Source organism: Oncorhynchus mykiss, chromosome 8 (genome assembly GCF_013265735.2).
Source record: "Oncorhynchus mykiss isolate Arlee chromosome 8, USDA_OmykA_1.1, whole genome shotgun sequence".
In the NCBI taxonomy this organism is placed as follows: Eukaryota; Metazoa; Chordata; class Actinopteri; order Salmoniformes; family Salmonidae; genus Oncorhynchus; species Oncorhynchus mykiss.
Window position 1 is genome coordinate 62,046,555 of NC_048572.1, and position 116,004 is coordinate 62,162,558.

The 116,004-nt window shown below is 41.1% G+C and overlaps 2 protein-coding genes across 2 annotated transcripts; both read right to left on the reverse strand.

Moving 5' to 3' along the window:
* Positions 1-3,348: 3,348 nt before the first annotated feature.
* Positions 3,349-17,467, reverse strand: LOC110530302 (laminin subunit gamma-2). Its single transcript, XM_021613225.2, has 22 exons — positions 17,172-17,467; positions 15,624-15,797; positions 15,299-15,419; positions 14,976-15,100; positions 14,752-14,883; positions 12,686-12,875; positions 10,378-10,490; positions 9,899-10,114; positions 9,456-9,632; positions 9,062-9,277; positions 8,778-8,914; positions 7,620-7,776; positions 7,159-7,364; positions 6,936-7,015; positions 6,707-6,844; positions 6,416-6,560; positions 5,810-5,956; positions 5,444-5,558; positions 4,841-5,037; positions 4,430-4,591; positions 4,176-4,275; positions 3,349-3,977 (listed from the first exon to the last, which is right to left on the reverse strand). Exons 1-22 carry the CDS (start codon positions 17,296-17,298, stop codon positions 3,724-3,726), a joined length of 3,429 nt encoding a protein of 1,142 aa, XP_021468900.2. The 5' UTR covers positions 17,299-17,467; the 3' UTR covers positions 3,349-3,723.
* Positions 17,468-21,442: 3,975 nt separating this feature from the next.
* On the reverse strand, positions 21,443-99,071 carry LOC110530303 (laminin subunit gamma-1). Its single transcript, XM_021613226.2, has 28 exons — positions 98,427-99,071; positions 57,925-58,229; positions 53,516-53,646; positions 50,566-50,735; positions 49,655-49,843; positions 48,648-48,765; positions 48,179-48,277; positions 46,566-46,702; positions 46,245-46,367; positions 45,926-46,115; positions 45,607-45,719; positions 44,714-44,935; positions 43,869-44,057; positions 42,673-42,918; positions 42,332-42,485; positions 41,875-42,017; positions 41,438-41,616; positions 41,070-41,226; positions 40,554-40,759; positions 39,982-40,061; positions 39,566-39,703; positions 39,285-39,429; positions 38,798-38,947; positions 27,091-27,205; positions 26,627-26,826; positions 26,135-26,293; positions 24,524-24,623; positions 21,443-24,345 (listed from the first exon to the last, which is right to left on the reverse strand). Exons 1-28 carry the CDS (start codon positions 98,797-98,799, stop codon positions 24,089-24,091), a joined length of 4,788 nt encoding a protein of 1,595 aa, XP_021468901.2. The 5' UTR covers positions 98,800-99,071; the 3' UTR covers positions 21,443-24,088.
* Positions 99,072-116,004: the final 16,933 nt, after the last annotated feature.

Consider the following 116,004-nt stretch of genomic DNA (forward strand, 5'->3'; position numbering starts at 1 on the left):
GGAGAACATAGAAGTCTGACATGACGCAAGACTATCAATAGACAATTTTCAAGTCGTGTCGAAAGTAATATTTAATTGGAACTGGAATGTCCAGTAAACATTAAAACGGGCATATTTATAAAACAAACATGAGTTGGAGGGTTAAAATTATTTAATATTAAGGCATTAAACCTCTCACTTAAAGACTCCATTATATCAAAATTATATCTATATCCAAAATGGTTTTTGAGTAGGCTACTAAGAGAGGCACATCCAATGTTCAAAAGCGGGCTCTTTGCCATTAAAACAAACCATTTGACAATCAAATGTTATTGGTCACATACACATGGTTAGCAGATGTTAATGCGAGTGTAGCAAAATGCTTGTAAATGGAACCCTGTTTAAAGCCCTATAAGAATTGGTTCCAATTCCAATTTCATCCTCCAGAAGAGGCGTAACAAATATTACAGAAAATAAAATGGCTAAACTCCAATGTACTGATAGAGGAAAGGCACATTGTTTTGGAGAGAATGTACAAGGAAGGTATCGTGTTTATGAATGACATTGTAAATAAGGATAGTCAAATGTTGTCGCACAAGCAATTACAGTGCCTTATGAAAGTATTCGGCCCCCTTGAACTTTGCGACCTTTTGCCACATTTCAGGCTTCAAACATAAAGATAAAAAACAGTATTTTCTTGTGAAGAAGGAACAACAAGTGGGACACAATCATGAAGTGGAACGACATTTATTGGATTTTTCAAACTTTTTTAACAAATCAAAAACTGAAAAATTGGGCGTGCAAAATTATTCAGCCCCCTTAAGTTAATACTTTGTAGCGCCACCTTTTGCTGCGATTACAGCTGTAAGTCGTTTGGGGTATGTCTCTATCAGTTTTGCACATCGAGAGACTGACATTTTTTCCCATTCCTCCTTGCAAAACAGCTCGAGCTCAGTGAGGTTGGATGGAGAGCATTTGTGAACAGCAGTTTTCAGTTCTTTCCACAGATTCTCGATTGGATTCAGGTCTGCACTTTGACTTGGCCATTCTAACACCTGGATATGTTTATTTTTGAACCATTCCATTGTAGATTTTGCTTTATGTTTTGGATCATTGTCTTGTTGGAAGACAAATCTCCGTCCCAGTCTCAGGTCTTTTGCAGACTCCATCAGGTTTTCTTCCAGAATGGTCCTGTATTTGGCTCCATCCATCTTCCCATCAATTTTAACCATCTTCCCTGTCCCTGCTGAAGAAAAGCAGGCCCAAACCATGATGCTGCCACCACCATGTTTGACAGTGGGGATGGTGTGTTCAGAGGGATGAGCTGTGTTGCTTTAACGCCAAACATAACGTTTTGCATTGTTGCCAAAAAGTTCAATTTTGGTTTCATCTGACCAGAGCACCTTCTTCCACATGTTTGGTGTGTCTCCCAGGTGGCTTGTGGCAAACTTTAAATGACACTTTTTATGGATATCTTTAAGAAATGGCTTTCTTCTTGCCACTCTTCCATAAAGGCCAGATTTGTGCAATATACGACTGATTGTTGTAAAGGGGCTGAATAATTTTGCACGCCCAATTTTTCAGTTTTTGATTTGTTAAAAAAGTTTGAAATATCCAATAAATGTCGTTCCACTTCATGATTGTGTCCCACTTGTTGTTGATTCTTCACAAAAAAATACAGTTTTATATCTTTATGTTTGAAGCCTGAAATGTGGCAAAAGGTCGCAAAGTTCAAGGGGGCCGAATACTTTCGCAAGGCACTGTAACAAAGGTCTATGGAGATGTGGGCGCAATACAAAAGTATAACCAAATTGCAGCGCACACATAAAAAATGGATGGAGCAATTACTCATAAGAGAAATGGATAAATTAGTTTGTTTGCCGCCAATCAAAAACCATGCATGGCTTAAAATGACTAGTATAAATCGCAAAATGTATATCCGTTTTATTTAAGCTTGAGAGGTTTGACAACTATACCGCACAGAATTCAAGATAGTTGGGAACAGATTTTTGATGTTTCAATACCACGACATCGGGTTTATGAACTGATATATAAAACAACACTTGACACAATGTGTTCTTTACCTTTTAAACTATTATATAAAATTCTTGGCACAAAAATAATGTTCACTATAAGGGGCATTGAACAGTCAGCCTTGTGCAGACTGCAACCAAGAAATAGAATCAATAGATCATTTATTTTTGCGCTGTGCTTCGGTGGCTCGCTTTTGGAGTCAGGTCCAGGAGTGGTTGCTGAGTCATAATGTCTGTGTTCAGATGGACCTACAAACAGTACTGTTCGGAGATCTGATAGACCACAATCAATCAATGGGAAATATGATTATATGCTTAGCTGAAGTATTTCATTTGAGGGCAATCGTGGTAGAAATGGTACAAATAGAGAGGTTCAAGACTCTTAGTAAGACATCACAGTAAAATAGAAGGATGTGTTGCAAAAGGAAATGGTAGTGTGCCGGGAAAGACGGGCTAGTCTGTGGACATCTGAGGGGTGGAATGGAGATCAGAAGGACTGGTTGATTTGAGAATGAACTTAGAGTCCAGTACAAACAGCAGGAGGCTATAGAAAGGATGCAAGTAATGTTATTTTATAGACTAATCTATCTGCTAGTTTCATAGCTGATTACAAAACATACTATCAGTAGTACACTGTGTAAGATGCTCCAGACTCACAATACTGCTTCTTTATGTGTGCTCCAAATGTAATACTTTATGTACAAACTGAACTGGGTCCCAATATCCCTTCAAGTCGATGGTCTTTATTCATGCATCCCTTGAGTCTTTCTATCAAACACATCTCAGCAGGGTACGCCTTACATTCACAACATCAGTTACTTTGTGTTCTTCAAAGACTGGTTTAGATAAACTAGATGTGGTGGGAAATCTGATATGAAAAATAAGCATTGTCGTGGTCCTAGTTAATATGGACCGATTTTACTATACTATAGTCTTCGAGAAGGTTTCATAGAACCTGCGGCTTTAATTCGAGCTGAGTGGGTTTAGATGACTTAAAGATATAATATCAAGAGATATTTGATTTTATTCTGTCCATTGATTTATTTGGATAGGAGTCCTGAAAATGATTTTTGGGGGAATCCTATGTAATATGCGCTGGATTAGAAATTATTTCTATTTTCTCGTCTTCAACTGTGGACTGACACAATATAACATCTACTCTGAGTTTATTAATACCTCCATAATAAACCAAGTGTGTAACAATATATATTTTGTAGTTGCTTACATTGTTAGTAAGTCCCTCAGTTGAAGAGCAAAAGAAGGACACATGAAACACATTCATGTTAATTGAGATTCATTCAATTTGTTTGTGTTGCATTAAGTGGCACCAGGTTTGTATTGTTAAGAAATGAATAAATATTGCAGTTTATTTTACAGAATACAACAGAAAATACATTGTTTTCAACACTTACTAGATCACTGAAAATATTGCTTCTCTTGAGTCTGAAACTTCATATAATTTTTTTTTTTGCAGACAGTTATAAATACATTTAGTTTAACACACATTTTTCTCACACGTAAAAACACATAATACCATAACACATTCAGAGTTATTTTCCAAACAATTAGGCATCCCAAATGGCACCCCAAATGGAGCCCTTCTCCCTATATAGTGCACTACCTTTTGACCAGAGTCCTTTGGGCCCTTAAGCACTATATAGGAAATAGGGTGCCATTTGGGACGGAACATTAGATCTTTGAATAGGGGTGATTAAGGTTTCTCAATTGGTGGGGTGTTGAAGCAGCCCTTAGGGATGTTGGCGTGGATGTCCTCCAGGTTCCTGATGTCATCCAGGATCATATCAATATCTAGGTTGAGGCCAGACAACCTGGCCCTCTGGCCGGCCTCCTTCTCCTCCAGGTCCTGAAGCCGAGGCCGGAGCTGCTGGTTGACCTGGTCACGAGCACTGGAGATGGACTGCTCCAACTCACCGAGCCTCTCCTCGTCCACACTGCCTGGCTTACCTGTTAGGAAAGGAGAGGAGGGGGAAGGGTGTAGAGGAGAGGAGAAGACCAATGGTCAGCACCAACTTAAATCATAATGTCATAAATATGTGTTTTTATGACATTAATATGAAGATAGGACAGTGAGTGAAATTAGACAAAACACAAGTGGTTTTGTTTTGTTTGAGTTTGCTGATTGTAGTTGTTGGGGGAATTTACCGATCATGCTCAGGAGGTTATTGATGACCAGGAGTGTTTCTCCCACTGCATCTCTAGTGTGCTTGGCGTTGACGTAGGCACCCGTTCCTCCCATTAAAGCCTGAGGGAAAGAACATTACAAAGCATTATAAATATTACAGACCTTTCATTTGGAAAAATGTATTTATTTTAAGAACCATTTGTGTGTGCTGGAGTTGTGTACTGGAGTGTTTCACATAACATATCATATCTGAGGGCATCACACTAAAACGGACCTCTGCAGCTTTGTCTCTCTGTCCCTCAGCATTGGCCCTCTCCGCCGCCACTTTGGAAACAGTGGCTACCGCCTGGGTCTTCAGGTCCTGCACGTCCCCTTTCAGCTTGGTGGCGTCCTTCAGTAGATCAGCGGGAGCTACTGGTAAAGAGCCGGACATTCCCTGTGGACAACAAGAAACAGTCAAATGAGCTCATTTTGAAGTTTCCATGCAAGTATTTTGGTTGTGAATAGGTCATGTCTGGAATTGAATGGGCTCATGTGCATAAGTGACTCGAAACATTAACCTCATTGTTTTCCCAACAGACATTTTCCTTCTAGAGACTCGAGCTAAATGCACAAGCTGTGGATTAGCATATGAACCCCAGTTGGATATTCCCATTGAAAGGAAAGAGTCTGTTAGTTAGGGTACCTCCAGTCGAGAGACCACAGCTTCCAGCCTGCTGAATGTGCCCAGTGCATCATTGTAGTCATCAGACACATTGCCTATGATGAATAAGGTCTCTGAGTTGTTGCCAACAGCTTGCTGAATGGTGGCATTTATGCCAGGGAGTCTCTTTATGGCCTCGTCTGCCAAAGCCTTGTTCTTGCTGATCTGGCCGTCAAACCCTGTAGGATACAAGAGATTTAGACATAACGTTCTGGTAGGTTTATCTATAGTGTATCAGTATCGAGATATATTTTTTTGTTATACAGTTTTAAATATATTTGCTATGTTCTAGATACTACGCAATAATTATGTGCTTTTTAGATGAGAGAATCGCTGTATTCGGTGCAAAGGACACACAATAAAATGTTATTGATTAACTTACACCTGCTGTAACTGCCTGTAGTGCTGTTGAACGTCATTATTGATTCAACTGAGAAATATATAGCTCAGATATAATTACAGTTACTGTGTGTTTGTGCCTTTCTAATATGTGGGCCGGCCTTGTCATATAATATGCTGGTAGTTTATTCATGTTTCTACTGTGCTGTAGTTGGAATAAGACCTATTGAAATGTGAAAGTTATACCTCTAAGCATCTCCAGCGCATCATCCACCCCATCAATGTTGTCTGTGATGGCCTTCAGTGCCAGTTCTGTGTCAGCCTTCGCTGCATTCGCTCTAGCAAGGAGCTGGTAATATTCCTGTATGAGAGAAATACCAACAATCAACATTGTGCCAGTTATTACCATTTATAAGGGTCAGTGAAGTCATTAGCTAATTATACACTATTGAAATACTTCAGTTGGATAATCTATCAGTGAATTTCACACGTCGCAGGAAAGTATTTCTCAGAAACCTTTGAAGTTGGAATATGAGATATGATATATTACCAATCCTACACAGAACGTTTTCTGAAAGCTGATGAGTGAATAGTGAAAGGCCTCAAGTGTACCTGTTGAGCTGCCTTCCCCAGGGCCAGGAGGTCCTCTACTGCAGCCTTGTCCTCTTGGGTCTCCTCTTGTAGCGCCTGGTACTCTGTGAGGTTTTCCTCCACCTGTTCACTCAGGCCATCCAATTTAGCCGCCACACTGTCAATGTCCTTTTGCCAGAAAACAGGAGCTCATTCAGACTCAGCGCGTTGTGCAAGTGTAATTACATACGCACTAGATTCCTCACCAGTCAGGTTTTAATTAGATCTCCTCCCCCTCTTTGTATTTTTTGCTGACTCATGTCCTCGATTGTTAATTGCTTTGTTATGTTTACAGCAAGCTTTACAAACATGCCATGAGACAGGTTCAGTTGCCAATGGTTAGACACAATGATTTCATAATGTTCATAGTGAACGGTGTTGAAATTGAATGCTTTTTTCAGCTCTCTAGGACACAAGCACATTGTGGAGGAATCCTTCTCTCCCTCATTTCCAGGACGGAGACACTGTATATCTATCAATATTTGCCTATTATGATTTTTAAGATATCTCGGAAGACTTGACCTGAGAGCAGTCACCAAATAGAGACCAGAGAAAAGAACCTGCTGAGAGGCCTGTTCTGCTCAATACCTTCAGAGGACCAGGGATGTTCAGCTCCAGGGAGGCTATCTGCTCCAGGGTGTTAGCCGCCATCCTGCTCTCATCTTGGGCAGAGCTGCTTAGGCGAGTGGCCAGGCTCTCCATGGCCTTCACCTGGGCTGAGTTCTTATCATACCTGACCAGAGGAAAACCAAATATAACTAATATCAATATAACAACAACGGTTCATCGATGATGTTATTATGCAGAACATTACATGGCTGGTCTTAGAGGACATATCATCTACTGTATTTTCACAGGAGATTGACATGAGTTTCTTACTTGGTTTTGAGGTCACCGATAAGCTCTCTGATCTTGTTTTCCCCTGTCATGACAGTTCTCATGAGTGCCAGGGACTTCTCTGACTCTGCAAGAGCACTGTTTGCTGTCTTCTCCACTGTCGCCGCTTTGCTCTGATGTCTAATAAACAGTTACAACATAGAGTCATCCTTAGCACGACATGGGATTTTCCAGTCTGTATGAATGGGACATGGAGGGGTGCAGTACTCACTTTTCAGCCAGGCCTGTTGCTCTCTGAACCAGAGTAGAGAGGCTGTCAGTGTCTACTTCTGCATCACTTAAAGGGAATTCCTAACATCGGGGTGGAAGGTAAACACGAATGAAACAGATCACTAACCCGCATACATTGACATATTCATATCTCCTTACTCTCTCCTCATTTGATGACATCAGTGATAAAAAGTAGAATACCACTGTACTACTATATAACTCACAGCTTGTTTGATGTTGAGTCTGGCCTCTTCTAGTTTGCGCCGCACATCATGAATGAGTGTCTGGATATCAGAGACCTGTCGTTGGTACCTCTGGTCCTGCAGCTTTATGTTGTTGATGGTGTTGGAGATCACCTGGATGTCTCTGCCTTCACTCAGCTGGGTTGTACTGATGTCTGAGAGCCGGGCCTGTAAGTCTTTCTCTGATTCTATTCAATAGAACAAAACAAGACAAGTCACCAACATGAAATCTTTGCACTTCACATATAAACCGAAAGCTTCACAAACTGAATGTGAGATGCATTCGGGTGTGACAGAGACACAGTGCGTGGACGGTGCTTCACCATGTTTCAGAAGCCTGGTAACCATCCTGAATGGTATTGGCATATGTTGACAAATTAGAAAATGACTGATCCTCTGATCCTTTAAGTATCAAGGATGAATAACTATTATAAAAGACTTACCAGAGAGTGTCTGTGCATTTCTCTGCAGGTCTGTGACTATGTCCTCTGCTGCACTGATGGCTCTCTCCATCTGGGCGTCATTCACTGGGAGACTGCCACTCTCCGTACCCGTAAACAGAGTTTCTATCTCCCGCAGTTTACGAGTGTACCCCTCCACCTGTGACACATGACCCAAGGGGATAGGAAAGCTTAAATAGAGCTTATGAAAGGTTATTCTCTGGTGATAGATGAAAAGATAGCTGGCTGAAGGCCAGCACTCACACAATATTTTGGTCTAGATTGGCGAGATTAATTAAAGGTTAACAAAAACCTTACCTCTGCAATACTTTACTGTAGGCCGACATAGTACATTCAGAATATGTAATTGGAGGCAAAGTGTGAGATGGAGCAGTAGATTCAAACCCTCAAAGGTATTCATTATGAAAGAGAAGTCATTTCTTAGGTTAACTGTTGTGCTTCAATACTTCAACTTCAACTCCTCCTTTCAATTCCTCCTCCCACACTACAGCCTGAGGGGAGGGAGCACCCCAAATGTCACCCTGTTCCCTATTTAGTGCACTACTTTTGACAAGGACCCTTGGGTTCTGGTGGACATTAGTGCACTATACAGTATATGGAATTGGGTGCCATTCATCTTAGTTCACAGGATGCGTAGGCAATGCCAGAGAGAACACACCCCACACAAATATTCCATTTACCTGTCAAGTACTTTCCCCTCCCAGGTAGAGGCAGTATATTTACTGAGAGGACCTGATGAAGAAATGTTCTTGCAAAAATACTAAATCACAGCTTGTATGAAGACACTCTAAACCTCTTCCTCTCATAACAAAATCCTTGTACAGCTATTCTTTCATTCTTTCCCACTAAGCTTTAAGGATGTTGAATCAGCGACAAGGTGAGCACAGTGAAGCCAGAACAAATGCCACAGCCAGTAGCCTTATTTCTGGTCCAGTTATTGTGTCCGCATCTCAAAAGGAATCCTATTCCCTATACAGTATAGCCTAGTGTACTACTTTTGATCAAGGTCTGTATGTAGGGAATAGGGTGCCATTTGGGATGCATACTGTGCTGCCGTTTAATAATTGGAGAGAGCAAAATGACATGTTGGACCTGAATGGAAAAAGAAGACATTGATCAAATAATCCCAGTGGATTTTACCTTGGTCTTGACAGGGTTGAAGCAGGAGGGACACGCAGAACGCTGGCACTTCAGACCCTCAAAGCCTTCTCTGCATGAACACTGGCCCTGGTCACCGCATTTGTTGTACAGAGAACCCTGGGAATTGCAGCCACAAGCTAGAACGCAAAAGGAAAAACAGTTGTTAAAATGTATACAAAATTACAGACAATATTTGACTGTTAGAATCTAAAGGAGGAGCTATGTGCCTCGTGTCTACGTGTGAAAGAGCTGGATATGGGGAGCAAACAAGGTGCTGTCCGTACGTTTGCATGCCTCTGATGGCATGCTGTGGTGATATCCATCCAGACAGCTCTCACAGAAGAAGCCAGTGGTATGATTCAGACATTTCAAGCACTCCCCTGTCTGCGGGTCACAGCTACTGACACCGTTGCACTGGCAGCGCCGACAAGGCCTCTGGCTGCCATTTTCCCCCAAGGGATTGCCATAGAAACCATCCTGGCAGGTGTCGCAAAGTGAGCCTATTGAGAGTGAGGAAGAGGTACAATATGAAATATCAAATATGCAAATAGCTGACATTGAATGATGAATGCCCTAGTACTCTATCCCATCTAACAGCCATGGTCTGTGACTTTGTCCCAAATGGCATCCTATTCCCTATATAGTGCACTACTTTGACGATTTGTGACAGTGACTCACCGGTGGTGCCAGGTGGACAGAGGTCACACTTGACCTTCACGGTTCCTGGGCTCACAGAGCAGGCAGCTCCATTGGGACAGGGACATTTCAGACAGGACCGTGGCTGGGCAGGGTCATTATAATACCCCAGCTGGCAGGTCTGGCGACCAGGGGTCTCATCTGCAGAGTAGCAATCTCCTGTGGAACGGCACAACACAAAATCAGACACACACACACACACACACTTTCAACAAGACATGATTTGTCCTGCATTACATTATTTTCATTTTATATGAACATTGTATTTCAAGCATTGATTTGAACTTCTATCCAGGGAATGGCATATTGCAAAAGGAGGTTTGTCCTGATGAAAATCAACCAAATCTCATCATTAATAGCGACAATACAAAATATATTAACACAAACATACAGTAACACTTGGACAAAGTTAAAACGTCACCAACCTGTTTCAGAGTCACAGCTTCCTCCTCTACAGCTGCAGGGCTCACAGGAACTGTATGGACCTTTGCTCTGAGAACTTCTCTTATACCCTGACGTACACCTCTCACAGAACTGTCCCTCGTATCCCACTGGGCAGTTACAGTTCTGGACCCAGGCAGCAGGGGTACCGGCCCCCTGACGTGCAGACTCCATACGTACATTGTCAAGGTAACCGCGCCCTGCAAAGGACAATAAGGTATTGAGCTTTATTGAGGGATTGACAAGAGATGAAGAGAAGGCAATGTGTTGAGGATGTGTACCAGTGTCATTTTTGACAATTGATTTAGAAAGATGACATAATAAAAATACAAATACTGAAATAAACTCGATATAAAACTGTTCCAAAAGCACTTATTTACGACCAAGGAATGACTCTAAGGATCTGTTTAAGCAAAACAGTAACCAATCTCATAGTCTGTGTCATACAAAAATAAACACTTACCATTTTCCCCAAATGTCCCACGGATTTTGATGGCAGTCAGATTCTGGAGGAGTTTTTGAAACTGGAAAGATGACAGGAGGGGCCTCCATTTACTGCTCCGTTGCTCATCCAGTCTGAGAATGAAAGACACAGCATGCAATGTTTACACCACCATGTCCTTACTACTGTAGTTATTGCTGTAATTACATTGTAGCTATTGTAATTATTCATCGTTACACTGTATATTTTGCTTATGAGAATAAATATGGAAACATGTATTTTGATGGAAGCAAAAACCAGTGGTGTTACTGTATTAGGCTACTATTATGGTCACGATGGTGCAGTTTGTTGTGAGACAGGATTGGATTTGACCAATTAGAGATAAGCTGCTTGGCAACCAGCCATTTCCCCTTAATTGTAATCCATTTGAATCAGACAAGCAGATGACCCTCTGGCTTACTAGCTGTTATCAAGCTTTTACATTCAATCAGTGTGAGGAAAACATTGACCCCTTCACACTCCACATTCACAATGTGAAATGGTCTATAATGTGTTTCTCGATTGTTATCTTTGGCATCCATCTCACTATTCACACCTGCATACCTATCTCCTGCAGATCAAATTATGTTTGTATCTGCCCTGAGATGGACTGCTTCCTATCAGTCGATACACTTGGTACCTCCATAGCTGTGTGTTGTACACAACTTGACTTTTTTTCACATTTTGTTCAGTTACATTTTGAGTGTCACTGATCTACACATATTAGCCCATAATGTTAAAGTGGATTTTTTTTTATTTTTTATGTTTATCAATTAATTTAAAAAAATCAACAGCTGAAATGTCTTCAGTCAATAAGTATTCAATGCTTTTGTTATGGCAAGCCTAAATAAGTGCAGGAGTAAGAATATGCTTAACAGGTCACATAATAAGATGCATTGACTCGGCTTGTGTGCGTTAATACTGTAGTGTTTAACATGCTTTTTAAAGGACTACCTCATCTCTGTATCCCACACACACATTTAACTGTAACGTCCGTAAGTCAAGCAGTGAATTTCAAGCACAGATTCAACCACAAAGACCACTGAGTTTTTCCTATGGTTTGCAAAGAAGGGCACCTAGTTGGATAAAACAAAAAAAGCAGACATTGAATATACCTTTGAGCATGAATGATGCAGTTATTAACTTTACACTTTGGATGGTGTATCAATGCACACAGTCACTAAGCAGATACAGGTGCCCTTCCTAAATCAGTTGTCGGAGAGGAAGGAAGCTGCTCAGTGATTTCACCATGAGGCCAATGGTGATTTTTAAAAGAGTTACAGTTTAATGGCTGTGATAGGAGAAAACTGAGGATGGATTAACAACATTGTAGTTACTCCACAATACTAATCTAATTGACAGAGTGAAAAGAAGGAAGCCTGTACAAAATTAAAATATTCCAAAACCTGCGTCCTGTTTGCAATAAGGTGCTAAAGTAATACTGCAAAAAATGCGGCAAAGAAATTAACTTTTTTGTCCTGAAAATAAAGCGTTATATTTGGGGCAAATCCAACACAACATATCACGGAGTACCACTCACCACCACTTCATATTTTCAAGAATGGTGGTGGCTGTATCATGTATTGGGTATGCTTGTCATCAGCAAGGGATAGAGAGTTTTTGTTTGATAAAAATAAACAGAAAAGAGCTATGTACAGGCAAAATCCTAGAGGAAAACCTGGTTCAGACACTGGGAGACAAATTCACCTTTCAGCAGGACAATAACCTAAAACACAAGACCAAATATACACTGGAGTTGCTTGCCAAGATGACATTGAATGTTCCTGAGTGGCGTAGGTACAGTTTTGACTTAAATCAGCTTGAAAATCTATGGCAAGACTTGAAAATGGCTGTCTAGCCATGATCAACAACCAACTTGACAGAGCTTGACAAATTTTTTAAAGAATAATGTGCAAATATTGTACAGTTCAGGTGTTAAATCTCTTAGAGACTTTCCCAGACTCACAGCTGTAATCGCTGCCAAAGGTGATTGTAACATGTATTGACTCAGGGGCTTGAATACTTATCTAATCAAGATATATTAGTGTTTAATTTTCCATGAATTCCAAAAAAAAAAAAAAAAAAAAAAAGAGAGTATTTTGCTTAGATCGTTGGGCAAAACAAATGATAATTCAATCCATCTTAAATCCCACTTTGTAACACAACAAAATGTGAAAAAAAAGTGAAGGGATGGTGAATACTTTCTGAAGGAACTATTCATAACTTCACGTGTTGCTTAATGCTAGTATCAGGCTTATCTGTCTACTCCAATGCTCTGCCTGATTCCTACCTGAATGTGTAGGTGATCTTCTGTCCACAGGGGACGATGGTCCTCAGGTCTCCCAGGGAAGCTGCCACTCTCAGCCCAGATCCCTCCAGCACCACATCGGCCGTGGACGGGTGGCGAACCCCTCGGTCCAGCCTCAGGGAGAAGGATATGTTCTGACCGTAGCTCAGCTCCTGGTTGCCCAGGTAAGAGTCTAGCCATCACAAAATAGAACAAGATCAAGATAATTTTAGAAACATAATAATTGATGAATGGGGACTTAAAACCCATTACAGTCCATGCCCTGTCTAAGCTAGAGGGGGACCATTTAGCTATTTGATTTAGAATTTTAAGACTGCATCTGATTAAACATGTTATTTGGCTTTACTGCTATTAGCACATACAAACGCATTGAACGACAGATTCACTACATGGAACAGATTGTGTCCCCCCCCCCCCCCTTTTTTTAGCAAAACCGAGAACACCATCATGTTCACGGGAGTCTCATCTTTCCATACAAGGGTCATAATAGTTTTTAGGCAGAACCGTTCTAACGTTACAGATGATTTTGTGAGCAGACACATTTTTGGGATGTCTCATGGTCTGACAAACATAGCTCTAGCTCTGTCATCTTTCACCGCAGATGCAGAAGTACGACATTGGTGGATGCGGTGAATTGAGACACATGCAATGCAAAAAATATATATCTCTAGCTTAAATTGACAGATTCTTATGGGGATTTTGAATTATGCTAATTTGTATTATGCTAATTTTCCGTGGGGGCGCAGACATCGACTCTAGGGGGTTATCATTGTGGAAGCATGTGATGTAACATATACACTACATTAATTCCAAAATCTTTAATATGGAGTTGGTCCCCCCCTTAGCTGGAATAACAGCCTCTACTCTTCTGGGAAGGCTTTCCACTAGATGTTGGAACATTGCTGTGGGGACTTGCTTTCATTCAGCCACAAGAGCAAAAGTGAGGTTGGGCACTGATGTTGGGCGATTAGGTCTGGTTTGCAGTCGGCGTTCCAATTTATCCCAAAGGTGTTTGATGGGGTTGAGGACTCTGTGCAGGCCAGACAAGTTCTTCAACACCGATCTCGACAAACCATTTCTGTATGGACCTCGCTCTGTGCACGGGGGCAATATCATGCTGAAACACGAATGGGCCTTCTTCAAATTGTTGCCACAAAGTTGGAAGCACAGAAACGTCTAAAATGTAATTGTATGCTGTAGTGTTAAGATTTCCCTTCACTGGAACTAAGGGGCCTAGCCCAAACCATGAAAAACAGCCCGAGACTATTATTCCTCATCCACCAAACTTTACATTTGGCAATATGCATTGGGGCAGGTAGCGTTCTCCTGGCATGCGCCAAACCCAGATTTGTCCGTCGGACTGTCAGATGATGAAGCGGGATTCATCACTCCAGAGAACGCATTTCCACTGTTCCAGTGTCCAATGGTGGCGAGCACCACTCCAGCCGACGCTTGGCATTGCGCATGGTGATCTTAGGCTTGAGCGCGGCTGCTCGGCCATGGAAACCTATTTCATTAAGCAACCTGACGAACAGTTATTGTGCTGACATTGCATCCAGAGGCACTTTGCTTCCAGAGGCAGTTCAGAACTCGGTAGGGAGTGTTGCAGCCGAGGACAGAAGATGGCGGTTCCTATTTGTGAGCTTGTGTTCTACCACTTCGCAGCTGAGTTGTTGTTGCGCCTAGACTTTTCCACTTCACAATATCAGCACATAGTTGCCTAGGGTGGCTCTAGCATGGCAGAAATTTGCCTAATTGACTTGTTGGAAAGGCCATGTTGAAAGTCACTGAGCTCTTTCAGTAATGTCATTCTACTGCCAATTTTTGTCTATGGAGATTGCATGGCTGTGTGCTCGATTCTATACACCTATCAGCAACAGGTGTGGCTGAAATAGCCGAATCCACTCATTTGAGCGGGTGTCCACATACTTTGTATATATATTTTTGTTATATTTTTGTTGGAACGAAAGGTCGTTTCTCCAAAAATAAGAGGGTACAGAAGTCAGGACTAAGAGCTGAAAGCAGGGAGCAGGGAAAGCAGCACTCACCAGGGGCATAGAGGTAAGCAGGCATGATGTCTTTGGAGATGACCTCAACGTCTTTGTGAGTGGGGGACCAGCGGAAGTGGACTTGGGATGGGGTCACACCATGAGCTGTGGCCGCTCGCCAACCCTCAGGCCCTGAAAAACAGAAGATTCACACCCATTTAAATAACTTAAAATTAAATATATTTCAGGTGTTTATTTTATGTTCTGATCAAGAGTTAACTTACCATTGTCGAATGTTGAGGTGATTGTGTGGACTGAGTAGCCCTTTGCTGGGGAGCACTGGGTCGAGTGTCCATAGCAAAAGCAAGGTAGAGATTGAGCGGTCACTGAGTTGTCAGTGAGCTGACCACTGCATAAGAAAAACATGAACACACATTTGAATTAGTCAATAATTAGTCCATCTTTATTCTAAAATTCAATAATGAAAGGCAAGGCAATACAGCAAATCCTTTTGTAGTCCTCTCAGTCCTTTCATTTTATGCCCCTATAATTCCATTCTTGTACTTACCAAACAGTACAATGTAAGGAAATGTAAAATGTATTTTACCTGTTAGCACAGCCATTTGAGCTGATAGGTGTTCCATCGGGGCATCGGTCACATTTATCCCCTTGTGCTCCCACTCTACAGCTGCAATGTCCTCTACTGTCACAGTGTGATCCTACAGAACCTGGAAGAAACCACATAGACACAAAACATCAGGTGCCGTATTCATAAAGAGTCTCAGAGTAGGAGTGCCGAACTAGGATCTGTTCCATGTAATCTTACTCATTATGATCGAAAAGGCTAAACTGTTCCTAGATCAGCAGACACTTTTGAACATGGGCCCAGGTATTGTTATCATTCCATGTTCCCTCCTGTTCTGTTCACTCACCGATTCGGCTGCAGTTACAAGGCAGACACCTGTTTCCTGCCCTCTGGTGGTGGAACCCCTCCTTGCACCTCTCACAATGCCTTCCCTCAGTGTTGTCTTGGCAGTCCACACAATGGAGGCCCCCAGAGTCAGGCAGGCAATAACGTGACTTTCCATTGCATTTACAGATGTCTGCTACAGGGGTGACATACACATTGTTCGGAAATTTGTGAGCACTGTGTATAGAATCATAAAAACAATCATTTGAGAATATTTATCAGCCTGTGGTATAAGCAGTTCCCCCTTCATAAAGTCTCTTGAACACTGTGAAGAGTTAGCTATTGCACTTTGACAGTCACATAAAATGGGGAATTGTATTATTATGTAGGCCACCATCTTAATACAATCTAAGGAGGGGTTGGCAGTAGCACAGCCTCAGTCTTTTCTCACAGTAATGTAAACTACTGTCAGAGGCCCAGATCTCATAAAATCTTATTCCCAAGTGATGAGAAATGAGAGATTCTCACAATAATATTAATTACTCCCACTGTGGCCAACAGCATGTTTGCAATCAAGCAAATGTCTGTTTGTTTGATACGGTAATGGTTTTTATCATCATAGCAAACCCATACTGCCACAAATATTTGACAACCATGCTCCCGAGCATAAGCTATCCTGAAGATATCAAGTTCTCATTTCACACACTAAATTATAACTTTGAGGAGTTCCTGTGGTAATGACAGGCTGCTGCATGTAGCTGTTTTTGTCGTTTGGGTAATATAGAAAGGTACACAGAGCTCAGAACCTAAAGTCGTCATGCCCTAAGAGGAGATAGACTTTACCCATTACCACATGAGTCATTGCCTGCATCCCAAATGGCACCCTATTCCGATTTAGTGCACTACTATTGGGCAGGGCCCATAGTAGTGCACAACATAGGGAATAGGATGCCTTTAGGAACAGAGTCATCAGCAGTGCAGTGATTCAGTGCCTCCAGGTCGATATGGTTGCCCAAAGGATTAACAACACTCAGCTCAGCAGCTCCAGGACTTAATACCTATATCTGCCCCACCTTATCACCTCACCACAGAGTAAGTAACACCAGAAAGTGTTGATGATTTACTCTCTTCGCCGAGAGTACCACAAATAAACATATCCACTTTCACATAAAGATCTACTGTGAGAGCTTCATAGACTATATAGGCTCTGTAGTATTATCATGTTTCTTATATACACAAACCCCTTTCTCCTAAATGTTTACCTGTATTAAATATCATTAGAGGAAATGTGCCATTTTGATATCTACTGCTATAGTTACGGAGGCAGAATATACAAATACAGGTATATAGGAATACAACAAATGCTGCAGGTAGGCCAATTAGCTACAATAGTGTTTTGTAGGGTACCTCCTATCGTCTGAGTCTGAAAGAAGTCAAATCATTCTAAATGCATGTTCCCAACTTGAAAGCAACAACCTATTTAAGGATTTTTTTTTTTTTTTTTACAATTCAATATTACATTATTCAAAGCCAGCAGAGAGGAAAGATAAAAAAAGTAGTAAACACTCACATCCTCCATAGCTGTAGGTTCCTTGGACAGACAACCAGGTACAAAGAGAAAGTCCACACAGAAATATCCAACTGCTCTTCATGTTCGCAGAAACTCTAATAGGAATTAAGTACATCAATAGTCTCATATAAGTAGAATCAAACTAATGGGCTTATCAGGCCGGCTACACCTGATGCTTCTGCCCAAGACACCCAGGTGAGCTTCTTTTAACACCTCCCCTGTGGCAGGCTGTGACACGTCGGGCACAGTCTCTCAGCTGGAAGGTTACTCACTTGTGATTCAGAGCCAACACACTGGCTGGGCTCACTCTCTCACAGGAAATGGCTGGCTCTGTGTCGCTATTGTGGAAATTGTCAGGACGTGAATAAAGGGGAGCGTTGTTTGATGCAGCATGAAACAGACACAGTCACTCACTCAGTAAGACAATGTCAGAATGTGAATCAACGCTTATAAGGCTTTTGTGTATCTTCACCTTTTCAGCAAAAGCATAATTACTAATCATCTCAAACCAACATATCTGACATAGGTAATTGTTGCCAATTATTATGAAGGGTTTGGTATTGTTCTGCTGATTATTACAACTGAGTAGCCAAGAACATCCTGAGAAAGAACCTGTAAAAACTGCTATATAACAAATTATAAACCGGGTAGCTTGGGTCCTGGATGCTGATATACACATGGCTGAAATGCTCTATCAGGCAATATACCACAGATGACACAAAAATACTTGTTTATTGTTTTATTTAAGTTGATAACCTGTAGATAATAGCAATAAGGCACCTCTGGAGTTTGTGGTATATGGCCAATATACCACACCCCCTTGGGCCTTGTTGCTTAAATCTAACATGAGGCACCTACTACAAACCAACAGTTGAACCTGTACTTTTCTTCAATAATGTGTTTAATGGTTTTCAATAAATGTCTCAACTTGATTGTTTTTTTTAAATCCAGGATGTCCCATTTGAGGTCAGAAAATCTATTTTATAACAGAGACGTGGGAACTGTTCAATCCAATGTCTATAATCTGCGAGGGTCTGTTTTATTTGGAAACCTGAATATGTTCCTGAGCAACAGCACTTTGGAGAGACAACATTCCCTGAAGTAATAATAGCCTTTCCCATCTCCTCAAATGGTTGGCAGTTTATTTACCAATCCACAATGAGAATGATTCACCCACTTTGTGTCTGAGCATATGGACAGTATTGTTTGGCTTTGGTTGGGGAAAACTCTGTAAAACAATTACGCCTCATAACATGACAAAAAGGAACGAGTCAGTTACAGGTGAAAGAACTGAAAGACAAATTCAAAACTAATTTCACATCATACTGTATACAGTATTTAATCATATTTGTTCAATTTACAAGGCAACTTTTTTAGTCACCTGTTCATTCGATCTGATATTTTTCTTTTGCCTCCTTGGAAATAAGTTTCCATGATTGAAATACTGTACAGATTCATTGAATGTATCTTTCATTGTTCTATAGCCACACCCTTGGTATCAGACGTGTGGCCAGACAAACAGCAATAGACACATCCATCAGCGATGAGTAGATTCCTGATAAGTGAAAAAAGGTGCCTAAGGGCTATGAGTTTAGTACTGTTTGCAAATGGCTGCCACACCCTTATGTCATTGTCTGACACAGTGTATGCAAGTCATACACACACACACACACACACACACACACACACACACACACACACACACACTCACTCACACAGACACAACCGCGCCCTAAAAGCCACACCATTCCCGACACGCACAGGCCCCTGCCAACAACACACCCTCAGCTCATAGACACACAAACACACAGAAGCTCTATGGCGGTGATTTGCTGTATGTACAGGAAAACATGTAGACGACACACACAAGAAAGCAGTTAGCCATTTTTTATCTGTGCAGTGACACATTAAGACTGTGTCAATTCAATGATGCGAAATGCACTAAACTGTGTCCAATGGCTTCAATACAGTGACAGCGGCATTCATATAGACGATATTGCCATAGTCAATAACCAGAATGAATGTTGACCGAATTATTTGTCTTCCAAATGTAACGAAAGACAGGACCTGTTCCTATAGAAGTCTATTTTAATTTTTAATTTCTTAACTAATTTATCAACATGCTTTTTGAAAGATAGCTTTTTATCAATTCAGATGCCCAGATATTCATAAGCAAGGACACGATCAATGAGGGCACCATCCAACGTGCATATGCACAAATACGCAGATACATTTTTTATGTGATTTGGAAAATCAGTAAGTACTATACCCATTTCAGTTCAACAAATAATGGAAAATTGAAGCTCTGACAGAGCCTGGTCAGCGTTGGGGGCAATAGCATACACCACAGTGTCATCTGCATACAGGTGAAAGTATATACTGTATATATATTTATTTAACAGATTAACAATACTGGTTTATGTAAATAGTGAAAAGAACTGGACCAAGAATCGATCCCTGTGGGACACCCTTTGTCATGTCCAGAAAACATGACTTAATACCATGAGTAAATACACACAAACCAGCTACATGCAGCCTGGTCCAGGTCAATTGACGAAAGCATCTGAATAAATAATGAGTGATCCAAGGCTTTAGACAGGTCAATAAAAAGGGCCGCACAATGTTTCTGCTTGTAACATGACTGGTGAACATTTAGAATACATTTCGTAGTTAGGATCTAAGTTAAGAATGGGATCTAAGTTAAGAATTTACGAAGGACTCAACCATTTTTGCTAGGCAAGAGAGTTTGAAAATGGGGCGATCATTATTTAATTCACACAGGTCACCACCTTTGTGAAACCTTTGTGAAGGGGTAGTATGTGAAGGGGGAGTATCTCTCCAGACCCTGGGGATGGTACCAGAAATAATTGAAACTGACATGCTTATACTCGAGTCAGAAATAGCGGTCCCGGCTACTTGAGCCAACAGCTTTGCCAGTGACAGCCCAGTAACCTAGCTAGTCGGAACTACCCGGGGCTAGTCTGCTAACGTTATCTCCAGGATCCAGCTAACACAGTGTATTAACAGCAGCACAAACATCATTGTTCCAAACTAAAACACTTCAATTAAATGTGTCTTAAAAAGTAGAAAACAGAGAAGCACTCGATCGCCACTCTCAGCTTCTGGGTCACGTGACAAACCAATATTGTGAACCCAACATTGAAATTCAGAGGAAATAATGTAACCTATGTAATTTTCTAATACACTTCTGAACATGTGCAGTCAAGATCTGGCTGCTTAACTAATTTGGAGGGTGAACGAGGGGATTTTTCTGAATCTTTTTTGGGGGATCATGAATGCAGCAGCTGAAAATAAGTGTTGCATCTCATTTTGAGAATACACTGGCATGTTTCACTGCACAGTTAAGAAACATTGTGGCATCTATAGGAATTCTTTCAAAGTTCATAGTTTTGTGGATAACAGTTGCTGAGATGCATATTTCATTTCTTTTAATGTACTTTCAAGATTATCATTTAATCAATAATGCTTTATAAAACAGTGTTTCACAATCAATAGACAAGGCAGAAAATCCAACCATAACATAACTGGGTTGTTCTGCCAACTAAGTGTCTTTTCAGTGAAACTTAGTGAAAACAAACTTGAGTTCACATAATTTGAACATTGTCATAAAGAGCACATGTTCAACTTAGTAAAAAAACAAGTTTTTCCATCTAAAGAGGTGAAATAAAATAAAATGCCTATTCAGTTCAAAATAAAGTAACAGGGTTGACAACTTGATCTTAAATCAGCCATTCATTTTAAGCTTGTGTGCAACAAGGAGATGCAATTGAATGCAAAATTCACCAAAAATACATTGTTTAACCATTTCTAGCGTGTCTATCTATGGGTAACAGGGTTGATGTGATATGCTCGACCCACTGAGTTTTTCACAACAAAACATAAAAAATGGCCAGATGAGTCGAACCTGCTTTGCCATTCAATGTTTTTATATATATTATATATATATTCAAAAGGAATAGTTACACTATAATAAATCAAGAGTTAATTTCACATAACAGGTTTTTTTTTTTTTTAAACCTTAAAATGAAATCACTTATCACATTAAATAATCTTTAGAAATGACTTCGTTAAAGCAAAACAATAACTAGTGCTTTACAATGATGGTGAAAACTTGGAGAAGTGTTTGGGTTACGTGGGTTAAAATCTGCCTAGAAGTCACAGAGGGTGCACAGCGGGACAGGTCAAAACGCCGAACTACGGCACTTCAACAAGTCTTCATTCATAGAAAAAAATGCTGATGTATACAATTCTCCATGTAGACTATAGTAAAGCAGAGTTTATTTAATATAACAGGCTTTTAAAATTCAATATTTGTTCACATTGACATATGTATTTTTAAAGCACTCATTTCATGTAACGATCCAACTAATAAAACTGTCCTAAATGTCCTAAATACTAAATAACCTCAACATAAAACTACATTGCGGAGTAGACTGGAGTAGATTCATGAGAAACACTGTCATAGTGTTCTGTACATTGCATTGGCGGAAATGAGTCAGCATGACATTCAATACAATCACACAATCAACTGAAAGAGTTCCCGTAATTATTTTTTATTACTTCAATGTTACGATTGAATTTACAGGCACTTGGGTAACAAGCTGGGTTCTCTCGGGTCCTTACAAATGAAATGTTTCAGTGACTAGGTGCTTTGTATTGTATTGTACTGTACGACAGAACAGAAGATGCACTCCATAGCCAAAAGACCACAAACGGATTGTGCAACACATACATATCATCATCTACGGGAACAAAATAATACAAATACTTGAGACATTATAAATTAGAAATACTGTTTTATACATCCAACAGTATGTGCTGCACATCCGTCCACAGCAGCGTGGTTACCTGGAGGAGTAATAGAGGGTAAAAGATGGTTCACTGCAGAGGAGATCGTTTTAGTCCCCGCCACACCATCTATAAAATTAGGTCAAAAGTTAGCTAAACAAAACTATCAAACAGATAACATGATAGAAGGCTAAGGAAAGGAGTGAGTATTGGTGTATTGAGGATATGAGCGATGTTGAATTGGAACTGGGAAAGACGAGTCGTTTCCAGGTTACAACCTATTAATTTACTGTATGGAGGCTGGCTGACTGATGTTCTGGACCCGTCGACAAAATCCCTGCTGTTCTCCTGAAATGCAAGGACACCATGTAGTGTATGTCTGAAATGTAATGCAACGTGTGCAATACACGTGATGCCCTCGTTAGGGACTAAGTGATGTGAAAATGACAATCACATAGTAAGGCACAAAACACACAAAAAAAAAAAAATTGGTTAACTAGCAACTTGTGACCAATCTTATTTTCTTGGAGACAAGCGTATAAATTCAGTCAAATGAAACATTAGGCTTAATGTAGACAAATGGCTTCTTTAGGGCCATCCCTTACACACACACACACACACACACACACACACACACACACACACACACACACACACACACACACACACACACACACACACACACACACACACACACACACCCTGATCTTGTCAGTCAAAGGTTCTTGTTATAAAAGCATTCATCAATTAACTTGTGACCACCCACTGAGAAGTAAACAAATGAATAATGTCAGCGCTATGAGGCAACAACACTGAGCCCTGTATACAAGCAAGCATATTATACCACAGAACTTATCATATATATTTATATATTATGTGGAGGTTTCAGTTGATTGTTTTTGTGATAGAACCTATAGGAGGTGGCTGTTGGGTCTTGGGTTTAACAATCAGCCAGCCCTGAATCATTTAAGCATATATTTACACAAATAACAGTTCCTCACTCTTCATCAGAATAAAAAAACATTCACACAAAAATATAACATTTGAAATCATTATTAGCACCAGTGTATCAGATAAAGTCTTGCTACGCAAATGTACAAAGTTGCATAGTGTAGAATGTTGCCTTGTAGTGTAGAATGTTAATGTGTGATTTGCAGCAAACCTGTATTAAGCAGCAGCTTCGGGAGGAAAAAACAAACTAAAATCATGATTTGTAGTGTTAAAATAAATGATTCAAATGATATTTAACCATGATGTTTCACTGGGCAGTCTCAACTGGCAAACTTATCAGAGACATTTTAAAAGACCCACAAGCTGGTTTCATTCGACAGCTTTTCAGTTGTGCATGTGGAACAGAATAGTTGTGTTGAATACTGTAAAAATGTATAATAGTAACAGGAATACTTTCTCCATGCAAGACATGTAGCTTTGGGAGCGAATGGAGGCAAATCAAACAGAAACTTAAGGATTCCTTCACGGTTTGTTTAAAAAAAATAAATGGTTGATAACACAGAGGGTGGTACATATGCATTGAAAGTTTCGCAATACCTCCAAGCAAAAAAATATACATTTCACAGACAAACCATTCCCAACATGCCCTTGGGTCTAAAATGATGGGTAAGGATAACTTGTTTGACACCATATCAGATTAAAAAAAGGTATATAATATGACACAGACGCATCTGAAAAGGCTGAGGACATTTTTCCTTGTTTTCTCTGTTGATGTGGTTTAGGTTGTGATTCCTCCACGTCGTAGCGTAGGAACAGTCTGGAGGTGGTGCAGTCATGTGGGTGTTCTGGAGTGAGGTAAGCCACACCTCTCCTAACCTGCTGCACCTAAGGAGAATGGATACGCGGTTTTTAACGACCGCCCTTAGTTAATTTCAGGTTCTGCCGCTTATGCTCTTCATTTCTTTAAAAACATGAAACTTGGCTTAAATTGGCTTCTTGCTTAAAAAAAGACAAACAAAAGACCAAAAAAATACAAACTGTTTTGGTAAAACGGTGGCATTCTGCCCGAGTGTTAGATGTGGGAAGGAGTGGTACAGACGGGATATGAGGAAGGGTACAGGGGTTGGGATAGGAGTCGAGGGCGGAGATAGAGGGGGTTAAGCCCGTTCTATGGATGGGGTGTTGAAGCAGCCGTTGGGTAACGTGTTCTTGATGTCGTTGAGGTTGGCGATGTCAGACTGGATCTCCTTGATCTGCCTATCGTAGTCGGTGATCATCACTTCCTGGCTCTTGGCCACGTCGTTCAGCTCCGACAGCTTGCGGTCCAGGTCGCTGTTCGCCATCTTGTCTTTGGCCTGCTTCAGCGACCCCTCAATCAAGCCCAGCTTGCTCAGGTCCACCTTGTCAATGTTGCCTGAACCGGAAAAGAGGTGTAAGCTTTAGCTCAATGATTTAAGTACAGTAATTTTCACTTGTGCAAGTAAAACCCTGAATGATGGAATATTGAACAGAATCACAAGACAATTATATCCCTCTGTTTGTATTTTTATACCTACAGAAAAAAACAGTTTGCTAAATCAAATACCACTCACCCAGTGACTTAAGCAGGTCGTTGATGGTGCTAAGAACGGTCCTGACTGCACTCTTGGCTTTCCGAGCGTTGTCCTCAGCTTCCTTCGCATTGTCTGATGCCTGAAATACCAAAACAACATAGTTGACATGTCAGGGTCAGGATTCCAGACCACAACGAAGATCGCTGTAACTTAGTAAACACTTGTGAGGTCCTTTAACCTTCAGTAGCTTGCTCATCCACTTCCTATTGCGTATTGTTTAGTCTCATTGTCTCTAAACAACTTTAACCTGTTGAGTCTATGGGGGCGCTATTTCATTATTGGATAAAAAAACGTGCCCGTTTTAAGCGCAATATTTTGTCACGAAAAGATGCTCGACTATGCATATAATTGACAGCTTTGGAAAGAAAACAGTCTAATGTTTCCAAAACTGCAAAGATATTATCTGTGAGTGCCACAGAACTCATGCTACAGGCGAAACCAAGATGAAACTTGAAACAGGAAATGAGCAGAATTTCTGAAGCTCTGTTTTCCAATGTCTCCTTATATGGCTGTGAATGCACCAGGAACGAGCCTGCCCTTTCTGTCGTTTCTTCAAGATGTCTGCAGCATTGTGACGTATTTGTAGGCATATCATTGGAAGATTGGCCATAAGAGACTACATTTTTCAGGGGTCCGCCCGGTGTCCTTTGTCTAAATTGGTGCGTAATCTTCAGTTGCGGTCATTTTCTCCTGGGATTCAGGACAGAAAGCACACTTCCACTAACGATATATCATCGAAGAGATATGTGAAAAACACCTTGAGGATTGGTTCTAAACAACGTTTGCCATGTTTCAGGTCGATATTATGGAGTTAATTTGGAAAAAAGTTTGGCGTTTTGATGACTGGATTTTCGTTTTTTTTTGGTAGCCAAACGTGACGCACCAAACGGAGCGATTTCTCCTAAACAAATAATCTTTCAGGAAAAACTGAACATTTGCTATCTAACAGAGTCTCCTCACTGAAAACATCTGAAGTTCTTCAAAGGTAAATTATTTTATTTGAATGCTTTTCTGTTTTTTGTGAAAATGTTGCCTGCTGAATGCTAATGCTAACGCTAAATGCTACGCTAGCTAGCTACTGTTACACAAATTATTGTTTTCCTATGGTTGAGAAGCATATTTTGAAAATCTGAGATGACAGTGTTGTTAACAAAAGGCTAAGCTTGAGAGCTAGCATATTTATTTCATTTAATTTGCGATTTTCATAAATAGTTAACGTTGCGTTATGGTAATGAGCTTAGGTCTATAAATAGGATCCCGGATCTGGGTTTGCTCGCCGCAACTGGTTTTAACAAGGACTATAAACATTTTGCAACTCCAGCTCTGTGTACACAAACCCGCAGAGCACATGGGGCTGATTTCCAACCCAAAGAGATCTTCTAGGAATTCCTAAGTATTGGGCTCCTAAGATTCTGAGAATTGAATGATATCAGTGGATTTAAACAGAGCCCCAGATACAGAGCATAAGTCCCAAATTACACCATATTCCCCTATATAGTACACTACTTTTGACGAGAGCCCTATGGGCCCTGGTCAAAAGTAGTGCACAACACAGGGTGCCATTTGGGACGCACACAGACAGACACGCACCATGCTAGCCATCATCATGTCCTGGTCGGCCTCAGCCTTCTTCTTGGCCAGCTCTGCCTCTGCTGCACTTAGCTGGTCCATCATGTTATTGACCTCTCCATCCAGCTTCCTGGTGTCCTCAAAGGCCTTCTCTGCATCCGCCTTGGTCTTAGCAGAACCCTGTGGGGTCCACAGGCAGAGGGGGACAGAGAGGGATTAGTGATGTTGACAACTTGAAAGTAGGTATTACATTAATTATAGGTTTAATGGTTTATTACAGTATGTGAAATATCAGATGAAAGGGGGACAGAGAGGGTTTATTATTTTATGTGAAACATCACATTAAATTACCATAAAAACAAATCAACAAAACATTTAATCTACTGAGACACCATTTATATATACACTTTATATCAAGAGGCCACCATTGATTTTGGCCCTGTCATTTCAGGACTGTAGCATATACGATGGTCATAATGTATCTAGTTATAATATAACACAAATATAATGTACCTTCTGCGCAAGGCTGGCTATCTTCTCAGCCTCCTCCGCCTTGCTCTTGGCCTCCTTTGCGTCTGCGTCTGCGTTGCCTAGCGCCCCCTCAGCCTGCTTGGTCTTCTCATTGGCTGCAGCGATGGTGGCGTTGATCTCTGGGATTCTCTTCATGGCGTTCTCAGCTGCTGTCTTGTTGTCGTTCACCCTCTTGTCAAAGTCTGTGTTGACAATGGAGAAGGAAAATGAGAAGACAGATTGATTACATATCTAATATGTGATAAAAAAAAACACTGGTGACTCACTACTTTGCATTATACTATTATTATAGCATTCCCTTTAACATCCATCTGAGATCCTACGTACTAGTCTGGATATGCTTTTCACTGTTACCATTCAGAATCAAATAAGCCCCTGATCTAACGTTAGTATGGGGTAGAGAGGGACCCTTCTCTGGCCTCCCTACCAGTCCTGTTCCTACGTACCTCTCAGATTTCCCAGAATGTCTTGGGCCTCCTGGTAGGTGGACCTCCCCTTGTTGGCGGCCTCCTCAGCCAGTGCCTTGGCAGCATCAGCACGAGCCAGCAACTGATCTGCAGTCTGTACAGACAGAGACAGACAGACACAGAGACAGACAGACAGAGAAAAAACAGACACAGACAGACAGAGAAAAAACAGACAGACAGACAGAGAAAAAACAGACACAGACAGAGAAAAAACAGACACAGACAGACAGACAGACAGACAGACAGACAGACAGACAGACAGAGAGAGAGACAGACAGAGACACAGACAGAGACACAGACACAGAGAGAAAGCAGACACACACAGACAGACCGACAGAGACACAGAAAGACACAGACAGAGGCAGACACACAGACAGACAGAGACAGACAGAGAAAAAACAGACACAGAGAGACAGAGACAGATGGGGGAATCAGTCATCAGTGAATTTAAACATATTTTTCTGGGTGCTCCTAACTTTTCTTAGCTAGGAGCATCAGTGCTACCAATGAAACATGTTAATTTAGAGCCATGCATACTACTCAATTAATTGGAATAATTCTGGCATCGTGGCTTGCTGATTTTCACTATACTTAGTGGCTGAACGAGTGAGGAGGCCCATAAATACTGTGGTAATTCGTCACTTATGCAACGTGGTCATTTTCAATTTCATGCCTCCTTTAATGAGGCACGCTAAAGCTAATCTTAGACGGAGACACACTCCAGTTTTTTCATGTAGGAAACCACCACCGTACGAGGTTTACATGCGAGGCAAAGATCACATGTTGATGTTTGTCTATTTAGAGCAAAGGTTATAGACAAGAAAGAGAAAGTAAAAAAAGGTAGTGTTGCAAAAATCTGGTAATGTTCCCAAACTTTCCAGGGGCCTCATTTATAAACGTTGCTTACGTACAAAACATGCAATCGCCAGTTTTCACATTTATAAAAACCTGAACTTCACATGAGAATGTTAACTCCTCACAAACCTTAAACTTTACGTACAATATCTAGTGGTTGAAGTATTGCATTGGAGGCAAGGAAGTAGGCATGTAAATAGGCATATTTTGTGCAAATGGGGGGATGTGATGACACGCTATTGAAAATAAAATAAAAAACAGGAGCCATTTGCCGCTGTTTGTTTTATTTTTGGAATCTAGAATAATTAGACATAGGAATCTATTTCCTATTTATTTAATTTTCATAACAATTGCAGAATAAATTCCTCACCTTTTCTGGCTGTGATGGGTTCGTATTCCCGGCCTACAACAAATGACCATATGAATCTCTCATTTAATTTGAGCCTAGTAAATAGATAGGCTATACGTATTTCAAGTTTTGCTGTATGCGATCCAATAGACAGTGTGGTTTATAATAGGCTACACGGTTGAATTTAACAGTTGAACAGACAGTTGACCGTTTACATTGAAAAATGTATGCTACTACTGTAAGTAGACTGTAATACTGTAATTACACTGAAAATATAAACACAGCATGTAAAGTGTTGGTCCCATGTTTCATGAGCTGAATCAAAAGAAAGATGGCAGAAACATCTTATTTCAAATGTTGTGCACAAATTTGTTGACATCCCTGATCGTGAGCATTTCTACACAAACTATCAGAAACCGTTTCCGACAAGCTCATCTTCGTGCTCGTAGTCCTCACCAATTTTTTTATTTGAAACATTGTATCAACTATTAACTTGGGTCTGCCTGAAGCTAGTGAACATGCAACATTGTATAAAATATTCTGGTCCCTCAGAGTTGCCAGTGAGCTCGAGACAGACACCGCTGTAGGCTATTTGTGCAAGGGTTAAGAAGCAGTGCTTGACTTTGGCAGGAGATCACCGGAGCGGAGTACCGGCAACGTCACATTTTATACTGCTTGAGCTCCTGTTCCTCTTATAGAATATTATCTCAAAAATATAAACAGTACCAGCACCCAAAACGAATACCAGAACCTATTTCAGTCCAACGCATGCACTGATAAGAAGTAACCAGGTTGACCTATTTTATGACGTTTCCACTGGATCAGAGTGATTATTGAAAGGGAGAGAGCTGGATTTAAAAATGTTTATATATATATATATATATATATATATATATATATATTGAAAGAACTGAAAACTGCTGTTCAAATGCTCTCCATCCAACCTCACTGAGCTCGAGCTGTTTTGCAAGGAGGAATGGGAAAAAATTTCAGTCTCTCGATGTGAACTGATAGAGACATACCCCAAGCGACTTACAGCTGTAATCGCAGCAAAAGGTGGCGCTACAAAGTATTAACTTAAGGGGGCTGAATAATTTTGCACGCCCAATTTTTCAGTTTTTGATTTGTTAAAAAGTTTTAAATATCCAATAAATGTTGTTCCACTTCATGATTGTGTCCCACTTGTTGTTGATTCTTCACAAAAAAATACAGTTTTATATCTTTATGTTTGAAGCCTGAAATGTGGCAAAAGGTCGCAAAGTTCAAGGGGGCCGAATACTTTCGCAAGGCACTCTATATGAAAATAGTGCCCTCAGAAGGTATTCAGACGCCTTGACTTTTTCCACATTGTTACGTTACAGCCCTATTCTAAAATGGATTAAAACCTCTTAAGGCTAGGCAGAATACTGCCCCCTTTGGAGGAATTGCGTGCCCATAGTAAACTGAAATAAAATCTGTCCAAAATTGCTAATATATGCATATAATAATTATTATTGGATAGAAAACACTCTAAAGCTTCTAAAACCGTTGGAATTATGTCTGTAAGTATAGCAGAACTCACAGGGCAGGCATTCTTCCAAACTAGTTTTGGGATCATGAAAGTTGGGGCAACTTTGACGTGATCGCCCCCACCCTTCCCAACCAGCTATGGATCTGGGGACACTTTCTATGTCTTCCACTAGATGTCCTCATTCAGTAGAGCGTTTAATCGTTTAAATCCCGCTAGTTTTGGCCCTATGGGAGTGAATTGAGTGCGTGTCGCAAGAAAATACCTGTGCGTTAGGGCGCGAATTGGTCCCATTCATTCCTTTGTTCCAGCACTCCGGAGGAGAAGTAACAATGACCGGTTGAATTGAAAATTGTTTTGTACGTTTAGAACATCCTAAAGCTTGATTCTGCACTTAGTTTGACCTGTTTAGTCGACATATAATATGTAATTTTGAAGTTTTGATGCGCAACTTTTCGGGACCAGAGGAAATTTTGGGTGCATTTCAGCTGATATTGTTAGCAGATGCTAATACAAAGACACAAGACTTGAAACCAAACGATGTTGTGGGTAAGTATGAACCCTTCCAGTACATTCTGAACGAAGACCATCAAAGGTAAGGGAATATTTATGCTGAAATTGTGTGTTTCTGTTGACTCCAACATAGCGGAGAAATATTGCTTATGTCTGAGCGCCGTCTCAGAATATTAAATAGTGAGCGATTTCTGTAACGTTAAAAAGAAATGTAACAAAGCGATTGCATTAAGAAGCAGTGTATCTTTCTAACTATATGTAGAACATGTATATTTAGTCAAAGTTTATGATGTCTATTTACGTTATCTTGCGGCGCTATCTATATTTTCTGCAGACATTTTTCAGTATTTTCTGAACATGAATTCAATGTAAATGGACATTTATGGATATAAATGGCATATTATTGAAGAAAAAAAAAGTACTGTGTAACATGTCCTATTACTGTCATGAAGATTTTCAAAAGGTTATGAATGATTTATTTTTTAATCCTGCTTTTATAATTTTATATTTTCTGGGACAAAATGGCTGCCTCTTGTCTTCGTTTCGGTGGTGGTCTAATATAAATATGTGGTGTGTTTTCGCGGTAAAATATTTAAAAAATCTGACATGCTGGGTAGATGAACAAGGTGTTTATCTTTCATTTGAGGTATTGGACTTGTTAATGTGTGGAGGTTAAATATTTCTACGAATAATTTTGCGTTCCATGCGCCACGTTCCAGCTGAACGTGGGAGGGTCGTTCCCAAAAGGGAACCCTCACCCGTCAACAAAAGAAACAAACCCTCAGCAATCTACACACAATACCCCATAATGACAAAGAGATTTAGACGTGCAAATTTATTTAAAAAAACCAAAACAGAAATACCTTATTTACGTAATTATTCAGAACCTTTGCTATGAGACTCGAAATTGAGCTCAGGTGCACTCTGTTTCTATTGATGCTCCTTGAGATGTTCCTATCACTTGATTGGAGTCCACCTGTGGTAAATTCAATTGATTGGACATGATTTGAAAAAGACACAGCTGTCTACCTAAGGCTCCACAGTTGACAGTGCATGTCAGAGCAAAAAACAAACCATGAGGGCAAAGACAGCGTTACGTCGAGGCACAGATCTGGGGAAGGGTACCAAAACATTTCTGACGCATTGAAGGTCCCCAGGAACCCAGTGGCCTCCATCATTCTTAAATGGAAGACATTTGGAACCACCAAGACTTCCTAGAGTTGGTCGGCCAGCCAAACTGAGCAATTGGGGGAGAAGGGTCTTGCTCAGGGAGGTGACCAAGAACCCGATGGTCACTGACAGAGTTCCAGAGTTCCTCTGTGGAGATGGAAGAACCTTCCAGAAGGACAACCATCTCTGCAGCACTCCATCAATCAGGCCTTTATGGTAATGGCCAGGCAAAAGCCACTCCTCAGTAAAAGGCACATGACATCCTGCTTGGAGTTTGCTAAAGGCCACCTAAAGACTCTCAGAACCATGAGAAACAAGATTCTCTGGTCTGATGAAACCAAGATTGAACTATTTGGCCTGAATGCCAAGCTTCATGTCTGGAGGAAACCTGGCACCATCCCTACGGTGAAGCATGGTGGCGGTAGCATCATGCTGCGAGGCATGTTTTTCAGCGGCAGGGACTGGGAGACTAGTCAGGATCAAGGCACAGATGAACGGTGCGAAGTTCAGAGATCTTGATGAAAACTTGCTCCAGAGCGCTCAGGACCTCAGACAGGGGCGTGGGGTCACCTTCCAACAGGACAATTACCTTAAGCACACAGCCAAGCCAACGCAGGAGGGCTTCGGGACAAGTCTATGAATGTTTTTGAGTGGCCCAGCCAGAGCCCGGACTTGAACCCGATCGAACATCTCTGGAGAGACCTGAAAATTGCTGTGCAGCGACGCTCCCCATCCAACCTCACAGAGCTTGAGAGGATCTGCAAATAAAAATGGAAGAAACTCCCCAAATACACATGTGCCAAGCTTGTAGCCTCATACCCAAGAAGTTCTGAATACTTTTGTAAATGTGATATTTCAATTTTTTTGCTTTGTCATTATGGGGTATTGTGTGGAAATTGATGAGAAAAAAACTAAAAAAAACTTTACGAATGCACTGTATCTAGTTGTTACTGCTCGAATAAAACAATCTCGGTGACCTACAGCCTAACGATCAAACAGTCGACTAATTGATATAAAAAAAATATATATTAGTCTTTTGCATAGAAGTGTGGGCAGTAGCATTTACTTTTAAATTGTTTTGAATATACAATCAATCTTGCAGAACGCGCAGACAATGTACATGCCGTACATTGCAGGGGGAACCAGCCATGTTGCAGACACCGATGTCGTGCTACTGGACAAACTAAACAGCCTTTGCCCACTTTGAGGATAACACAGCGCCGCTGACGCGGCCCGCTCCCAAGGACTGTGGGCTCTCCCTCACGTCGGCCATAGAGAACAAGACATTTAAGCGTGTTAACCCTCACAAAGCTCCCGGCCCAGGCGGCATCCCTAGCCGTTTCCTCAGAGCATGTGCAGACCAGCTGGCTGGAGTGTCTTCGGACATATTCAATCTCTCCCTATCCCAGTCCGCTGTTCCCACTTTCTTCAAGATGTCTACCATTGTTCCTGTACCCAAGAAAGCAAAGGAACTAAATGACTATCGCCCTGTAGCACTCACTTCTGTCATCATGAAGTACTTTGAGAGGCTAGTTAAGGATCATATCCACTCTACCTTACCTGACACCATAGACCCACATCAATTTGTTTACCGCCCCAATAGATCCACAGACGATGAAATCGCCAATGTACTGCACACTGCCCTATCCCATCTGGACAAGAGGAATACCCATGTAAGAATGTTGTTCATTGACTATAGCTCAGACTATAGCTCAGCCCTCCAAGCTCATCATTAAACTTGGGACCCTGGGTCAGAACTCCGCCCTGTGCAACTGGGTCCTGAACTTCAACGGGCCACCCCCAGGTGGTGAAGGTAGGAAACAACACCTCCACTTCGCTGATCCTCAACACAGGGGCTCCACAAGGGTGTGTACTCAGCCCCCTCCTGTACTTCCTTGTTAACTCATGACTGTGTGGCACGCACGCCTCCAACTCAATCATCAAGTTGGCAGAAGACAACAGTAATAGGCCTGATTACCAACAAAGACAAGACAGCCTACAGGAAGGAGGTGAGGGCCCTGGCAGAGTGTTACCAGGAAAATAACCTCTTCCTCAACAAAACGAAGGAGCTGATTGTGGACTTCAGGAAACAGCAGAGTGAGCACACCCCTATCCACATCGACATGACCGCAGTGGAGAAGGTGGATAACTTCAAGTTCCTCGGCGTACACACCACTGACAATCTGAAATGGTCCAACCACACAGACAGTGTGATGAAGGAGTCTGAAAAAAATGTGTCTTGACCCATAAGAGAATCAAACCTTTACAGATGCACATTTGAAAGCATGCTGTCGGTCTGTATCACCGCCTGGTACGGCAATTGCACCACCCGCAACCGCAGGGCTCTCCAGAGGGTGGTGTGGAATGGTCAACACATCACCGGGGCACACTGCCTGCCATCCAGGACACCTAAAGCACCAAATGTCACAGGAAGGCCGAAACGATCATCAAAGACATTAACCACCCGAGCCACAGCCTGTTCACCCCGCTATCATCCAGAAGGCAAGGTCAGTACAGGTGCATCAAAGCTGGGACCGAGAGACTGATAAACAGCCATCAGACTGTTAAATAGCCATCAACTAGCCGGCTACCACCCAGTTACTCGTCCCTGCACCTTAGAGGCTGCTGCTTTATATACATTTGAAGTCGGAAGTTTACATACACCTTAGCCAAATACATTTTAACTCAGTTTTTCACAATTCCTGACATTTAATCCTAGTAAAAATTCCCTGCCGGTCAGTTAGGATCACCACTTCATTTTAAGAATGTGAAATGTCAAAATAATAATAGTAGAGAGAATGATTTATTTCAGATTTTATTTCTTTCATCACATTCCAAGTGGGTCAGAAGTTTACATACACTTAATTAGTATTTGGCAGCATTGACTTTAAATTGTTTAACATGGGTCAAACATTGCGGGTAGCCTTCCAGAAGCTTCCCACAACAACTTGGGTGAATTTTGGCCCACTCCTCCTGACAGAGCTGGTGTAACTGAATCAGATTTGTAGGCCTCTTTTCTCGCACACGCCTTTTCAGTTCTGCCCACACATTTTCTATAGGATTGAGGTCAGGGCTTGTGATGGCCACTCCAATACCTTGACTTTGTTGTCCTTAAGCCATTTTGCCACAACTTTGGAAATATGCTTGGGGTTATTGTCCATTTGGAAGACCAATTTGCGACCAAGCTTCAACTTCCTGACTGATGTCTTGAGATGTTGCTTCAATATATCCACATTATTTTCCTTCCTCATGACGCCATCTATTTTGTGAAGTGTACCAGTCCCTCCTGCAGCAAAGCAACCCCACAACATGATGCTGCCAACCCCGTGCTTCACGGTTGGGATGGTTTTCTTCGGCTTGCAAGCCTCCCCCTTTTCCCTCCAAACATAACGATGGTCATTATGGCCAAACAGTTCTATTTTTGTTTCATCAGACCAGAGGACATTTCTCCAAAAAGTATGATCTTTGTCATCATGTGCAGTTGCAAACCGTAGTCTGGCTTTTTTATGGCAGTTTTGGAGCAGTGGCTTCTTCCTTGCTGAGCGGCCTTTCATGTTATATCGATATAGGACTCGTTTTACTGTGGATGTAGATATTTTTGTATATGTTTCCTCCAGCATCTTCACAAGGTCCTTAGCTGCTGTTCTGGGATTGATTTGCACCTTTCGCACCAAAGTACATTCATCTCTAGGAGACAGAACGCGTTTCCTTCCTGAGCGGTATGACGGCTGCATGGTCACATGGTGTTTATACTTGCGTACTATTGTTTGTACAGATGAACGTGGTACCTTCAGGTGTTTGGAAATTGCTCCCAAGGATGAACCAGACTTGTGGAGGTCTTGGCTGATTTCTTTTGATTTTCCCATGATGTCAAGCAAAGAGGCACTGATTTGGAAGGTAGGCCTTGAAATACATCCACAGGTACACTTCCTACTGACTCAAATGATGTCAATTAGCCTATCAGAAGCTTCTAAAACCATGACATAATTTTCTGGAATTTTCCAAGCTGTTTAAAGGCACAGTCATCATAGTGTATATGTAAACTTCTGACCCACTAAAATTGTGATACAGTGAATTATAAGTCAAATAATCTGTCTGTAAACAATTGATGTAAAAATGACTTGTGTCATGCACTAAGTAGATTTCCTAACCGACTTGCCAAAACTATAGTTTGTTAACAAGAAATTTGTGGAGTGGTTGAAATCGAGGTTTAATGACTCCAACCTAAGTATATGTAAACTTCTGACTTTAACTGTACATAGAATCACTGGTCACAATAATAATGGAACACTAGTCATTTTAATAATGTTTACATTCTGCTTTACACATCTCTTATGAATATACTGTATTCTATTCTGCTGTATTTTAGTCAATGCAACTCCGACATTACTCGTCCTAATATTTACATGTTTCTTAATTCCATTCTTTTAGTTTTTAGATTTGTATTGTGTTGTATTGTTGTGAATTGTTAGATTCTACTTCACTGTTTGAGCTAGGAACATCAGCATTTCGCTACACCCACAATAACATCTGCTAAATATGTGATTGTGACCAATAAAATGTTATTTTATTTGATGTTTAGTTGGAAAAAGTCCCTGAAAAATATCAAAACATTCTGCTCACAGCTCTACAGAAATGTGATCCCTCTATTTCTGAAACTATCCGCCACCATTGTTGCAACCCCTATTACCAGCCTGTTCAACCTCTCTTTCATATCGTCTGAGATCCCCAAGGATTGGAAAGCTGCCGCAGTAATCCCCCTCTTCAAAGGGGGAGACACCCTGGACCCAAACTGTTACAGACCTATATACATCCTGCCCTGCCTATCTAAGGTCTTCGAAAGCCAAGTCAACAAACAGGTCACTGACCATCTCGAATCCCACTGTACCTTCTCCGCTGTGCAATCTGGTTTCCGAGCCGGTCACGGGTGCACCTCAGCCACACTCAAGGTACTAAACGATATCATAACCGCCATCGATAAAAGACAGTACTGTGCAGCCGTCTTCATCGACCTTGCCAAGGCTTTCGACTCTGTCAATCACCATATTCTTATCGGCAGACTCAGTAGCCTCGGTTTTTCGGATGACTGCCTTGCCTGGTTCACCAATTACTTTGCAGACAGAGTTCAGTGTGTCAAATCGGAGGGCATGCTGTCCGGTCCTCTGGCAGTCTCTATGGGGGTGCCACAGGGTTCAATTCTCGGGCCGACTCTTTTCTCTGTATACATCAATGATGTTGCTCTTGCTGCGGGCGATTCCCTGATCCACCTCTACGCAGACGACACCATTCTATATACTTTCGGCCCGTCATTGGACACTGTGCTATCTAACCTCCAAACGAGCTTCAATGCCATACAACACTCCTTCCGTGGCCTCCGACTGCTCTTAAACGCTAGTAAAACCAAATGCATGCTTTTCAACCGATCGCTGCCTGCACCCGCATGCCCGCCTAGCATCACCACCCTGGATGGTTCCGACCTAGAATATGTGGACATCTATAAGTACCTAGGTGTCTGGCTAGACTGCAAACTCTCCTTCCAGACTCATATCAAACATCTCCAATCGAAAATCAAATCAAGAGTCGGCTTTCTATTCCGCAACAAAGCCTCCTTCACTCACGCCGCCAAGCTTACCCTAGTAAAACTGACTATCCTACCAATCCTCGACTTCGGCGATGTCATCTACAAAATGGCTTCCAACACTCTACTCAGCAAACTGGATGCAGTCTATCACAGTGCCATCCGTTTTGTCACTAAAGCACCTTATACCACCCACCACTGCGACTTGTATGCTCTAGTCGGCTGGCCCTCGCTACATATTCGTCGCCAGACCCACTGGCTCCAGGTCATCTACAAGTCCATGCTAGGTAAAGCTCTGCCTTATCTCAGCTCACTTGTCACGATGGCAACACCCATCCGTAGCACGCGCTCCAGCAGGTGTATCTCACTGATCATCCCTAAAGCCAACACCTCATTTGGCCGCCTTTCGTTCCAGTACTCTGCTGCCTGTGACTGGAACGAATTGCAAAAATCGCTGAAGTTGGAGACTTTTATCTCCCTCGCCAACTTCAAACATCAGCTATCTGAGCAGCTAACCGATCGCTGCAGCTGTACATAGTCTATTGGTAAATAGCCCACCCATTTTCACCTACCTCATCCCCATACTGTTTTTATTTATTTACTTTTCTGCTCTTTTGCACACCAATATCTCTACCTGTACATGACCATCTGATCATTTATCACTCCAGTGTTAATCTGCAAAATTGTAATTATTCGCCTACCTCATGCCTTTTGCACACATTGTATATAGACTCCCCCTTTGTTTTCTACTGTGTTATTGACTTGTTAATTGTTTACTCCATGTGTAACTCTGTGTTGTCTGCTCATACTGCTATGCTTTATCTTGGCCAGGTCGCAGTTGCAAATGAGAACTTGTTCTCAACTAGCCTACCTGGTTAAATAAAGGTGAAATAAAAAATTTTAAAAAATCTAATTAGCCATTGCTCTTTATTTTAGAAACAGCCGTAGCCCATTTCAATAGTTCAAAATTCAACCGCAAATAAAGGGGCGTTATTGTCAAAATAAATGCTGAATGGTACTGATGGGGGAGCAAAAAGCCTACAGTTACATTTTGGGATATCATTTTTTACAATATACCGTATCGTCTTGACAATATCGCAATATTATTTTTGCGTTAGTTGGCTGCACCTGCACCATCTTCTTCTTAAATATGGAGCCAATTTGTTTTCAGCACTTTTATTTCCATTACTGATCAAAACTGGTTTTCTCACGTCTTTCTCTTGTCCCTCTGCAGCAGACATGGTGAGCAACACGTTTGGAACATCGAATCACAATAAAATCACAGTACCGAATCGGCAAGAAATATAGAATCGTGAGAATTGCAAGACACATCGTATCGGCACCTAGGTATCGGGATAATATTGTATCGCAAGGTCCCTGGCAATTCCCAGCCTTAGTGAATGGAGGGTGTTTTTCAGAGTTCTAACGCACGTTCACAGTTTTAGGATGGGTCGGATTTATAACGGGAAACATGTATGGTGTGCGGCAAGTTTATAAATCAATATTTTTTTATGGACATATTTCTTTCATTAATGGCACATGCAGATATTTAGTGTGAAATTTACACAATTGTAATGAGGCACCTGATTTTGCAGATATCCTGGTTGGAAAAAGCAGGAAATCAGGGAATCCTCCAACTGGGATTTCTGGTAGCCTGAGAATTTGGGAAAGTTATCAACATTTTGTAACCCTAAGTAATGGTCTCCTGTCCTACCTGCTGCTCAGTCTTTCCCTTCTCCAGCAGCTTGCGGACCTCAGTCTCCTTCCCTCTCAGGTCGTCCCTCAGGTCGTTGTACTCCTTCTCTGTCTTGTCAATCAGCTTGTCCAGGTCTGACGCCTCCTTCTTGATCTTGCTCGCTTCGCCCTGTAATCAGAAGTCAAGGTAAGTTATCTTTCAAGACTTGGAAATGACTTCAGTAATGTCCTGATGGCCATTTACATTTATGTCTTGTGATACACAAACCCTTTCAATGAATCTGAAGAGTATCCTGTCAATCATTCGAGACAGGGAACATATTCCAAAGGGTTGTTTCATCAATGAAGAGATGCCTGATGATGCTGCTTACCTCCCAATTGACATCCTATTCCCTTTCTAGTGCGCTAATTTTGACCAGTAGTGCACTATTAAGGGAATAGGGTGCCATTTGGGATGCAGAAACTGTCTCCCCCTAAAAGAGGAGTAGTCACTTCATGCAACTGACCTCCAGTGATTTGGTGTTGAAGGGTGGCAGGCTGGTCAGGTTAGCGTAGATCTTCAGGGCTTTGTCGCCTGCCTCCTCTGCCTCAGCATGCACTTTGTTGGCCTGTTTCACCAGGTTATTAGCCAGGTCCTTTGCTTCATTGTACCTAAGAGGGTGAACATGACAGTTTCAATTATTGACATGTTCTGGACAGAATAAATGTTCCTGAAATGGGATTTATTTCGATTGAGAAAATAAAGGAAAATCATCACAGAAAAGTGCTGTTGCTGACAGTGACATACTTCCTGTTGAGCTCGTCAATGTCAATGTTGGTCTTTCCCTCGCCATCTAGAGTCTTCATCAGCAGGTTGAGAGCCTTGGTGGATGTGTCGTTGGCATCCTTGGCAATCTTCTCGATTTGATCCGCATCCATTTTATGTCTACAGATGTAACAGGATGAGGCTTATTATTTCATCGACTACGTGACGGGGCTTCTTACAGCTCAATAAAAATTTAATAAAAAGGGGTGATTGGGTTCACGCACCCAAAAATATACATTTTAGTTCTGGCCTACCAATTATATTGATTTAATTAAAGCAATTCATATTTCATTTTTTTGCGTGTTCCCCATTTTTCAGCCAAGAATAGCACATCCCAGACATCCCAGGCAATACATTTCAGAGAACAACAATTGTTTCATCATTGTAGCAGTTCTTACTTGTCGGCCAGATTGCGAGCCTCCTCTGCCAGAAGCGTCATGTTGTTAGGATCTGCGGTGTTTGAGGGTGTTTTGATGTCCTGGGCGAGAAAAATAATAAAGTACGAAATCAATGAACCCCCATTATTTATTTTTCATGCAGGAGGTCTTGCTCATTGTGCTACGGGACCAAATATGAACCGGGGGTCTGTACAACAAAAATAGACAAATAACATGGTGCTCAAAGCATCGAGATCCTACCCTTCATAATATAATTATTTGTTATATACAATATTTTACCAAATATGATCCGTTTTTAGAATGAAAGCGTTAATTTTTTTGTTATGTTGCTGTTGGATGCTGATGTCCATTCTATGGATTCTATATGTAATTATACAGCTCCAAGTATCTTCCTGAACACCTGGAGCAATACAATTACATATAGAATCCCTAGAATGGACATTATTATCCTAGCAACATGACACCAAAAAGATAACTTTCATTATAGAAACTGATCATACATGGTAGAACATTGGATGAATATTGTATAAAACAAATACATTTCTCAAAATGATCATTAGGGGATGACCGACCAGTTTGCTGATGGCGTCCTTGGCCTTATCCAGTTCCTCGCGGGCACGGTCGACCAGGTTCTCAGCGTCTCGGACCCGGTTGCGGGCCTTGTCGGTCTGGGTTCCCGTGTCGTCCACACCGCTCCTGATGTTCTGCAGACGGTTCCACTGAGTGGTCAGCGTGTTGTTCAGGTTTCCCAGGCGCTCCAGCAGGCCTTTGTCTACATCTGAAAATATAGATTAAGAAGTAAATAAAAGTACATTTCACATAGTCCTCTCTGATCCAGCACCTGGGACAAGGTTTAATGGATACCACCACACTACATAACTGAAAAGAGCATTCACAACTAACATTCCTGAATCATTTGATTTAACTCTTCTGGGATAGAACAGCATTCTTTCAAGTTAATTATGCCGAATAGTTCTTTAAAAATTGAAATAAGGGCCTTTCTTGTCTAATTCTAGTTGTTTCAAGCAAGACCTTCTTTAAAATATATACATATATTTTTTAAAATGGACATATTTAGAGTCCTGTACCTTTGCTGGTCTGAGCCTCCTCCAGCAGGTCCATGATGGCTTTCTCTGCCTGCTTTAGACGGTCCTCAAAGGCCTTGTCACTGACAGCCTCCGACGTAGAGCCCAGGTTGTCAATCAAATTCTGCAGGTCATGCAGCTTCTGTCTCTGCTGGTTCACCTATGTAAGTGTAAAACCATAAGGGTTAGTGTGGTTGCCTATGCAGCTATACAGACATGTCAAGCACACAACTTAATTAAATATAGTTTTAAAATATTTGGACAAAGACAGTGAAGAGAGACAGGAAAGGAAGGAGGAGAGACGGTGTGCTAGAACTCAACTTTATTAACACAAATAATTAACTGACGAAAACAACACCAAGAGTCTGTACCTTGTCTCTGATGAGAGAGTAACAAGCTGGACACTGCTGGCAGCCAAGAGTAGAGCGGTTGTAGAAGTAGTTCTCCTCACACATGTCACACCTGGCTCCTACAAAGCCTGGGCTGCACTCGCAGCGGCCATCGTCCTTACACTGGGTCGTGGAGGAGCCCTCTGGGTCGCAGTCGCACGCTGAAGTAGAGGAAGAAGAGAAACAGATCAATTAAAAAGGCTCGTAAAACATGTGTGATTCCAGAGTGGAGGTTTGAAAAGCTACAATGACAAATACAGAGGGGAATATTCAAGTCAGAATGATATTCTCTTCCCATCAGACACAAACTCCACACGTGATATAGTAATGCACATCTGCACGCCATAATATGAAATGTTACAAGAGTTTAATCACAATGGTCGAGGATAGAGAAAGGAGGAAAAGTATGGTAGCCATACGTTTGCAGCCAGACAATCCGAATCCAAAGAAGTTGACCTCGCAGCGTTCACAGCGCAGACCGGTGACGCCGGGCTGGCATTCACACTGACCGGAGCTGATGTCACACTGACCATTGGTGGACCCAATAGGATTGCAGGTGCATCTGTCACGACAACAAAATAAAATCAAGGCATACTACAACTTAGCTATTGAAACATAGCCATGAACACAATCAAACAGCTAAAGCTTCATATAACAGACCACCATTTCTAGTAAGATAATTATTAATTTTAATAATTATTCATGTTTATTGGTCTTTATTTTTGTATTGAATGTGACAAATCACAAACCAAAAAAAGATGATACATTTCTATGGCTTTTCTACAAGGGAGTACCTTATTAATTACTCAGAAATACTTCTACTAAAAGCTGGATATTGAGGTGTAAAAAGTGAAGGTCTACAGAGTGGGTACTGACCGTACGCAACCTGTTCCGCTCTGCAGGTTGAAGAAGCCAGGCTCACAGGCGCTGCAGTCCCTGTTGGTGACGTGGGCGAGACACGGGCACTGGCCTGTGACCTGTAGACAGCTGGTTTGTCTGTCCACTGTGCCGTACGGAGAGCAGGAGCAGGCTGGGGACAGGAGAGAAGAGAAACCCATGACTACCACTGCAAGCATCAGTCATCTCTGTATAGTATGTGGAACTCAACAGTACACAGGATAGAATGGAATAGAGAGAGACCCATTATCACAGATGAACACATCAGTCAGTATGTGGAACTCAACTGTACACACACACACGTCATTTTCTCATCTTACGTTTGCACTTGTCGTTGGGGTTGGTGGCCAGAGGGCTTCCATAGAAGCCCTCTTTGCAGCGATCGCAGAAGAAGCCATCTGTGTTGTAGATACACTTGAGGCACTCCCCGGTCTCTCGGTCACAGTTGCCCACAGCGTTGGGGTCGATGTTGTCGCTACACTTACAGGCCCGACACACCCTCACCGGCTCGTTCTCACCCAGGGGGTCTCCGAAGAAACCGTCGTCACACAGCTCACAGCGCTTGCCTGGGGAAAGATGCAATTCATAGTTTGGATTACGTGATAATGAATATATTTGAATATCTAATAAAAGCTGCCATACATACAACTCCTGAACTGAATTGAGAAATAGGTACATACAATAAACGCAATGGAATCAAAGTCTGTTAATAGAAAGAAAATGGTCCAGGTCACCTTTATGTCTGTATGGGAATATGGGGATGTTATTTACATGCATGTTGCAGCATCCACACTTTAAACCCTTGGTTGCTGTATATTGTTGTGCCCCAAGGTTCATTACTGGCTCTGGTTTCAAAACTTAACACTATTCCTTATATCTAGAAGTAGTTTTGGGCCTCTTTAGCCGCCAGAAGAGAGCAGAATTTTATGTTATTTATCTATAAAGCGTTAATGCAAAAACATCCAATGTATTTGACATCTCTAAACTCTTATCGAATGACTCATTCTAAAACTAGGTTGATGAATTACACTTCAGATCCCACCCAGTTTCTACACAGATCGGAAAATGCACCTACAGTTATGCTGCACCCTACATGTGAAACAATTTACACAAAACTATTAGAATGGATGTTCTCGTGCCTCTTACACAATTAAAAAAATATATTTCTGATCTTTTAAATGTTAATTGTGATTTTTTTTTTCTTAATGAGTATGTCTTGTGTCTGTGTATTTATGCATATGTTGTATGTTTGTATTAAAAAACAGGCTCTACTGCAAATGAGACTTTGGTCTCAGTTGATCCACAGTATAAATATGTTTTCATTTTATTTTTATAAACAGTCTTGAATTGTGATAAATAGTAAATAATTCAACCAGTGTTTGACACTTTCAAAACTACCCACAGACTATGCCTAACAGTTGATTTGGTTCTAATCTATAAATCTGCAAAGTTTCCACCACAGATTATTTACATGCGTTTTTTGTTTTTTTAATCACAATCTCTCTTTAAATATTACCTGTGGTTCCTGTGGGACAGTTGGTGCAGACAACCTCCTTGGTCTTGGGAACGACAGCACAAGTGGATCCTCCGGGGCAGGGGCAGGGCTTGCAGTCGCTGGAACTCCCCACAGTGGAGTCTCCATAGGAACCGTCTTCACACCTCTCACAACTGAGACCAGCTGTGTTGTGTTGGCAGTCACACATCCCTTCAAACAGACATCAAACACACACGTCATGTCTCTGATTAAGAGGGGTTGGGTTAAGCGCGGAAGACACACTTCGGGTGAATGCATTCCGTTACGCAACTGACTAGCTATCCCCTTTCCCTTCTCTTCCCCTAGCCACCACCAGGGGGGAGTCTAAGACCGATGAGCGTTTAAGGGGCCCACTATTTTATATCCAGACACCTTTTTATAGTAGATGAGGAGAGAGTAGGCTGCCTATTTTATTGAAACTTTATTTAACTAGGCAAGTCAGTTAAGATACATTCTTATTTACAATGACATCCTATCAGTCATGTTTTAAACCAACCACAAATATCTTTATAGCAGAGTGTTATTACTGGCTGATGTTGGTGTGATCTGTTACTCCATGTTCTGTTCCACTCTAAGATAACAAGGACTTTTAAATGTTGAACCATCCACTGTTCCAAACAGACACATTTAGACATAGCAGATAGAACCCCAGGTGTACTGCATGGCTCCTGGCTGAGACATATACCCAACCAGTCATGTGATGATTGAAGACTCGTCTCCAGTCTCTACTCCTTGTTGTTTCCCTATGGGCCCTGCTCTACAGTAGTGCACTATATAGGGAATTGGGCGCCATTAGGGTGTCAGCCACTCATTGTCATCTCCCTGACCTGTGTCGGGGTTGCACGTGTCACTGTGTCCGTTACAGTTGCAGGCGTCACAGGAACTGAAGGCCCCCAGGTCTGGTCTGTTCCTCCTGTATCCCAGGGCGCAGTTCTCACAATGCTGTCCCATGTAGCCCTGAGGGCAGGTACACTTCTCTACCCAGCGGGCCGGGGTCCCGGGACCTTTCCTCGCCGTGATCAGCATTACATCGTCAAGGTAGCCAGCACCTGGGGAACGATGAGCATTGATTAGATGTCTGCATCATGTCTTGAAAAAGGCCCCTAGGCCGAAATGTTGACATGGAATCAAAGACACAGACCACCAACATTCTTGTCTCCCAGCTTTCTATTTTCATTGCATTGATTAGGCTCAATTGGTAATGTCTAAAGTATTGAGCTAAGTGACTATTACTATGTTTTTGCCCTTAGAGTTATCTTGATATTTGTTCGGAGAGGATCTGATGACCTCAATAACAGGGGAAATCATCACCATGTAGTGTCTTTAGGGGAAATGAGAAAGATTCAGCCTTAACCTGAGCACTAATATTATGACTAGGTTGGAGTTTCAACATCCTCTCTGTGATTAGCTGAGAGATGTCCTCAGAACTGTTAAAAGCATATGAAATCCAAGCGTATCAGTTCGCTTGACCTAACTAACTCCCAAGCTTGTCATGGTCCAATCCTACAGATACTACTGTAGGCTTGGGCCCATATTCATGAAGCATCTCTAAGTAGGAGTGCTGATCTAGGATCCGTTTTCTGCCCTTTATGTACAGGGGAAACATGATCATAGATCAGTACTCCTACTCTGAGATCCTTTATGAATACAGGCCCTGAACCAGGATGTATGGTTTACATTGTGAAATGAGGTGAGGCGGGGCGGATGAGTGGATGCATACTTCTCTCGCTGTAGGTGCCACGGATCTTGATGGATGTCAGATTGTGTAGGAGCTTCTGGAACTCAGACTGAGGGAGGGTGGGCCTCCAGGGGTAGTCTGTGCTGTCGTGGAGCCTAACAGAAAAAAAGAGGGGCATTCACAACATCAGATAAGACACATTTATGCATTTGCTTTCTAATGTGACAATTTCAAAATTATGTTATTACCACAGAATAGACGGTAAAAAGTCAACTTTCATATTACAAATGATTTACTTTTGTTGTGCTGGTATTCTACAGTATACACATCTGTAGGTTATGGCTGCATGATTTCCACCAACCTGAACACAAATGTCTGCATGTTCTCCCCAGGATAGGCATTTCCCTGAGCAATGAGAGGCACAGCCACTCTGAGGCCAGCCCCCTCCAGAACCACATCTTCAGCTGAAAGGCGTGTGTCTCTCCTGTCCACCCGGAAGTTCAGGGTGAGGTTCTGGCCGTAGCTCAGCAGCTGATTGCCCAGGAACCTCTCTACAGTAACGAGATAAGAAAATACTTGTTAGGCTCACTCCAATGAAGTCTTCTTCACCACAATAGTTTAAAAATAAAAGTCCCTCTTTCTCAAGAAAAGTATTTGAGTTAGTGTCAGTTACACAGTACCTGGAGCCACAAAGTACATGGGGAAGTAGTCCTCAGAGATGAGGGAAATCTCCTCTCCACCAGCAGACCACTGGACTGAAACACTGGAGCCGTCACGCTGCTGGGCTGTCCACTGCTCATCATCTAGGAACAGGTTTCATGTATGTTACATTTAATTCTATCAAGGCATATCTTTACATCACAACTACCTCTGAATGATCCTAATCTAAACAGTGATATTTGCATACTTCCTGAATATTTCTATAAACTTACTTCAGCTTCTTTTTTATTAGTAAATAAGCCTGGTCTGAGCCCATAATGGAAAGGTGTGTATGGGCTCACCTTTGTCGAAGGTGGAGGAAACAGTGTCGATGCTGTAACCTTCAGCGCTGTCACACACAGAGGAGTGTTGGAAGCAGAAGCACAGAGTGCAACCCTGCGGGTTCTGGGGGTCCAGGTTGAAGTAGCCCAGCTTACACCTGAAATAAACCACATTAGCCATTTAACATCAACTTACATAAATTATATGAGCATGGGTAAGTCTATCTGCAAATATGAGATAAAGTCAACATATATATTTTTCATAGTTTTTTATTTAACTAGGCAAGTCAGTTAATTAAGAACAAATTCTTATTACAATGACGGCCTACCGGGGAACAGTGGGTGAACTGTCTTGTTCAGGGGCAGAACGACAGATTTTTACCTTGTCAGCTCTGGGATTCGATCTAGCATCCTTTCAGTTACTGGCCCAACGCTCGAACCACTAGGCTACCTGCCGCCCCATATACTGTAATAATTAATTTCATTATATGAAAACAAAGTTAACTGTATGAAACTGAGTTAAAATATGGCTTTAGGCTTGGAAATGTGAAAGTATTGACATACAGTTTGAGGCGTAGGCTATATTCTATAATGAGTCCCATATTGCCTTTCAAGTAAAATGCGCTGACACCTTAAGTGAATGACAGCCTTTGGGAGAACAGCAATTTAGTAGACTGTGAAACTGCGGTCTTCAAAAAGGCAGACAGGCAAACGGTCTGTAATTTCAGCCACTTGTTGTGAGTGACCATGCAGCATCTGACAAACTGAATGCGTCCAAAATGGCACCCTATTCCCTATATAGTGCACTACTTTTGACCAGGCCCCATTTAAGTAATAGGGTGCCATTTGGGACAAATCCATAGTGGGGGGATTATTCGTACCATCTGTGGCCCATCTGGGAGGCTGGGAGGAATGTTACACCCACCAGTGTCTGTGGAGCCGGGGTTAGGTGGTGGCCATTGCACAAAGGCAGAGAGAAGAGTGTCTCAGGCAGGCAGCAGACAAGGTAGTGGTGACTGGCTGGGTGGCCGGACTTGGGAGAAGCCATAGAAGGCCTGGCTGCCAGTCGGTCTCAGTGGGGAGGAGTGAGCTATCTATGGGTTATTTTGTCTCCTTCGCTGCGAGGGGAGTCATACTGCCTGTCTAATTCCATTTTACACACATACAGAGCATTCTTTCATTGAGAGAGAGAGGTACTCTCCTGTGTGTATCTGTGTTTCTGTGTGTCAGGGACTGCTTTTAAACCTCTGTGGTTTAACCTCAAAATGTCATAACAGAAGATGAGCTGAAATGCTGCCATGAATCTTTAACAGTTTCCCTTCCCAATGAACAATACCGTAAACTGTGTTGCACTAGCGGAATGGAGCTAACTCATATTTCACTGCCAAAGTGACAGTCTTTCGTAACCCTGTTTCATTCAAAACCCATCAACATTCAACAATTCCCAGACAAAGACAATCCTAACTGAAAATCCACCTTATTAGAGTGTATTTTCAGTATAAGGAAATAATGTTTATGTGTGTACTGTGCCTCTGTGTGTGTGTGTGTGTGTGTGTGTGTGTGTGTGTGTGTTACACTGTGTGTCTGTGTAATTAATCCCTGTGGCGGAGAGAGCGAGTGGGTCTGACACTGACCTGTCACAGTTGAAGCCCTCCACGTTGTCCTTGCACTGGCAACGGCCTGTCTGGACATCACACTCCTGTGTGCTTCCAGAAGGGTTACAGGAGCAGGGTCTGGAGAGAAGAGGGGTGGGGGAGGGGAAGGGAGAAGAACAGCCATTCACATAAACAGCATGGGTCTGATAACCACTATCTATTCTAAAGCAAGCCTGCTGCGAGCCTGTTTATCTAAAAGGACCATTGCTGGCCTGGCACACAACTACATCCCAAATGGCATCCTATTCCCTATATAGTGCACTATATAGGGAGAAGGATGCCATTTGGGATACACCCTAAGATTGACCGCCTCCATCTCACTCCCAAATAAACACATGAAAAGCGAACAATAAATAAACAAGAACAAACCGTCATAAAACGTTTGACTTGGAGCAATGCAAATATAAATATCACAAATAACAAGAGTTATTAGCTTGGTGTTTTATACCTGCAGCCTGCTTCGGTCAAGGTGTGGAAGCCAGGTTGGCAGTGGTCACACTTGTCCCCCATCACACCTGGTTTACAGCTGCAGCGCCCTGTGTTGTCACACTGAGTGGCCAGAGAGCCTGGCAGTAGAGAGAAAGAAGCACAGATCAACATCAGTTCATCATTTCAACACACATGTGAACGATCATTGTTAAACAGCCCAGACAATTCACACAACATGTGGACAATCTTGTTCGAATAGCCTGTAATGGGATCTGGTGGTGTCCATGTCGCAATTGTTTGGCGGTGGTTTTCAAGGGTAGCATATGTGGTTATAGAGGAATTATGAAACTTAACATACTGGTGACAACAGCTTTAACCTATTAAGACTTGCATTTTGTCTCTCAATCCAATAAAATGTTAACCCACAGCACTACAAAACACAGACTGCCTTCAGACTGTATATTATTTTACCCAATAGAAAGCAGCATCGCATTTGTGGAAACCAAGACTGTTCTCAGGGCAGGTCTGGTTGTAGTTAGATATGTTCGAGTCGCATCTGGGACAATTTTAGCATTTTAGCCAACCCTAACCTAATTCTCCTAACCTGCCACATAACATGTTCCTAACCTGCCTTGCTAATTCTCCTAACCTGCTATGAAAAGTAGCATCTGTAGTCAAAACAAACAGACTTGCCCTGAGAACAGTCTTGGTTTCAACTAATGCAATACAGCCAATATAAACTGTAAGTATTTAATGATACATTAAAACTTGTGGTTCATTGCTCAATCCAATATAACGACAAGGGCAGTCACAACAAAGCCTGGCTTCATGCTGTACTTATCTTCTTACCCCAATAGAAACAGTAAGTCTGCGACCCAAATGGCACCCTATGTCCCAAATAGTGAACTGTACGGCTCCTGTCAAAAGTAGTGCACTATATAGGGAATAGGGTACCAATTGGGAAGCTGCCCTCTTTTTACCCCAATAGAAACAGTAAATACGCAATGGTATGGTCCAGACACTCACCCACTGAGTTGCAGCTGCAGGGCAGGCAGCGGTTGCCAGATCGGTCTCTGTAGTGATTGTCCAGGCAGCGCTCGCATTTAGGCCCGTCAGTGTTGTCGGCACAGTTGTGACAGTGTCCACCGTGGCCGGTGGCACGGTACAGCTCAGGGTCGAAGTAGCACTCTGCACTCTTGCCATTACAGTTGCACTCTGGGACCACCAGAAAAAGTAGATATTAGCTTATCCCATACAAATGTATAGGACAATGTGTGGGTGGGATCAATGAATGTGTATACGGGGAGGGAGCAGTACAACTACAGACTAATGTGATTTTAAACCGCTGGATTTAAGAGTGGGAAAGATAAAAGCACATTTTCCATACCAGGCTTTGGTAAACTAGCCATTAGTTTATCCCATACAGTTTTAAGGACAATGCATGGATGGGTTCAATGTAGAGGTGCTTACTGTATATGGGGAAGGAGGTGGTAGAGCTACATAGTAATCTGATTGAAAGCAAATTTTATACTGAACCTTCTCTGCAGTTAAGGGTAGGTAATTTCATTTCGCACATTTTCCATATCAGGCATACTTTTCCCTAAGTGGTCTGCTGGCAAAGTTTAGTTTTAGGAGACAGATTATGTGGCCTGGAGCAGATTGAGGCAGTGTGGGCGTGAGAAGTGTGGTGTGGACTGTTCTGAACAGGATTAGTCACACATTTGGGGTATGATATGAATGTCTGCCCGGCCTGGCCTGCACAGAAACAGGAAGGATCTCTTGCTATGGGACTTATGCAGACACTCATCTCTTGGGCTGTGTCCCAAAATACATCCTATTCTCTATGTAGTGCACTACTTTTGACCAGGACCCATAGGACTCTGGTCAAAAGTAGCGCACTACATAGGGAATAGGGTGCCATTTGGGAGAGCACTTACCCAGACACTCGTTAGGGTTATTGGCTGTAGCTCGCCTCCAGGGACGGTCGTTGTAGAACGGCTTGCACACATTGCAGTCATCACCCTCTGTGTTGTGCTTGCAGTTGCAAACCGGCTTGTCGAAGCCGTTGTTTTTCACACACTCACTCGCATGGCCGTTGCACTTGCACCTGGAACAGCGGAGAACAGTCTGTTAGTCACCGTGAGAGTTATAATGCACAACTCAAACATCTGTGTCTCAGAGTAAGAGGATCAAGTCCCCGCTGTCTATGTCATCTTACTCATTATGATGTAAAAGGCAAAAACTGATCCTAGATCAGCACTCCTACTCAGAGACCTTTAGGAATATGGTCCTTTGCACTGGTCTTAGAGGACTTGACCATAAGCATTAAATGGAACTCAGTTATTGATTTTAATGGACGTGATTACTTGGTTAAGCAGTCTAATAGTCCAACTATACTGTATATCAATGGAACTTATTTTCAGTGTAATCATATGAGTCGATGACCTGTCAGCACAGGATAGTAGCATGATTACAGTGTTTCCCCTATATTCATTCAGCAGCGGCGCCACACCAGTTTGGCTAAATTGCCAAAATCTCGCACTATCCCTTTAAGATCAGAGTGCCAAGTTAAAACTTATATTGCTAGCAATCTGAGTGAGCAGTGGCACGAATGAGAGCACAGCCACTGCTTGCTCCTCATCGTCTCTCTATAGGGGAAACACTGGATTATATTTACAGTAATCTACAAATACGTGTTCACCCATCCATATTAGCATGACAGATGGCAGCAAACGTTGACTCCAACTTGCTATAACAAGTCACTTTACTACTGGTATAGAACAGGCTTCATTTTGATAAATCAATCATACTGTAAATATTCTACAAAATCAAATGTTATTTATCACATGCCCTGAATACAACATGTGTAGGTAGACTTTACAGTGAAATGCTTGCTTACGAACAACAATAGAGAGTTTACAAAATAAAATACACAAGAATGGAGCTACATACAGGGAGTACCATTACCAGATCAATGTGGAGCTACATACAGGGAGTACCAGTACCAGATCATTGTGGAGCCACATATAGGGAGAACCAGTACCAGATCAATGTGGAGCTACATACAGGGAGTACCAGTACCAGATCAATGTGGAGCTACATACAGGGAGTACCAGATTAATGTGGAGCTACATACAGGGAGTACCAGATCAATGTGGAGCTACATACAGGGAGTACCAGATCAATGTGGAGCTACATACAGGGAGTACCAGATCAATGTGCAGGGATACGAGGTACTTGGGGTAGATATGTAAATGACGGCAGAATAAACTAACTAGGCATGCCGATCGATAACAACAACCGTAAAATACAGAACTGCGTAGCAGCAGCAAATGACGAGTGCAAAAGTGTGTGTGTTTGTGTCAGTATGTGTGTGTGCGCACATATGTAATGTTTGAATGTGTGAGGGAGTGACAGTGTAGTGTGTGAGTGTGTACATGGTGTGTATATAAAGTGTAGTGAGTGTTCGTAGGGTCAGTGCTAGATAGCGTCAGTGCAGATAGTTCAGGTACCATTAATTGACTATTTAGCAGTCTGGTTATTAGTGATCTTATGGCTTGGAGGTAGAAGCTGTCTTAGAGCCTGTTGGTCCAAGAGCCAATGCTCTGGTACCGTTTGCCGGACGGTAGCAGAGTGAACAGTCATGGCTTGGGTGGCTGGAGTGTCTGGCAATTTTTTGGGCATTCTGGACCATGTTAAGTCCTTAGTGATATGGACGCCATGTCCTTAGTGATATGGACGCCATGTCCTTAGTGATATGGACGCCATGTCCTTAGTGATATGGACCCCCCCCCCCCCCCCCCCCCCCCCCCCCCCTGGGTTGTGCCGTGGCAGAGATCTTTGTGGGCTATACTCGGCCTTGTCTCAGGATGGTAAGTTGGTGGTTGAAGATATCCCTCTAGTTGTGTGGGGTCTGTGCTTTGGCAAAGTGGGTGGGGTTATATCCTTCCTGTTTGGCCCTGTCTGGGGGTATCATCGGATGGGGCCACAGTGTTTCCTGACCCCTGTCTCAGCCTCCAGTATTTAGTGTGTCGGGGGGATAGGGTCAGTTTGTTATATCTGGAGTACCTCTCGTCTTATCCGGTGTCCTGTGTGAATTTAAGTATGCTCTCTCTAATTCTCTATTTCTCTCGGAGGACCTGAGCCCTAGGACCATGCCTCAGGACTACCTGGCATGATGACTCCTTGCTGTCCCCAGTCCACCTGGCTGTGCTGCTGCTCCAGTTTTAACTGTTCTGCCTGCGGCTATGGAATCCTGACCTGTTCACCGGACGTGCTACCTTGTCCCAGACCTGCTGTTTTCAACTCTCTAGAGACAGCAGGAGCGATAGAGATACTCTTAATGATCAGCTATGAAAAGCCAAATGACATTTACTCCTGAGGTGCTGACTTGCTGCACCCTCGACAACTACTGTGGTTATTATTATTATTTGACCATGCTGGTCATTTATGAACATTTGAACATCTTGGCCATGTTCTGTTATAATCTCCCCCCGGCCCAGACAGAAGAGGACTGGCCACCCCTCATAGCCTGGTTCCTCTCTAGGTTTCTTCCTAGGTTTTGGCCTTTCTAGGGAGTTTTTCCTAGCCACCGTGCTTCTACACCTGTATTGCTTGCTGTTTGGGGTTTTAGGCTGGGTTTCTGTACAGCACTTTGAGATATCCGCTGATGTACAATGGGCTATATAAATAAATTTGATTTGGCCTCCTCCTTTAAAGGAATATAATATGATTTGTTGCTATTTTTACTTTTATGTTATAATTTCTAGAAGAGACAAAAACAATGGCATTGGTCAAATAAAAAAATGTGAAGAAGGGAAAAGCCAGGCAGTGGATGCTGACAACAGTTGTTGGAAGATAGCATAAAGCTGAGGGAACGGCTCTCACCTTCCTCCCACTGCAAAGTCTGAGACAGCGTAGTAATAGGACTTTAGGACCTTGGGATCATTGAACACTTCATCTCCAAATGTGTTGAGCCTGTTCAGGGTCACTTTGATATCTGTGGCTGTCACCCATTCCTGAAAAGAAAAAAGACAAATGGACAGTGTTAAAACACAGACAGGTCAGACTCCACAAATATGTGTGCCAGGCCTTGCCTGCTAAATATGTTTGGAGAGTTATTCATTTACAACTTTGCTTGGCGGACAAGAAAAGGGAGAGAGGGTTGAAGATTCCAAAGTGAGTTGCACGATAGGTGTGTTTGACTTGAAACTAATTCTTATCCTGTTGAAAGTTTCTATTTCAAATGGGAGACAAAACCCTATCCCTGGTACTAGTGCAGCTGTTTAGAAGGGGAAAATAAATACAGCAAAACTAATCTAAACCAAACCTCAGAAATTCTCGTGGAATCAGACTGGTCCCAGAATCAGAACAACATTTTGAAAGCCTTTTGTTTACTTGCTTAGAATTACAGCAGCAGAGGACATATCTGGAGTGAGCACTGGAAGATCGCACAAGGAGTATTACCAAGAAAGTTGGAAACCATAGGATAACATCTGTAAAAAAAAAAAAAAAAAAGTCTATCCTGTTCCACAAATGGCGGTTTATAATAAATAGTCTGTTTTACATTTAACATTGTAACACAATGTTCTGAATATTTCTGAAGAGGAGTTGTAAACGCAGCCAAGTCAAGCGTGTATCATCTCGCTTGCACGTGCAAAATTATTTGCCAACAAACATTCTGCAGAATTATTGGGAGTCTAACTACTACCAGCAGACTAATTTAAAACATATTTCAGGATAGGGTTTTTGCTGATAACAGCTCCAATGTTTTGCCATTTATAGCCTAACTCTACTAGAAGAGTCTGACACATCCATAGGGCAGCCATGAGTCAAAGCAGGTTCCGTCTGTCTCAGGCACGGGGCCAATGGCTCTCCTGGTCGACTATTTTATTGACTTCAATGGCACTATCTCATACATTTCCAAATGTATCCAGGCAGATATTTAAAGCTGGATGAAAATATCATTTTTCCCCCCAGTTAATTATCTTGAGACTAGGAGGTCGACCGATTATGATTTTTCAACGCCGATAGCGATACCGATTAATGGAGGACCAAAAAAAGCCGATACCGATTAACCGGCGAATTTGTTTTATTTATTTGTAATAACGAAAATTACAACAATACTGAATGAACACTTATTTTAACTTAATATAATACATCAATAAAAATCAATTTAGCCTCAAACAAATAATGAAGCATGTTCAATTTGGTTTAAATAATGCAAAAACAAAGTGTTGGAGAAGAAAGTAAAAGTGCAATATGTGCCATGTAAAAAAGCTAACGTTTAAGTTCCTTGCTCAGAACATGAGAACATATGAAAGCTGGTGGTTCCTTTTAACATGAGTCTTCAATATTCCCAGGTAAGAGGTTTTAGGTTGTAGTTATAGTATTTATAGGACTATTTCTCTCTATACCATTTGTATTTCATATACCTTTGACAATTGGATGTTCTTATAGGCACTTTAGTATTGCCAGTGTAGCGGTATAGCTTCCGTCCCTCTCCTCGCCCCTACCTGGGCTCGAACCAGGAACACATCGACAACAGCCACCCTCGAAGCAGAGTTACCCATGCAGAGCAAGGGGAACAACCACTCCAAGTCTCAGAGCGAGTGACGTTTGAAACGCTATTAGCGCGCACCACGCTAACTAGCTAGCCATTTCACATCGGTTACACCAGCCTAATCTCGGGAGTTGATAGGCTAGAAGTCATTAACAGCACAATGCTTGAAGCACAGGGAAGAGCTGCTGGCAGAAGGCACAAAAGTGCTGTGTGAACGAATGCTTACGAGCCTGCTGCTGCCTACCATCAATCAGACTGCTCTATAAACTTAAGACACTTAATTATATCATAATAACACATAGAAATACGAGCCTTTGGTCATTAATATGGTTGAATCCGGAAACTATCATTTCGAAAACAAAACGTTTATTCTTTCAGTGAAATACGGAACTGTTCGGCATCCATAAGTCTAAATATTGCTGTTAACATTGAAGGTTGTGCAATGTATGTCATAATTACGTAAAATTCTGGCAAATTAGTTCGCAATGAACCAGGCGGCCCAAACTGTTGCATATACCCTGACTCTGCGTGCAATGAACGCAAGAGAAATGACACAATTTCACCTGGTTAATATTGCCTGCTAACTTGGATTTATTTTAGCTAAATATGCAGGTTTAAAAATCTACTTCTGTGTATTGATTTTAAGAAAATCTAACCATTGGAGTTTATGGTTAGGTCCAGTCGTGCAACGATTGTGCTTTTTTCGCAAATGCGCTTTTGTTAAATCATCCCCCTGCGTTGCATTGATTATATGCAGCACAGGTCACGCTAGATAAACGAGTAATATCAACAACCATGTGTAGTTAACTAGTGATAATGATTGATTGATTGTTTTTTATAAGATAAGTTTAATGCTAGCTAGCAACTTACCTTGGCTTCTTACTGCATTCGCGTAACAGACAGGCTCCTTGTGGAGTGCAATGAGAGGCAGGTGGTTAGAGCGTTGGACTAGTTAACTGTAAGGTTGCAAGATTGAATCCCGAAGCTGACAAGGTAAAAATCTATCGTTCTGCCACTGAACAGGCAGTTAACCCACTGTTCCTAGGCCGTCATTGAAAATAAGAATGTGTTCTTAACTGAATTGCCTAGTTAAATAAAAGTGTAAAAAAAAAAAAATAATAATAATAATAATATTTTTTTTAAATTGGCCAAATCGGTGTCCAAAAATACGGCCATTTCGATTATTCGGTCAACCTCTACTTGAGACACCTGTGGGCTATATTTTCTATATACAGAGTGAATCTGTGTGAAAAAGTCTTGGTTGATATTGTTGTACGAAAATGTTCGCTATCCCATATTAAAGAATCTTTAACAGTTATTCAAATATCACCAAGAGACTGCACTTAACAAATAAACTCTCAATGCAACGTAGCCCTGTGACACCTGAGAAAGGTATCCCTTCCAAAGGGTCCTGGGCTTTGGTATAAATATGCCACATGAGAAAGTAAAATATGGAAGTGTATAGTGCCAGAGCTAAATGTATTAATTTGTTCGAGGTAGAGTATTCCGTATGAAAAGTTAGGGTATTCCACACAGGTGAAAAATAGCAAGATCAATGACCCCAGCCACCCAAGCCATAGACTGTTCACTCTGCTACCGCACAGAAAGCGGTACCAGAGCACAAAGTCTGGGACCAAAAGGTTCCTGAACAGTTTCTACCCCTAAGCCATGAGACTGTTGAACGGTTAATCAAATGGCTACCCGGACTATTTGCATTAACCCTGTTTTGCACTGACTATGCACTTACTGGACTCTACCCACACATCCTTACACTGACACTCCAACACATGCACGCCACTGCTACTCTGTTTATTATCTATCCTGATTGCCTAGTCACTTTACCCCTACCTACATGTTTCCTCAACTACCTCGTACCCCTGCACATTGACTAAGTACTGGTACTCCTTGTATATAGCCACATTATTACTATCAATGTTGTTACTATTTAATTCCGCATTGTTGGGAAAGGGCTCGTAAGTAAGCATTTCATGGTAAACGTCTGTTGTAAAACTGTTGTATTCGGCACGGTGCATGCAACAAATAAAGTAGTTTATAACCTAATGGTTAGGCTATAAAATCTTACTGGAGTCATTTGGGTTTAAAGTCTGATGTAGGCTAGAAGACTCCCTGGGCTTCATCTGGAAACACACACAAATTCTCACTTGCTGAAAGCAATGCGCAACTAACATTTCCAGCTGTGCCTCTTCAGAGCCAAATTCAATCAGTACTGTAGTGGGAAATCTGGAGGCGTCACCTAGCAACCTGTTGCAACACTTGGCACTGGTCAGGCTCTCACACTTTCCCACCTGAACTAGTGTGCTACTCCCTTCCACTGGGCATGCCTGCCAACAGCACATATGTCCATGCCAAAATATCTCAAGTCTACGGGCCAACTTTACGTTACTATGTCCACCTGCTCTTCCACATCATTGATTTCTTCAACGCTACGGATATGAGATGTACTACTAACTCTGTGCCTCAGACAGCCCTGGAAAAAATAAAACAAAATATTAACAGCCACCCAGGGACACACAAGTATGGGAGATCACACATCTGGAGCTGGAACAAGAAGCATCACCAAGTTCCTATATCAAGGTCTCTCGAACACTATAAAAACAGCCATTTTTTTACCTGTAGAACTGAGCTTGAACATACAGTATTACAGACGATCACACAAAGTTATTTTATGAAGGTTTCTCAAATGCTATAAAACAGGCGAGTTTTTTTTCTTTACCTGAAGAACTGGGCTGTTGTCAAAGTTGTAAGCACTGGGTCGGCCCTCGAGGGTGGAGAAGGCCACGTTTCCTCCGGTCAAGGGTGAGATGTCACTGAACTCGTCTGTGCAGAGGGCCTGCTGTTCGTCCTCTCCGGTGCGGATGAAGCCTCTGTTGAACTTCTGGTAGGTCTTCTCACAGGAGCCACTGTAGTACTGGTAGGGCGTCCATGGTCCATCCTCACTTGTGCGCTTGTAGATGGCGAAGCTCTCTGGGCGGCTGGTGTGGAACTTGAGTCGCACGTAAGTGATGTCAAACGCCTTGCCTGAAGAACCAAAAAGAAACATGAGATAATTGATACCAAAAGCTAAAGTCACTAAAAGTCACAGTTTACAACAAGTATTTTCCAGATGCATTGTTGATTTAAGGCAAGACAAAAGGAGGATTTCCGAAGGTCTCCAGTGTCCTCCAGTAATACTAGAGGGCCTTTTCAAAACCTATGTGGCATGTCTGAGCAGGCTAGAAGTTGTCGGGGGATGAACACCAAAATATATCTGCTAAGAGCTTGGAGAAATGTTATGGGGAGACATTTGTTTAAAGAAATGGCAATCTTTCAATATGGCTACAGGGGGTACAGTTTGCTTTAGCAAAGAAATTGCTCTCTAAACAGAGCTGCAAAAACAAACATATAGGAACCATTGTGGCACAAATATAGGTGAAGACATGTAGCTCACAGATAACATAGATTTCTCAATCTGTTAATTTCCTTCCGAGTAAGTGTTTATGCATGATGTTGCAGTCACAATGAACTTCCTTACTTGAGGGAGGTTTATCTGAAGGCAATATGTATTTTACTGCAGGGTGTGAGCTGGTTGTCGTGAACGCAATACGTTATATTGCAATTAAAGTGAACTGTCAAAAATGCTATGTTCTGGAGTGCCTGCTTTGGCCCCGTGTGAGTCTCCTACTCAAACATTACTGGTACAAATTTGACCTCAACTGGGCCGTGAGTCACTAAACTAGGTGTGGATTTCAACAGGTCTGCTTCAACACACAGAGAAATCTTTTCGAATGAAATAAAAACCCTAATACAGTTATGTAGATTATTTGCGTTTAGATCCATTAGCTCATGTTCAATTTCTCCTTATAAATCTATCCAAGTAGAAAGAAGTTCAGCTTTACACTGAGAAAGATGCAAATTAAAACATGGGGGGAAAAAATATAAAATCAAAGTGCAACAGGCATGAATAACTTCAAGCTCAACCAATTCTGACCATTTATACAACTAATTTGCCTACTTTTTCCACTAGTCACTTCCATTACAATGCACAGGCATGACACCAAAATAACTGAATGTGAAATTGTGTGAACAAGCACATCTTAAGAGGGTTGGAGCAGCAGGGAAATCATACTGGGAACAGACTATCATTGACATCTCATTTCTAAAACCTCCCCACATCCTCGCAAACAAGACAAACAGCATCTGTTGGCGCAGCAATGAAGTGGCACGCATAGGGGCAAACAACAAAGGGCCCCTCGTCAACCCAACATAGAGGAGCCCACTCAGTGGAGACAAAGGAAGCCTCAACACTGAATACAGGTGGTCAGGCAGTCACTAGAGATTAGTAGTCTAGTTCACAGGCAAGGAAAGGCAAGGCTAGTCCTGAAGATAATGAGCGAAGGGCCATGAAAATACACCCTTTGAATCTGTCATTTCAGTAATGTAATAACCATCAATACTGAGCAGGAATAGCTGACAATTCAGTCTTCACAATTTGTTTTGTCTAATTGTAGTTAAATATTGCACGTCTTTAATGCAATTACAGTTATAATAGAGCTGATGCACTTAAAATGGCCAATAATACTCAATGTAAAAGTTGACTAAACACCATTTTCAGTTGTTAGAATTCCATTTATGTCTCAACTAATCCAAAGGAGACTTAGACAGGAGAGTAGCTTAATTTGAAATTCATGAATGGCAGAGTTCCATGGATTTACCAAGTTCTGGCCCAGAGCTGTCTTGCATAAAACCAAGAGGAATTCCGTCTTTCCTTACAGAACAATCGGTGTATTGAGAAGCAAAATAATAGTACAGTCGGAGAACGCAAACAAAGGGCAGGCTGTGGGGAACCCTTGTGTTCCTCCACAAGAAAGTATTAAAGAAAAGGCTTAAAAAGACGCAAGATAAAGACGAAGGTACAAGTCGGTTAACTGTGGGGTCGTTTTCCCACATTAGCAACAGTGGGGGTCGGCTAGGGTGGGGAGTTGTCAGATTTACAATCTACAAAACTCCTTCCACATCAGCCACCATGACACATGATGAGCTTCGGAAGAGCTGTACTGTACACAAGAATTAGCCTGAAAGAAATCTCCAGAACTCTGATGCTGTAGCCTAATACTCAATTAACTGGTATTGGTTAACCCGGGCTTAAACCCTACCATTGTTAGACACTAACCCCATGAAACACTTTTCAGGACACCCACCTTAGTAAGGCTTTACATTATAAGCCACTCTTGTGAGTTACAGCAGAGAACTAAAGGAGGGGACTTCAGCCATGTGTGCACCTGTCCACTCCTCAAACATGTTCTAGTTGAGTGAGGCTGTGACATGGTGGTGGTGATTGGGGGAGGGGAGGTTGAGAGGGAACTGGCTGGAATGTGCTTCCGCTCGGCAGAGTGACGCCAGTGAAGTGGAGGGCTGACGAGAACCAGAGAAAGACTTGAGGGAGAACACCGTTTGGGGAAATGGTCTGTGTTGGGAGGCAAATATTTATTGTTGAAATGTGAGAGAAAGCTTGTGACTGTTCCTAAAAGTGGATCGTCTGATCAGCAATTATCTGCAAAAGTTCTGCAGAAGAACAACAAATGAGGCATTGATTGAATCTGAGAATTCCTACCTGTCTTTAGTGGCTTACAATTGTTTAATGGCAAGAACTGAACAAGGACTTTTTAAAACATACTTTGAAGATTAAATGTAATATTCAGCGACTCGTGTATTTACAAGTAAATTCCACTCATACAGATGCAGCTTATATAACATCTATTCCGACGATCAAAGATGCATTCGGCTGTTTTAGGAGTAAGCGTGAAATCCACATTTACATTCCCAAACATTCTGACAAGCCACACTGTGGTTTCCTAGGGTCTCTAACATGTCATTAGAACACGATGTGTGTCACCACAGCAAGCTTGGACATGCATTTCTAGTTAAATTTGATAGGCCTACCCGTTGAACACAAAACAAGAACCCAATGAAAAGACCAACGTTTTTCGAACAACAGATTCAGGACATTTATGTCGATAACTACCAAGGGGGATATTCCAGGGGGTGAGCAGGGGGTCTTTGAAAAGGTAGTAAATTCATATCATAGCATGAAGTCGCTGTCAAAACGTTCAAATATCTTTTTCCGAGCTCATGGCCAGTTAATCACATAGGCAATTTCTATGCTCAAAAGCAGTGAACGAAGAAGAAAATATTGCTTTTCCCAAAGACAATCTCATAAATCTATTTTAGCACAGAAAAGTCTCATAAATCTATTTTAGCACAGAAGAGTCTCATAAATATATTTTAGCACAGTAGAGATCCTTCCTTGAGAACATTACAGTCAAGGGAGGAAGACTCCCACACCATTCATTCATAATCTAGCCTCCGTGAGTGCCCAATCAGCCAACAGACAGAACTGTTTGTCCTTGGCCATAGCAATTTATTACACAGAATGAATAATATAAAGTATGCGGTTAAAGGCTAGTCATTTAAAAAGTAGCCATGATATGGTGGCTTCCCACCCCTTGAGACGAGGCACGTTATTTTGACGTCAAATTCCTTTGAATGTATTGTAGACATCCTTGGGTTAAATAAAAGGTGGTATGTTTTGCTGTTGGCTATTTGATGAAGGGTCTTTCAACACACCTCTGTTGTCTCAGAGGAAAGGTGGTGAAACTGGTTATTAGTGATTGGGTTTGGGATAAGGTTTAACTGATATCCCACAAAGGGCATCAACAAACAAAGCTGATGGCTTCAGGCTGAGTGTTTTAGCAACCAGAGCGAGGCTGTACGAGAAAATGGTACCGAAAGTCGGTGTCTTCCTGGGAGAAAAGGCTCAGTCCCACCAAATCTCTTAATCAATCTCTGCATACGTCGTTAACTCTCCAACTCCTCCTGGGGAGCAAATATGGGGTTGGTGGTTTTCACCCTTTTGTCTGGCTGATAACTCTGATTATTCAAGCCCTCATCTTATGAAAGGCCTAATTATTCCATAAAATCATTAGAAAACCCCCCATTAGTTCAGCCAAATTAGTAGAAATAGCTGAGACATAAAATCTTGTCAATAGGATTCGCTCCATGTACATTGTTGAGGGGAAAACAGCAAAATAAGGCATTTAAAAGACATACATTTTCAAGTGATCTCTGGGTTGATATCCTCTCGAGGTGTCACATAGAAACTTTTACCTCTACATGCTAATTTTAATGTGTGCTCTTATTTGCACCTTTTAGAGGATTTGCTGGGATGTTTTGCCTCTTGCTTGCATTCCTTCCATCCCCTTACACCCAGTAGAGCACAGCCCGGGGGTGAGCAGCAGGAAATATCTAGGTGGTGGGGGATTACGGGTTGTTGTGGGGTGTGGGTTAATTCCAGGGGAAGGCCTCGAGCCACAGCATGGTCCAATTAAATTTCCTCCCATGACCTCATCGCATTCTTTACATAGAAGATGAACAATGACCACTTTGACTTTCAACATGTGGGCATGTCCACTTCACCCCCCCCACCCCACACACAATTTTCTCCATCTGCTCAGGAGATATGTAGAACATCTGTTTAACGCAACACTCCCACGGGCTGAACCAATACACAAACCGACTTTGGGATAGGATACAGCAATGACCATAAACTCACTGCGATCAATTCACTTCAGGGCTTAATCCAATAGACCTCGCTAATATGATCACAGGATCATAGGGCTAATTGTAGGGCTACTTGTAACCTATAGGGCTAATTCATTAATATCAAATATCCCTTGCTTGTGTGCTAACACAACAAGTAGCCTACGCCTCACTGTCAAGTGTATACCCAACCCCCCCTGTCAATGTAAGCATGAGCTGCATGAGAGATGGCCGTGTGCTTCTGAATTCCACAGCAGAAAAGAAAAGGCCAAACAGCATTAGGGACATTTTCCTTTTCTCTAACAGGTGCCATGTTGGGTCAGAGTCTGACAAGTAAAACCTACCAGGATAAAAAGCGGAACAAATTGAACTTTTTATTTGGAAAGGGTGGGGGAGGGAAACATTACAATTGAGGAATCTGAGGAATGTGCCCAAGTTCATCATCTGAAGAGCAGATAACACGTTACGAACTGCCTCAATGAAAACTGTCAGAAGGGTGAAAAGATCCCCCCCCTCACCCGGCTGATCGCTAAAATAAACTGTTTCCGGCAGGTCCAGTGATTCACTGGGAGCCCCCTCCCTGTCAGAAAGAGGTGCTTTCCCAACATTTTAAGAAACATTACAATGATGCCAATAGGCTGACAGCTCTTTATTTCCACCAAACAGTGGAATCATTGCCACTGGTGATACAACTGTTGTACCTTGTACCTCAATTAAAATATTCTTGACAGTTGGAATCCAAGGGACAACAGGCTTAACCATTTTGAAAATGACTGACAAACATGAAAAGGTTGCCATGCTCACATCTTTCAAACAAGGTCTGATGCAGAAGAAACCAGGTTGGCCTAAAGTAAGCGCGATCCCGTGAGCCGCATGGCGTGGGGGCACTAAGGTATAAAAAAAAAATTAAAACTGGAGACTGCATCCAAGATGACTGACCGTTATTTTTTACATAATCTACTCAGATTGGCATACGTCGATTCAAGGACCATCTATATTCGGGTTGCATCTGGTTTACACGGCCCAACTTCACATGGACACTAGCACTCAGCGCACACAGGGAGCAGCGACTACTTCATCACATCATCCAAAAACATGGCAGATATTGGATGAACAGAACATTTTAAGATCTTCAGCTGTGAGTTATAAAATAAAAAATCTGCCCCAGCGACAATTATTTAAATAATTAAATGGATGTTTTGTGCACGCAGGTGATGACTAAAGTGTCTAATTAGGAATTTTCTAATTCGAGTCCAGGCTCTGTCGCAGCCGGCCACGACCGGGAAACCCACGGGGTGGAGCACAATTGGCCCAGCATCGTCCGGGTTAGGGGAGGGTTTGGCTGGCAGGGATGTATATTGTTTATATACTGTATTCTATTCTACGGTAGTTTAGTCAATGCCACGCCGACATTGCTCGTCCTAATTTTTCTATATTTTACTTTTAGATATGTGTATTGTTGTGAATTGTTAGACACTACTACCGCAATAACATCTGCTAAATATGTGTATTTGACCAATAAAATTTGATCTGGAATGGGTGTCAGTTAAACTGCAGTACCCAAGCAAGGCTGTAGGAGCAGTCAAAACTGCTTCTAAACCGGAACCCTGCCCCCTTGAGTGGGAGTGGTGTCCCGATTCAACTTTGAGTAAAGTGTAGTGCCTTTTCAGTACATTAATTGGCCCTCCAAACAAAGTGAATCAAGTTGCTGACTTGCTGGCAAGTGGTACCCAACATTCCAATAAAGCTCTGCGACCCATGACTGGGAAGTTGCTCAAAAAAAATACTAGGAAGGAAGCAAATGTAAGTGAGTGATGTAGTGATGTCCATTCCGTAGGGTTATATAGCTCGCCTTACCACTAGTTGCTCCATTTAAGTTCCACTCCCCCACGAGGAACACTTGAAAACGAGGGGGAGGGACAATGGCCAGTATTGGGACGGAGCCTTGGCTGGTATTAGGAACATGTATTACAGTAAAACCTGTAATACTGTTGACAGACATTCACATTCTTGTAAATATATAAGCATGTTTCAATGTGTTCCATACTCACATCACTTGGGCTATATGTTTGCATTTCTAGTTACATTAGATAAGCCTACTTGTTAAACAAACGAAAAAAGGCTCAATGAAAAACAATATAGCCTAGTTCTAGCCTAAATCAATTGAGTAGCAATCTTTAAGGACAAATCTAGGCCTATTTCTACTTATAAGCAATTCTTCACATGATAGTGGAATGCTGCTCCTATCAATTCAATCTCCTCCCCTGCTTTAGCAGTAAACACAGCAGCCTGCAGGCACAGATTGGTGGTGAGGAGATTAAAATCGAAGCACATCCTCACAAGACGGAGGTAGTCTAATTGTGGTGGACCATTGTTGAGAATACTGAACAACAGTGTAGTATCCCGGGGGGTGGCCTGATGGGAGGTTCTCTGAGGTTGCGTCCCAAATGGCACCCTATTCCCTAAATAGTGCACCCTAGTGCACCCTATTCCCTATATTGTCCCTATGGCCCTGGTCAGAAGTAATGCACTATATCAGGAATAGGGTGCTATTTGGGACACCATGGGGTCTCCAATTAAGGAGGGCAGAGGAGGACAAGCAGGAAGTGACCAAGGGAGGGTGGGAGGTAATGATTGCTTTAAATGGTTAAAGACACTGCCCCATCATTCATTCAGGACTTGGGGGGGGGGGGGGGGGGGGGGGTCTCATCTCCTTAGTCACCAGTGTGAAAAGAAAACGACTAGTGGTGTTGGCAAGGCTGTGATTTTCCCACTAGCGACTGTCCCTTGACTAATGAATAATGTGGGGTCGGTTATATCATGGCAAGCAGTCTCGTGTTTAACATAAAACATGTCTATCTGCCTTGATCAAACTAGATTAAAACCAGAAACAAAGTGCTGTAGGCTTTTCTGTTACGTATTACCGAAAAAAAACACAGTTACAATAAAAAATGATTAACAAGTTTTGTTTTGTCCTCGATGTAGGCCTAGATCCATGGGGGTCACAAAACAGAGACTCTTTGGCTAAGCTTTAATTGCTCAGGCCACCTAAGATGAAGCCACTCAGCCAATAGGTGTTACAACACATGGATGACAGGAACAAACAAAAGTGTCCCCCTTTGCCCACCATGCCTAAATTAAATCGAGACAAAAGATCTCAAAAAGGACACAGCAGGGACAATTTGCTCACAGTGTTGCTTCACCGCCCTCCCAGGCTTTTCTCTGAATACTGTAGTTGGGACAAGTCCTCAAACAATTTCTGTGGCTTTATGAAAAACTACCATGGAATAGGCAATTTACAGAACAACAAATGTATTTAGACTCAGAACAACACATGTATTACATGGGTAGGCCTAACTAATGCCTTAGGGAAAACGAAGGTTAACAAAAAAAATGACTGATTGAGTATGAGTAATGGATCTAATTTTATAGCACCGCATTGGCCACCTACAGGGGTCTGATGAATACTCACTCACCGTCTGTAAATCTCTTTGGTTTGCTAACTTGCTAGCTATAGGTGACTATCTTGCAAGATCAAGCCTCCTAGTTACAGCAGAGGCAATCAATACCCTCCTGGATCAAGTGTGAGCAGCCTTTTGAGATAGTTGTGTAACTTTATGAGCTGGGTTGTCTGTCTTTGCATTTAGTTTATGTTCGCTTGTTAGCATTTAGCTAGCATCCATTATGGGAATTCGCTAGTACTTTGTTGGCATTTGTTAGCATAAAGTCATAGTGCCCCTTTTGTGCACTGCCGGTAATACCGTATACCCCTGTATGGTACAGGAACGGTATGAGGGTATCTGGATACTGCCCAACCCTAGTTGTAATAATACTGTGAAAATGATAAATGCTCTTTTAGTGTAAGAGCTACTTGAAAAGTCCACCTGAAATGTCAGCCTCTTTTGGATGGAGATTTGGCCTTCCATGGTGACATCATCATTCAGTAAATTAGTCAATAGACCAATAACAAAGTTCCAAACCTCTCTGCCAATAACAGCTTATTGTCAGTTTTCCCCTCCCCACCCAGACCACTCCCAGACAGTCCTAGCAAAATTCTTGCTTGAGAAATTGCCCTTTGCTAAGAGGCTTTTGATCATTTTAATTGAAAACAATCACCGTAAGGTACTTAATTGTTACCCAGAAATAAAATTTGCTAATGAGATTACAACGGCTGCATTGGACCTTAAAAAAAAAAAAGATGACACAGACATTTGAAAGACATCCATTTCTAAAAAAGAAAGCCAAACAAGTAATAACATTGGGCTTTTCTGCACCATATAACAACACACATGCTGGTGGTATGCAGTGAGACTGCCTGAGGATTTGTAAGTTACTGTGTGGTTCATTTTGGCCCTCTTGAAACATTTGGATTGTCAAAGCTTTAAAAAAAAAAAATACCTGCTTGTACTATGCAAGTGTGAAAAGTGGAAAAGGTTATGCTAGTGCTTGTTTCCTTGTTCAAATTAAAATCACAATTGATAATATTTTATCTTTAAACTGGGTAGCTGAGCGTAATGAATGTTAAATAATTAAGAAGTATGCCAAAGCGTAAATGTAAAAACATTCAATACTTTTTTTAAACAAACCAACTGATAAGGCACATCTGGCAGCAAAGTTGCGTACCTCTGCAGTTTTCTTTAAGTTGCTCACGTAAGGGCAGACTGGGGGCAAGTGATAAGTTTGTGATATTGATTTCCGCTTCTACTCTACAAGCAGAGAATTTACAGCAGTGTAGTAGTGTAGAGAATTAGGCTCATAAAATATGAAAATAAATTGTGGAGGATCTGATCTAGAGGAAGACAGCAGTGGTAAGGGGTTATGCCTCACTCCTCAACGGCATGTCTTCACTTGTATAGCGAGCCTCATAGTTAAAGATCAACTTGAAAAATCACTTCAAAAACAAAAATGTATTCCAAAAGTGTGCCAGTCAGTGGTGTAGTGGAGAGTATATACAGGTGTACCCACTTGTTTTTCAGTGGACATTGTTATACTCACTTCTTAATCCCAACTGATACGTATCATAGTGTAGTGGAGGTACACGCCGTATCAATTAATAGGGTTGATGGAACAGATCGGAATATTTCGCTTGAAAATGTTGATAAACTATTTCTTCACATTTTAGGCGCAGCAATGTACACATGGCAGTAGGCCATGAATGTTCCAAAATGCAATTTGTCGGAAAACACCTTTCTAAAATGTGCACCGCACATGCGAGTGGTTTTATGGACAGACTTAAAATATCTGTTATGAAGAGGGGGATTGAAAGATACAACTATCATGGGCTGCTAATCTGATTAGGATAATGCCTTTGACTGCTAGACAATTAAAGAATGTTGAAAGAAAACCAATAGAATAGGAGAGCACACAATGAAGAAGTCTACATAAAAATAATTGCCTCCATGTTTCTGTGGTGGGATTTTGGCTATAGGCTACTTTTAAGCAAGATAAGACATGCCTCATAATATGAAGTAAAACATCCAGGTTTCAAACAATTAAGGAACAGGAAAAATATAGCGATTCTAATGATAGGTCTAACAGTAGTCTTCTGGAAGATGGAAAGGCTCTCAAAAACGTTCTCTATTAAACTCACCTATGTCGAAGTCAGTCAAAAGATAACAGTTTTACAGTATTTAAAACAGTTTTCCCAGACGCATGTTTTAACATGCATGTCAGACATGTAACAGCTGCATATACAGTTACTGAAGTCAGGCCAAACCTCATGTCCGGCCCTCCTCCGCAAATAGCATTCTACGCACTGCCTCTGGGTGGGAGTTGTAGCAGGAAATCCTCTCTGCTGTATCCAGACCTGTCGTTCCAGGCCTGCTGTTATCAATAAAACATTTACACCGATAAAGGTGTCAAACTACAACCACCTGGCCTAATATTAACCATACAAAAACACGGATTCAATCATTAACTGTATGGGGCTGTATGGGTTTTGTAGGCCTAAATTACTCAAAAGGGAAGAATATATATATATATTTGAAAAGGGAGTCATGGAATTAATGTCCTTTATTGGAATGGCTTGCTCTCAGATAGAAAAAGAAAACTGTCACACAGGGCTGGGCGGTATACTGTATTTAACGATATACCGATATTGATGCACGGACCGGTTTGGGTTTTAACCTTACCTTTTATAACGGTATTTGAATGTTTTGTTAAATGTGATACGCCGTGAGTAACGTCCATTTTTATAGTTTCCTACACTACTTGAGTCATCTCTATAGGTCCCTCTCCATGCCTCTTAACACAGACCTAGCCCCGCCCTCTGTCACTCAAGTAGCGAGTTTTGTTGTTCCTTGACCACTAGACACTTGCGTTCAGTCTGCATGGTCAATGCTGAACACGCAACAACGTTGATGACAAAAATGCTGTTTTCACTTTGCTTCTTAATATAAATCCACTAGAGTTTTAAAATTACACAATTAGTTTGTGTTTCTTACATCTGCAAACAGCTAGTTTGTCTCTTCTTAGCAAGTTGGCTGCTAATGCTAATGTCAGCTGCTAATGCTAATTGCGACCTAGCTAAAAAATGTACTTAGTCAGAGAAAACGTAATTACAGTACCAGTCAAAAGTTTGGACACCCCTACTCATTCAAGGGTTATTATTATTTTAATTTGTACTATTTTTTACATTGTAGAATAATAGTGAAGACATCAAAACTATGAAAGAACACATGGAATCATGTCACAAAAAAGTGTTAAACAATTCAAAATATATTTTAGATTCTTCAAAGTAGCCACCCTTTGCCTTGATGATGCCTATACACACTCTTGGCATTCTCTCAACCAGCTTCATAAGGAATGCTTTTCCAAAAGACTTGAAGGAGTTACAACATATGCTGAGCACTTGTTGGCTGCTTTTCCTTCACTCTGCGGTCCAACTCATCCCAAACCATCTCAATTGGGTTGAGGTCGGGTGATTGTGGAGGCCATGTCATTTTAGGGCTGGACGGTATACCATATTTAACTATATACACACACACACACACACACACACACACACACACACACACACACACACACACACACACACACACACACACACACACACACACACACACACACACACACACACACACACACACACACACACACACACACACACACACACACACACACACACACACACACACACACACACACACACACACACACCAGTATTTATGTGCGGACCAGTTTGGGATTTTATTTTACCTCCTATAACGGCATTTGAATGTTTGGTTTGTTAAATGTAATACGCCGTGTGTAATGTCAATTTTTATTGTTTACTCCGCTACTTAAGTCATCCCTCTCCATGTCGCTTTCCACACAGACCTAGACCTACCCAGTCACTCAAGGAGCGCATTTTCTGTTCCTTGACCATGAGACACTTTTGTTCAGTCTGCATGGTCAATGCAGCACAGGCAACAATGTTGATGACAACGATGTTGTTTCCACTTTGATCTTAATATAAATCCACAAGCGTTCTATAATTACAATATTAGTTTGTGTTTCTTACATCTGCAAACAGCTACACTACCGTTCAAAAGTTTGGGGTCACTTAGAAATGTCCTTGTTTTTGAAAGAGAAGCAAATTGTGTACTACTCCCTTCACAGAACAGCGCAAACTGGCTCTAACCAGAATAGAAAGAGGAGTGGGAGGCCCCGCTGCACAACTGAGCAAGAGGACAAGTACATTAGTGTCTAGTTTGAGAAACAGACACCTCACAAGTCCTCAACTGGCAGCTTCATTAAACAGTACCCTGCAAAACACCAGTCTCAATGTCAACAGTGAAGAGGCGACTCCGGGATGCTGGCATATTCTAGGCAGAGTTGCAAAGAAAAAGCCATATCTCAGACTGGCCAATAAAACTAAAAGATTAAGATGAGCAAAAGCACACAGACACTGGATATAGGAACTCTGCCTAGAAGGCCAGAATTCCAGAGTAGCCTCTTCACTGTTGAAGTTGAGACCGGTGTTTTGCGGGGTACTGTTTAATGAAGCTGCCAGTTGAGGACTTGTGAGGCGTCTGCTTCTTAAACTAGACACTCTAATGTACTTGTCCCTTATTCTTAATGATTCTGATGAAAATATGCTGTCTTTATCAAACTGATGTTTTTGCATTTTTTGGGGAAAAAAAATGTTCTCTCTTTTTAAAGATATTATGAAAATAGGGATGGGCATGAGTAACTTAGAGTTTCTCCAAAATGAACAACAAAAGGTTGGAGGTCTTCTGTATTATCTCCCATCTCCATCAACTATACAATTATCACATACAGCTTGAAAAGATGTCTTGAGCAAAGGAACTACAAAAGGGTACAAGTATTACGTTTCTACCTGGACTAGCTACATATAAATCATTTCACATCTGACACCTGACCCATACAGTGCCTTGCGAAAGTATTCGGCCCCTTTGAACTTTGCGACCTTTTGCCACATTTCAGGCTTCAAACATAAAGATATAAAACTGTATTTTTTTTGTGAAGAATCAACAACAAGTGGGACACAGTCATTAAGTGGAACGACATTTATTGGATATTTCAAACTTTTTTAACAAATCAAAAACGGAAAAATTGGGAGTGCAAAATTATTCAGCCCCCTTAAGTTAATACTTTGTAGCGCCACCTTTTGCTGCGATTACAGCTGTAAGTCGCTTGGGGTATTTTTTCCCATTCCTCCTTGCAAAACAGCTCGAGCTCAGTGAGGTTGGATGGAGAGCATTTGTGAACAGCAGTTTTCAGTTCTTTCCACAGATTCTCGATTGGATTCAGGTCTGGACTTTGACTTGGCCATTCTAACACCTGGATATGTTTATTTTTGAACCATTCCATTGTAGATGTTGCTTTATGTTTTGGATCATTGTCTTGTTGGAAGACAAATCTCCGTCCCAGTCTCAGGTCTTTTGCAGACTCCATCAGGTTTTCTTCCAGAATGGTCCTGTATTTGGCTCCATCCATCTTCCCATCAATTTTAACCATCTTCCCTGTCCCTGCTGAAGAAAAGCAGGCCCAAACCATGATGCTGCCACCACCATGTTTGACAGTGGGGATGGTGTGTTCAGGGTAATGAGCTGTGTTGCTTTTACGCCAAACATAATGTTTTGCATTGTTGCCAAAAAGTTAAATTTTGGTTTCATCTGACCAGAGCACCTTCTTCCACATGTTTGGTGTGTCTCCCAGGTGGCTTGTGGCAAACTTTAAACAACACTTTTTATGGATATCTTTAAGAAATGGCTTTCTTCTTGCCACTCTTCCATAATGGCCAGATTTGTGCAATATACGACTGATTGTTGTCCTATGGACAGAGTCTCCCACCTCAGCTGTAGATCTCTACAGTTCATCCAGAGTGATCATGGGCCTCTTGGCTGCATCTCTGATCAGTCTTCTCCTTGTATGAGCTGAAAGTTTAGAGGGACGGCCAGGTCTTGGTAGATTTGCAGTGGTCTGATACTCCTTCCATTTCAATATTATCACTTGCACAGTGCTCCTTGGGATGTTTAAAGCTTGGGAAATCTTTTTGTATCCAAATCCGGCTTTAAACTTCTTCACAACAGTATCTCGGACTTGCCTGGTGTGTTCCTTGTTCTTCATGATGCTCTCTGCGCTTTTAACGGACCTCTGAGACTATCACAGTGCAGGTGCATTTATACGGAGACTTGATTACACACGGGTGGATTGTATTTATCATCATTGGTCATTTAGGTCAACATTGGATCATTCAGAGATCCTCACTGAACTTCTGGAGAGAGTTTGCTGCACTGAAAGTAAAGGGGCTGAATAATTTTGCACGCCCAATTTTTCAGTTTTTGATTTGTTAAAAAAGTTTGAAATATCCAATAAATGTCATTCCACTTAATGATTGTGTCCCACTTGTTGTTGATTCTTCACAAAAAAATACAGTTTTATATCTTTATGTTTGAAGCCTGAAATGTGGCAAAAGGTCGCAAAGTTCAAAGGGGCCGAATACTTTCGCAAGGCACTGTAATTATCCGTTTTCTCCCCTTTGCAGAGTGCCTTGAAAGAAGAATTCACATTTACCTTGCTTTTCCCCCAACCACAAGGGGATCATCACTCAGAACAGGCTAAAATTACCCTGCAAGAGTCTGCATGCCTGTGTAATACATCTCTTTCACAGACGCACACTGTCTATAATAATAGAAAATCCTCTCCCTTAGGCATTTAATCATTTCCTGGGCACAGCCAAAATCATAATTTCTCAAACGACCTGGCCCCCCCATGCAGTTCGAGTGCACTTCCTATTTGATTTTTCGGAGGTCAGTGGGTTGGAAGAGAGTCTTAGGAATGGAATTGCGAATAGATTTAGATTTCAAAATTTACATGACATCCTTGCCTTACCTTTCGTTGTGGCTGGCAACGTGACATTTACTCTTCAGCTCCTAACTTACCGTTAAAAAAACAGCAACAAAAACAGCCACAGAGCAATGACAATTATATATCTATATATTAAAAAAATTAAATAAATCTAAAACATATTACACTATTAAACAAGGCAATTGAGATAGTGTGTGTGACTAACAAATTTCAGTTAATTCCTATAGCTCCAGCCTTGGGTCAATAGGTGGAATTTTGTAATTACTGGATCTCTATAGCAAGACGATGCGTTCACCCAAGTTTCGTCAAAATCGGCCAGTGCCGTTTTTTTTTTTGGCCATTTAAATAACATCAAATTGATCAGAAATACAATGTAGACATTGTTAATGTTGTGACTATTGACTATTGTTGCTGGAAACGGCTGATTTTTTAATGGAATATCTACATAGGCGTACAGAGGCCCAATATCAGCAACCATCACTCCTGTGTTCCAATGACACGTTGTGTTAGCTAATCCAAGATTATGATTTTACAAGGCTAATTGATCATTAGAAAACCCTTTTGCAATTATGTTAGCACAGCTGAAAACTGTTGTTCTGATTAAAAAAAGCAATAAAACTGGCCTTCTAGACTAGTTGGGTACATGGAGCCTCAGCTTTTGTGGGTTCGATTACAGGCTCAAAATGGCCAGAAACAGACACCTCACAAGTCCTCAATTGGCAGCTTCATTAAATAGTACCCGCAAAACACCAGTCTCAACGTCAACAGCGAAGAGGCGACTCCGGAATTCTGGCCTTCTAGGCAGAGTTCCTATATCCAGTGTCTGTGTTCTTTTTCCCGTCTTAATCTTTTAGTTTTATTGGCCAGTCTGAGATATGGCCTTTTCTTTGCAACTCTACCTAAAAGGCCAGCATCCCGGAGTCGCCTCCTCACTGTTGACATTGAGACTGGTGTTTTGCGGGTACTATTTAATGACTCTGCCAGTTGAGGACTTGTGAGGCGTCTGTTTCTCAAACTAGACACTAATGTACTTGTCCTCTTGCTCAGTTGTGCAGCGGGGCCTCCCACGCCTCTTTCTATTCTGGTTAGGGCCAGTTTGCCCTGTTCTGTGAAGGGAGTAGTACACAGCGTTGCACAAGATCTTCAGTTTCTTGCCAATTTCTCGCACGGAATAGCCTTAATTTCTCAGAACAAGTATAGACTGACGAGTTTCAGAAGAAATGTATTCGTTTCTGGCTATTTTGAGCCTGTAATCGAACCCACAAATGTTGATGCTCCATATACTCAACTAGTCTAAATAATGTCCATTTTATTGCTTCTTCAATCAGAAGAACAGTTTTCAGGTGTGCTAACATAAACTTGGATTAGCTAACACAACGTACAATTGGAACACAGGAGTGATGGTTGCTGATAATGGGCCTCTGTCCGCCTATGTAGATATTCCATAAAAAATAAGCCATTTTCAGCTACAATAGTCATTTACAACATTAAAAATGTATACACTGTATTTCTGATCAATTTGATATATTTTTTAAAAATTGACAAAAAAAAAGTAGCTTTCCTTTCAAAAACAAGGACATTTCTAAGTGACCCCAAACTTTTGAACGTTAGTGTACGAACGAACGGATGGAGACAGATCCACAGTCCCCTCCCAGATTTCATCATGGGGGAAAATAAGGCAACCAAACTAGAGGTCGACCGATTAATCGGCACTTCTCTTGCGTTCTGTGCAACAGAGTCAGGGTATATGCAGCCGTTTGGGCCGCCTGGCTCGTTGCGAACTGTGTGAAGACTATTTCTTCCTAACAAAGACAGCCAACTTCGCCAAACGGGGGTTGATTTAACAAAAGCGCATTTGCGAAAAAAAGCACAATCGTTGCACGAATGTACCTAAACATAAACATCAATGCCTTTCTTAAAATCAATACACAGAAATATAAATGTTTAAACCTGCATATTTAGTTCAAATAAATGTTAGCAGGCAATATTAAACTAGGGAACTTCTGTCACTTCTCTTGCGTTCATTGCACGGGGTATCAGGGTATATGCAACAGTTTGGGCCGCCTGGCTCGTTGCGAACTAATTTGCCAGAATTGTATGTAATTATGACATAACATTGAAGGTTGTGCAATATAACAGCAATATTTAGACTTATGGATGCCAACCATTAGATAAAATACAGAACGGTTTCGTATTTCACTGAAAGAATAAACGCTTTGTTTTCAAAATGATAGTTTCCAGACTTGACCATATTAATGCTCGTATTTCTGTGTGTTATTATATTATAATTAAGTCTATGATTTGATAGAGCAGTCTGAGCGGTGGTAGGCAACAGCAGGCTCGTAAGCATTCATTCAAACAGCACTTTACTGCGTTTGCCAGCAGCTCTTTTATGACTTCAAGCCTATCAACTCCCGAGATTAGGCTGGCAATACTAAAGTACCTATTAGAACATCCAATAGTCAAAGGTATGTGAAATACAAATTATATAAAGAGAAATAGTCCTATAATAACTACAACCTAAAACTTTTTACCTGGGAATATTGAAGACTCATTAAAAGGAGCAAGGAACTTGAACATTAGCTTTTTTACATGGCACATATTGCACTTACTTTCTTCTCCAACACTTTGTTTTTGCATTATTTAAACCAAATTGAACATGTTTCATTTTTTATTTGAGACTAAATTGATTTTATTGATGTATTATATTAAGTTAAAGTTTTGAACAATGAACACTTTTTTATTCAGTATTGTTGTAATTGTTATTATTATATATATATATATATACATACATACATGTAACAAAATCGGCATCGGCTTTTTTTGGTCCTCCAATAATCGGTATTGGCGTTAAAATCATAATCGGTCGACCTCTAAACCAAACCATATTACACTTTTGAATAATGCAACGATTCACAAGCAGACAATTCAAGGGTTTATTTTCTCGTTCATAGCTACACCCATTCAATTTAGCTTGCAAGACAATAACACAGCTGGCTACTGCTAGCGAGTAACATTATGAAACATGAACGTTTATCCCACTCACTTGAATATAAAAGTAAAGTTATCATAGTGTCATTCATAGTATAGTACAGAGCTTGTTAAACAAAATGATGTCTGCATTCTCCTTAGCTACATCATAATAGCTAGCTACTAGTTAGCTGAATGCTGGCATTAGCTAACGTTAGCTGAACCATAGGTAGATGGCTCTTCGGGCTACATTACAGGAAAATGTCTATTCAAAAAGTCAGCTGTTACAAAAACATTGCTCTGCTATAAACTATTTTTACTGTAGGAGCATCGGGCTCAACCACACAATTCAAAAGTACACTGCCCTGCTTGGAGGGGGGCAACTGATGGGAGAGTGTTGTGTGCTACATGAAAGTTTATATTACAGTATAAGGTCTAGCCGAGAGTATTTTATCTACATCGCTAGGCAAGCTCTTGTAGTGAGAATACGCTCTAAACCAAGTTTGTCAAGTTTATTTACCACAGCCTTAGGTTATGGCAGGGCGGAAGTAGATAGAATGTGAACTGACATGGCTGTCTTTAGAAAAGGCGACAAGAGCACCGTCACTTAGCCAGGCCGCCAACATATGGTAAATCACATTGACAACTGCTGATCTGATTACACATAAGATTAGGCTTTATGTCAATGCCTGGAAACACTGCTCTCTCTAGGACCAGGGTTGGTGAGTGACCACTGGTCTAGGATATATACATCAATATTGATGTTCTCTCAAACATTTATTTAAGCCACAGGACATGTTTTTGGATCCTGGGGTAAAGATTTCACCCTTGCTGATAGAAATGGCGATCTACCAGCTTCAACACCCGTTGCCAAAAATCTGAAGGCCCACCCCTGGAGATAACACACCTTAGGGATAGTAGCCAAGCAAAGGTTTAAAATAAATATTAATGTTGGCGCAAAGATGGCAATTTCATCCAGTAAGGCATCCCATCCCAGGTTCTTTTCAACAGACCTCCACCAAGAAAGACCCTGAAATATACAAAAAGTTTATCCAGCCACTAAACAGAAAATGTAAAGAGAACAGAACAAGATGTGATTCAAATTATAAAGACTAAAAGAGAAACAACTTCATTTCAGATACAAGACAAAAGTACTGTTCAAAGGCATCATCTCCCTGATACAGGGTTTCCCAAACTCTTTGTCAGTCAGAGGTCACAAGAAGAAAACGCGAAAAAATATTGCGTTAAACCAGTAGACCTGCATACTTTTCTACACGTTATCAAGTATATGATAGTTAACTGGTCATAAAATATTGTTTATAGAAGCTTTTAGAACTTTCGAAGCTAATGACTTAACAGCAAGCCTGTGCATGTTATATCAATGCTGTTTTGGTGCAAAACGATTCGATGCACTAACATCTGTTGAATAAACACATTCATTTCCCATTCTAAATACAAATCTGCTGCTGATGAAGCTCATGAGCTAGGCCTCTCTGAGTTGGATCTGTCTGAGCTAGTTTTAATTAGTGAAGGTATGAACTCTAGCTATTAGATTTAAATGGCTGCAATAGCACAAAGTGAATAAAAGGATTGTACTCAAAGTACAACTGAGTGGGCCTTCTCATGCACTCACGGGATAAAAAAAGATTGACAGTTAATTGCAGTGGCCTTTCCATGCTAAATATGGTCTATGAACCAGAGTTTCTGTTCGGGAAAACGTGGCGCATGACAACGTGACCAGGAAGATATTACATTTACCGGCCATTTGAGAGATTTACCGGACCCATTTGCATTGGGTGCGTAACTTATTAGGGAGTCCACCCACAGTGCTCAGAATGACAACAATCACATTTAGATTATGGTAATTAATCTTAACAGAATATGCAACTCCTGTAATGAAGCACCCAATAAAATGTCGTTTTCAAACATTTGCCAAAACACAATTTGTGGGAAAACACCAATCTAAACAGCACACCTGATGTGATAGGTTCCATACGTGACAGAGACGAAAATTTCAGTTAGAAACTTAGGAAGAGGGGGAATGTAAAGATGGGTGGGTTGCTAATATTACTAGGATTGTGCCTTTGGCTTCAGGACAAAGAAGGTTGATATAGAAAACCTAAAAACATGAGAAATGGCAAATGAGGTAGTCTATATAAAATAATTGTCTCCACGTTTCTAAGGTCGGATTTTTCCTAGGCTACTTTGAAGTAAAAATGTTCAGGTTTTAAAACAACTCAGTATATGTTTTCAAAATGCATACGGCCTTCAGCTCACATTGCAAAGTGGTGGGTGGTGTGCTGATAGTCAACGGTAGGCAGGCTATGCACTTGAATGGCAGAAGGGAGATGCACTTCAATTACCAGTTGATTAAAAAAAGAGGCTTGTTTATTTTTTATTGTGGCCATCAAAATTGTTTTTTTAACACGTGATTGCATTTAGAATTGTTGCACAATGACTGGGCTTATAAAAGCACATTTCATTCCAGCAGCAAGGGTGGAAGAGCCGCAGTAGCAGCACTTTTGAACCAACTATATTCCACTCAAAATAGGCTCTGTATGCTGTGCGCGTGGGATAAATATGATACATGACGACTAAACAAAATACACATGCGGCAATTTAATTCCACACATTTTAGCAAATTAACCTATAGACCGATAAGCATGATGGTCAAATATATTTCCATCGACTGATATTTTCATCAATGAATAAAAAACTTTTTCCCAATGGGATTGTTTTTTGTCTCCTGTTCAATTTGGCTGCCAAATATTTTATTTATCAGCATTTGATTTTAATAATTCAATTACCGACTAACGGAAACCCTGCTGTGAACAAATAAGTGGACAGCTTCTGAGAATAAAATAAGGCTAACCAGATAACAGTGCATCACATTTTACAAATAAGCATTTGGTCATCTAATACTAATCAGAAGATGCCCCAAAAAATATATTTAGATAACTCTGAAGTTTTTTGCTATTCCACATGTAAAAATTGTTTGGGGACTAATACAGTTGACAATCAATCAATCCATGATAATTGGTTGGGAGAGGCTAAAACAGAGGTCAGAGAAAAGCTCCCGCATTAGGTATTCAGTTGTTTGCCAAACAATGTCAGGCTTGAGGGCGTAGATCTTCCAAATCCTATCATTCTTGGGGTGCCATTCTCATAGATTTCTCAGGAGATGGTGCCAGTGCTAAGTACACCGTTAAGATTTAAGGCTCCAGAGTCAAAATACCTTGGCAAGTAACAGGCAAATGACTTGGTAAAAGGCAATAAAAAGAACCATAACATAATTAAAAAGCAATTTTGGACTGACCAATGTAAACTTTTTATATCACAAAATTTAGATCTGAAATCTTTTGGACATCAAAGCAAACCTACTTGAGTCAGAAAAGGATACTCATACGATATATGATGAGATATACAAAACCTTGCAGAAATCCTATCCAACTGACAACATTGGAACCAAGACCTAAAAATAACTGATATTGACACAAGATGGAGGGAGTGTTGATACATAACTAACACACACACTTAATCCAGTATAACCTAATGTACAAAATGTATTACACAAGAGACAAAATTAACACATTCTACAGCTCAGCAGACAGAGAGTCATGTCTTAAGTGTAAAACAAAAAATGACTTAATAATTAATGCCTTCTGGGAGTGCTACAAAGTCCAAAAGTTATGGCGGAGTTAGTCAACTTTCTATCAGAAGTTTTGCAATGCAAGTTAACTTTTAATCCATCTACCTGCATATTTCAAGACATGGCATATGAGGGTGCGGTGGGATACCAAATGGGTTGGACCATTCCATCCTCGTCAATTTGGAACATTCAATGTTGTCTATGTTAGCAACTCCATTGTATATTTGGCCTTGTGTTTTAGGTGACCATCACCCAGTGTCTGGTGGAAAACAGACAACCAGGTTTTCCTCCTAAAAAAACTCCCTAGTCTCTGCCAAAGACAAGCATACCGATAACATGAAGCAGCCACCACCATACTTGAAAATATGAAGAGTGGTACTCAGTGGTGTTGTGTTTGCACCAAACATAACACTTTGCATTTAAGACAAAAAAAAAAAGTGAATTTCTTTGCCACATTTTTTGCAGTATTACTTAACTGCCTTGTTGCAAACACGACACGTGTTTTGGAATATTTAATAAATTCAGCATGCGCAAAGGGGATATTCAGCATCAGTTTTTTTTCTTCACATCTACTAATTCTTTGTGAGATACTGAAAAACCACCTTGGTCTTTGTTGTTGAATATGTACTTGAAATTCCTTACTTGATTTAAGGACCTTACAGATAATTGTGTGTGTGTGAGAGAGAGCAGTAGAGATGGCTTAGTCATTAAAAACTATGTTAACCATATGTTAACCTTATTGAACACAGAATGAGTCCATGCAACTTATTATGTGATTTAATAAACAAATGTTTACTCCTGAACTTATTTTAGGCTTTCTATAACAAAGGAGTTGAATACTTCATGACTCATGACATTTCATTAATGATAACTTATTTTTTTAAAGAAATACAACAAAGAAATCAACTTTGACATTTATGTGGTATTGTGTGAAAATAAATTGAATCAATTTTAAATTCAGGCTGTAACAACAAAGTGTGAAAAGTAAAGGGATGTGAATACTTTGAGGGAACTGTACGAGTTGGTGTTTGCCTTCATCTTCATTAAGTCCCAGCCACGTCAGGCCTGTCTAGTTTAGTGGATCCATGTCTGTGAAATGTTAAGTTGTCTATTGTCTATGTAAAAAAATATGAAAAATAGTACACCAAAAAATTGGCGAGCAAAAATCAGTTACAACTTTGCAATGTAATTGTATAAATTGGTTCAATTACTTGCTCCAGGTAGTTCCTGTGTTGCCGGCAGCAGCATGCAAGGGTATTAGGCTTAATCCAGACATTTAACCTCTAAGGTATAATAAACTGGCGCCATGTACTGGGAGTTTCAGACTTTGCTGTTATGCCTCATGATTAGAAACAAAAAAAATAATGTTTTGAAGTTTTTAGAACATGTACAAAAGTTGGTTAATCAGAACTTTCAGAGACACAAAATGTGTCAACGCAGACACAGGACATGTTCCGCCTCTCATGTCTAACATTGTAAAAGTATTTTGTCCTTACACCTAACGCTATTAGATAAGAACGTAAACGGACCACTTAATAATCCCTGCTGTAGGGTTTAGAACAATGAGAGAGCACAGCATAATGAGCTTATTTGTTGTGTTACCTAGGGTACTAATTAGTATCACTTTGGCTTTTTAGTTAGCAATGTCGCAAGCGAGTCGTTCCACCTCGAAAAGCACAAGAAAGAGGATTGACACCGACCATTTCAGATTGTTCTGAAATCGTTTCTGTTGTTGGAAACATAAGACTAGCATTCCTGCAACACTATTTTGTTGAAATACAATCCGATTTTCACCCTCCTGATATTAATAGGTTCTGACCACTAGATGGTGTTATTCCTGCTATCAGTAAAAGTTTTCATACATTGTTAATAACTTTAATGACTAATTTATCTGAACAGGGGAGCAGGAAAAAAAACAGCACCAAATTCACTGAGAATACATTACATAAGATGAAGAAACACTCCTAGCCACAGCTCCATACTTCTTGTCAAACAGACAACACTTGTTGTGGAGGGACTGGCGTGGGGTGAAAGTGGGTGGCTTTTAACCACTTCTTTGGATTCCTCATGTCTTACACATTGTCTGAAAAAAATTATGGTCCAAATCAGATGTTAGGTACTATAATTATTGGATATTAAAATGCCCAATTTGGGTGCAATCAATTACCCTAATATCTCAGAGATGTATTATATTGCAACAAAATAATGTTTCCGGAATGTTTCTAACTACAGAAAACAACTTCAGCACAATCAGATGGTGGGTGTCATGGCTCACTGAAATGACATGGAATGACCCAAGTACAAGTTCTTGTTGGGGTAGTGGGGAAATTAAATATCATGGGCCAGCAGGACAGCGTCCTTATCTCTCATAAGGAGTGGAACATCCAGCCCTTCCTGAAGCACAGAGTGCAGAGGGAACTCAAACCAAAGCATTTGGCTGTTTCAGCGGAAACTCAGCCCTCTGCATTACAACAGAATAAAAATATTTTGAGAAGAGGGGTTATCTCCTATCCCGATGTCTACGTTGCCTAGCCTTGGAGGGGGGGTGGGGGGCAGCATGTGACAGTGCAGCAAGAGGTGGTGCTTTGATTTGGCAGTGCTAAGGACTGCCTCTAAACCTACCACTGGCTTTTTAATTAGCTCAGAGCAGCAAGAATGTTAAGTTTCAACTTCAAAGTAAACACTGATGAATGGACAGCAAACATAGGCTGTAGTTAAGCTTTTTAGGGAACCCCATCACAGGATGAATCTTGAGAATGTAAGGTCTCCAAAAAGAAAAGGTTTTGTCTTCAGGGGTGTGCATGAGAGACTTTTCCTATAAGATGGAAAGACAGGCAGGTAAATTAAAGTAACAAAGAGATCCAGGAGAGAAAGGGAGAAGGATTGGAGGGATAGAGGGGACGATATGGTCAGACGGGTAGGAATGACCAAACAAAAAGGCTAATCCAGCAAATGAAAAACCCCTGCCCCTTGTAAAAAAAAAAATAGTTTTGTGAGGTTGTAGGACTTTAGGAGGGGAAGGTGGGGAGCGGTCACCCATGCTTCAGATCTAAAGATAGGACTGTCATCGTCAGACTCTGGAAGGCCTTTGATAGAGAGAAGGTTTATTCAAAGAGTTCCAGGTTTAAACTGCCACTGGCAGAATACCTGATATGGCTACATTTTTTGCTTTAATAATGTGTCCTTGGAAAATTATTCCTGGTTGTCAATATTTAAAATAACTCAAGTTAGCCTGAGCAGTGATTTGCACACCAAGGGTGGTCATCAACTCAAATACAAGTGCATCTAACAGAAATCAAATAAGCCTAAAATCAAAAAGTTACAATTACTAATATTCAGGAACAGTTCAATTACTTGCACTAACAACATAGTAATACATAGCTAAAGCAAAGGCTAAGCAAGTCACAAATGCAGACTCCATGGTGTATGCCTACCTGAACCGTAGTCACTGTTCTGGCAGGCTACCACCTGGTACTCTACCCTGCACCTCAGAGACTGCTGCCTTATGACCATAGTCATTGAACACTTTGATTTTTTTATTCCCCTTTATTTAACTTGGCAAGTCAGTTAAGAACAAATTCTTATTTTCAACGGCGGCCTAGGAACAGTGGGTCAAACTGCCTTGTTCAGTGGCAGAACAACAGATTTTCACCTTATCAGCTCCAGGATTCGATCTTGCAAACTTTCGGTTACTAGTCCAATGCTCTAACCGGTAGGCTACATGCCACTGTTTACATACTGTTTCACACACTCTATATGTACAGTATATACTGTATTATAGTCATGGCTCATCCTATAAAACACTTTTATATTTAAAAGTTTGTAGATTGTGTGTACTTTTTTATTGCTAGGTATTACTGTACTGTTGGAGCTAGAAACACAAGCATTTCAATGCACCTGTGATAACATCTGCAAATCAGTGTGCGCAGCCAATAAACTTCTATATAACAACATGATATTTATGTTCAGTTTTAGGAAAGAGGCACACAATTCTGCCTAATGGACAGACAGAATTTACACTACTGCTACTGTGTTTATCATATATCCTGATGCCTAGTCACCTTACCCCTATACATATCTACCTCCATCACCAGTATGTTTGCACATTGTAAATATTGTATTGGAACTGACTCTGTATATAGCTTCTTACTTTCCCGAATTCTTCTTATTTCTCGTGTGTTTTTGTTCTACCGTATGTTATTTTTTTGTGCTACATTCATATCGATAACTGTATTGTTGGGTTTGGAGCTGGCAAAAAAGGCATTTCAGTGTACGAGACAAAACTTGAAAAGCCTACACTTGAATTTATGAAGACTGTCTAATTCATGTGAAATGAACTAGGAAATGAGACCGGAGTGTGGCTAAATGTAAGTTCTCAGCCACTGAAGTCAGGTGGTCCGTTGTACAAAGGCGGGAATGTCATAACAACGTGAAGAAATGGCCTTGTTGTTCCACAGGAAGAGCTCATGTTTGGCCAGGCAGGCAGACAAAGGAAGTTGCAGCAGGGAATCAGATTTTTGTACGCCGGAAATTCAAGTGACCTTTGGTGAACTGGACTCGAATACAGTATAACCAAATCATAATAAAAGAGTCTAAATAAATGTGTTATTATCGTTCAAATATACTACTCTTCTCTGGGATAAATCTAGGCAGCTTGGTAAGCGGCACACACAAAGCCTAGTCCTGTCTAATATGGATGGCGCCGGAAGAAATGGCCGCCATTTTACGGGCGCCTAACCAATTATGCTAATGTGTTTTTTTTCCCATGTTATTTGTTACTTACTTTGTAAATAATGTTTCTACCACCGTATCTCACGGCACAAAAAATGAGCTTCTGGATATCAGGACAGCGATCACTCACCTCGGATTAGACAAAGATTTTTCCTTGAACAAGCAGGAGGCACAGGATGTACTTCAGACACCCGACAAGGCCAAAATCCCAGACATTGGCAAGAGAAAGAGACGCAGGTATAGAGGACACAGGGCGGGGTGCCTTGTAAGGATACGCCAACGGCGAGTGGGAAATCTGCCCTCACTATCAGTATTACTTGCCAACGTACAATCATTGGACAATAAATTAGACGAGGTACGATCAAGAAAATAGAAGAGCACACTCCGGTTAAGACGAGAGGGGGGCAGTCTGTATATTTGTAAACAGCTGGTGCACGAAATCTAAGGAAGTCTCTAGATTTTGCTCACCTGAAGTAGAGTATCTCATGATAAGCTGTAGACAACTCTCTTGGCAAATAGTGTGTTCATCTATATTTTTCGTGGCTGTTTATTTACCACCACAGACGGATGCTGGCACTAAGACCGCACTGAGTCAGCTGTATAAGGAAATAAGCAAACAGGAAACCACTCACCCAGAGGTGGCACTCCTAGTGGCCGGCGACTTTAATGCAGGGAAATTTAAATCAGTTTTACAGAAATTCTATCAGCATGTTAAATGCGCAACCAGAGGGGGAAAAATCTAGATCACCTTCACTCCACACACAGAGACATGTACAAAGCTCTCTCTCCCCTCCATTTGGCAAATCTGACCATAATTCTATCCTCCTCATTCCTGATTACAAGCTAAAATTAAAGCAGTTAGCACCAGTGGCTCGGTCTATAAAAAAATGGTCAGATGAAGCAGATGCTAAACTACAGGACCGTTTTGCTAGCACAGAATGGAATATGTTCCGGGATTCTTCCAATGGCATTGAGGAGTACACCACATCAGTCTCCGGCTTCATCAATAAGTGCATCGAGGACGTCGTCCCCACAGTGACTGTACGTACATTCCTCAACCAGAAGCCATGGACTACAGGCAGCATTCGCACTGAGCTAAAGCGTAGAGCTGCTGCTATCAAGGTGCGGGACTCGGAAGCTTATTAAAAATCCTGCTATGCCCTCCAACGAACCATCAAAGAGGCAAAGCACCAATACAGGACTAAGATAAAATTGTACTACATCGGCTCTGACGCTTGTCAGATGTGGCAGGGCCTGCAAAGTATTACAAACTACAAAGGGAAGCACAGACGCGAGCTGCCCAGTGACACAAGCCAAACAGACGAGCTAAACCACTTCTATGCTCACGTCGAGGCAAGCAACACTGAAGTATGCATGAGAGCATCAGCTGTTCAGACGACTGTGTGATCACGCTCTCTGTAGCCGACGTGAGTAAGACCTTTAAACAGGTAAACATTCACAAGGCCACAGGGCCAGATGGATTACCAGGACATGAGTTCCGGGCATGTGCTGACCAACAGGCAGGGATCTTCACTGACATTTTTAACATGTCCCTGACTGAGTCTGTAATACCAACATGTTTCAAGCAGACCATCACACTGCCCTTTCCGACCTTGACAAAAGGAAAACCTACGTGAGAATGCTATTCATTGATTACAGCTCAGCGTTCAACACCATAGTGCCCTCAAAGCTCATCACTAAGCTAAGGACCCTGGGACTAAACACCTCCCTCTGCAACTTCCTGACCGGCCGCACCCAGGTGGTGAGGGTAGGTAGTAACAAATCTGCCACGCTGATCCTCAACACTGGAGCCCCTGAGGGGTGCGTGCTGTACCCTCCTATACTCCATGTTCACCCACAACGGCATGGCCAGGCACGACTCCAACACCATCATTAAGTTTGCAGATGACAACAGTGGTAGGCCTGATCAACAACAACGACAAGACAGCCTATAGGGAGGAGGTCAGAGACCTGGCCGTGTGGTGCCAGAATAACAACCTACCCCTCAACATAATCAAGACAAAGGAGATGATTGTGAACTACAGGAAAAGGAGGACCGAGCATGCCCCCACTCTCATCGACGGGGCTGTAGTGTAGCAGGTTGAGAGCTTCAAGTTCCTTGGTGTCCACATCTCCAACCAACTATCATGGTCCAAACACACCAAGACAGTCGTGAAGATGGCACGACAAAGCATAGTCCCTGTCAGGACACTAAAAAGATTTGGCATGGGTCCTCAGATCCAAAAAAGGTTCTACCGCTGCAACATCGAGAGCATCACTGCCTGGCACGGCAACTGCTCGGCCTCCAACCACAAGACACTACAGATGGTAGTGCTTATGGCCCAGTACATCACTGGGGCTAAGCTGCCTGCCATCCAGGACCTCTATACCAGGTGGTGTGAGAGAAAGGCCACCCCAGTCATAGACTGTTCTCTCTGCTATCGCATGTCAAGCAGTACCGGAGCGCCAAGTGTAGGACCAAAAGGCTTCTCAACAGCTTTTACCCCCAAACCATAAGACTCCTGAACAGGTGATCAAATGGCTACCCGGACTATTTGCATTGTGTCCCGCCACTCCCCACGCCAACCCTCTTATGCTGCTGCTACACTCTGTTTATCATCTATGCATAGTCACTTTAACTATACCTACATTTACATATTATCTCAAATAGCCCAACTAACCGGTGCCCAATGAACATTGATTCTGTACCGGTACCACCTGTATATAGCCTCGCTACTGTTATTTTCCACTGTCATTTTACTTATCAATTGTTTACCTAATACCTATTTTTTACTTTGAAATGTCACTGTTGGTTAGGGCCTGTAAGTAAGAATTTCACTGTATTTGGCGCACGTGACAAATAAACTTTGATTTGATACACAAAATATCAACTCGACACCTGTTGTAAATACCTAACATCTATGATTAAAAACAAACCAAAAAATAGTAACATTACATACATCACTAAAAGTGCCTATTCACTGTTACTTTGAGAACAACAGTTACAGTAAAAGCAACTATCATACTTGCAAGAAAATATTCCCCAGATACAGTACCTTCGGAGACTATTCAGACCCCTAGACTTTTTCCACTTTGTTACCCTACAGCCTTAAACTAAAATTGATTAAATATTTTTTTTTGCAGCCATCTACACACAATACACCATAACGACAAAGCAAAAACATTTGTAGCAATTTTAGCAAATTTCTGTAAAAAAAACAGAAATAACTTATTTACACAAATTTTCAGACCCTTTGCTATGAGACTCCAAATTGAGCTCAGGTGCATCCTGTTTCCAGTGATCATCCTTGAGATGTTTCAACAACTTGATTGGAGTCCACCTGTGGTAAATTCAATTGATTGGACATGATTTGGAAAGGCACATAATTGCCTATATAAGGTCCCACGGTTGACAGTGCATGTCAGAGCAAAAACAAAGCCATGAGGTCGAAGGAATTGTCCGTAGAGCTCCGAGTCAGGATTATGTCGAAAGCACAGATCTGGGGAAGGGTACCAAAAAATGTCTGCAGCATTGAAGGTCCCCAAGAACATAGTGGCTCCATTATTCTTGAACGGAAGAAGTTTGGTACCTCCAAGACTTTTCCTAGAGCTGTCCGCCCGGCCAAACTGAGCAATCGGGGGAGAAGGGCCTTGGTCAGGCAGGTGACCAAGAACCTGGTAGTCATTTTGACAGAGCTTCAGAGTTCCTCTGTGGAGATGGTTGTCCTTCTGGAAGGTTCTCCCATCTCTGCAGCACTCCACCAATCAGCCCTTTATGGTAGAGTGTAGAGGTCGACCGATTATGATTTTTCAACGCCAATACTGATTATTGGAGGACCAAAAGAAAGCCAAAACCGATTAAATCAGACGATTTTTATATATGTATAAATAAATACACACACACACACACACACACACACCTCTCTGGTCACCCCCAAATCCAATTCTACCTTTGGGCGCCTCGACTTCCATTTCTCTGCTGCCAATGACTGGAACGAACTACAAAAATCTCTGAAACTGGAAACACTTATCTCCCTCACTAACTTTAAGCACCAGCTGTCAGAACAGCTCACAGACTACTGCACCTCTACATATCCCATCTATAATTTAGCCCAAACAACTACCTCTTTCCCAACTGTATTTATTTATTTAGCTCCTTTGCACCTCATTATTTTTATTTATACTTTGCACATTCTTCCATTGCAAATCAACCATTCCAGTGTTTTACTTGCTATATTGTATTTACTTTGCCACCATGGCCTTTTTTTGCCTTTAACCTCCCTTATCTCACCTCACTTGCTCACATTGTATATAGACTTATTTTTCTACTGTATTATTGACTGTATGTTTGTTTTACTCCATGTGTAACTGTGTCGTTGTATGTGTCGAACTGCTTTGCTTTATCTTGGCCATCTTGTAAATGAGAACTTGTTCTCAACTTGCCTACCTGGTTAAATAAAGGTTAAATAAATAAATAAAAATACACACATTTGTAATAATAACAATTACAACAATACTGAATTTACAAAGAACACTTATTTTAACTTAAATAAAAATCTATTTATAGTCTCCAAAATAATGAAGCATGTTCAATTTGGTTGAAATAATGCAAAAACAAAGTGTTGGAGAAGAAAGTAAAAGTGCAATAGGTGCCATGTAAAAAAAGCTAACGTTTAAGTTCCTTGTTAAGAACATATGAAAGCTGGTGGTTCCTTTTAACATGAGTCGTCAATATTCCCAGTTTAGAAGTTTTAGGTTGTAGTTATTATAGGACTATTTCTCTCTATAGCATTTGTATTTCATATACCTTTGACTATTGGATGTTCTTATAGGCACTATAGTATTGCCAGCCTAATCTCGGGAGTTGCTTCAAGCATTGCGAAGAGCTGCTGGCAAACGCAGGAAAGTGCTGTTTGAATGAATGCTTACGAGCCGGCTGCTGCCTACCACCTCTCAGACTGCTCTATCAAATCAGACTTAATTTAAATATAATAACACACAGAAATACGTGCCTTAGGTCATAATTATGGTCCAAACAAAGTGTTTATTCTTTCAGTGAAATACGGAACCGTTCTGTATTTTATCTAACAGGTAGCATCCATAAGTCTAAATATTGCAGTTACATTGCACAACCTTCAATGTCATAATTACGTAAAATTCTGGCAAATTAATTACGGTCTTTGTTAGTAAGAAACGGTCTTCACACAGTTCGCAACGAGCCAGGCGGCCCAAACTGCTACATATACCCTGACTCCGCTTGCACAGAACGCAAGAGAAGTGACACAATTTCCCTCATTAATAATGCCTGCTAACATTAATTTATTTTAACTAAATATGCAGGTTTAAAAATATATACTTGTGTATTGATTTTAAGAAAGGCATTAAAGTTTATGGTTAAGTACATGGGTGCAATGACAGTGCTTTTTTTGTGAATGCGCTTCTTAAAATCATCACCCGTCACCCGGCGAAGTAGGCTGTGATTCGATGATAAATTAACAGGCACTGCATTGATTATTTGCCACGCAGGACAAGCTGGTCAAACTAGTAATATCATCAACCATGTGTAGTTAACTAGTGATTATGTTAAGATATATTGTAAAAAAAACCAATCAAAGTTTAATGCTAGCTAGCAGCTTACCTTGGCTCCTTGCTGCACTCGCTAAACGGGTGGTCAGCCTGCCGCAGAGTCTCCTCATGGAGTGCAATGTAATCGGCGTCCAAAAATGCAGATTACTGATTGTTATGAATACTAGAGGTCGACCGATTTAAAGTTGAGTGGACAGACAGAAGCCACACCTCAGTAAAAGACATGACAGCCCGCTTGGAGTTTGCCAAATGGCACCTAAAGACTCTCAAACCATGAGAAATGACATTATTTGGCTTGAACGCCAAGCGTCACATCTGGAGGAAACCTAGCACCATCCCTACGGTGAAGCATGGTGGTGGCAGCATCATGCTGTGAGGATGTTTTTCAGAGGTAGTAACTGGGAGACTAGTCAGGATGGAGGAAATGATGAACGGAGCAAAGTACAGAGTGATCGTTGATGAAAACTTGCTCCAGAGCGCTCAGGACCGCAGACTGGGGCGAAGGTTCACCTTCCAACAGGACAACGACCCTAAACAGAGCCAAGACAAAGCAGGAGTGGCTTTGGGACAAGTCTCTGAATGTCCTTGAGTGGCCCAGCCAGAGCCCAGACTTGAACATCTCTGGAGAGACCTGAAAATAGCTTTGCAGCATAGCTCCCCATCCAACCTGACAGAGCTTGAGAGGATCTACAGAGAAGAATGGGATAAACTCCCCAAATACAGGTGTGACAACTTGTAGTGTCATACCCAAGAATAATTGATGCTGTAATCACTGCCAAAGGTGCTTCAACAAAGTACTGAGTAAAGTGTCAATTCTTATAGAAATGTGATATTCCAGTTTTTTATAAATTTGCAAACATTTCTAAAAACCTGTTTTTGCTTTGTCATTATTGGGTAGTGTGTAGATTGATGGGGGGGGGGGAGATGTAATAAACTTTAGAATAAGGCTGTAATGTAATGAAATGTGGAAAAAGTCAAGGAGTCTGGAATACTTTCCAAAGGCACTGTATTCCCCATGTTAATTACCAGCTATTTACATTCTATTGCATTTTTTTTGCCTCTGCTGTGTTTGAAGAAAAAAAAAAGTGGTGAAATACCATATGAACCTGACTGTCACATGAATCCTCCACTTGCATGTGAAAACAGCTGTACTTAGACTGGTCATTTAATGGGTAATAGCAGCAGGATCAGTTACTCACTATAATACCTCCATGCAGTTCTTCGAAGTCTCTGAACCATTTGTGGAAAATAAGACACTAATTTCTGATGTTAGATGTAAAAATAAAAAAAATGTTTTAAAAAGAATGTAAAAATACATTTTACGGGTGTATTCAACATCCTCTCTATAAACATGTGTCCTGTGGCTGAAAAAAATGTCTGGGTGAGACCCTAAAGTCAAATAGGACATTTCTTCACATTTCAAAATATTCTCCCCCACGATAAAAATCGGGAAAGGGACTGTGGATTTGTTTCTGTTCGGTCGTCAAATGTGATCTCAAACAGTTCTGGGCTTATTTTGATGAAACTTGGGTGAATGATGAGTCTTGCCAGAGAGATCCTGTATTTACAAAATAACAGATTGGCCCAAAGCAGGAGCTATAGTAATTAACTGAAATATGTTGGTCACACGTGATCTCAATTGGCCCAAGGGGGGGGGGGGGGGGGGGGGGGGCCTGCATCATTTGTAGTGGACAAACTGTTTACTGTTGCCTTGTTTTATAAGTCACAATACAATATAGGCCTACTGAAAACTGTATACAGAGGGGAAATGGGTAACAGTGAGTGCAATCCTTTCAGCTCTTCAAATTCACCTCATGGTCCATCTTATTGCAAAACAACATTCAACTGATTAAAACAAACCTGTGCACATACACCCACAGAGCTTCATTACTGGGATATGTACAGTAGATTGGGTTATTCAGACACACACGTTTGTGATCAACAGAAAAACCTAGAGCAGAGATCATCAACTACACTGCATGAAGAACATATATAATATTTCACTAAAATAATAATTTCAAACCTTGCTTACATTTGTATACAATCACATATCTCTATTGTGCGTGGGAATACTTTGGAACATATTTCCAAAAATAAAATAATTTGGAGCTGATTTGCTGGTGTTTTTAAAGTTTATTTTTGTTATTGTTTTTTTGGGTCAGAAAACATGGGGGGGGGGTCAAATAAATAAAATAAAAAATTGAAAATCAACCGTGGGATGCCAGTTGAGGAACCCTGACCTAGGGCGTTAGAAATACAAGGTTCCCACGCTGAGATCATTCCTTCACCGGCAAAACAATAGGTTCTAACCAGGATGACGTCTCGTCCCCACTGCACTTTCAGATTGGTATAATTTGCAACAGCTGGCCTATCTTGACTGTCTTTCATAGCGTTTGGGAAAGCCTATAAAAGAACATGACTAGAGTCCACAGGGGCCAGAGAAATACTCCTCCTGGCTTTCCCACACTGCTGTGCACCATCTCATCTCTGGGACAGACGAACCGCTTCCTGTGTGCTAGCGACCAAAGCTATAGCCATTAACCCCCTCCCAGATCACAGGAGAGTGCAAGAACAGGATTCACATACTGAGAAAGACATATATTACATTTGAATATATATATACCCCTTTGTTTTGTTAATGTGATAAGTTATGGTGGAGAGTTTTTCCATATCCTGATACTGAATGCTTTCAGATGGATGTAGGCCTACACAGGACATAACATACAAAGAGTTGAAGCACAACTTCAGTAGCAAAAGATTTGGTCAGTACCTGTACATTGAAAGCAATCTTGTACAGCATTAACCTATGAAGAACACAAGAATGTATGCCTTTTTTTTTAAACGTGCCACAATCACACCAAAGTCACTATCTTGGGTCAATAAGGTACTTTATGATTGTTATGTGGACAATAGGCAGAACTATTCATATCCTGCAGGTGTTCACTACACGTTCATAAGAGTACAGCATTGTTAAAAGATTGTTCAGTTTGCCCTGTTTGTTTCACTTTACTACACTATGGTGTTGCCTCTTGGAATAATAGTTGTAACCAACCTTGGCAACCATGTGTGCACTGTTAATAGCCTAAGCAGGGCGAGTGCATGCTATTTAGGAAAATGCTTCCCATTTAAGGACCTTAAGAAATGCCTTTAAAAAAAAGTACATTTGAAACAACAACCTCAAGGGGACGTCTCCCTCATTGTTCACATTCTTTATAGACACTGACATTTCAGGGAATAGATGAAGAAAATTCCACATCATGAATATTAATCTCTCTTTAACATTTAGGGTAAACTGGGGAACAGAATTTGTTAACATGAACACTCCTGAACTTGCAAATCAGAAATGTGAGACCAGCCTCCTTATTTCTATAGCGTCATCATCATGTATTTGAGGGCTAGGCATTCAAGAGTGGAGGACACTACTAGAAAGCCTGTCGAGTTCAATTTGAACATCTGCCTATTTGCTACATAACAGATCGTTACATCTTTTCTCCTTTTTATACTGAATAAAAATATAAATTCAACCATTTAAGATTTTACTGAGTTACAGTTTATACAAGGAAATCAGTCAATTGAAATAAGTTTCATTAGTCCATAATCTATGGATTTCACATGACTGGGAGTACATTTATGCATCAGTTGGTCACAGATACCTTAAAAAGGGTAGGGGTGTGGATCAGAAAACCAGTCAGTGTCTGGTGTGACCATCACTTGCTTCATGCAGTGTGACACATCTCCTTCACATGCTGTCGATCGTGGCCTGTGGAATGTGGTCCCACTCCTCTTTAATGGCTGTGCTGGATATTGGCGGGAACTGAAACACGCTGTCGTACACGTCGATCCAGAGCATCACAAACATGCTCAATGGGTGACATGGCTGGTGAGTATGCAGGTTATGGAAGAACTAGGACATTTTCAGCTTCCAGAAATTGCGTACAGATCCTTGCATTATCATGCTGAAACATGAGGTGACGGCAGCAGATGACTGACATGACAATGGGCCTCAGGATCTCATCACGTTATATCTGTGCATTCATATTGCAATTGATAAAATGCAATTGTATTCGTCGGCTCATACTATAATCCCATGGGGCATTCTGTTCATAACTTTAACATCAGCAAAAGGCTCACCCACACGCCATACACGTGGTCCGCGGTTGTGAGGCCGGTTGGACATACTGCCAAATTCTTTAAAACAACAGTGGCCTATGGTAGAGAAATGAACATTCAATTATCTGGCAACAGCTCTTGTGGACATTCAGTCAGCATGCTAATTGCACGCTGCCTCAAAACTTGAGACATCTGTAGCATTGTTTTGTGTAGCCTTGTGCTGTGTGACAAACTGCACATTTTAGAGTGGCCATATACTGACCCCAGCACAAAGTGCACCTGGGTCATGATCATGCTTTTTAATCAGTTTCTTGATATGCCACACCTGTCAGGTGGATGGATTATCTTGGCAAAGGAGAAAAGCTCATTAACAGGGATGTAAACAAATTAGTTCACAATATTTTAGAGAAATAAGCTTTTTGTTCATATGGAAAATTTCAGTGATCTTTTATTTTAGCTCATGAAACATGGGAGCAAAACTTTACATGTTGCTCTCTTACTGCTGCTCTCTTACTTCTTTCCTAATTCTACCTCTACCTGCTACCAGCCCCATATCTTCAACCTCTAGTTAAATGTCTGGTGTGTTATCAAGTCGGGACATGCCTTCTTCCTGCCCAAACTAGCCCTTCAAAGGCATATAGACATGCAAGTCATCAAAGCCTTGAATAGATAAAAACAAAAGCTTAAATCTTAACAAAAATCTGGTAATTTAACCTGTGCTTTTATCTTAAGTGACTTACCATTAACACACATACAGTGGGGCAAAAAAGTATTTAGTCAGCCACCAATTGTGCAAGTTCTCCCACTTAAAAAGATGAGAGAGGCCTGTAATTTTCATCATAGGTACACTTCAACTATGATAGACAGAATTAGAAAAAAAATCCAGAAAATCACATTGTAGGATTTTTTATGAATTTATTTGCAAATTATGGTAGAAAATAAGTATTTGGTCAATAACAAAAGTTTCTCAATACTTTGTTAGGAGGTTTTCACTCAAAATCTCACGATACATGGCCCCATTCATTCTTTCCTTTACACGGAGCAGTCGTCCTGGTCCCTTTGCAGAAAAACAGCCCCAAAGCATGATGTTTCCACCCCCATGCTTCACAGTAGGTATGGTGTTCTTTGGATGCAACTTAGCATTCTTTATCCTCTAAACACGACGAGTTGAGTTTTTACCAAAAAGTTATATTTTGGTTTCATCTGACTATATGACATTCTCCCAATCTTCTTCTGCATCATCCAAATGCTCTCTAGCAAACTTCAGACGGGCCTGGACATGTACTGGCTTAAGCAGGGGGACACGTCTGGCACTGCAGGATTTGAGTCCCTGGCGGCGTAGTGTGTTACTTTGGTCCCAGCTCTCTGCAGGTCATTCACTAGGTCCCCCTGTGTGGTTCTGGGATTTTTGCTCACCGTTCTTGTGATCATTTTGACCCCACGGGGTGAGATCTTGCGTGGAGCCCCAGATCGAGGGAGATTATCAGTGGTCTTGTATGTCTTCCATTTCCTAATAATTGCTCCCACAGTTGATTTCTTCAAACCAAGCTGCTTACCTATTGCAGATTCAGTCTTCCCAGCCTGGTGCAGGTCTACAATTTTGTTTCTGGTGTCCTTTGACAGCTCTTTGGTCTTGGCCATAGTTGAGTTTGGAGTGTGACTGTTTGAGGTTGTGGACAGGTGTCTTTTATACTGATAACAAGTTCAAACGAGTGGAGGACAGAGGAGCCTCTTAAAGAAGAAGTTACAGGTCTGTGAGAGCCAGAAATCTTGCTTGTTTGTAGGTGACCAAATACTTATTTTCCACCATAATTTGCAAATAAATTCATAAAAAATCCTACAATGTGATTTTCTGGATTTTTTTCTCATTTCATCTGTCATAGTTTAAGTGTACCTATGATGAAAATTACAGGCCTCTCATCTTTTTAAGTGGGAGAACTTGCACAATTGGTGGCTGACTAAATACTTTTTTGCCCCACTGTACATTCAGCCTATGTGGAAATTAAACCACAAACTGCTTGAAGTTGCTGGTATTGTGGTTGAACCAATTGAGCCACCTGGACCAATTATTCTCTGGAGAATAAGATCAAACGCATGCCTACACAAGCGTAATTGTGAATTAAAAGATTGTTTTGACTTCAAGTCAACTAGCTACAACCAAACTTGGAGTGAAGTCAATGTTTCCTTCAAACAAAGGTTGGCAAACAAAATGTTAACAGAGGGCTGCCTAACTTAAAGAGAGGAAGACAGGCCAGCCACCTCTGCCATTGTGGCTTTGAGTGGCTGACAAGCAGAATAGATGCAAGAGCATTCTTTCCCATTCCCTCAGAATCACCTCCTCCACAATATGATTTTGCTTGGTTGGCAGAAATTCAGTTATTTGCGTAATGTGAACAATCTAATCAGTGAACTCATGACTATAGAGTGATAATGGGAAACAAGCAGAGGTCACTTCATGCCAAGAGTGCCAGCCTTGAGGGCTCTTGTGAGGTAATGTATTAATAGGACTAAGTCAAAAATAAAATTATATTAAAAGCTCAATGTTGCCAACAAATCAATGCAGGAAATATGTTGAGGGAATATGATTGTACAGAAATGTTTCACTTTTTCCCCCCACATACTGCTTCACGTTTATTAATATCAACAACTTAATACGCTTGAAATGCATGTTAGATAACAGTAGTGTCCTTGTCATTTCTAGCAAGCATACTAATAATATATCAGTAAGACAGTATCAACAATCCTAAATGTTAGGGCTCATTGAACCAGGAGTTTAGGTAACACCAATAGTCAATAGGAATTGTAATCTTGAGTGCTTCTTCACAAAGGGAACAGTGACATTTTACAGAGCTTAATCTAATCTCCCTCTTTGTGCATCAAATAGATACTACTATCACACGGAACAGAGCAAAAAAAAATGTCTTTAAAACAAATTCAAATACTACATTTAATTGTTGGACATAAACGTCTAAAAACACCAGCAAATCAACTCCAAGGGATTAGAATTTTGAAAAATCTGTTTAAAAGTATCCCCACACATTAGAGAGAGATGTGTGATTGTATACAAACAGAAGCAATGTTTGAAATTATGTTTTAGTTTAATATTATATCTGTTTAGGATTCATGTGGACAATTTTCACTCTGAAAATGATTTGTAATTGATCATCCACAAAAAAAATTGCGGCTGAATCTAGTTGTTAAATCTCTGGCCTTGTGGTGTATTTATACTGAAGTGTATTGTGCTTGGACTGTGGAACGTGTCGTCAGACAAAACAATACGTTGTTTAAAAACTATTTTTTAAAGTTAAGAATAATTGTAATTAACTAGACAAAGTGCAGTTTACACCAACGTTGTGTCCACTTATAAAATAGGCGACTACAACCTCCACCAGTTTATCAAAGTTTGCTACCTTCGGTTACAAAGACGCTACAACGAGACCTATGACTAAACCGCTCAGGAATGTCTGAGTCGTGTTGGGTTTACAGACAAAAACATTACTCATAAATATCTTATGTAAAGTTTATCTTCTGAAATAATCAATGGAAAAGCCTTCGAATATTCCCTTTCTAATCATAAACCCGAATCAGTTTTTTTTCTCAGTACATTGGCTTGAAACGTTAAATGGGTCTTCTCCACAACATGATGTGACCCCCACTCAATAAACTTATGTCTGGCTTCATCGTGCATTCACCTGGCATGCATTACAAAATCCCTACAATACTCATTATACACAGATAGAGCTAGAGAAACACCCCATCTTCTAAGTCAAGGCTAGAACTTTTAGCTGTGAAACTAACTTTTGGCGCGGCAGTTTGCGCAAATCACGTTGTACGAAAGCAGAACTAAATATCAGAAATATATTTCTCTGTCTAAATGTAAGGCACCGAGCGCATGATCACTACTTAAAAAAATTCTGAACAGGCAAATATGTATTTTATGAATAAATTAGTAACTTTCATAACTGTCTCATGCCTACCACAAAAATCTAAGCAGTCAGAGCGATTGCCAGAAACATATATATATACACAATATTTGAAACATTGTTGCAAATCTCAGCTCGTCAGCTAGGATTTGTTTTCAAATTGCAATTTTGTAACATAAACTAGATTATGTTCGTGGTTTATGATTGACAGTGACTTGTTTCAAAATCAATCTCTTCTCAGACTTAAATCCCCACCACCTAATCGGAATGCAGATGAGATGGTGAATTGTGCTGTTATGGTAGCATTTTATTATGCATTTTTTTCATGTGTTTTAAACATAATCAAACAACACTTACCAAGATGAAGAGTTAGATTGATTGAGTTTGGATACTGGATGCCCGCTAACATAGTCTGACTTTGCCACCAGGTGGTGTCCTGTTGATTGTTGTAATCGGTGAGGTACACAGCACTGTGATGTTGTCTCCGATCCCTGGCATCGCAGATGTGGCACGACTTGGTGACCCCCGTAACGCCGGTTTGTACACAGTATTCTTCTGGGGGAGAGCCACAAGTATTGGTAGCTACCACAGTGACATTGAAAGCAGCGTTGACAAACTCTGGCATGCATCGCTGAGGCCGACTCGAATCATCAGTGCATTCATCCATAGCACTGTGGCTACATATAGCCAAACAGGTCAATGAAAACACAACTTGAATAAACCAACGCATTCTCAGCACGTCTAAAACAAAAGTTCAAAACTTTAGCTACAGCTACACGAATCCCTCTACACCTTCTAACTTTTATATTTATAAAACAAGTAAAACCATGCGTTAAACTCTTTCAATATCTTGTCTTTTACAAATGAGTTTATTTTTTTTTTCGAATTCTCCTCCTTGCACTCGCGCACCCTTCTTTCTGTTTCCCAGACTCCCACGGTTTCAGTGCTTTGTGTCCACCGCCATAGAGAAACTTCAGAAGGAAAAAAAACTATATCCGACTACACCCTAGCAGCTACTGCGCAAGTCACGAAAAAAACTACGTTGACTTCCGTATGGAGGATGCTTTGATGAGGTACGAATGGTTGCGGCCCAGAGGATGGACAGAAGTGGGCGTGACACCATACAATTATTATAGACACCCCTCTGTTTTAGTTTTGCACCCTTGACTGTGGTAATAGTCTGCCAGAAACGCAAAGCCGAACAGAAATGGAAACATGTCAAAACAGCACAATAGACAAACAAAACGTTTTTCAATGCCTTGTAGTGGGTACGATTATTTCTTTGTTGTGACTAAAATGTCAACCAGTGGCGAAATCCCCTAACAATGATCTCAAACTGTGTTAATAATACAAAATAAAATTAAACACAGACTACCCTTTGCTAATCAGGAAACTGTTGGGTATGTTGTGGTGGACTGTCATTACAATTGCTTTACAGACCCTGGTAAATTATAATTATTAAAATTGTAATTATGCCTCAACTTTGAATTCTTAAAAATCTAAGCCATGGTGGGGGGGATTTAGCTATTTGATTTCGAATTTTAGGTACAAAAAAATAAAATCATTTGATCAAATATTGAATTTGGCCTTGAATAACATGTTCATAAATGGCAAAATAGACAGTAAAAAAATGAATGATAAGAAACAAGGTTTTGAAGTGCATGTCCTATATCTAGGATATAAGAATGCTCAGGAAATGTTTATTTTTAAACATATTTAACCCCTATTTTGGGTAGGCACAACACAACCATACTTCTATAAATGTTTTGAAAACCGGTACTGGTTACCTTCAGATGAGTCCCATGACACGTGTGGGGGTCTTGAGCAAAACAGAGAACAACATTATGTTTGTCAGAATCTCCCCTTTCCACAGTGGGGTCACATTAGCTTGTAGCCCAAACGGTTCGGACGCTACAAATCAACAGTACCGACCTCTGACGAGTCCCCTGACACTTGTGGGAGACGACCATCGTGTTCGTGAGAGTCTCCCCTTTCCATAGAGTGGCATAATAGATGTCGGTCAAACCTTTTGGACGCTGCAGACGTTTTCATGAGAACATTTTTGGGATGTCCCATGGTCTGACAAACGCCCATTACACTTTTCACCGCAGATGAGGAAATACAGCAAACTGCAACATAGGCAGATGTGGTGGATAGAGATACATCAAATGCAAAAAAAACAACAGATATTTCTAGCTAAAACAGACAGATTTTTAAGGGATTTGTTATCATGTTACTTACAGTTGAAGTCAGAAGTTTACATACACTTAGGTTGGAGTCATTAAAACTCGTTTTTCAACCACTCCCAAAATTTCTTGTTGACAAACTATAGTTTTGGCAAGTCGGTTAGGACATCTACTTTGTGCATGACACAAGTAATTTTTCCAACAATTGTTTACAGACAGATTATTTCACTTATAACTCACTGTATCACAAGTCCAGTGGGTCAGAAGTGTACATATACTAAGTTTGACTGTGTCTTTAAACAGCTTGGAAAATTCCAGAAAAATATATAATGGTTTTAGAAGCTTCTAATAGGCTAATTGACATAATTTGAGTCAATAGGAAGTGTACCTGTGGATGTATTTCAAGGCCTACCTTCAAACTCAGTGCCTCTTTGCTTGACATCATGGGAAAATCAAAAGAAAGCCAAGAACTCAGAAAAAAAAGTTGTAGACCTCCACAAGTCTGGTTCATCCTTGGGAGCAATTTCCAAATGCCTGAAGGTACTACATTCATCTGTACAAACAATAGTATGCAAGTATAAACACCATGTGACCACGCAGCCATCATACCGCTCAGGAAGGAGACGTGTTCTGTCTCTTAGAGATGAACGTACTTTGGTGCGAAAAGTGCAAATCAATCCCAAAACAACAACAAAGGACCTTGTGAAGATGCTGGAGGAAACGGGTACAAAAGTATCTATATCCAGAGTAAAACGAGTCCTATATCGACATAACCTGAAAGGCCGCTCAGCAAGGAAGAAGCCACTGCTCCAAAACCGCCATAAAAAAGCCAGACCACGGTTTGCAACTGCACATGGGGACAAATGTCATACTTTTTGGAGAACTGTCCTCTGGTCTGATGAAACACAAATAGAACTGTTTGGCCATAATGACCATCATTATGTTTGGAGGAAAAGGGGGGGGGGGGGGGGGGGGGGGGGGTGCAAGCCGAAGAACTGTCACGCGGGACTAGGTGGGTGAAGGAATCAGACGCAGAGAGTTCCACTGGGGAAAAGTGCTCTTTACTTCGGCACACAAAATGATAAGCCCAACAATACAGGGCGCGGACAACAATGTGACAACCCAGAAAACACAGGGTGCCAAGTTTAAAAAATAAATCCACCTCTACCTAAAACGCACACACGTAACATAAAGACAATCCCGCACAAAACAAGGGCGTGTCCACCTACTAAAAATAGGGAAGCTCATTAAACCAAACAACAGAAACACAGGTGAAACTAATAAGACAAAACAAACAGACAAACAAAAAAGGGATCGGTGGCGGCTAGTAGGACATGACGACGACCGCCGAGCACCACCCGAACAGGCAGGGGAGCCAACTTCGGCGGAAGTCGTGACAAGAACACCATCCCAACCGTGAAACATGGGGGTGGCAGCATCATGTTGTGGGGGTGCAGTGCTGCAGGAGGGACTGGTGCACTTCACAAAATAGATAGCATCATGAGGTTGGAAAATTGTGGATATATTGAAGCAACATCTCAAGACATCAGTCAGGAAGTTAAAGCTTGGTCGTAAATGGGTCTTCCAAATGGACAATGACCCCAAGCCTACTTCCAAAGTTGTGGCAAAATGGCTTAAGGACAACAAAGTCAAGGTATTCGAGTGGTCATCACAAACCCTGACCTCAATCCCATAGAAAATTGTGGGCAGAACTGAAAAAGCGTGTGCGAGCAAGGAGGCCTACAAACCTGACTCAGTTACACCAGCTCTGTCAGGAGGAATGGGCCAAAATTCACCCAACCTATTGTGGGAAAATTGTGGAAGGATACCCGCAACGTTTGACCCAAGATAAACCATTTAAAGGCAATGCTACCAAATACTAATTGAGTAAATGTAAACTTCTGACCCACTGGGAATGTGATGAAAGAAATAAAAGCTGAACTATATCATTCTCTCTACTATTATTCTAACATTTCACATTCTTAAAATAAAGTGGTGATCCTAACTGACCTAAAACAGGGAATTTTTACTTGGATTAAATGTCAGGAATTGTGAAAAACTGAGTTCTAATGTATTTGGTTAAGGTGTATGTAAATTTCCGACTTCAACTGTAGATTGACGCATCGGTGCTTCAATCGACTCTAGGGAGTTTTAACTAAATGCAATCTATTAGCGTCTAAAATGTAAGTAGGTACAGTACTAGTCATTCCAGGGTTTTTCTTTATTTTTACTATTTTCTACATTGTAGAATAATAGTGAAGACGTCAAAACTATGAAATAACACATATGGAATCATTTAGTAACCCAAAAAGTGTTCTTCAGATTCTTCAAAGTAGCCACCCTTTGCCTTGACAGATTTGCACACTCTTGGCATTCTCTCAAACTGAGATTGGACTGCATGTGAAAACATCTTTGGCAGTGTGAAGCAGAGGAAAAAACTAAATCCAGAGCTGCACATTAAAACCTACATTTGTGATTGAAACCAATCGAAGTCTAGTAAAGAAATCCCATAAGCTCGAGCTAAACAGGAAGGTTGTTGTCCTGCCTAAGTAATGGAAGGGGAAAACCGAACCAAAAGTAATTTTGCTGTGATGTAGGGTCAGGGAGCAAGGTTAAATATACTCTGCTCGGCAAGAGTCTGGTATGACATACCAAGAATAGAAGTTTGGATGTAGTCACCAGTACTTTAGGTAGTTGTACCACCACAGTGTACAATTTCACTATGGCTATCAGATGGAGACTAGAAATTTAATGGGGTATGCGTATGCTATATTTCAACACCCTGTGACCCCTGTCTAACTCAGAATACAGCAATGTGAAAATCTATTATGTCAAATGATGTTGACGTTGTTCCTGATATTTTATGAAAATAAGATACACTGAAATATGAATTAAAGTTGCAATTTCTGTCACATACATTAAGCACTGCACAACACAACACAATGATCGTCAATTTACATAATCACAACTTTAGTCAACGCCAAAAGTTATAATTGATGCTCTTATTGCTCTGGGTAATCAAAAGACCTCCCAAGCTACATTTACAGTCAATTACACAGCAATATGAACACATTAAATCAATCAAACGGTTCACTGTAGTTGAGTAAGTGATGGGTTTAGTTTGGAACTCAAGTAGTTTGGGGTACTGAGAGTTCCCTTTTTTTCACTGTTGCATGGCCCTCTACTATTCTTTCATTAAATGCTGACTAATTATATAACTTCTAAAAGTAGCCTGCCTATAAGTTGCATGATCAACCAATGAAACAAAGTAGCCTGGAAAGTGTTACATTAGCTATTGAGAGTGCCATTTATTTATGCTCCAGCACTGATTGCAAACTAGGCTATCATGATGTCAATATAAATATAAAAGAAGAGCGTGAGTCATTTAAAATCTGTTGTTGGAGAGGTTCACTCAATGTGTATTATGGCTACTAGTGTAACGGATGTGAAACGCTAGCTTAGTTAGCGGTGGTTCGCGCTAAATAGTGTTGCAATCGGTGACGTCACTTGCTCTGAGACCTTGAAGTAGCAGTTCTCCTTGCTCTGCAAGGGCCTCGGCTTTTGTGGAGCGAAGGGTAACGATGCTTCGAGGGTGACTGTTATTGATGTGTGCAGAGGGTCCCTGGTTCGCGCCCGGGCGAGGGGAAGTCTGTTACACTAGCAAAAATAATTTGGGGCTTTTTCAATTTATTATAAGCCACGGAGTTTGAGTCCTGGATGCTGATTGATACTCCTTTCTGATTGACTTGATGGGCATTCTAGAGCGTGCGTTATTCCCCTATAATGCACAGTATATTTCCACGGTATTATTCAATGGCTGTAGTTCATTTTTACATGTTTTGTCTGAGCTGCTTTTGAAAGCAAAAGTCTAATTGAAAACAGCTAGGACTAATGGTTTGGTTAGCTAAACTAGCAAGTATGTTTGTTTGTTTACCACCGCAACTACTGTAGCTATCTAGCTAGTAAACTTGTCAGCTAGTCACTTTAGTGGATGTTGAACACATTTCTACCAGCAAATGAACACATTTCTAGTGGCAAATGTGTTAAATTATTGCCATGGTATAAAAGATACCACACCTCCTCAGGCATTATTGCTTAAATATACCCTGTTTTTCAAGGTGAAAATAGACAACAGTGTTAAAGGGTGCACAGGCTGTTGTTCTTTTTATTTTATTTATTTGAACCTTTATTTAACTAGGCAAGTCAGTTAAGAACAAATTCTTATTTACAATGATGGCCTAACCCTAACGACACTGGGCCAATTGTGCGTCACCTATGGGACTCCCAATTAGGGGCGGTTGTGATACATCCTGGAATCAAACCAGGGTCTGTAGTGATGCATCTAGCACTGAGATGCAGTGCCTTAGACCGCTGCGCCACTCGGGAGCCCCAGCCCAGTAAACAATCCTGGTTCAATAGAATCTCAGATGTTAGTATTGGTTGGAACTTAAACTTGCACACCCAGTGGGTCCCCAGGAATGAAGAACATTGTTACTATCTAGCTGCACTTACAGTGGGGCAAAAAAGTATTTAGTCAGCCACCAATTGTGCAAGTTCTCCCACCTAAAAAGATGAGAGGCCTGTAATTTTCATCATAGGTACACTTCAACTATGACAGAGAAAATGAGAACAAAAATTCAGAAAATCACATTGTAGGATTTTTTATGAATTTATTTGCAAATTATGGTGGAAAATAAGTATTGGGGCTTGCAGATGTGACAGAAGCCTGTGATCTTGGTTGGATGACCTTGCCATCACAATCTAGCAAGATGGCGAGTTAGCTAGCTAAATATATTTAGCAAACCATTTAAGATCAGATATACAATCTCTCTCAAAAGTGAAAACAAACTAGACTCTAGAGGGAAAATTGCTATTGATTTACCGTGATACCTCCTGGCTGGTTGGCTGGCTTCATCAACTTATTCTGTTCTTTGAGTATTTTGTAATGGTGCATGCTACTTTCTGCTACTAGCCTGTGAACCGTTTGGAGCTAATATTTTCAAAACCTCAACCAACCCAGGCTCGTGGGGCCGGGCCAAGCTTAGTTTTTTAAGCAAAAGTCCTTTTTGAACAGAAGACATTGATAGCCAGTCAGTCGCTCTAATTACAGTGCCTTGCGAAAGTATTCGGCCCCCTTGAACTTTGCGACCTTTTGCCACATTTCAGGCTTCAAACATAAAGATATAAAACTGTATTTTTTTTGTGAAGAATCAACAACAAGTGGGACACAATCATGAAGTGGAACGACATTTATTGGATATTTCAAACTTTTTTAACAAATCAAAATCTGAAAAATTGGGCGTGCAAACTTATTCAGCCCCCTTAAGTTAATACTTTGTAGCGCCACCTTTTGCTGCGATTACAGCTGTAAGTCGCTTGGGGTATGTCTCTATCAGTTTTGCACATCGAGAGACTGAAATGTTTTCCCATTCCTCCTTGCAAAACTGCTCGAGCTCAGTGAGGTTGGATGGAGAGCATTTGTGAACAGCAGTTTTCAGTTCTTTCCACAGATCTCGATTGGATTAAGGTCTGGACTTTGACTTGGCCATTCTAACACCTGGATATGTTTATTTTTGAACCATTCCATTGTAGATTTTGCTTTATGTTTTGGATCATTGTCTTGTTGGAAGACAAATCTCCGTCCCAGTCTCAGGTCTTTTGCAGACTCCATCAGGTTTTCTTCCAGAATGGTCCTGTATTTGGCTCCATCCATCTTCCCATCAATTTTAACCATCTTCCCTGTCCCTGCTGAAGAAAAGCAGGCCCAAACCATGATGCTGCCACCACCATGTTTGACAGTGGGCATGGTGTGTTCAGAGGGATGAGCTGTGTTGCTTTCACGCCAAACATAACGTTTTGCATTGTTGCCAAAAAGTTCAATTTTGGTTCAGCTGTAGATCTCTGCAGTTCATCCAGAGTGATCATGGGCCTCTTGGCTGCATCTCTGATCAGTCTTCTCCTTGTATGAGCTGAAAGTTTAGAGGAACGGCCAGGTCTTGGTAGATTTGCAGTGGTCTGATACTCCTTCCATTTCAATATTATCGCTTGCACAGTGCTCCTTGGGATGTTTAAAGCTTGGGAAATCTTTTTGTATCCAAATGCAGCTTTAAACTTCTTCACAACAGTATCTCGGACCTGCCTGGTGTGTTCCTTATTCTTCATGATGCTCTCTGCGCTTTTAACGGACCTCTGAGACTATCACAGTGCAGGTGCATTTATACGGAGACTTGATTACACACAGGTGGATTGTATTTATCATCATTAGTCATTTAGGTCAACATTGGATCATTCAGAGATCCTCACTGAACTTCTGGAGAGAGTTTGTTGCACTGAAAGTAAAGGGGCTGAATAATTTTGCATGCCCAATTTTTCAGTTTTTGATTTGTTAAAAAAGTTTGAAATATCCAATAAATGTCGTTCCACTTCATTATTGTGTCCCACTTGTTGTTGATTCTTCACAAAAAAATACAGTTTTATATCTTTATGTTTGAAGCCTGAAATGTGGCAAAAGGTCGCAAAGTTCAAGGGGGCCGAATACTTTCGCAAGGCACTGTAGCAAATCTAATAGCAAATTGTGCCCCAGACCCTTCTCCTCGATCCCGATATTGGGGACCTGCCATTCGTGGGTGTGCTTGTTGACATAAGTTAGCAATTTAATTGCTGAAACTCTAATAATTTTGTTGTTACGTTATGATACATTTTGGATACATTCAGATAATGTTCCAGGTGTATGCATGCAGTTGCGACCCATCATTCAGGGCAGGTGGGGCAGAGCCACATTTTTTTTGCAAAAAATACACATTTTATTTTGCCGTTAATACGTGTCACATATCAGTTTGCAAACAATGTAAAAAAGTTAATAAAAGTTAATTGAGTTAATAAAGCTGCATCCAAACATGGTCTCTTTTTTTGTTTTCTTGAGTAAGGCAGCTCCAAAATGCAGGTGTTTCAGCCTAGCTCAGTGCTTTCTGTGGTGGTGGGGCAAGTCAGCAGAAAATATGGAGCGTTGCGCCGTGATTGGCTCAGTGCTCTGTCACTCATGGGGACACTACATCACCACCAAGTCTAAAGGTGGACCTCGAAAATGATGGCCCCTCGGGTGCTGCCATAGAGTTACATTAGAAGTTCCTATCCAAGAAGGCTCAAGGTCATTGCAGGTGTAGCGAAATGCTTGTGTTTCTACCTCCAACAGTGCAGTAATATCTAACAAGTAATATCAGTTTCACAACAATACACACAAATCTAAAGTAAAATAATATAATTAAGAATATATCAATATTTGGGCGAGTAGTGTCAGAGCGGCATTGACTAAGATATAGTAGAATAAGATAGAATACAGTATATATGTCACGTGTGCTCCCTCTCTGGCCTCTAGGTCACCAGGCTGCTCGTTATGGCGCACACCTGTCACCATCGTTACGCGCACCTGCGCGTCATCAGACTCACCTGGATTCCATCACTTCCCTATATACTGTATGTCACTCCCTTTGGTTGCTTCCCCAGGCGTCATTGTTTCTGTTTCATGTCTGTGTGCTGTTAGTGTTTCTTGTTTTGTATTATGTTCTGTTTATTTTATTAAAACACTCACTCCCTGAACTTGCTTTCATACACTCAGCGCACTCGTTACAATATACATATGAGATGAAAAATATGTAAACATTATTAAAGTGTGACATTGGGTGCTGTAGGTGTACTGGAGGGCAGGTAGTTTTCCAACGGTGATGCGTATGGTAGACCGCACCATCCTCTGGAGAGCCCTGCAGTTGCAGGCGGTGAAGTTGCCGTACCAGGCGGTGATACAGCCTGAAATGATGCTCTCAATTGTGCATCTTTAAAAGTTTGTGAGGGTTTTAGGTGCCAAGCCAAATTTTTGCAGACTCCTGAGGTGGAAGAGTCTGTGTGAGTGGACCATTTCAGTTTGTCAGTGATGTATACGCCAAGGAACATGAAGCTTTCCACCTTCTCTACTGCGGTGCCGTCGATGTGGATAGGGGGGTGCACCCTCTGCTGTTTCGTTTCCTGAAGTCCACGATCAGCTCCTTCATTTTGTTGATGTTAAGGGAGAGGTTATTTTCCTGGAACCACACTCCCAGGGCCCTCACCTCCTCCCTGTAGGCTGTCTCGTCATTGTTGGTAATCAGGCCTACTGCTGTTGTGTCGTCTGCAAACTTGATGAGTTGGAGGCGTGCGTGGCCTGGCAGTCATGGGTGAACAGGGAGTACAGGAGGGGGCTGAGCACGCATCCTTGTGGGGCCACAGAGTTGAGGATCAGCGAAGTGGAGGTGTTGTTTCCTACCTTCACCACTAGGGGGAGGAAATTTGGCTTGTCACCAAAAACACTCACAAACTTTTACAGATGCACAATCGAGAGCATCCTGTTCGGCTGTATCACCACCTGGTACGGCAACTGCTTCGCCCATAACCGTAAGGCCCTCCAGAGGGTAGTGAGGTCTGCACAACGCATCACCGGGGGCAAACTACCTGCCCTCCAGGACACCTACACCACCCGATGTCACAGGAAGGCCAATAAGATCATCAAGGACAACAACCACCCTAGCCACTGCCTGTTCACCCCGCTATCATCCAGAAGGCGAGGTCAGTACAGGTCCATCAAAGCTGGGACCGAGAGACTGAAAAACAGCTTCTATCTCAAGGCCATCAGACTGTTAAACAGACATCACTAACATTGAGTGGCTGCTGCTACCATACTGACTCAAATCTCTAGCCACTTTAATTATTAAAAAATGTATGTAATAAATGTATCACTAGTCACTTTAAACAATGCCACTTTATATAATGTTTCCATACCCTACATGACTCATCTCATATGTATATACTGTACTCTATACTTATTCTTATTCATTCCTTCACACTTGTGTGTATAAGGTAGTTGTTGTGAAATTGTTAGATTACTTGTTATATATAACTGCATGGTCGGAACTAGAAGCACAACCATTTTGCTACACTCGCATTAACATCTGCTAACCATGTGTATGTGACCAATAAAATTTGATTTGATTTGACTGATGAAAGTTGGACAGAGGATCTCGAAATCTCGATCAAGAAAAACTTGGATGAACAGAAAAAAACTATTTCTGGAAATTGTGCTGTTATGTGCCAAATGTTAAGACTACAAATTTGCGAGATTGATTTATCATTTCAATAGGCATAGGTTACGAACTAAAATCTGGGTTCATGATTGTAATTCAATTTTTCCATGGTTTGCTTAGATAAAGGCAAGTAGGATATAGCCCCTGATAGGCCTACCTATAATTTCAGATAGTCTACAGTGGCCTAGACAAGATAGTAATTGATTTATTTATCAACATGAATAGCGAAGTGATTGAGTGGTAAGAAGTGCTTGTGTTTCCCAATAGCAAGCTGGAAGAGGCTACTGAGGATGGGGTCATAATTTCAATCACTGAATATGAACTGAATGTGCTTGTCAACAACAGCCAGTGTTTATTTTTTAGAATTTGTCTTACCGGTAGCCTCATCTGACTACTGTTACCCTCAATCTAACGCATTCTAACAACTGATCGGAAATTGCAATAGAGCTTTGATAATTTCCAATTTAATTAATTAAACATGTCCATTAATAATTGCATAATAACACAAGGCTACAACAACTATAAAATTAAGTTATAGGCTATGTATTAAATCGGTTTGCCAGCTCCAGGTAGGCTACACAAATGGCACAGATTCATTGACAATGACTCCAGTGATATCATAATTTAAACACATGTATTGTATCAAATGGTAACCTACAATGGCATATACATTAATAGGCTACTTGATGGCCAACAGAGGCAAATGTATCATTCTTTACATTTAGCCTAATGTTAGTTTCATTGAGGACTTTTCCCCTCATAAAAATAACCACATGATGGAGTTCCATAACTTCAATTACAAATTTCCACTCGGCAGCCCCCGAGACCCAAGAACTGGGCATGCATAAATCGCTTGATGAAGTTCTTTAAACAGTTAAACAAAATTAGAATACTTTTAAACCACCTCACAGTGAATTTATGTAATGCGCTCTAGTGCGCAACAAAGACATTTTCCAGTGCTTTGTCTCCATTATTTATTGATGTGCATCAGTTCTGGCTTATTACTGTTTTATGGAAAATGATCTCAGTACCTTAGGGAGATGGAAAAGTATCGGACCCTTTACCTAAACCTTAATTTTGCCTGTCTAGGTCAACTGTACACCATGCGAAGTAAAAACCCTCCCTCTTCGAGTGACCGTTTCTGTGGCAGAACCATAATTCATCAAACATTGCCAACCTACCAAGAGGGTTGGTTGAAGATGTGTTGAAGGAACAGGAATACTCTGTGCCAATCTTGGATGTCTACCCCATACAAGAGCTGGGAGCTGATATAGACAACATTGCAGAGTATCTAGAACATGCAAGGGGAATAAAATAAGGGAATCCCTCCAAATCAGTGTAAATCAAATCTGATAAACCCAAGATTTTCTCTGGAGATTGGGATGAAGAGGAGGAATGTGATGAGTATGCAGGGTTCATTGAGAAACGCGTAGAGCTGTAAGCATACCCTCCGCATTCCAGCAGAGCCAACCAAAAACAAGCCACAAAGATTAGTTATGATGTTACTGTTGTGTTGAGAATGAAGGACTTTCACCTCGACTATGCTGTGTATTTGTTTGCAGTTATTATGACATTCAGGATGGAACCATTCCTGGTCCGATCACTGAGCGATACAGGAAGACCCTGGAGGAGTACCGAAGCAAAGGACTGAATTTGACAAAGTTCCAGACCAACATCCGTGGGGAGGCCTTACCTGGGGAGGCTGTGGAATGCTGGAAAAAGTACTATGAAATGTTAATGCTATGTGAGCTTCTGAAGTTCTGGGAAGACCTGCAACTCAGGTAAAATATGGTCTTTGGTCCTAGCATTTCTCAACATCCAACTACTAATGCTGATATAGTGTAAAAAAAAAAAAAAAAAATTGTCAACAGTTCTAACTATGAGCCATAGTGTTGATTTAATACCAAAATATTGCTTTAAATGTCTTTAGAAGACATGGATCCTTCTGAGGATCTACAAACGCAGAAAAGGACAGAGAACATCTGGAAGGACTGTGACACAGGAGTATCTGACAATGGTCATGTTCCCCTGCTCAGATGTTGCATGCATCAACCAATGGTTGAGTGCCACGTCATCGACTGTCCCGCAGGCACCAGATTACTACAACAAATGTGGTTAGCTAATACGTAAAATACCTATACAAATACCTATTGTAAGATCTGCCAAGCGTCAGCAAAATCTGGGCAGAGGAACGTGGCCATAGGCTTTGAAAAAGCACCGCTTTCTTGAGTTAATACATTTTTTATAACCTTTGTTTAATCAGCTGCTATTATACCTTCTCTTCTAATTATATTGTGGGGAGGTCAAAATAATAAACTAATCTACCAAATATATTAATTTTACTTCTCCTTACCATTCAACTTTGGGCCGATTCAGACTTAGGAATGTATGCCTTTCCTGCGCAGTTGTCAGTATTTGGTATTCAGACTTACCTTATTCAGTTGCGCAACGTGCTCTGCAGATGTGGCTACGTTGCACGCTCTGAATAAATTTCCTTAAACTGCTGAAAAAGCTCCCTAATGCTGGCCAATGGTGGGCGGAAGGTAACCTAGCGGTTAAGAGCGTTGGGCCAGTAACCGAAAGATCTGTAGTTTAAAACCTTGAGCAGGCAAGGTGGGAAAAAATCTGCCGTTCTGCCCTTGAGCAAGACAGTTAACCCCCAAGAATAATTGTATTTCATTTTATTAGGCAAGTCAGTTAAGAAAAAAAATCGTATTTACAATTCCGACCTTTCACGCCGAAACCCTAACCTAGATGACGCTTATCCAATTGTGCGCCACCCTATGGGACGCTCAATCATGGATCGTAGATCAGCTTTAATCGTAGATCAGCTTTAATATTGCAGAAAGTTGTGGCTTCCATCAATGTAATTGTCTGCATCATTTCCAATCCCCCATATATATTTGTGCGTGTGTATATACATATTTTTCAGTTATTTTTGTTTTTTTTAATACATTTGCAAAAAATTGCAAACCTGTTTTTGCTATGTCATTATGGGGTATTGTGTGTAGATTAAGGAGGAAATAATACAATTTAATCCATTTTAGAATAAGGATGTAACAATGTGGAAAAAGTCAAGGGGTCTGAATACTTTCCGTATGTATGTTTTCCTATATTATTTCTCCAACCCTTACTAACACTACAGGAACAAGATCATCCACATGTATCTATCACATTTTTACTAATGTAGAACTTTGTTCTAAAGCTGTATCCGTACACATGGGATGCAGTGAACACAATATAGTGGCTATATCCAGGAAAGCCAAAGTTCCAAAAGCTGGGCTTAAAATAGTATATGACATCTTACAAAAGATTTAGCTGTGGATGATTCTAAAAAATATTTGTTGGTCTAATGTGATTAATAACGAGCATGTAGACGCTGCTCTTGATTAATTTATTAAATTGCCTCTTTCGATTATTAACATGTACCTGTTAAGAAACTGACTGTTAGAACTCCATGGATTGATGACAAATTGGTTGAAAGAGATCAGGCAGAAGGAGTGGCTAACACGTATGTCTGCACATCTGAATGGCTGACTTACTGCAAATTGATACAGTGGCAAGAAAAATTATGTGAACCCTTTGGAATTACCGGGACATCTGCATAAAATGGTCGTACGTTTTTATCTGATCTTCATCTAAGTCACAACAATAGACAAACACAGTCTGCTTAAACAAATAACACACAAACAATGATATGTTTTCACGTCTTTATTGAACACACCGTGTAAACATTCACAGTACAGGGTGGAAAAAGTATGTAAACCCTTGGTTTTAAAAACTGGTTGACCCTACTTTGGCAGCAATAACCTCAACGAAACGTTTTCTGAAGTTGTGGATCAGACCTGCGTAATGGTCAGGAGGAATTTTGGACCATTCCTCTTGACAAAACTGTTTCAGTTGAGCAATATTCTTGGGGTCATGCCACAGCATCTCAAATCGGGTTGAGGTCAGGACTGGGCCACTCCAGAAGGCATATTTTCTTCTGTTGAAGCCATTCTGTGGTTGATTTACTTCTGTGTTTTGGGTCGTTGTCCTGTTGCATCACCCAACTTCTGTTGAGCTTCAATTGGCAGACAGATAGCTTTACATTATCCTGCAAAATGTCTTGATAAACTTAAGAATTCATTTTTTGGTCAATGATAGCAAGCTGTCCAGGCCCTGAGGGAGCAAAGCAGCTCAAACCATGATGCTCCCTTTACTTTACATTTGGGATTAGGTTTTTAATGTTGGTGTGCTGTGCCATTTTCTTTCTCCACAAAGTGTTGTGTATTCCTTCCAAACAACTCAACTTTACTTTCAACTGTGCACAGAATATCCAGATGCTCTTTTGCAAACTTCAGACGTGCAGCAATGGTTTTCTTGGACAGCAGTGGCTTCTTCTGTGGTGTCTTCCCATGAACACCATTCTTGTTTAATGTTTTATGTATCATAGACTCGTCAACAGAGATGTTAGCATGTTCCAGAGATTTCTTTGTCTTTAGCTGACACTAAGATTAGTCTTAACCTCATTAAGCATTCTGCACTGTGATCTTGCAGTCATCTTTGCAGGACGGCCACTCCGAGGGAGAGTAGCAACAGTGCTGAACTTTCTCCATTTATAGACAATTTGTCTTACTGTGGACTGATGAACATCAAGGCTTTTAGAGATAGTTTTGTAACCCTTTCCAGCTTTATGCAAGTCAACAATTCTTTATCTTGGGTCTTCTGAGATTTATTTTGTTCGAGGCATGGTTCACATCAGGCAATGCTTCTTGTGAAGAGCAAACACAAATTTTGTGAGTGTTTTTTAATAGGGTAGGGCAGCTCTAACCAACATCTCCAATCTCGTCTCATTGATTGGACTCCAGGTTAGCTGACTACTGACTCCAATTAGCTTTTGGAGAAGTCATTAGCCTAGGGGTTCACATATATTTTCCAACCTACACTGTGAATGTTTAAATTATGTATTCAATATAGACAAGAAAAATACAATAATTTGTGTGTTATTAGTTTAAGCAGACTGTGTTTGTCTGTTGTTGTGATTTAGATGAAGATCAGATCAAATTTGATGACCAATTTATGCATAAATCCAGATAATTCCAAAGGGTTCACATACTTTATCTTGCCACTGTATATTATGTGACTAAACTCAACAAAAATAAGAGAATGCATTATGAAGCCAAGATGAATGATGGGAAAAAAACTTTGCAGTACTTTAAATTAAATTATGGGCAGAAAGACATTCAACTTCATATTCCAATGAATCACAACCATTTGATGTTGCCAATTATTTTAATGATTGTTTAATTGGGAAAGTGGGCACACTTAGGCAGGAAATGCCAACAACGAACAGTAAGCCATCGTACTCATGCATAAAGAAAAGCATTGAACATTTTGAATTTTGTAAAGTTAGTGTGGGAAAATTGTTATTGATCAATAATGACAAACCTCCTGGCATTGACAACTTAGATGGAAAGCTACTGATGGTAGCTGACTCTATAGCCATTCATATCTTTAATCTGAGCCTTGAGGTAACTCTTTGTCCTCAGGCCTGGAGGGAAACCAAAGTAATTCTGTAAGCAAATGAACAACTTTGAGCATGCTTATAGAGAAGGGCTCTCCAAACTTACTTTACTGACACAAATGACTGATTGGTTGAAAGAAATTGATAATAAGAAGATTGCGGGAGCTGTACTGTTAGATTTCAGTGCAGCCGTTAATATTATTGAGCATAAGTTATGTGTTATGGCTTTTCAACCTCTGCCATATTGTGGATTCAAATCTATTAGAACTCAGATGGTTTTCTTTAGTGGAAGCTTCTCTAATGTCAAACATGTAAAGTGCCGTGTACCGCAGGGCAGCTATCTAGGCCCTTTACTCTTTTCTATGTTTATCAATGACCTGCCACTGGCATTAAACAATGCATGTGTGTCCATGTATGCTGCTGATTCAACCATGTACACATCAGAAACCACACCAAATGAAGTCACTGAAACCATTAACAAAGAGTTGCAGTCTATTTTGGAATGGGTGGCCAGTAATAAACTGGTCCTGAACATTTCTAAAACTAGGAGCATTGTATTTGGTACAAATCATTCCCTAAGTTCTAGACCCCCAGCTGAATCAGGTAATGAATGGTGTGGCTGTTGAAGAAGTTGAGGAGACTAAATTACTTGGTGTTACCTTAGATTGTAAATGATCTTGTCCAAAACATATTGATTTAATGGTTGTAAAGATGGGGAGAGGTCTCTGCTTTTTTGACACCACACTCCAAAGTCCTGCAAGCTCTAGTTTTCTTATTTGGATTATTGTCCAGTTGTGTGGTTGAGTGCTGCAAGGAATTACCTAGTTAAGCTGCAACTGGCCCAGAATAGAGTGGCACGTCTTGCTCTTCAATTGTAATCAGAGGGCTAATATAAATACTATGCATGCCAGTCTCTTTGGCTAAGAGTTGCAGAGAGACTGACTGCATCACCTCTTTTTATAAGGAATATGAACACGTTGAAAATCTCAAATTCTTTGCATAGTCACTTACCCCACCAGACATGCCACCATGGGTCTTTTCACAGTCCCCAAATCCAGAACAAATTCAAGAACGCGGACAGTATTATATACAGTGTATTTCGAAATTAGTCAGACCCCTTGAATTTTTCCACA

Bases quoted from the DNA above. Each gene is read 5' to 3' on its own strand.
- LOC110530302 (XM_021613225.2), bottom strand. From the start codon at position 17,298: ATGAGACTATTGATGTACTTAATTCCTATTAGAGTTTCTGCGAACATG. The intron at 15,798-17,171 runs GTGAGTGTTTAC...TCACCCCTGTAG, and splicing joins AACCTACAGCTATGGAGGAT to CAGACATCTGTAAATGCAAT. The intron at 7,777-8,777 runs GTAAAATCCACT...CATGTGTCACAG, and splicing joins TCAACCCTGTCAAGACCAAG to GTGGAGGGGTACACTCGTAA.
- LOC110530303 (XM_021613226.2), bottom strand. From the start codon at position 98,799: ATGCGTTGGTTTATTCAAGTTGTGTTTTCATTGACCTGTTTGGCTATA. The intron at 44,936-45,606 runs GTATGCATCCAC...ATCGTTCCCCAG, and splicing joins TGGCACCTACAGCGAGAGAA to GTGCTGGCTACCTTGACGAT. The intron at 40,062-40,553 runs GTCGGTCATCCC...TTTCTCGCCCAG, and splicing joins AGGACGCCATCAGCAAACTG to GACATCAAAACACCCTCAAA.